At 36.7% G+C, this 113,737-nt stretch overlaps 1 protein-coding gene across 2 annotated transcripts; it reads left to right on the forward strand.

The window, feature by feature from the left end:
- Window positions 1-4,484: 4,484 nt before the first annotated feature.
- On the forward strand, window positions 4,485-93,703 carry pbx1a (pre-B-cell leukemia homeobox 1a). Of its 2 annotated transcripts, XM_073848321.1 has the most exons (9): window positions 4,485-5,047; window positions 6,211-6,284; window positions 77,901-78,145; window positions 78,730-78,920; window positions 80,074-80,209; window positions 80,347-80,506; window positions 84,559-84,668; window positions 87,460-87,549; window positions 91,198-93,703. In XM_073848321.1, exons 1-9 carry the CDS (start codon window positions 4,860-4,862, stop codon window positions 91,288-91,290), a joined length of 1,287 nt encoding a protein of 428 aa, XP_073704422.1. In that variant the 5' UTR covers window positions 4,485-4,859; the 3' UTR covers window positions 91,291-93,703. The 2 variants fall into 2 exon arrangements, with proteins under 2 accessions (XP_073704422.1, XP_073704423.1); XM_073848322.1 differs by lacking the exon at window positions 84,559-84,668.
- Window positions 93,704-113,737: the final 20,034 nt, after the last annotated feature.

Raw genomic sequence — 113,737 nt, forward strand, 5'->3', positions numbered from 1 at the left:
ATAGATTTTTCTTTATGCCAAAAATCATTAGGATAGTAGGGAAAGATCATGTTCCATGAAAATATTTTGTACATTTTCTACAATAACTATATCAAAACCTAATTTTTGATTAGTAATATGCATTGCTAAAAACTTTCAAGGCGATTTTCTTAATATTTTTTTTATTTTTTTGGACCCTCGGATTCCAGATTTTCAAATAGTTGTATCTCGGCCAAATATGTCCTATCCTAACAAACCATACATCAGTGGAAAGCTTATTTATTCAGCAATTTCAAAAAATGTACCCTTACGACTAATTTTGTGGTCCAGGGTCACAAATAATTAAGACGCTTACACTCACATGTACTAAAGGTAGGAAGATGTACAACTCAAGACATTTTTCGAGTCATTAAATTTACATTTTTCTTTAAAATTCTATAAAAGTCTATGTAGTATATTATAGTATAACATAGTATATTTCTAAGAACTTGGCATGTATGTTTTACACTAGATTTTTAAAAAAACATCTCTATTTCTTTATCATGGACACTCTTATTTTTTATTGACCCAACCATACAGCCTTGCACCACACAACCATTTACAACTATTTAAATGTTTCCAAAGCTTTGAAAAAGATGAATGTGCTTGATATAAGTGAGAGTATGCAGATCACACGTTATTAGAGAGGACAATTTAGATGAGCTGGCATAAATATGAATGAAACGAGTGAGCTAGAAAAGTGTTCAGCAGCAGCACAATGTGCTCCTCTCACCGCTGGGAATAAAGAACTGCTGATCGGTAGGGAAAACCGAACTACTCTAAATTCAAACCACAAGAGTTCAAGCGTCTACAAGAGAATGTCAAATATCTGTAAGTGTGTTATTTGCTGCGTGAAGCTTATTGTAAATTCAGACTGGGCATCAGTTTTTTAATGTGCGGCAATTTCTGACACTGCTAGAATGACCGGAAAATGTTCAAATATGGCAAACTCTATCAAAAGGCTAATATTCAAACCTGATGTTGCATTTTTCTTCATTAATAAGAGATGCTCATACTGTTTATGCAGCAGTTTCCTTTTTGCAATGTTTCTGATAAAATTTCTGGACAAGTATTCAAGCTGTTTGTGAGTCAATCCTTGGTACAAAAACAATCTATTCTTTCCTGTTTCGTTTTAGAAGATGTTTGACATTGAGCTCTGTGGCTACGGTACATGATGCTGTAGAGTCTTTTCTGGCTGTAGGCTATATCTGTGAAGAGGTCAGACAATCATTGAGGTCTGGTTCCACAGAGGAAGGTCACTTAGCCTATACATCTGTTCCAGCCCAGCAGTCTTCAGATACTATCACAGCAGCAGGTCCAATTCCTTTTATCATTAACTAGTTCCTCCTCTTCTTCAACTAATGAGAAATCTGATGGATCGATTTAACTTCTACTGTGGTGTAAGAAATGTCTTTTACCAAGAGTAGAGATCACGTTTTGCCATCATTCACAAAGGAACATCAGTTTTCAGCACAATCTCATCATGGCAGTTTGTAACTATATTACATTTTGGCTAATTTGAGGCTAAATTGTACAATCTCATTCATACATTTTAATGTGATCCGCTAATGCCCTACTGACAGTTCAGTTTAGGGGTGAACTTTCTTGCTTTTTTTCTAATAAACATATTTACGCATTAATTTGTACAATGCGATATGATATTGTGTTGGCTGTTACTAATGTTAAATAGGATAAAACTAGTAATTTAAATAATAAATTTATTGTTTTTAATATTTCTGTCGTTGTTGATAAGTGTATTTTCTTAATAAACTATTGGCGGCTAATTCGTATGATTTGTACAATGTCCATTTTTCATACAATCTGCTTACACCCCATTGACGTTATCTTACGTGTTACATATATGAACTTGTACAAATTCATATGAAAACACCACCTTGTAAAAATAATGTTTTCTATATCAGGTTGGTTGTGGTAAACAGGATTTGTATTGTACTGTATTTTGTTTTTTTCGCTTAGAAAACCATTTATCATTGTCCAATTGTAAATATTTTACTTTTAAAGTAGTGGTTAATTCTTATAAATTTGCACAATCTTATTTATAATTTTTTTTAACAATTTGCTTCTTAAAAAGCAACTAATTACGTTACCTAGTTACTTTTTATGGAATGTAATGCATTACATTACTTTTGCATTACTTTCGCATTACTTTTTAAATCTGGGCATGGCTTGCTTGTTTGTTTTTAATATAAAAAGTTATATTTTTAGCAAATGTAAAAGCCCTTTCACACCAAAAAGTGAAATGAATAAGCCCTTAGGCTTATAGAAAAGTAAAGTCTGTACAGTAGAATACAGAAAATAAATACTCTTCAGCACAAAAAAAAAAAAAAAAAAAAACCCAAGCACAAATGTTAGTTTATCTAAAGTCATTTTTGCTTATTAGTATGGTTGAATTGGAACATCAAAAGTCAGCAGCAAAGACATTGGTTAATAAAATGGAATTAAATACATAAAGGATATTTGTGTTTTTTAACATATTTAATTATTGCAGGTTTGCGGGTGAGATGAATTAATTGAGTTCACATTTAGTCTAGATCTACAGTAGCATCATGTTTACACAGCAAACACACTCAACATGGGGAGAGGAGACTTGTAAGTCAATAAATGGGAAAACAAAGTACCTTGCATTACTTATTTGAAAATGTAACTCATGTAAAATGTAAATTAAAAATGCGTTACTTTACTAGTTACTTGAAAAAAGTAATCTGATTACATAACTCGCTTAACTTGTAATGAAAAACTCCCAACACTGAAGGTAACACTTTAGTTTAGGTACCAATTCCCACTATAAACTAGCTGCTTATTTGCATGCATATTACTAGCATATCGGCTGTTTATTAGTACTAATGAAGTACTAATTAATTCTTATTCTGCAAGAGCATATTTTGATCCTTTAATCTTACCCCCTAATCTTAACAACTATTTTACAAACTAATAAGCAGTCTATTGAGTCAATTGAGGGAAAAAATAATAGTGAAAATGGTCCCCAATAGCAGTTTATTTATTCATTTATTTACATTTTGCACTTGTTATCTTTGTTGGTAAGAGTTTTTTGCTTAATAAACTAAAAGTAAAAAAAAAAAGGAGTGTAATACATGATCTCCGAATATAGTCATAACGCACTGAATGATTTCTAGATTATCCTTCACATATATTTTTTGCTCTCTGAAACTGATGATATTGTATCCAATAAAAAGTTGCGATATTACCTATACGACCAGTATATGTCAGCAGTCGCCTCATAAGTAGGACAGGTTAAATTGATGTCGTTTCTCATAAGAAACATAATGGAAGGTGACACACCTCATATGTTGAGCACGGGGATGAGACATCCCATGAATAGTTGGAGTGGTGCTTCTGGAATATTTGCTCCAGTGATGGGTACTCAGGCATCAGAAACGGCCTCTTTAACACTCTCTTTATTGGTCCTTTTCCCAGCACCTGCAGCCAGAGCGTGACATTTCTGCCACATTCAGAGCTCCATGTCAATAGCCAGTGAATTTAATACCGTTAAATAGACCACATGGCTGAGCAAACTGCCTGTCTGATCATTTTTCCAAGACACACTGAGTGGTCATGGTGGAGGAGGAATGAATATATATATATACACCCTGCACATGCTAAAATTATATCTACATATGATGTCATTTAAAAATAAATTCACATCATTTTTAAGGAGGGCATCTTTCCTCATACACTACATGTTTACATGTATTATGAACGTGATTTATATGACAGAGCAATCTGCAGGATACATTAATAGATCCTGTAAATATTACATGTATCAAATATGGCAGTTGTATCTGTGTTATGACATGTTTTATGAGGTTTTGACATAGACATAATCTTTCAGATGAGCAAACTGGAATTAAACAGCTCTTGTCATGTAACAGTGTACACCAGCCATGTACTAATGTTCACATTTGACAGTTTGACTTTAATTTATAATGGACAACTTTGTGTAAAATGCATTACCAACTCTGTTTGGAGCCTTCAGACTCAAAATAAATAAATAAATACCTAAATTTGAGTCACAGATAGAATTAAATGAAAACAGATCATTAATAAGCACATTCATTTACAGAATGAGATGAACATGGAGGTCCCGTCCTGGTTGACAGTGGGAAAGAGCGGACACAGAGGCTTTGCGCCAAGCACCATTATTTATTTTCATGTTCAACCCCTATCCATCACCGTGTTACCACCCTGTCCAGTCCCGGCGCTAACGCCACATCTTAAAGCTTATTACGGCGACCCACCTTCCTCGGGAATATGATTGACGTATCGTGGAAGAAGCGAGGCGGGGCCAACAGCGCGCCCTCGTCCAACGACGGCCGATGGGCGGCGTCCCATCGCTATGTGCCAGTGTTGGTGGGCGGAGCCTCCCGTAATGTGTCAGTGTTGCCAGCAGACCTGTGCGAAACAAAAGCACTTCTCTCCCCACATTTAACGCCTTCAAAGCACGTCTTAAAGCTGTTTCAGTCGTAAAGCTGTCAAAGGAAACAAGGAGTTACGCGGCAGAGTCGCAGATTACACAGGATTACAGCAGCCCTTAGACAAAGTTGGGCTCTGTTGTCTTGGCTTTGGTGGCAAGAGCAGGAGTGGCTTGATCCTAAAGCAGCTCTCCAGATCAGATTTCACCCAAACCAGCTGTGAGAAGGAGCTTTGCCTTTTCTCCCCTCTCTCCCTCTCTCCATGTTGTAAGCGCGCTCCTGACATCCAGAAAGAAAAAGGGGGAGTGACGGAGAGAGTTCCTGAAGGAATTTTCCTTCTCCTAGGCAAGAATTGAAAAAGTCACCAGAGTCTAGAGAACAGCGGCGAGGATGGATGATCAGCCCCGGTTGATGCACTCCTCTCACGGGGTGGGCATGGCCGGACACCCCGGCCTGGCGCAGCATATGCAGGATGGCACGGGAGGAGCGGACGGCGAGGGAAGAAAACAGGACATTGGAGACATATTACAACAAATCATGACCATAACCGACCAAAGTCTGGACGAGGCACAAGCCAGGTATATATGTCAGAATGTATGCATGCTGTCTCAGTATTATTAACTTCACAGTTGCCACTGAAACACGTCGACAGTGTTTAACAAGTCAGCTGCTTCATATATTTACGCGCCAGCCGAAGCGCACCGACTTTCTTTTCGCGTCTTCTTTCAAACTTTTATCCTGCCGTAATTTTTTATTTTGCATTACAAATATGTTACAGCCACTTCCGAGTGCTTCTGTGCACAATCTCAGCTGTCTTCTTCTTCCCAGATGCATCGTTTCGATTTCCAATTGCTCTGGATCTCGCAGGTTACAAATGAGAAAGCGCATTGATTCAGTGCCATATAGACTTACTACATGTTGCGGGTGGATTCAGTCCCAGTTTATTTATTTATTGGACTGCAAGCACATAAGCACTGAGCAAAGAAATTAATGTTACCGAGTATGCATAGTTAATTTTATTTAACGTACATATTTATGAATTTATGAGAAAGTCTATAAATGTACAATGACAAAGTGGCTACAATGTTTCTGTCGGACCGTTGTTAAATCTGTTACTTTCCATATAAATATTAAAAAAAATATATATCGCAATAAAACACATTATAGTAATCAATAAGGCAACTAGCTAAAGACTAATTTATATGACTGAAGTATTGACAAAAATTAATTCACTTGACCCTATTATCCTTAGCACCTGTTAACACAGGTGTTTCTAAAACACTTTGAAATAAATGCAGACATTTTACTTTTTAAATAATTTTTAAACTACTTGAATTTGACTTTAAAGCATTTTTTAAACACTATTGTTTTTTAAACTGATATCTACTTTACATTTGTGGTCTAATTTATTTTCTGGAAAAGAAATAACGCTAGTCAGCGTATATAAGGATTTGATAGGAATTTTACTTTGCAATCTACTTTAAGCTGCTATCTTTGATGCACGTGAAATATTTTGACAGCTTTTTGCTCATTTAACACATGCATCACTTCCAAAAAGTGCTGCACAATTTAGAACCATTTGTCAGCTGTCTTCTATCAAATACCATTTGTAAAATACTCAAAAACACATTTCCATCAGACATAGCAGACATTCCTTCTAAGCCTAATGTCTGTGTTTTGACAGTTTTGACAGGTCATGCATAGTGATGGCTTGATATTTATTTTCCGTTTGTGTTTTTAGGAAACATGCACTGAATTGTCACAGAATGAAGCCGGCTCTATTCAACGTCCTGTGTGAAATAAAAGAAAAAACAGGTGGGTTCTCCTGTCTTACATAGAGAACAGAAAGTGAAAACTTGCAAGTGCTACCCTTTGTTTAAATCCAGTTATCACATTAAGCTGAATATTGAAATATTGATTTTTTTGCTACAGAGCTCTTTAATACAGTGATATATTGCGTGTCTTGTGAGAATGTGCGTTATTAGATATTTAGATAGAGGACAATTTGCAGTTAGAGTCAAGACTGCACCATGTCAAACTTCTGATATTACAATAATAACAAAAATTCATGCTATTCAAATATTGTGTGATTCATAGAACATTCAGATTCCTTAAATAGATAGCTATTATTATTTTGTGGGCTAGGATTATAATTTTTGCAGCTGAGCTGAAGTGTATTGCTTAATACAGCTTTTCACATTGTATTGTATGATTGGTTATGTTATGCTGCATTGAGCTTCACTGATGAGGTTATTTTACTTTTATAGCCTACAGTATATGAGAATATCAATGCCTTTAGTTTGAAAATAAGATTTTGGGATGTTATTTTACTCATTAAATTGCATTTTGACTGTTAGCTTTAAGATACTCTGCCTCCTGGTTTTGATAATGCCCATCTGAGTTTTATAAACTTGACTTATTGCGACATAACATTTTTTTGCTGCGCTGTCTGGCTAAATACAGATTCTAAATTGTTAATGGATACGTTTTTTAAGTTTTTGTGTGCATACAATGTAGCTGGTTGAGGAAGGCACTTTAAGAGCAGTTTAAAAAGTCCACCAGAAGCGCTATTCATTAGTGAAATGAACATGCTGTTTTGATTATGCGATCGTCCCTGAGTGAAGGTTTTTCGAGGCAGATTGCTACAATGAGAAACAACAACAAATGTCAAAAAAAGAGAAAAAAACACAGCCGTATCTTCCTACTAATTAGCCCCAAAGTGTAATTTACAAAGATTTCATTACATGGAAGCTGAATTTGGCTCTCTGCCACACTGTCTAAAAGGCGCTGCAGTGGAGAAGTTTTTCCCCCTCCTTAGTGAAATTCTGACCGACTGAAGAGGGCTTCGGAGGGCCACTGTGTCAGTGATCACAGGGGCCTCATGCCACTAGGTTCGCTTTTTTCCTCCTCTTGTTTAGCAAGGTTCTCAGTGGAGGGAAAGAGTTATGCCTGGCTCTTTTGAACTGCCTGGCGTCACCCGGGGTTCACTCAAAGTTCGTTTCCAAGATGAAGAACAAAGTGACTTGGACCTCTTCCTGGCTTTTTGCTCCTGCTTCTCTTCCCACAGTTCCTGGCAACCAGGAACCTGCAGGGCTTTTGACTGGAGAGATGAACCCAGTTAGATTTACCACTGGGTATAAAAGATCTTTATGAATATTATGAAGATGGAGCTTTCCTGGTTGAATTATAGTTGTGATGTCACTCCCAACATGAGGAGTGTGTGAATTAGTTGTTTGTTTGTTTTGTCTATATTATCTTCTTTATATCTCAGCGCACAATGTGAGACGACCCCCCCCCATACACACACACCTCATGTTGAGCTTTTGTTTGTGTTTGAACGCAACCCTGGTGTTGTTTTTGTCAAGGGGGGTTCATCTCAGCTTCCTCGGTTGTGCCGCGCTTGCTTTTCTCTCTCAGGGCTTCATTAGGAGCATCGGATCATCAAAATCAATCCTGCTTGCATTTGATCAGTGTTTGTATAAAAATTAACATTAGCTGATTTCCTGTTTGTTTCATTTTGAAAAAGTTGGGCTTTCCAGTTGTTGAAGGAAGTGGGAGGAAGGAAATTGTCAAGTGGAACAGGAGGGCGAACTATATAAATATATATGTGAATATGAAATAGAAATATGTTTGTTTTATTTACACCATCAAACATTCAGCCACAAACATTTGCAAAGTAGTTCTGTAGGTTTTTTTAAAGCCCCGGCTTGGGAATTCAGAGAGAAAAAAGGATTTTGATGTTTTTAAAGTGGATTCTATTGATAGTAGCCTGGTTGTGACTTAAGAAAACACTCCGAAAATAGAAAAATTCAATGTTTTCAGGTGTCAGTTTCTTATACTGTCGGGAAAATGGTTTAGCAAACACTGAAAATAAATGAACTCAAGCCCTGATGGTTGATTTGAAAGGTCCTTGTACATTAAACCCCCCCGTGCTCTCTTCTGCAGAATTAGCCATGAGCTGTACCTCGGTTCACTTCTGTCTCTTTTTAATGTGAGGGTGTAATTTCACACTGCACAGACAGACACCACGAATCCACCGCTGCCACGGAGAAAATGGCTCAAACCTCCGCCGTGACATTTACTGCAAATGTGCTGAGTGCAGAGCGCCCAAACGAGAGCAGCCACCATTTTTGTCGGGGCCTTTTTAAATTTTTTTTTTTTTAATAAAGAGTCAGTCTCGTTCATGGTTTTACATTGTTGCAGCCGTAGAGTCCCAGGTGGATTCCAGAAAAGCGAGGTTATTAAATCCGTAGCAGGTCTGTTTTGTTGAAATGGCGTAGCGTGCTGTGGAACAGTGGTGTCTTAGCTTTCATAACAGACTGTGGAGGTCACAGAGCCGACCAAGAGCTTGTCTCAATGAAACAGTGGCTCTGTGTTTTAAAAAATGAACTTTCTGTGCTCACAATAACCTTGATTTACAAGAACTTTGAATGTTTGGATCAACTGCATCGTCACCTCAGGCACCTCAGCCTGCTGCTTTAAGCACAACTCGTAATTCCTATTCAGACACGACACAGTTTCTTCGACAGGAACAATAAATTTTCACTCCGCTAATATATTTCATCTGCAGACGTGTTGAGAGAGCACGAAATGACACGGCTCCTGTAATTCTTCGTAACCTACGGCCGTCTTGCCGAGATTGACACGGCTGCGAGTTGCCCGGCGCGCACCACGTGTTGCGTGGCGGCGTGTTAGTGGCGTCGTCGTGTTGACAGCCGTGCGGGATGACGCCGTGGTGATGAGCCCTCCTCTGGCAAGCAGCTGACAAGCGGGGCAGTACGGTGTGCCAGCAGCAGACAGAGCCGGGCTGAACTCCTGACCTCGCCGTGTATTTTTACACAGGGCCTGACCGAGCTAACACGGCACAGGCCAGCGTGCGAGTATAAACAAGTACTGCGGCTCACGGAACAGGATGTGATGCGAGGTGGGGGCTTTTAAACAAGGCTGCTTTAGCGCCGCAAGTGTTTCAGATTATTTAAAGCATTCGTGTATTTGTGTGTACTGCGTGCTCTTGGAAATGCAAGGCCGCTGTGTGTGTGTTTGAATTCGGTGATTGGCACATATAGATGGTCGTGAATGGAAACGTTGGCATTAACTTGGATGTGTGTTGGTATCGGGTTTCAGCTCCTTTTACCCTTGGGGCTTTCATCAGGCCTGTTTCACATGGACATACATTTGCCCCATCATGAACAGAGCTTTGAAAAATAAACTTAAACTTAGCCTGAACTCGCTGAACCGTAGAGGGTCGATGACAAAAAAAAGTCCACCAAAAAGACACCGAAAAACCTTTTTAAAATCATGTTAGGGTTTTGTGCAATTTCGAAAAGCTTTTAGAAAAGTTTTTCGAAAAAGATTTTTTTTCCTCCTAAAAATGTCGTGTTGTAACTAACAAGTAAAACATAACATATTTTCCTTAAAATTACACTGTAAAAATAAATAAATGAATAAAAAACGGTCAAAACAGTAAAATATCTTAATTGAAATAAAGTGCAAAACAATAATTTTTCAGAATTTTTTATTAAAGGTTTTACAGAAAAAAACTTATGTTACAGATTTTTGCTTGCTTTAATTACGATATTTTACTTTAATTTTACGTTTTTGCCAGTCATTTGACTTTTTTTTACAGTGTAATCAGTGAAAATCTAATCAAAATCTTAATTCATAAGATATTTTTACTTTTTATTTCAACTATTGTGATGAATTTATAAATATCACTAAGTTAAGATTCAGTTGAACCACATGACATTTTAGAGCCTGAGCTAACCTTGCCTTGTCATAAAAATGATCTGATATTTTAAGTAATGTATTGGCCTAGACACAGTCAAGTGAGTCTGCAGGGGTTTATGCGCTAAAATATTAATAATGAATTTAATTGGGAAATTAAAAACATTCTCATAGTATACACTACCAGTCAAAAAATTGGACACACTTCTCCATTCTCTTTGATGGGGAAGTGTGTCCAAACTTTTGACTGGTAGTGTATGTGTATTCAAGTCACTGTATCTGTGAATTCGATTTTTTTATGTATTTATTTGATAGACAGACTAAAATCATTGTCATGTCATTGACGCTAATTCATTGGCAAGTGTTAAATGTGGCAACTTTATGTAAGTTACATTGTATAATGTGTATAATCACAATGTAACAGATATTTTCTTACATATTGTGACAAACATCTGAATTAAATGGATTGGCTGGAGACAGATCTGAATACAAGCTTGTAGTCAATTGTAAGACAAAGCCGGGGTTTAAGCAAACTAACCCTCACTGTAGAGAAATCTGTAGTTCCACCAAAAGATTTAAGACATTTTGATTTGAACTGTTTACAATAAGATAAAAAAGAAAATATATTTTTTTCCAAATCAAAATATTACATTCCTGCAGACTTTAAGCAAGAGTTTACTCAAGGTGGCATTCAACAATTTACGCTTTTTGACATGTGCATGAGGCTAAAAGCAATATGGGGATATTTGACACACTCTCCTGTACTGTACTTACTTGTATCTCATGTCGAATGAGTGATAGAACCTTGTATGTATCTCACAGTTGTCTCAGAGTAGTCATTAATTTACCTTTAACGCTAGATTCAGCTGTGAAATTCTTACAAAATAACTTTCAACTTCAAATAAATGTCTTTCTTTCATGTATTAATATAGCCATTGTGAGACGAGATGAGAAAACAGTACTTGTAATGAGCAAGTAAACAGAGTACATTTTGTGAGGGTTGTATTTTGATGTATTACTTTTGTAATATTCACATATTTATTCACAGTGTTCTTTTACCTTTATTGTAGCGGTAGTAGTGCTTGCAACACCGCGCTTAATAAAGTTTGGGCTTTATTCCTTAACTCATTTGTTCTTTGTGCGCCACGTAATTTTAGAGCTGGCGAGATATCTAACGACCGTCGTAGTGAATTGTGGAGAAATATTGTGTTTGCTACAGCTACATGAGGGGAGTCTCTCCTCCTCCTGTTTTATTTGGAACGTGATTGCTAATCATACTTAGGGCCGTTGGAACGGACATGCCTCAGTAGCAGCATAATGTTTCCTGTGTGTTTCTGTTATTACCCAGCTTCAAGTCTAAACTCACTCGCAATTAGAGCTCCTTATAAATTATGCAAATGATGACTGGCGTAATTGAGACATGTTAATCATGTTTTAAGAGCCTAATTACAGAAATGTATAACGGAGGTGGGAGTCTCTAATTAGCTCTGATAACAGGTTGCCCGTGTGAATAGTGAAGAAGCGCTTTTTGTGTGGGAGGTGTTTTCCTCCTAAGGATGGTCAATAAAGGAACCCAAACCCTCATTTTATGGAATAATTATTGACATGGCTTAAGGTTACGATGAGATGGTTTGAAACTGTTGCATTTCGTACCTGCGTTCTTGGCTGATGACATCGAGTTAATATTATTTCGCATTGCTTTAGGATCAAAACCTTTATTTAAAACCATCCCTCCTCCTTTCCTGTATGAAAGGCATCACAACACATGAAATGAATCATCGGCACTCTAATTTGTGGTAAACTGAGCCTTATTCAAGCCTTATTCTTGGGTTTTGCACTGACAAAGGGCTGCACGATTTGGCGAAGAAAAACATTTATTTGGTGTGATCTTGTGTTGGTAACACTTTACAATGAGGTTCATTAGTTAACCACTTTAGTTAATATGAACTTAGAATCATCAATACTTCTACAACATTTATTACTCTTAGTTAATGTATTTACTAATGCATTATTAATATCAAAAGTTGTGCTTGTTAATGCACTGTGAATGAACATGAACTAACAATGAATGACTGTATTTTCATTAACTAACATTGACAAAGATTTAAAAATACTTTGATAAATGTATCGCTCAATGTTTGTTCATGTAACATTACCTAACACTAACTAATGGAACCTTATTGTAAAGTGTTGCGTTTAGATAGCATTTATTATCATTATAAAAAATATGAAACTAAACAAGAAATAATACTATTTTTAATATTTAATTTGAAAAATAAAAAATAGAGCATTTAAAAATAAAAATAATGTAATAATATTAAGTAATAATATATGTTAGTATATATTATTACTTAATATTAGTATAAGTTCATTAGTAAACATTAGTTAACTACTTTAACATGAACTAAGAATGAACAATACTTCCACTACATTTATTAATCTTAGTTAATGTTAATTTCAGCATTTACTAATGCATTTTTTTCAATCACAAGTTGTGTTTGTTAACATAGTTTATGCTCTGTGAACTAACATGAACTAGAAATGAACAATTGTATTTTTATTACCTATCATTAGGAGTAATAAATAGTGTAATAAATGTATTGTTCATTGTTCATTTATGACATTGGTTAATGGAACCTTATTGTTAAGTCTTACTAAAATTACAATACTAATTATTTACGAATGTCTTATATCTTCATTTTGAAAGGTTTGACCCCTGAAGCTTTTATTTTGGTGGAAAATCGCTAGGGCCTTTGTTGACCGAAGCTGGTTTATAAGAACTTCTCATTACAAGTTTAGAGAGATGGTTGTCATATGTTGCATTCCCAACATTTTAAGCAACCCAAAGTCTGAGCAGATGTACAGATGGAGTTTGTGCGAAACAACATTTACTGCATTTGAGCTGCTCAGAGATACTGAAAACATTACTACTCGCATTAAAAGAACACAGTGCCATGTTTCACTCTGAAACCTGCAGTGTATCACGATTTGAGTTTTATTTTGATTATTCATGCAGCCCTATGCTGTTTCAACATCCGTTCAAACTGTTAGTCATTGTTTGTTTTAGTGTAAGGCACAATAATCATAATGGTCATTTAATATTTCCTTTCAAAAGATTTGAATGCATCTAAAGTGCATAAAAGCATCACAGCGCTGGCCGGTTTGGATATCTCCAGCATCAATGCCAGCCATTCTGCAAACTGAGCTTTGTTCATAGTTGTCTGACAGATATCATATTCAAAGCCATTACAGCGAAAACATCTACTCACTTATTGGATTAAAAATTGCTTTAGAGAGGAAATTTGCTTGCAGATGCGACGGAGCTCTTTTTTTCTCTCTGATATTAGTCTGTGGTGCAGTTTGTAGCCCGATGTAAAAAAGCGAATTACAGTAAAAGGCTCTGCAGATGCTATTATTGTCTCTGTGGAGTCAGACTCAGCCCCTCAGCGGTGCAGTCAATGGCCGTGATCCATATAACAGCATTAGGGCTCTCTCTGCCACAAAATCCTCATCGTTACAAACACATTTCAATTCATTCATTTCCTTACGTGCCTTAAGTGTAAAAGGCGGTGCCGTTTCCAGCCACGGTTGCCATACCAACACCCCAGGAGTTCATTTAGTTTAATTCAAAGGCCGGCGATTGCCGTTCTCCCGCGTCCCGCTGTTTGATTTTGACGATGGCAGCGGCGGCGGTAGCGGCGCAATACATAAAAGACCCCCCCTATATTCCCCCCAGCCATCAGCTCCCCCCCTCCATTCTCCCGCTGCTGTGAGCAGTCAAACACGGACTGGCGAGCGCCCCTTCCTGTCTCGACTTAGTAAAAATGACACAAATTAATATATGCTACTTAAACCAGACCAAGATTAATGGCCGCCTTTCGCCGCAGCTTAGGAACACTGTCAGTCGACACGCGCTCATTGGACGGAATCAACACTGATCAACATTTATTCGCTGTCGTATCCTGTGTTCAGGGAAACGTGGAGGGATTGAGGACCTGCACACACACACACACAGAGTAGCTATGTGACCTGAAACATCCTGTAGACTCTATTCACAGCACAAAAATGACTTTTACACACGTTTTCATTTCATGGATAGTGTGTATTAGAGTAATAAAATGACACTGATATCGTCTACCTTTGTTAGATTTCACCATGCAATTATAGTGTTGCCTCAGCCACGTCTTAGTATTTTACTTGAGGGAATGTCTCAACAGGGAAGTGTATTTTCATATTCATTCCATATACTTTAAGCTAATGATATGATATACAGAGTGCGCTGAGGAAGAGGCATGTTGCCTGAGTAGCATGTAATGAATGTTTCTAATGTAGATTAATGTAATGCTATTGGCGTGGTGTGGCTGTGCTAAAGATCCCCTCCACTCTCTTTAATCAGCAGGGGGGTTAGATGTTACAGCGGGCGAGGAGATAGAGTCGAGGGGGTGCGGGAGGACGTGTGTCGTTATGTGAAGGTAACGCATAGCTATGAGTCGCTCTCTTGCCGTGAAATATTCTAATTTATGCTAATGAAGCTGGCGCTGCCGTGAGAAACAAAAGGGCTGGCTATGAGCCTGCGTAACCCCCTCCGTGAACACATACATGAGTGTACATATTTTCTCCCTGCGAGAGTGAAGGAGAGAAATGATGAATTAAGCCACCGTCCTCGGTGGTGTTCCTATCTGATTGGCAACACTTTAAAGCAGAAAAACATAGTTTTAGGTCTGGTTATAGATTTAAATAGAATTTTGTGGGTGAATGATGAACTGTGACTTACTAACACTTTTTTTCATGAAAAACTTATTCATGTGGATTTTCATGGGACAAAACGTACATAATCTCTTTTGGTTGGCATATACAGTTAAGCATATTTTATTAATGCATTTTATTATATATTTCTCATTTGAGATGTAACAGTTTGAATAAATTAAGATCACCTAAAGTGTATATATACTATTTTAATGAACAAAATTTCATACACAATGGCACAATGATTTTCAATATTGATAATAATAATTAGATGTCTACCGATATTGGATTTTGGATACCAATAGCGATAGCTAGGTTGGACTGCACTAGCCCATACCGATTTTTCGACCAATAGTTTTTAAAATTGATACTGAATGGAAAATAAATAATGCTGTACTGTTTAAATAAAAAAGTAGCCTATTGAACCATATAATAATGATTAAAATTATTAAAATTAATTGTATATTGATCATTACAGTTAGTTCATAGCTCATTATTGTTAACAAAAGCAACTACATTTTTAAAAGGAAATTGACAAACTCTAACAAGGAACAATATACTTATATTCTACAGCTTTTATCAGTCTCAATGTTACAAATGGACTCATATTGTAAAGTGTTACCATTACATCAACAGTCAAACTAAAGATGGCCCTCTTTAAATATCTACAGTCCACAGTATTAAAATTACATGCATATAGAAATATTGTGTACTTTCACAATTTAACTGCTTCTATTCTACAGCATTTGTAATTATCTAATATATATAATAAATATGTTAGTCACACACCGGGCAAAAGTGCAGATATCCGGTATCACACACACCGGATGTGTCACATTCAATTCAAGCGGTGGTCTACAAAAGTTTATTTGATCACCAAATGGGCAAAAGTATCCTGCTGTCCTTTCTCCACTAATGCAGCATCTAGTCAACAAATTAATCACTTAGTAATTATATAAAAACATGCACTACAGTATACTGTGCTGTATAATGAGGACCTTTTGAGAACTATAACTGATAGTTCCGCCAATCAACTATAGGTGCCGATTAATCGGCAAAACCGATACATCGGTCGACCTCTAATAATAATAAATGTTTTTGATCACCAAATTACCTGATTTCTGAAGGATCATGGGCCACTGAACAGTGAAAAGTTATGGGTGCTGAAAAAAGTTTTGCCATAGGAATACATTTCATTTGAATATATAAAAAATAAGTCTGTATATACTTATGTACTTTTATGTATGTTTTTTATATTCTAAAAATGACGTCATACACCCTCAATTTTCAGGTTTTATTTTGTAGAAAACATGGAAACCTCAAAGACACTTAAATACGTTATGCATTTTATTAGAAAGGTGATGAATGCACAGAGTAGCATTATAACAGAACTTTCAACACATTCAAATGTATCTAGTATGATAAAACAGCACTGCTTTTCCTACATACGCATGACCAGAAGAAGTGGAAGCGGTCCACTGTGGCATAATAAAATCTCCACCACTTTCGAGCTGTGTATCGCACTCGACCTTCATTAACAATCGCTCCAGCGTCCTCATTTCACTTCCACGACTTTGTCCCACCATTTTTCATACTACAGTGACCTTAGTAAGTCTTTAATACATTAGCTCATCCATGGACATGATTTCTGCCCGAGTCTGTCGAATTGCATCGGCTCTAGGGATAAAGACAACAGCTCCACACTCTATCACGGCGTCATCAAACTATGCCTTAGTTTCTTTGTTTGTTTTGAATATGCACCCTTTCGTGACGAAAACTTACATATTGTGCCTTTAAGGTAAAGTTCTAGAATTAAAAATGCTACCTAAGCTCATTGGAAGTAAGTGCCTCTATATGCATTTCTGCAAAACTGGAAAAAAAAAATGTACCTGTATGTACTGGACCAATGTAATATAAGCGTGCCAGGGTCACAAATTTTTGTGTTTTAGCGCCACTCTCTGGACATTTCACGTTGAAACTGGCTCGAAACATGCAGTAAGGTACGTAATGTATATAGAGGCACGTATTTTCATGAGCCTGGGTTGTAAAAATGTCAAAGGTCTAGAGCTTAAATAAAAAAAAAATTAAAAAAAAAATAAAATAAAAAAAACTATTCCTCTAACACTAGCAAACAAAATGGCAAAAACAATGACTGGTTTCAAACAGATTTCCCAAACATTCCCCCATCAGTCATAGGGCAGTCAAACAGATAACCCCGCCCCAAACTCACACTATTTGTTGATCCACTTTTGTTGAGTCAGGCTGGTCTAGATGCTTAAACAAAACTAATGTTTTAATAGCAGAAATTGTTCAATGACTGGCTTACATTGGGCCTCATAAAACTTCGGACCTTCCCGAAAACTCTCCTCCATGTGTATTTGTATCAATAGCCAAAAATACATCGCCTGGGACAAAATTATACATCACAAAATTATATTACTGAATAAAACTTCTCCATTGTTGTTCGGTCGTTGTACAGGTAGGATGGTTGGTCAGTGTAGTATTTGTAGTATTTCTCCTTCTTAAATTGGACGGCTGGGTAAAAAGTGACAGTGACGAGCGCTGCGTTGTACCCAAAGTTGTACAGTTAACACAGTAAAAAAAAAAAAAAAAAAAAAAAAAAATGGCCAATGAAAGCTGCCATGAATTCCAGACCTTCAGCCGTCAATCTGAAGGTCTGGCTACGCGAGACTAGCTCCAGTACATTGCATAAATACAAAAAAGACTAATAGGCCATATGCCTAACAATAAATATTCAATTAACATGTGTCCACCAAAGTGTTTATAGCACTTAAGAATGTTTTGGTGTCACAGGGTTTTTTTTCCAGCTGAGACGCTATGGTTGCTATGATCTACGACAGCAACGTATTACTAGTATCTCATTTTGAAGAATATTACCGAATAAAAAAAAATCAAGTAACAAGAAATATTAACTTCTCCATTGTAGTTAAAAATTCAGTGTTATCAGTTCGCCAAAATAAAAAAATGAAAAGACGTTTTACGCACTACCAACTAACATTTTGAAAATACGAACATTTTCATGAATTTGAAAGTTTACGTCAGAACGGCTCCATGAACCATGTACATAAAAAAAAATCGCTCTGCTTGTGTTTTATGAATGATGGCCAATACATTTATGATAGGAGAAAGTGTTTTAACACACTTCAGTTGATGGCACAGCAGATGCGAACGAATGCAGGCCCGGCTGCGGAGGAGCAGAGCATGCAGGGGGAGCATGAAGAGGTGGATTTGGATCACTTCCCAACATGGTGGCCAGTGAGCGCGTAGGTAGCTTTTAGCACAGCGGGGTGAGGAGCAGGAGCTTTAGCAGGGGTCAGCGCTCACCACGGCCGCCTGGCAACACCACACACACACCGAGGAACCGTGACACACTCTGCCCTGAACACTCAGGCAGGCTTAATCGAGGGGAAACAAAGAGCCCCTCATGTGGCAAGGAATTCAAGGTCTTGCAATAGCTCAGTGGGCTTCCCCTCGAAAATGCGCTAGATGAAGAATGAAATGATTCGCAGGCAATACGGTGCGCTTGCGAATTGCAACACAGTCACCTTCTGTAATTATGTGGGTGGTAATTATTTCCTGTACGCTAAACACAAAATATTCAATAGCGTCTGACCTTGAGGACTCAGGTCTCGCATCTTTCGGCTAATTGCGTGTTTGCTATTATAGTTCGTTTCTAAACTGAGAACTGTTTGTACAGTGTAGGCTCGCTGTCCCTGAACACACACACACACACACACACACACACACACACACACACACACACACACACACACACACACACACACACACACACACACATTCCCGATTGCCTCTGTTTGCCAGCTCGCCTTTGGCAGTGTTAGTTATGGACAGTTAACTCCTGGAATCCTATTAATGACTGTCATTTTCCTTTTTTGCCTTTTGCATAATCAGCATTGTGCTCTGCTGTCCTACATAACCGCTTTTAGCAGCTCTTGTCTAGGTCTTCCGTTGCTGAGAGCACAGACGGAAACATGGGTGGCAGGTGTGTGTGTGTGTGTGTGTGTGCATTTGGGAGTAGGGGAGGAAGAAGGCTGTTCTAGTGATATATTGCATTTCAAGCCTCCTGCCAGAAAAAGGAACAGTGAGATGTCAAGGCATGTGCAGCAGAGTTTACCTCGACCTGAAGCCAAACCTCCGCCATTGAATCCTTATCGACTGGAGAAGTCTCATCGGAGGCTTGTGTCGTCAGGCCAGCTGGTGACATTGTATACTCTACCCTCCTGACTGTGTTTTTTAAAGGATGAGGTTCTGAGTGCCATTATGAAAGACTTGATGGCCTTTATTTATATCTGAGTTAAGCAGGAGCTCAGTCTGATGTGATTGTCTTTTCCCAGAATGTACATCCAACTCAAAGTAGGGCTGCTTGATTTGGACAAAGATAATATTATGATAAACATATAACATCTCACACTGATATTATATTATATTATATTTTATATTAAATGTCTTTACAATACAAAATAAACCATTTTGAATACATTGAATACGTGTCTACATTCACATTCACAAACAGACTTTGTGTTTTTATATAATATTATTCCATATTAATTTATATTATATTATATTATATGATATACAATTTCAGTTTTAATGTGTAAGAATATGTTGCGTTTACATTTACATTTTAAGCAGACTTTATATTTTTTATATATTATTATATATGATTATATTATATTATATTAAATTATATTATATCTGATATTAAATATCTTTACAATACAAAGCAAACTATTTTGAATGTGTAAGAATACATTGTGTGCACGTTTAATTTAAACCAACTTTATATTATATTGTATTATATTACATTATATATACATATTTTTTTAGAATAGGAGTATTACAAAAGTAATATATTTCTTTCTATTTTGCAATATATTTATGCCACATATTATGAAATGATAAACAGGTGATACACTTATGGTAAATATCTCACACTGAAACATCATTATTTATTATATTATATTATATTATATTGAGTTTTTATGTTAGAATAGCAATTTAAAAAAGTGTAATTCTGTTAATAAACATTCTCACACTGAAACAATTATATTATATTACATTATAGTCAGTTTTTATGTTAGAATAGCAGTTTTACAAAGTAAATGTAACTCTGTTCTAATTGAATAATTACATTATATATTATTATAATATATTATTAAAAAAAGCTTTTTGCTGTTTAATAATGAGCCATAAAGCGATACACATTGTAAATATCTCACACTGAAACAGCATTATTATATTATATTATATTATATTAATTATATTATACTATATTATACTATATATTATACTGTATTATATTATTCTGTTTTATGTTAGAATAGCAGTTAAAAAAATAATTCTGTTCATAAACATACAATAAACAGGTTAAACATCTCACACTGAAACAGCCTTATTATATTATTTAATTTTTGATGCTATAGTAGCAGTTTTACAAAGTTAATAATTTAATAATTATATTATATTATAAAAGAATATTATATTTTTACAAAATCTTTTTGCTGTTATAATGAGACATTTGTATTTTTTTAATTTATGAAAAGTGCAGTTGAGTCAACAGAAAGACTTTTTTTGTATCGATTTGGTATGCTCTGCTCTGACACTGTGAGCTATGGTGTTCAGGCAGATAACACGTTCGAATTTGGCTTGCAACATTACCTGATCCTGTCCCTCCTCTTTCTTATAATCATTTCTTGTTCTTTCTGTGCTTTCCTCTCTGGCCAAAAATAAAAGCTTTAAACCCAAAGCCGAAGCAGCTGTCTGGCATCTCCTGTTGCTGCTGTCCACTGTTTTTTCTAGGTAATATCCCCTGACAGCATCGTAAGCAGGTGCCTCCTTATATCTGCATACACTTTGCCTTCATTTGATTTCCTATTACCACACCTCATAGTGCGCATCTTTCGGAAATCCTCCCCGATAAGGCGCTATTGATGAATTGATATCGGTGGAGGCGGCAGGGAGATAAAGCTGCACAGGTTAAGAGCTTTGTGGATAGTTTAACCTTGATATAACAGTTGTTTCAGCGAGGTTGATTTTCTCTCATCCATCTTCATCCATCAGGGCCTCACTGAAGTATGCAAATGAGCACAGCGGATAGGCGCGTGCTGCCGTTAAATGGGCCGTTTCAAATGTGCGGTGTACCGCGCTGACAGGGTGATACTCCTTACTGTCCAAATTTAGTGTGTCTTCACAGATACCCCCCCCCACCTCCACACACACACACACACACACACACACACTAGCCCCCTATTACTCTCAGCAGAATGCTAGAAGCATGTTGCCTTATAAAATATTAATAACATCCTTTTTCTTGTGCCTGCCACATTGTTCTTCATATTCAAATGTGTCAGCATAAAGTGTGAGAGGAGACGCACGCATTTTCACGTGTGTCCGGAGTGTATAAAATGTGAGAGGATGTTCTGACAACAATAACAAGAACATTTCCAACAAATACTATTATTCCCATGCCAAATTAAGTCATTTATTTATGTTAGTGGGTTGTAACGAATGTGAGTATTATTAGCTGTTTGTGAAATATGGATGTATAAGTTAATTAGGGAGTCAGGAGATGTTATAATTATAATGCTTAATGTCCCAGAATACCACGGTCACAAGAAAGACACTAATGCAGAAAATAAAGTGTGAGAACAGTACGTTTTTATTGCGTATCTGACATTAATCTGACACCTCTTGCTTCTTTGTTTACTTGCAGTTTGCTAAAGGGAGTAATGAAAAACAAATTAAATCGGTTATCTGTGAAACAATCTGCACAAAGCGAATAGTTTTACTAGAAGTAGACGCTGAGATTTTTTCAAGTTAGGGTTCAGGGTTTGTTATTTCTGGGCTTGTTTTTCTATTTTGCTCATACTGCAGGTTTTTATAGGGCTCTTTTATATTATGCTAATTGAGTGTAGCTTCTCAATCATCTCTTGTGCTTCTTATGATTCTCATGATGATCCTGAGGCCGGTATGTTGACATTTTTACTGTAGTGGCTCTTGATTTGATCCTAAAAAAGCATCTGCCTTGTTCCTTTGTAATTGCCGTGCAGTCAGAAAGTGGGAGTAGATTTCTACTCTTTGTAATTTTGGCTTCCTCTGGGATGTCACCAAAATATCTTTTTATAGGAGCTTATAGTTTATAGCAGCTATTACGATCCATTGTGCGATTTCAATAAGCAAGCGTTCAAAACAATGAATCTTAAGAGCTGTTAGCTTCTCCGCTTCATGAGCTGTCAACCGTCCACTCGCTGTATTGCCCAAGGAGGACTGAAATAAACCAATGGGGCGGATCTTAGTCATGACTGATGGATCTCTGTGCCAATCAGGGTTGGGTGTGGAGGGAATCAATGTAACAAGCCTGGGAAACCTGCCATGTAGACCTAACCACAACTGGCCTCCACTAAAAAAGCCCATTAACATTAATGAAGGATGGTTTTTAAAGCTTCTTCAGCAATCAAGCCCGACAGGATTTATGAAATGAATGGCCTGCCATTAAGAATCATGATTATCATTAGCCAGGTCCACACGATAGATTGGTGAGGGATCATTCAAAGACTATGAATGCCAGCCTTTTTCTACCAATACATTGATAGATGTGTCTCATCAATGGGAATATTCTAAGTGAGGTTGAAGTTAAAATTTGTTTCCTGTGTTCAAGTCCATCTGGAAAGATCATGCCAATGAATTTGGAAGTTTTAATTGTTACGTGATGTATGTTAAAGGGATTTTTCCAAATTAAACAGGCTTGCTGGGCTGTTTTAGCACTAATACAATGAAAGAATAAACATTTGGTGTGTAACTCGCAATTGAGAGTTTATATTACAATTTTGAGGGAAAAAAAAGCAATTCTGACTTTTTGTCACAAATGTGAGTTTATATAATGCAGTTTGGAGAAAAAAGGTCAGAATTGTGAGTTTATATCTTGCAATTCGGACTTTATAACTCACAATTCTGACTTCAATTGTGAGTTTATATCTCAATTTTGACTTTATAACTCGCAGTTGCATGTTTGAATCTTACAATTCTGACTTTATGTATATCATTCTCATGGCACAGTGACTGATGGAAAGTGTCTTGATGGGAATGTCTTCTCATAAACCAGCTACATTTGTAGTATTTTCTGGCACGTTTTATCACTGTTCTTTCAACCCAATCTCATGGCGAAAACGTACCCATGGGAACATGCGAAATAGGTACCAATAAGTACATATCACTGCAGTTTCCAACAGAAATGAACACTAGAGGCGGTAAAACAGCAATCACTTGTAATTGTTTTTTTTACACAGTTATGATTACAGCACCATATGTTATGCTTTCCGGTATTGTGCCGAATTCTGACCCCCGCCAGATTCTGACCCCCCCTAGTATTGGTAGGTTTAGGGTTAGGTGTGGGGGTGGGTTAGGATTAGGCAATCATGTAATGATTTCAATGAAAGGGGGTAATAATTTGGGAGGGTGTTGAAAATGGACACAACACCGAACGCAACAAGCTTGATCGGTAGCTCAGCCGGCACAGAATTGGACTTATAGTGTGTTCACACCAAACACAAATTTTATTATTTGCACGAGTAGATTACATACAAAATCAATGCAAAGGCTTAAATAGAGGCAAATTGGCGACATGCTTGGCGCCAACGCACAATATTCACCTCGATTGCGGCTTCCATGCAAGTTGAAAACATTGAATCATTTGCAAATATAGAAAATAAATAAATAAAGTGTCTCAATTAAATTTGTGCAGTTTTACGTGATTGTTGCAAATTGTCACATGACCAGATCAGTTTATTTTTTGTTTGCACCTTGAGAAGATGATGGCTGCATCAAAGCTCCAAAACAAAAGGCTAGTAAAGTGTGTTAACATAAAGATATGACAAATATTTTTGGCACACATTATCTTTAAGGTGTCTAGTATCAATATGAATTCACATTTATTCAGTGTGGTCACACAATGAGTAAACATGTTGATGGTCACAGTAGACACTGGTGGGATAACAGTGAACTTAGGTATACAATATAAATCCAATTGCAGTTGTCAGTGAAAATTACACTAAAATGTTGCAATGACAAAATATTGCACTAAATAAAAAATTACAATATTGATGTTGTAATACTGGTAGCACTAATATAAAAATTTGATATTATATTTTACAAAAAAAAGTAGCAATTTTAAGATACGTTGATGGTTGTCTTTATCTCAGTCTTCCTATAAATGTTGTATACCGTTTTTATGCATATTAGTAACCCTAGAATGTTATCAAAGAGTTTAAAATAGCTGGGCTGAGATGTATAACAATTTTTATGACTGCAGAAATATGTTAATTCAGTCCACCTCATTTGGATATTTTCATGTCTGGGAAAAATTTGATATTAAACAGGTTAACATTACATTATATGTAATTGTCAAATTTAGAATTTTTGCATGTAAAAACTATGAATGACCATATCATGTATAGAAAAAAGCAGTAAAATCACATTTCAAGGATTTATATTAAATCATTATGTTTCTTATATTTGTCATCAGTAATGTATATTATAGTGTTTTGTCTTGCATGTTTTTTAAATAGTTATTTTATTGTCATGATGGTGTTTTTTCTCTGTGTATGTGACCCTGTATATGTTATACTGATTGAGTATTGACCTGTTTTATAGACAGACCATTTACAGTGAATTTTTAATTCATGATGCAACTTTTTATTTTACCACCTGTATTATTACAGTAGTTAACAGTACATTTTAGGTGAACACAGATTTTGATAGTTCAAGTTGATTGGTGTGTTAATATAATATCACTTTTCCAAAATTATAAGTTATAAAACATAAAGTCACCAATATGCCATCTCTCTATACGTTAGTATTGTTTTACAATGTCTGGCAACCACAGCTGCCAGTTTTGCACTATACAGTAAATATAACATAATATGTTTAAATGGTTGCAGACTACCATGTGCATCAACTTACTATGTTCAATACCAATTTGCTTTAATTAACACTGAACTTAATGTTAAACGTGGGGCTTAAACCAAATTCAGAGTTCCCCGATGGTAATTACTGCTTTACTTATAACATAAGCATTTAATCACTGTATAAATAATAAATGAATGTGGAGTGATAAGTTAAGAGCATAATACCCTTTGATTGAGACAGGAAGGATGCATGATTTCACATGCTGAACAGGACGTTTATGAGCATCATAATATGTCATGGACAGCCCCGACAGCATTCTATAAATCAGTCTTGCTGGTGTCATGATCATTTTTCCTTTGCCTTATGCTAGCGCTTCCTCTGCATGTCTGTCTTAGCAATTAACCTCTTAATCCGCTGGTATCAGATGACTGTTTGTTGAATAGAGGTTAGTGAACTGAAGCGCTTTTTTGTGTTTCTGTGGGTCAACCAACATTCTGCTGCTGTTATTGTTACCAGCAATCTCTATGTTATCGCAATATAAGCACAGTTAGCGCTAGCAAAGCTTCTTAGCTGTCATGAGTTTTGGTTTAAAAGAGAAACCCGCCAACCATCCCTTCTCTCTCTGTCATTTTCTCTTTTTCAGTAAAACCTTTAATTTTCTTTTTTCTACATGTTACTCTTTTTGCCGTGTTTCTCATTCCCCCAATCCTCAGAAGTCATTACAGTGCTGTGGAGTTGTGTAATGGAGCCCGCGGTTATCAACTTAATGAATTCTGCCCAGTCGCCTCCATTTATTGTGCCCCCTCTCAAATGCAAGTTACATTGTGTGTATGTGCGTCAAATTTGGCTGCGCATTTGCGCAATATAAACCATGCAAGGAACCACCCTGTCCATTTCCTTTTTTTTTTTTTTTTTTGGAAATGTCATTAGTGGGTTTTCGGAAAAGTTTTCTTTGTAGGTATAGGTTTTAACATCAGTTGATATTCCATATAGATTTTTATTGGATTTATCTGACACTATGAACTGTATAGCAAGGTGGGTGATATATGAATAATGAATATTCATGTTATATTCACAGTGACTAAAATAAGCAACATTGTGAATATTGCAAGTTTTTCATGTACATTTTATGTGCTAAGTTTCCTAAAGATATAAGATTCATTTTTCTGTTCTTCCTTGTGTGAAAGCTTTAAGATGGAGGTGTTTTGAAAGCTCCTGTGTCTTAAACTAAAGAAACAATGGCATTAGAATTAGAATAAGTTCTAATAATTTACATAAATCAGTTCAAACTGTCAGTTTCAGTGAATAAATTAAAAAATGATTTTTTTTTTTTTTTTTCCCCAGAATTGTCTGTGGCATTTTTCATATATTAAAATATTTTTGTAAATGTATTTGTAAGTCATTGTTAAATTAAATTTGCATGTAAAAAAGATTTTAAAAAATAAGGTAACACTTTACATTTGAATAAATTACGTTTAAAAAATAACGTAATCGGACTACAGTTACTTTTTTATTAATTAAATGATTACAGGTTATTCACACAATACCAGTAAATTATTTCTAATTCCCGTTTTTAATCTTTTAAATGTTCCTTTCTAATATTTACATAAAATCGTCTGGTATTGTGGACATTGACACAAAGACCAGTCAGTAGTCTGGTGGCTACACTATGGAAGCCCGTTTCCACCGCTGAATAAAAAATAAAAAAGGCAATTGCAACTTTTTATCTCGCAATTCTGACTTTTTTTCTCAGAACTGGGAGTTATAAACACACAATTGCAAGCTATAATGTCAGAATTGCTAAATATAAAGTCAGAATTGCGGGATATAAACTCACAATTGTGAGAAATAAAGTCAGAATTGTGAGATATAAAAGGTTATTGCAACTTATCTCACAATTATAACTTTTTTTCTCAGAATTGTGAGATATAAACTCACAATTGCTAGAAATAAAGTCAGAATTGCGAGATATAAACTTGAAATTCTGACTTTTTTTCTCACAATTCTGACTTCGTATCTTGCAATTCTGACTTTTTTTCTCAGAATTGTGAGATATAAACTCGCAATTACAAGTTATAAAGTCCAGTTCTGAGGGGGAAAAAAAAAAGACTTGATATGTTCACAGAATTGTGAGTTTATATCTTGGAATTCTGACTTTATAACTCACAACTGTAAGTTTATATCACACAATTCTGAGAAAAAAAAGTCATAATTGTGAGATAAGTCGAAATTACCTTTTTTTTAAAAATTTTATTCAGTAGCAGAAACGGGCTTCCATGCTACACAGCATTTGACCACTGGACCAGAAATAATTTCAGGTTTCCCCGTAAGATTTTAAGGTAGGAAGTTAATAATTCATAACACATTTGCATGTTCACGGTTCTCTGACATTGGTTAATGGTCACATGACATTCGGGGAAATAAATAAAATATTTTTTGCAAGTGTTTTATTTTGATTAATGTTATTTTAAAAGTAGTTATTTTAAATTGACATTTTTACGATTTAATTAATTACTAGCATTTCATTAAACTTATGAACCGCCTGCAGTTCCTTCACGATATAATGTCATGCAAAATGCTGTATTTCATGTTGTTAAGCACAACAAATGAAACATGTTTTCTTTCTCTTTGTATTTTTATATCAATATGATACGATTATAATTAGATTATCCTATTCAAATCAATGTGATAAGCGAGTTAGGTTAAAAGTAATCTAAAAGTAATCAAAAAGTAGTCTGATTATATTACCTAAACTGTGTAATGTAACAGATTATTTTAGTCATGTAGTTTGGAATCTGTAATGGACTACAATTTGTAAGTAATCAACTCAGATCTGGGGTGCGTTTCCCGTACAACGACGTAACTCGCTGATTAACCTCCATAGTACGATGCATTGGTGTGGAAACGAACTAGCTAGTCACGACTGTTTCCCAAACACGGTCACATCTCCGTCGTTTGAACCACATTAGTTCAACAACTTAGGGCCATTGTTAATGACGTCACCGAGTAATAACGTCTGCTATTTAACTGATTAGAGATCTCGAAAATGCAGCTATATTGAACATGGCACCTAATGACTCATTTACTATTTTTTGTTCCCTGTCATTTCGCTTTATTTGATGTTTGATTCATCGCGTGTTCTCTCTTACGTCATACTCCGGGGTTCCCTCAGGCATTTGTGCACATGCGCACTACTCATAAACAACGCTTATAGAGGACGCACAAAAATACATAGATTAAAATGCATTTATATTTAGATAAAATTGAGGATATAGATTGTACTGCGTGTTAGCTTGCAAATTGTGACCAAGAACATAATTTATTAAGCCCACATGTCTTACTAACAAGAAACGATGCTTCTAACCACAGGTCGAGAGCTGTAGTTCCAACCACGCAAGTTTGCGACGCTGTTTGCGAATGTTCGTTTGAACTATGGTGTTGGGAAACACCCAATCGTTGAACTACGTTGGTAACGACGGAACTTGCGACCATAGTTGGCTAACGATGCTTTTGGGAAACGCATCCCTGTATAGCTTACTTACAAATTGTAGTCCGTTACTAATTCCGAATTACATAACAAAAATTGTAGTTAGTAATGTAATGCATTAGATTACATGATATATTTATCTCACATTTATCTCACATAATGTCAAAAGGCTGAAAAGTTTTCAGATACGATTATTTTAGCTATAATGTCAAGCCAGCTATATTTTGTTAGTGAGGTGGCAGCCATATTGCCAGTTTCCTGCTTCAGTTGGCGTCCAGCACGCTGTCGCTCTCTCTCCATCTCCCTCTCTCTCCTCTTTTTCTCTGCTGTGTAGGTTGGGGTTTTCTTTGGCAGACTTGGACCACAGCTCGTTAGACTAAAAGAATGCACTACTTTAATTAATGATATGTAAATATCTTTCAGTGGGCTGCATTTGCATATTAAGAGAGATTTGCGGAATCTGTGGAGTAATATATTTTAATTAGGGATTAATTAAAAATAATGGGAATTTCATTTTGCCTGGCAGGTTGGTTTGTGCTCTAGTATGCGTCTGGCACATTTGCCTGACTGAATACCGGCCTCCCACCTCCAATCAGCTTCCTTTCTCTCTCTCCTCTGCTCTTTAAGGTCCTTTTCTGCCTTTCTTTTTTTTACACTTATCTGTTTTGTCTTCTCTCAAATCCTTTACTTTCCATTCTCTCCGTTTCTTTGTATATCTATCTCATCCAGATCTGTTGTAAGGTTGCAAAACAAACTCTCACCCCTCTGAATGAGACAAAAGACAATTATAATATGATAATGGTTTAACTGGTTAGCAGTATGACTCACCTTCCATCCCTGCATTCATTTATTCCCCCTTTCTGTACTCTCCCTCTCTCTGTCTGTCTCTCTCTCGCTCCGTATTTTTCTCCTGAAGGATAGGGAATGACTCTCAGACACGGAACACTAGTTGTGTTGGCAATTATGTTAATGGGCTGCCATTAGGCTGTGGTGCTGTATGAGCGATCGGGGAGCCGAGCTGGCATGGTGGGAGAAAATGATCACAGCCTCCGGGCCTCCTTGATACAGCTCCAGCACCTTCATTTGCATAGCGTAACCCCTCCTACTGGCAAACGCATCACCCCGTTTCCACGACGCGGGGAGGAATTTGCACGGGCCAGGTGACGCTCCGCTACATGGCTTCGACGCACACGCGACAGGCGTCGGACATGATGTCTGCTCCCATAGCCAGATGGGAGCGTAACCCAAAGCAGAGGCCTACTGAGGGAGTTTTATAGGAGTGGTGGAGTGGTTCATAACATTTCTGAAACATCATCATAACGTTGGCTTGGCGGCATAATGAGGACATAATGAGGTCTGTTATTACCAGAGGCCTGCTGAAAATCCCTCCACGCTCATTGTTCCCATTCGTGACTGAACCGTGGGCTGGAGATGGTGATAGTGAGGTGCATACGTGGCACAAATGGGCGTACTCATATCTATATGTGTGGGCCATTCTACAGAATTGGTGCAAACTGCTGTCCCACAACTAAAAACACATTTAAAAAATATAGATGTTTACTAAGATCCTTTTATTATCTATTGAAACCTATAATAATATTTACAATATCAATAAGCTTATTATATATAAAATCATAATTTAGTGGGTACTTGCAATTGGGAGGTGGCTGTCCAGAACCCTAACCCCTACATTTTCATCTTATTAAATTGATATTTGTGATTGATATAGTGAATTATCAACTAAGACGTTATGATAGTGTTTGGTTCAATGTATATTCAAACTAATCAATCCTTAAGTTTGAAATCAGTATGATCAACTTTTTGCTTTCTACATAGAAAAATTGAATTCAAAATACAACAAATCTCATAAATCACACTTGAAATAATGTTAAAATTGTAATTGTTATTAAATTACCTTTGAAACTTTTTAATAAAATAGAAAAAAAAAAAATATATATATATATATATAATTACAAGGAATATGTAAGCAAAATCTTAATAGGTCAATATAACCCTTCTTATTAAATTGTATATCACCATGTTTCGGTATAGTGACACATTTGAGAGAGGACAAATATTCCAAAACTTTCTGAAAATACAATATAACTGCACAACTACTAAACATTTGTGCCTGGGATATTATACAATTTGCATATATACAAATTTGTGGAATAAAAAAAAACAAATTTGTTTCAAGACGTTTCCAACTCTAACTTTGAACCAGTTCTGTAGAATGGCCCATATATATGTTACCAATGCGGTCTCTGTGGCTCCCTCTGACCGTCGCCAGCGGGAACCCTCACCTGAGTACTAACACTACATTACCCACAATCCTTACCTGGGACGCATCACTTCTGGTTCCGGGTCGTCCGGGTTCACTTCCTCTCGGTCGGCCATTTAAGGATCACCTCGCTGGCTTGTTCCTTGCGAAGTTTTGTATAGTTATGCTGACAATCCCGAGCGCTATTACCTCTGACTGCCTACCTGTTGCCGACCGGACTGCTTATCCACTTTGTGAACGTTATCTGCCTGCCTTTTGTCGACCCACGCCTGTCTCACGGATTACCCCTTTCGATTGCGGCCTGCCTCGACCCTTTGCATGGACTATCGTTCACTCTAACGGATTATCTGCTCCACACCAGTCTGCTGTTATTCGACCTTGCCTGTTTACTTTGATTGTGTTAATAAAACTGTTGCAAATGGATCCAACGCCTCCGGATCAGTCTATGACTACGTCACAGAAAACTTCGCCACATCCGGATCCAGCGACAGTTTACCAGCTCACCACGGAGCTCTCGGCCCAGGCCTCCGTTTTAACGACGCACCAGCAACAGCTGGATCGACTCACCCAACTCACAGAACAGCTAGTTGGAGCTCTGCAAAGATTGCAGATACCCGCTCAACCCGCCGCTCCTCAGCCGAGCCCACCACCAGCAGGGATTCAATCTCTCACCACCAGCCCACGTCTAGCCTTCCCGGAGAAGTTTGACGGTACGTCTAGCAAATGCAAAGGTTTTCTGTTACAATGCACGCTCTTTGTGAATCAACAACCGCACTTGTATCAGCACGATGAGAGCAGGATTGCATTTGTTTGTTCTCTTCTTACCGGAAGAGCTTTGGATTGGGCTACTGCTGTTTGGGATTTGGATCGACCCACTTTTCCTACCTTTGCCACATTTCTTCAACGGTTCAAGGAAGTTTTCCAACCCAGCTCAGAGAGTGGTGAGGCGGGGGAGCAGATCGTCATGCTGCGCCAAGGTCGACGTACAGCCGCTGATTATGCTCTCAACTTTCGCACACTCGCGGCTCAGAGCGGATGGAACGATGGGCCTCTCAAACTGCATTATCGCAAAGGTTTGCACCCCGATCTGCAGGTGGAACTAGCTTGTAGAGATGAAGGACTCACCCTGAATCAATACATCGATTTATCCATCCGGGTGGATAACGTCATGCGAGCACGTAAGGCCACACGTACATTCACTTCTGTGCCCTCAACCTTGCCGGCAGCCGAGGCCGCCCCAGAACCCATGCAGCTGGGGGTTACTAAAATCTCCCTGGAGGAGAGGGAGAGGAGGCTTCGTGGTCATCTCTGTCTGTATTGTGGTCTGGCAGGACACATCAGATCCAACTGTCCCACTCGACCACCTCGACCGCCTACATCGGTGAGTAAAGTCAAAGCTCCACTCAGCCGATGTGAAATTTCCGTGAGATTAACCTCTGGAGATGTTTCAATTCAAACCACAGCCCTTATAGATTCCGGTGCTGCTGGAAATTTCATTGACAGTGACTTTGCTATTTCTAATGGTTTACCCATTCTCTCCTGTACTCCCTCTGTGGCAGTGGCCGCCCTCGACGGGAGACCACTAGGATCCGGACGGATCGACCACACCACCAACGACCTTACCCTACACATTCACCCTGCTCATCAGGAGACCATCCGATTCTTCATCATCTCCTCACCTCAATCACCAATCATCCTAGGCTATCCATGGCTCAACTTGCACGAACCCATCATAGCTTGGACTCGGGGAACCATCACCAACTGGTCATCTCACTGTCAGCGGCACTGTCTACAACCCACCATCCGTGCACCTGAGTCAACACTTCCTCAGGACCACAAATGCACCTTACCCAACGAATATCATCATCTCAGGGAAGCATTCAGTACTACCCGAGCCTCACAACTACCTCCTCATCGCCCAGGAGACTGCGCCATTGATCTCACTCCTGGATCTACTCCACCCAGGGGCCGTATCTTTCCACTCTCCCAACCTGAGACTGCTACCATGAACACTTACATTCAGGAGGAATTAGCTAAGGGGTTCATCACTCACTCCACCTCACCTGCTTCGGCGGGATTCTTCTTCGTCAAAAAGAAGGATGGAGGCCTTCATCCCTGCATTGACTACCGGGCACTCAATGACATTACGATCAAGTACCGCTACCCACTTCCACTCGTTCCCTCCGCCTTGGAACAACTGCGGGCTGCCAAGATCTACACAAAGTTGGACCTTCGATCAGCTTACAATCTGGTCAGGATTCGGAAGGGGGACGAGTGGAAGACCGCCTTCTCTACCACCTCAGGTCACTATGAATACCGGGTTATGCCCTTCGGCCTGGCCAACAGTCCCTCGTTCTTTCAGGCTTTCATCAATGAGGTGTTCCGGGACATGCTGAACCGCTGGGTAATAGTCTACATTGACGACATTTTGATTTATTCAAACTCCTACACCGAACACATCCAACATGTCAAAGCTGTACTCCAGCGTCTCATCCAACACCAACTCTATGTGAAGGAGGAGAAATGTGAATTTCATCAGGAAAGGATCGCCTTCCTCGGCTATATCATCAGCCCTGAGGGAATCGCCATGGATGAGAGGAAGGTGAATGCTGTACGTCACTGGCCACTTCCTGCCACTCTCAAGGAACTTCAGAGGTTCTTGGGGTTCTCCAACTTCTACCGCCGTTTCATCCGACAGTTCAGCACGGTGGCAGCTCCCCTCACTGCTATGGTCAAGAAGGGCAGTTCTCGTCTCACCTGGTTACCACCTGCCATCCAAGCCTTTAACGACCTCAAACAGAGGTTCACCACCGCACCCATCCTTCACCATCCAGATCCTGAAAAGGCCTTCATCGTTGAGGTGGATGCCTCAAATAGCGGTGTGGGGGCTATCCTATCACAGAGGCAGGGTCAAAACCCAAAGACATTTCCTTGCGCTTTCTTCTCTCACAAACTGACCCCCGCAGAGAGAAATTATGATGTGGGTAACAGAGAATTGTTAGCCATCAAACTAGCACTCGAGGAGTGGCGACACTGGCTTGAGGGCTCCCAACTCCCTTTCACAGTAATAACAGATCACAGGAATTTGGAGTACCTTCGCTCTGCCAAAGTCCTGAATCACCGCCAGGCCAGATGGGCTCTCTTCTTCACACGGTTCCAGTTTCAGGTAACCTATCGCCCAGGCTCTATGAACACTAAGGCTGATGCCCTCTCACGCATTTACGAACCTGACTATTCCCCACCATCCTCAGAGAACATCTTACCCACAGCCATTATGTTGGCTCCTGTTAACTGGGATATTATGACCGAGATCTCGGAGGGACACACACAGGACCCCACACCAGCCAACTGCCCTGCCAACCTCACCTACGTTCCCCTCAATCTACGTCCACGAGTATTGGCCGAGGTCCACTCTACTCCGAGTTCTGGTCATCCAGGTATTGAGGCTACCCTTCAATTACTCAAAAACCGTTTCTGGTGGCCTTCCTCTCGCCTTGACACCATCAATTTCATTCAGAACTGCTCAGTCTGCAACACTGCCAAGGTCCCTCGCCAATTGCCTGCCGGTCTCTTACAACCTCTGCCCATACCTCAACGTCCTTGGTCCCATATCGCTGTGGACTTCGTCACAGACCTCCCATCTTCCAACGGCAAAACCACCATACTAACTGTCATCGATCGATTCTCCAAGGGCTGCCGTTTCATACCTCTCCCCAAACTTCCCACAGCCATGGAAACAGCAGAGGCACTCTGTGACTCAGTCTTTCGTTTCTACGGACTACCGGAGGATATCGTCTCTGACCGAGGGCCCCAATTCACCTCTCGTCTGTGGTCCAACTTCTTCCGCCTCTTAGGAGTCAATGTCAGTCTCACATCGGGATACCACCCGCAATCCAACGGACAAGCCGAGAGACTGAACCAGGAGTTGGCCCGTTTCCTACGTTCCTACTGCCAGAATCATCAAGAGGACTGGAGCCGCTACCTTCTATGGGCTGAGTATGCCCAGAATTCCCTACGAAAACCTTCCACCAACCTCACTCCATTCCAATGCATCCTAGGATTTCAACCACCTTTGTTCCCCTGGTCTGGCGAACCCACGGAACTACCTGCGGTCAACTCCTGGTTCCAACACAGCGAGGAGACATGGGATCAGGCTCACGTCCATCTACAGCAGGCAGTCCATCGCACTCAGATCCAGGCCGACCGTCATCGCCGACCCAATCCCACCTATGAACCCGGACAATGGGTCTGGCTGTCGACCCGGGACCTACGTCTACGCCTACCTTGCAAGAAACTCAGTCCCAGGTACGTGGGTCCTTTCAAAATCATAAAACAAATCACTCCTGTATCATTCAGATTAGAACTCCCAGCCGAATACCGTATCTCACCCACATTTCATGTATCTCTGTTGAAGCCCGCTGGGGACCCGGGAGGAGAGGAGAACCTAGACGAGACCGCTCCCCAGGAACCCACCCCCCTGATCATCGATGGCGAGGAGGTATACCGAGTCAATACTATCCTGGACTCCCGACGCCGGAGAGGTCACCTCCAATATCTGGTCGATTGGGAGGACTTCGGTCCTGAAGAAAGATCTTGGGTGCCTGCCGAAGACATCTTGGATCCCTCTCTTACCACTGACTTTCACTCCTCCCACCCTAATCGACCAGCCCCCCGTGGAAGAGGTAGACCTCGGCGTCGGTTACCTCCTCGCGCCAGGAGTCGCTCGCAGGGGGGGGGCTCTGTTACCAATGCGGTCTCTGTGGCTCCCTCTGACCGTCGCCAGCGGGAACCCTCACCTGAGTACTAACACTACATTACCCACAATCCTTACCTGGGACGCATCACTTCTGGTTCCGGGTCGTCCGGGTTCACTTCCTCTCGGTCGGCCATTTAAGGATCACCTCGCTGGCTTGTTCCTTGCGAAGTTTTGTATAGTTATGCTGACAATCCCGAGCGCTATTACCTCTGACTGCCTACCTGTTGCCGACCGGACTGCTTATCCACTTTGTGAACGTTATCTGCCTGCCTTTTGTCGACCCACGCCTGTCTCACGGATTACCCCTTTCGATTGCGGCCTGCCTCGACCCTTTGCATGGACTATCGTTCACTCTAACGGATTATCTGCTCCACACCAGTCTGCTGTTATTCGACCTTGCCTGTTTACTTTGATTGTGTTAATAAAACTGTTGCAAATGGATCCAACGCCTCCGGATCAGTCTATGACTACGTCACAATATATATATATATATATATATATATATATATATATATATATATATATACATTATTGATTATTTATTAATCAAGTTATTCTCAACTGCATCAATATTCACTGTGAAATGAAGATAATTCAAAGACATTAGATTGATGTGGCAGATGAAAGCATTGAATAGACATGACAAAAAGTGGCTTGAGCAATCAATATATGGTTTGTTTAATTTCCATATCATTGAACATAAGCCTGTCACTGATCTGCTGTCCACAGAAATCCATTCAGTCTATATGAAGGAGACTGCGTCACATTGTCCAATCAAATGACAGTACTTACTGAAGTTCACTGTTGGATATGTGGTTGTTACTTGGTTGGAAAACATTTCACACTACCACAACAAACACCAAAAGGGTGAACACACTAACCCAACAGAACTCAACAACTGCTAAAATTCTGTGTTTATAGGTATTTGTTATAGGTATTTGTGGCAGTGTGAACTAACCCAAGTGTGCTTACTAGTTAAATATAGGGTTATGTTCATGTTCAGATGAATGACTTTGGCCACTACAAACTTCAAACATTTGGATACAAGGAACATTTCTACCATTTACTCATCCTTCAGGTCTGTATAACTTTTTTAAAGTCAGTGCAGTCCAACACAATATTGGACCCCATTGACTTCCATTGTATATATATATATATATATATATATATATATATATATATATATATATATAAAAAACCAGACTATTTTTCCATTATTCCACAAGTTTGGATTTTTTTTTTTTTTAAGGACAGTCCCAATTTCTACTAATAAGTAGCATATTCGTTTTTGCTGTAATATCAGAAGTGCCATCGAAAACCATGTGATTTCTCTAGTACTGGTATCGTGACAACCCTCGGTCTGTCTGCCTTTCTCCACGGTGGAGACCATCAGTGCTGACTGCTTGTTTGGTCTTTCTCTGTCTGATCTCACTGCTGCAGATAAGAGCACCCCACCCCCACACCGGTTCACTTCATCAGCAGCATGTGTGTGTGTGTGTGTGTGTGTGTGTGTGTTTGTGTGTGTCACACTGTCGCAGGCTGCCTGACTCTTTCTCCATCTCCTCAATACTCAACATTAAGCAGTATTGTCTGTTCCTGCTGTGAGAAAGTCACTATGCCAAATCACACACCTTCTTTTATTTTCACCACTACTTTTTTTTTTATTGACTAGTCAGTGGGTTGGCTGAATCACAAGTTGGCCATATAGAAGCCCTGTACGATTACATGTCTATGTTCTGTGAGACAATTCATATACAGCAGTGAAATCCCTCACAGTAACATCTTGCCTAGACTGGATCACAGTTTAGTTATTTGTAGGCATATTTTACCATTTTATAGAGTGGGTCAGTAATTTTTTTATTTTTTTTGATAGAAGTTAATACTTTTATTCAGCAGAGATGCATTAAATTGACCGGAAATGACAGTCAAGACATTGATAATGTTAGCAAAAGAGTTTCAAATAAATGATGTTCTTCTGAACTTTATAAAGAACATTGAAAAGTAAGGTATTACAGTTTTCACAAAAATATTAAGCGTGTTTCTTGAGCACCAAATCAGCATATTAGAATGATTTCTAAAGGATCATGTGACACTCAAGACTGGAGTAGTGATGCTGAAAATTTAGCTTTTTAACTGCACAAAATATTTCGCAGTATTACTGTTTTTACTGTATTTTTAAATAAATGAATCCTGGGTATGTATAAGATAATTATTTTTTGTGTTCAATTCAAGTGCACTCTTAAAAATAAAGGTTCCAAAAGGGTGTTTTTGCAGTGATGCCATGGAAGAACCATTTTTGGTTTCCCAAAGAACCTTCCAGTAACCAGTTCTTAAAATAACCATTTTGAAGAACTTTTTAAAAATCGAAAGAACCTTTTTCAACTATTAAGAACCTTTTCTGCATTTGAAAGGTGGCATGGATGTTAAAGTTTCTAAATGGAACCATCAATGCAAATAAAGAACCTCTATTTTTAGGAGTGTAGTATATTTTCTGTAACAATGTTTTATATCTTATATTTATTTTTATACATTGCAATGTTACTTAAAGCATTGCATACATTTTAGTTTTATTATTCTACTAGTACAAACTTATCCATTTAATCAACAATGTGGAAATAATAATCAGCTTAACTTCAATAAGAAGTTTAGCATTGGGCTCAGTTTACAGTTTAAGTTGAAACTTTTCTTGACTTTGTCAAGTTCCTGTACAGATTCACATCTTGTTGCTAGGCAGACATAAATTGAAAGTTTAATTGAAATGAAGTTACTTCCAGTCACTTTCTAGCTACAGTAAGTGAAAATCACAGTCATTATGGCAAGAAAGCCCCCAAAAAACAAAAAGACATTGCGTCTCCAGATTCGTTGCCTTTAAGCAGAATTTAAAAAAAAACACTAGTTGATCTCAGTAATTGGCAAGCCGGTTGTTTACTAGTCAACCATTCTGACCATCCCACTTTCAAATTTTCTCTTTCGTAGCATTTCTTTCAGTGAACAGTCATCCAGTGGAGTCTTATCTCTTTGACTGTATGTGAGCAGCCCTTCTCTCGCTCTCACTCTTCTTTGTGTATGTATAAGGTAGAGTCAGAGTGCTGATATTATTGATCCCGGCCTTCAGAATTCATTACACCACTGCGCCACATCTTTATTTATGCCCCTGCTCGGCACTCTCCTCTCCTCTTTCTCTCCTTTCACATTATTCTTTTATTATTTCTTTACCGCCGCCTTATCTGCTGTATTTGGGCCTGGATGAGACCTGCCATCTTTAGGCACTGGCGGCAGATTTGATTGGAGAGATATCGCAGGCCTGTGGGGGGGATATTAAACACCCCACCCCCACCAGACCGCAAGACTTCTCCGTCCGACCCCCCTAATTATTCCAGAGATCAGAGACTGCGGCTGCGGAATGGCCCGGCACGGCCTGGTTAGGTTGTGATACCGGGGACGTGACCGTTATGCTGATGGAGGCAGCGGATCAATAATTTAGGCCTTGGCCTTAATGGTAGCGTTAAAAGCTCATACGTCTGGAAGCCCGCAGGCTAGGCTGCTTAAAGGTGCAGCGCAGAACGAATGGACTTTGACGTAAAACCCTTCATAAGGACGAACGCGAGACGCTTTCCTTTCAAATGTGTTTTTGAAAGGCTTGCTCTCTCGGAAGTGCGCCGCGCTATTGGTATATTCAAATCCAGGCGCACATTATCGTATATGTCAGCATTGTGCTGCTCAACGCGCTCCTACCGAGGAGTCTTTAACACGTTTATGCAAGCTTTGTTTTGCCGCTAATCCTTTTTAAGACCTGATCCACCTCTTGGTCTTATTGATTCGCACAAAGCCGTCCTCGTATCCACACATCCTGGGAAGAACAAAGAGGCCCAGAGAACGAATGCGCTTAATCGGTCTTGCTTGCTCTCTTGTTTCTTGCTCTCTCTCTGTCCGTCTTGTCTGTCTTTCTGCCCTGTCTTTCTCTCCTTCTCAGCCTTAAGGCGATACACACCACACACTCAGGATTTGGACATCCATTGATTTGATTCAGGGACATTAACGTCAAGGCCCTGTGCATCTTGCCAAATCCAAGAGCCAAGCCAAGCTTTCTATTCCCCAATGGCTGGATTCAAGCACCTCATCTACTCATCCAGCCCTCCCTCCTTTCCTCAGCCGTTCGTTCTCATCCTCTTTCTCTCTTTCTCTCTCTCTCCTTTCTCTCGCTCGATCTCCCCCCTTCCCTTCAGGGGTGGATATATTAGATATAACCAATTCAATTTTATGCAGCCAGGACAGACTCCCCGAGGACATAAATACACACATTTTTTAATACACTCCACACCAGGAAAGGCCCATCCGCCACAGCCGCGGGCTGCACTGGGTCCCCTCGCACTCAATTATTAATGTAACGACTCTGCGACTTAATTAAATAATAAAGACAGTGTGGCCCTGCAAAGGAATGGAACAAGGATGGCTCATGTATAATGGAGCGCCGGCACCCGCAGATACGGCCCTGTGCAAGAATAAAGAGAAGGGGGTAAACAAATAAAAGCTTGCGGGATGACCTAAAGTCTGGTACTGGCGGGTTGTTAGCCTCCAAAGAGCTGAATGATTTATTAAATAAATACATGCTGAAGGTATAAATGGATATTAGCTTCGGTTTAAACTAACTTGGGTCTGGCCAATATGCCGAGTGCTGGCGGGGCCGTATTAGATCGGGCGAGAGCTATGAATGTGTTATGGTGGTGAAATAGTTTTAGGCATTAATATGTGGTGGGAGTGCTGAAATACAATTACTGAATGGCTCCAAACAGATTTGTGCTTAAGAATAGGGATGTGCACAACTAGTCAGTGGTTTGGCTCAACTAGTTGTTGACTAATCTGTTTTAAGGATGCACTGTATAATTAGACTGGGTTCAAGTTCACCTGACCCCAGTCGGGCATGTTTCTTAAAGGAGTTGTTCACTGTCAGAACAAAAAAGTACAGATAATGTACTCACCCCCTTCATCAGTTCATCAGTCAATTTATATACTTTCTAATTGCAAATACTCGTCTTAGTCTAGCTCTGCATGAACTGTGTGTATTCTTGTTTATGACAGTTAGGGTATGTTGAAAAACTCCCATTTATTTTTTTCCTCCAACTTTAAAATCGCCCTGAATCGCTGTAGGAGTACCAACCCAGTGTTTACAAAGTGAACATGAAAAGAAGGTCAAACGCCCTTTACAAAAAAAGGTAAAACAGCAATGTAGGATGATTTTGAAGCTGGAGGAGAAAATGAGGTGGCAGTTTTTCGACATGCCCTAACTGTCATAAACAGGAATACACACAGTTCAGGCAGAGCTAGACCAAGACGAGCATTTGTGGTTAAAAAGTAGAAAAAAAAAACTGATCGTTTCGCTAGATAAGACCCTTTTTCCTCTGCTGGGATCATTTAGAGCCCTTTGAAGTTGCATTTAAACTTCGGAAGTTTAAACTCAGGGCCACCATACATATCAATTATATGAAGAGAAATCCTGAAATGTTTTTCTTCAAAAAACATAATTTCTCCATGACTAAAGAAAGACAGACATGAATATGTTGGATGAAAAGGAGGTGTGCATCTGTAATTTTTTTGTTCTGGAAGTGAACTACTTCTTTAAAAGGGATTTACATAAATAAATAAAATATTTAAAAAAAATATGTAGAACATCAAAAACTGTTTTAGAAAGAAATTAATACTTTTATTCAGCAAGAACACATTCAGTTGATGTGAAAGAGTGAAAGTGAAGACATTTGTTAATGTTACAAAAGATTTCTGTTTCAAATAAATGCTGTTCTGAACTTTAGTCATCAAAAAAATCCTGAAGAAAAAAAAATGTTAAGGAAATGTTTATTGAGCACCAAATTAGCATATTATAATGCATATGACTCTGAAGACTGGAGTAATGGCTGCTGAGCATTCAGTTTTGCCCTCACAGGAATAAATAGCATTTTAAAATATATTAAAATAGTTATAAATAAAAAAGCTAGATGAAGTAGTTGTCCTCACTAGTTGACTAGACATGCATGTGTAAAGACGATTTTCAGCTAACTATTGGATTTCTTACTGAGAATATGAATCACATCCTCAATGGAGTGTAGCCCCTCATAATTGTGAGTTGACCGGTCTTTGATTTGACAGCTGGAGTGCAGGTTATGACCTCGGGTCAGGAGTCAGCAAATAACCCCCTGGACTGAAGTGGAGAACCAGCACTCCAGGCAAATTCATCTCTTTACGGTGAAATCACACATTTCAGCCCATTATGGATGAGTGCCACCTCAAAAGCACTGCACAGGAAGCGCTCGAGAGCTGACATGATCGAATGTGACGTTATCTTTTACTTCTGTTTCATTAAATTCGGCTGAGATTGCTATCCTTGAAGATTAGCTCTCAAATGAGAAATCCCTTTGGCCTTGGGGCTGGAAAAAAGAGTTCAAACTCACCGTCTGAGCCCTGAAGCTCCGTTACTGTTGCTCGTGCCTGGTTTATCGTGTAATTAATTATTCAAATTCGTTCTTAAACTGAAGTCACATTTGGAGAGGCTTATTCAAAAGCAGACGCCTTTTTAGCTAATGGCAGGCAAGCCCTACCATTAGCTTGAAAAATAGGGCCATTGTTGCTGTTGACTTGGTGGTGTGCTGGGGATGAATAATGGTGACAAACTGAAGTGTTTCAAATGGGCGAATTTAAATGAATGGCTCCTAAGAGCAGGAGCAGTTGACAATATGTCTATGTTAATACTCCTGTGGAGCAAAACAAATCTTTGGGTTTGGATGTGAAACACAGGAAGCTCGTGTACAGCCGGAATGATTGAATCTAGCTGAGGTAAATCTTCCTAGGTTGTCGATGTTAAAATGTGACACGAAAAACAAAAACACGCAACGGCGTGTCGCCCGGTTTGAATACGCAAATCTACCGATTATTTAAAAGGCTAACGGTTAAACAGTCTTTTCTTTTTCCAAAGAAAAATCCAATTGTTGATGTTTTGAAAGGATATTAAAGTCCTCAGGATTTTTTTAATGAATGGAAACCTTTGTGTAAACGCAACAATGGCTAAAGCAACAGTCCATTTTCACCTCCTCAGCGAGCGTTTATTGATTTATTCAACCTTTCAACATGTATTTAGCCAGTTACTCGCTTTGCACTTTTCGAATCCTTCCTGCGTCGCTCGCTCAAGAACCTGCTTGACTTTAGGTGCCAAATCTTGCCGAAACAAACCGAGTGACAAATTAATTACCCCATTTCATTTTGCCAGCATGCTGTAATCATTCATACAGGAAATGGAAAAGTCTATGAGGGCTAAAATTGCCCTCCCTTTCTTTTCTTTCTTCCCTCTCTGAAATGGACTGTGGCTGGCCGAGGGGGTTATTTATTTTCCTCAGTCTGCGCTCAGCTATCCTGGAGTTGGCAGAGTGATTTTGTAGAATTGAAACATTATAGACTGTTACTGTCAGAGTGTTAAATGTGATATATAGACCTGGGGGGTGTTGGAAGAGGTGTGTGTGTGTGCGTGCGTGGGGTGGTTGTTGGGTTGTGTAACGGTCTGGAGCGGGGTGCTCATGGGAGAGCGAGGCCATCCAGCATATGAGCTGGCACGGCAATGTGGCGAGAGGTAATGGCTTAAAGCAGCCTGCTGGAACAGAACGTTTGAGCGCGCGCGTGGAGAAGAGCCGACGTTAACCCCTCAATGCCGTTCCATTTTCACGTGTGGCTGAAGATGCGCAGGCACCAGGAGTGTTTGTGTGCCAGCCAGCCAGAGCAGAAGCACATCGGCAGGCGGGCGGGCGGGCGGGCGGGCGTCCTGACAGCAGCCAGTGATCTAATGAGGGCCTAGGATTCTCCGAGATGTCTGCCCAGACTAGCACTCCGACTCACCCGCAAACGCAAACGCTTGATACACTGACATTTACGCAAACAGAGGGACGCATGTGGTCATGCTTCATCACCTGCTTAAGAAATGATGTTTAAAAAAAGTGCATTGACATTTACTAGATTATACTCAAGGCTGGGAGTCTACATGTTGGAAGGGGTGAGCAGATGGCAGATTTTAGTCCCTCATTTGCAGTAGTAGTTGTAGTCAAAAGTTTGGACATAACTACTAATTCTTTATTATTACACATTTTTTTACATGTTATATGAATAGTAGAAGTCATCAAGACTACAAACAGGAGTGCACATATATGGTGCGCAGGTGTGCATAAGCGACCAAAATAAAAAATGCACTGGGTAAAGAATTTCAGACTGCTAATTTGTGCACCAACATGGTTGTCAGCTGTTAATGGGCCATCTCTGTTTTAGATTGACTAACTGTAATACATTCATTTAAAATGAATGGATATATTTAGGCTAAAGGCCCGGGTATACTTCCAGTTTCACATCCGGAAGGAGGACACGTCTCGCACACAGTCACGTCCACACAGCTTTCAAAGCATAGTCATCCGCGGATTGCAGAGTTCGCCACATGCACAGAAAGAGATGCATGGTATACCAGGAAAAATGGAAACATACTGGTATGTTTAATTTTTAAATGATTTGTTATCATTTTGAGCAATTTGGTATTTCATACGCTGCTGTTCCGAAGTTCACCTGTAGACAGCAGTGCTTCCCAAATTGCTGCAAAATGGGTAAACATGACAACAAAACAACGCAATGGATCATCAAACCAATGAAGCGACACCAACAGATGATAAAGGTGAAAGAGCTGACCATACTGCACCTGTGTGCAAGCATTGCAATGAATACATGTTTTTAGTTAACATTACTTACTAAATAGTTTTTAATTCGCTTATCTTTTAAGGCTGGTCATTTGTCACCTATGGTATCGATTTAGTATCGATACCAAGGTATTACATTCTGGTAATGTACCAAAGCCAGACTTATGGTAACGAGCCATCCCTATGTGCAGTATATTATTTGGACTCTGCTTCGCATCTCCGCTGCCTTTTTCTTGTACATCCGCTGTTGTACGCGCACCGTCCACACACGGCTGTTCGCGAGCCCTCCTGATGATGAAAATTACATAATGCGGATGGTGCATGGCTATGGACAGCCGAAATATACTTTGGTATTACGTGCTGCCAGTTTCAGAGCAAATACATAAAACTGTGACATTTCATTCACTGGCGCACTTTACTTGGCAGTGCTAAAACTGGCAGTGCTGAAACCAGCAGTGTGTATACTGATTTTAGGTTTAAAAATTTTGAAAATTCATATAAAAAGAAAGAAAGAAAGAAAATGTTAGCATTATATTTATATATATATATATATATTTTTTTTTTATATATATATATATATATATATATATATATATATATATATATATATTTATTTTAAGTGTACTAAACTATACTTATATTTTTTTATTTAATACTGTATTTTTTATTTAATAACTGTTTTATTTTTAAATGTAATGGTATTATCAAACTTTATTTATTAATTTGTTTATTGTTTTGTATATTTACACACTGTAAAAAGTAATAAGTTGACTTAACTTAAAAAAATTGAGGAAACCCATTGCTTTATTATTGAAACCCATTTTTTTATTATTATTTTCTTATCACTCTTACAGTGTAAAAAAATTATATATTAAATTTTTATATAGTTATATTTAATGGGTCACACTATATGTAGTGTGAGCATTAAACCAAATCTCCACTTGCTCACATGAGATCCAGACTGAAAAACTTATGTCCACTCAGCTATGAAATAACTCAAATGGGAATTATACACAAACATATATCTACTTCCTTGCTTCAAAACCTTTAAAAAAGTTATTTATTTAAAAAGTGTAAAAATCTATGTAAAATGTATGCTTTTAAAACAGTTGAAGCAGTTCCTTTGTATGATGGATACTTTTTTTTTTTTTTTTTCCAGAAGAAAAATTCATACACTATACAAACATTTGAATTTTCAGAATTGTTACTCCAGTCTTCAGTGCCACATGATCCTTCAGAAATCATTCTAATATGCTGAGGTAACATTTTTTATCATCAATAATGAAAACAGTTGTGCAGTTGTGTATTTTTGTCTTTCAGTATTCTTTGATGAATACATATAAATCTTTTATAACATTATAAATGTCTTTACTGTCACATTTGATCAAGTTAATACACCCTTACTGAATTAATGAAGGGGAAAAAAGGTCAAACAGTAGTGGACCTGTATGTGGGCACATTTTATATTTCTCTGCAAAATTAATTAAAAAGTTACCTAAACCTGAGGTTTGACGGTCATAAGAAGCATGAATCGATGTGTCCAAACTTTAGACTGTTAGTGCTCATCTAAATGGAATTGCTTTATGATAGTGTTGTATAATATCCTGACATGATTATATCGTCATTTCATACTTTTTATTTCCTACTCTGTAAGTACGCTTGACAGAACTAAAATAAAAAATGGATCTACATCCATTTCACATTCAATTTTGAGTGAATTCTGTTTTGTGAGTCCTCCTGCAATACGGACTGAAGATTGACGTGGCAAAAAAGAGCCTGTTGGATGATGTGCTAATATTAATAAAATGTACCAATTATTCCCCCGTTGACAACCTGCAAAACCATTTTTTTTATGGGCGATTGAAACATATAAAACTTTATTGCATTCAAGGAAAAGGACTCTGCCATTTTTGCATAGCTTTCCGAGCCCCAAGCTTTTATGTGATGTTGGTTATTGCCCCTCTGTGACATTTTAAACTTTATTGAACAAGACTTTTAAATCTGTGGGCAGTATATAAAAATTTAGAAATTTATTGCTTTCTCCCGCGGATGAGTTTCCCAGGCACGGGGCGTATCGGGGGCGTCAGCAGCACTGCACTTCTGTCAGGCGAGAGTCTCGCTAAACCTGACGGTCAGGTAATTCATTCATAAATTTGCGTTCTAAACACTGGGATTTCACGGAGGATCAGACATAATGCTGTTTATTTTCATCGATTCTCCGTGCTCTTGATGTCATGTAGCATTTTACTACCGTGATAATGTTTCCATGGCTACCAAGGCCATTACCACTCAATCTGGCTGTCCTCCGTAATAGCTTGGAAAGCTATTATAAACCATAGGCCAAACTCACTCGAAACAATCCATACCATTTCAGACTTAATAAGACTTAATATCACCTCGGTTTCTGAATTTGCAAGAACATAGTTTCCTCTTTTCAATTAGCGCTGTATTATTATTTAAAAAGGTGTTATATCTCACATGAAGTGTCCCGTCACGTGCACGCGTTTGTGTAGTCCTCTTTTATGTTTCCGAACTGAATTAACTGCCGCCCAATGAATATTAATCACGTCGCTGCTTAAAATGAAGTAAGAAGAGTCTCAGATAACATAGCTATTGAATATTGGAGCTGCGCACACAGATGAAAGCCTTGGGACCAGATTGAACGCTGAACAAAGATCAATTAAGCTGAATAAATGTGATAGAAGTTAAACAAGGAAAATGAATAATGACCTTCAGAGACGACACAAAACCCCTCATCTTTAAACATGGTGTATGTACATCTCAGACACAAGGAGGCAGGGACGCTGGGAAATATATACTCCCTAGTCTCCTGAAAGATGTTCAAACGCTGTTTTCATTGCAATTAAAATGAGGTGTCCATCAGGGCCTATCTGTCTTTGTGTGGCCCCATATGTTTGGGTGCTGATACAGTGCGGATTACTCTGTTTGGGCGGCCGATAACAGGCTGTTTATAACCTTGGCACAGAGCAGAGGCTAATCTGGCTAGAGCACATTTCCCCTCAACCCCTCTGATAAAGGCTAGCTGGCTCTGACACAGGAGATGGAGAGAGAAAGAAGCACACACCTGCAGGAAAAAGAAAGCTATATCTGTTTTGACGTATTCCCTGATTTATTCTTTTGTTCGTTTTTTGCTCATTCAAATACTAATTCAAAATGTGGACCTTTAGAATGCACTGAAACGGAATATAAAGTGACTTTTTTTATATTTCGAATAGCATCTCTTGTTTCATTTTGCCTGTCATTATTCTGCACCTGTTTGTCAGCATCTGCCATAGATATCGACTGAAACTCAGCATGAGTTTTGTTTTTAAGAGATATTAAATGACATTTTAAAATGGTGCAACAAAACAGAACATAAAAAGACATATTACAAACTGCTACCTTTGCCATGTATAGTGGGTTCCAAAAGTCCATATTGAAAATCTGATTCAACGTATATTTTATTTTTTTAGGCTGTTGAATATATTATTTAATATTCACTATTAATAATAATAATAATAATAATAACCTTCATAATAATATTTTGTATAATAAAAGGAGAGTTATTTTACCTTTCCAGGTATATAGCTGTATAAAATCACTGTAAACCATGGCTTATGGCTTTATTATAACATGTTAATCACATTAATGAATTAAAAGTAAGTCCAAATAATCAGTGAATTATTGACATTGTAATAGTGTTATTAAAATACTAAAATACTAGGAGTGGGAATCTTTTGTAACCTCACAATTTGATTCATATAAATTCCTGAGGTGATGATTTAATTAAAAATTTATTTTGAATCACATTTCGATTCGATTTATGCATAGCGTTGATTCTAGTTTACTGTTTTGTGTTACTTTTCCTATTTGGCTGCAGTAGACAGTTTAAACGGTCTTGAAGAAAAAGACTGAATTAAATGTAAACCTTGGAATTTATTGTTTTTTCTTCCCATTTTAGTCAACCCAGTGTTATAAAACAAATGTCATTTACTGTAAGCTGACTGCAATCATTATGCACATTACTGGCAGTCGTCTGTTAATAATGCAAGGCAGCCCTGAGAAATCAAACACTTCTTGATACAAAAATAAAAATAAATGAACAGTAGGACAAATACAAAAGAAAGTTTTTTTTTTTCAGATACATTATTCTAGGTTTAACCTGTCTTAAGAAATACTACAGAAACTGAATAATCAAATATATAAAACAAAATACTGTATAGTCTTCACTGTATTAATTACATATAAATTGATTCATAATAAAAATACACAAGTGATTCTGTTGATAAGATTCAGTCAGATGTGCATTTTGACATAATTGTGTGTGTATTTGACCGTTTAAGTGCAATACACTGTGAAAGAGAACTTATGCATCATAAAACCCCTTTTACACTGCACGTTGATTCCAGAAAATTGCCAAAGTGCCTTCTGTGTGAATGCAAACACATCCCGGGATTTATTTCAGGAATGATCCCGGGTTGGGGACCTAGTAACATTGCCGGGATCAGTCCCAGGATGATCACTGTGTGAATGACAGCCAGAATCAGTTGCGTAAAAGCATTATTGTGTGACTCTTTCACCGGGTATTTTAAAGGCAGATAAACCTTCACACCGAAAAAATATGTGCAAACTGGAATAAAGCAGCGATCAGGGAGCTCCTCACTATCCACGCTGAAGCTGAGATCGTTCGTCAGTTTAGTGGAACAGTATGCGTCGCATTACACGTCAAATGTCACGTGTCTTTAGGGATCTTAAGGTTATGTGTGAATGCAAGCACAGATTCTAAAATAAATCACTGCCAGTGTAAGTGAACCAAAATCAAAACATTCCGGACAAATGACGGAACACATTATCTGTGTATTTTCCAGAATTGCTGTGTGAAAGAAGCTTGAGAGGCGACATTCGTCTGTCACCTCAAACACTGCATTGAGTCCTTTTTCTTGGCTTACTCTGATTTATAACACTCTAACATGTAACTTTAAGTAGTACTGCAAAGTTAAAGATATGTAACACTTTAAAAAATAGATTTTTAAAATTTGTGAATTTATGCAAATTGATAGAAAAAGATAGAATCGCAATTCATAAAATACTAAATAAACTACAGATGGATCACAGATGAAAATGATCCACCTTTGGTAAATCTGGCACATTTTGATAATATAATGTGTACTTGAAATTAGTGGCATTAGTTACCTCAGAGTTTTGGACACCACTGTGTATTATTTTTCATTTGCTGTTAGACCTTGGTTTTCATTCATTTGTAGTTACAGTATGTGGTCACATAAGCAGGTCCAAAATGCTTAAAATAGCTCTCTCCTGTGCTTATTTTTACTACACATCCACTGTTTAGAGAAGGTCAGGGCTCAACCTTGGTAGAAGCCCATGTGAGTTTAACATAGCTCAAATTAAGAAGCGCAGGTTCACGGAGCTGAGTGTGTGAGAGAGATGGAGCTCATAAAGCCCCTGAGCTAAAGCACAGTCATGCTTTGTAACCACCGCCCCCACACAGCAATGTCCCGGAGAGCCCCAGAGTCAACACTGAGACTCTGAGCGAAGGCCTGTCTGCCCATCTCTCTCTTTCTCTCTCTCTTCTTCACCAGCAGGGAGAAATTACAGCCAGTCCCAGCCACTGAGGCAAGTATCTGAGTCTCTGGAGGCAACTCCCAACTAGGTCAGACTCATAATGTAATCCCACCATCTCTACCCTTAACCAGCTGTACGTGAGGATGGAGAAGATGAAGCAAAACCTCCCACTCCCCCAGCATATTTCAGCTTCTCGCCTGCAGCGCTCTTACAAAAATCCTATTTCTATATTTCCAAGTGTCGGAATCGGCATTCATTATCATGCTAATGTCGGCGCTGGCCCAGATCATACCAAGTGCCACTGTGGCACGCTTAAATCATTTTGTCAAGTTCGCTGTTTGCCGTGTGCCAGAGATGGCTCAGGTTTCGCATACATTAAAGGTGCATTCAGTATTTTTTTTACATCATTAAAAAAGTTTTATCACTAAAACATAATTAAAATGTTTAAAACAGTACATTTCCATGAGACATTTGCATTGTAATACAAACATCGGTTGCACTTTATTTCACAGTGTGTGTATTTACATGTACTTAGAGTGTACTTACAGTGTACCTAGCTAAGAAAGTTTAGGTTATATAAGGTAACTACATGGGGTGGGGTTAGGGGTAAGTTCAAGGTTAGTACCTAGTTATTACCTAGTTATTGTAATTACTATAATAAGTACATAGTATGTACATGAGGAACAGGACTGTAAAATAAAGTGCTACCCAAACATATCCTTAAAACTATTTAGTAGTTATGGGGAGATATACAGTACTTTTATATACAGTAGAAGTACAATTGCTGAGAATAGTATGCAGGTTTTTGTAAAGATTACAAGTTGAAAGAAGTAAAGTAAAATGCCTTAGGCATTGAAAGTAAGGCTAAATTGTTTATTTTTTAATTTGTTCTTAGTTGTGTGAGATTTAAAAAAAATACAATAAAAAAATCACAAAAATAATAAATAATAATATAAAATTAATTAATAAACAACTATATAAAAATAATACAATTTAAAAAAATCGAACGATAATAAAAAACTCTCCAGTCATTAGTAGCCTAGTAAAAGCTGATTTATTTTACACAGAATTGTGGCTGCCATTTTTATGTAACCTGACTGACTGAATACTTTATTTCAAGAACCTGCTTTGTACTGCACACTTCTGCTCTTAAGTAAATTAATCATAGCTAAGTGCTATAGGTTGATAGTGGAAAAAAAAAAAATCTAATCATAATAGGAAATCTCGAGTCAGATCAGTAGCCTAGTAAAAGCTGATTTATTTTACATCGCCTCATGCGGGCCACCATTTTTTGATCACATGACCACCTGGAGACTAGTAGCTTTATCTCTGTAAGCTGTTTATTACTGTACACTTTTGCTCATGGAATAAATTAATCATAGATTACTGCCATAGGATTAATAGTGATAACAATTGCTTTTGCATGATGCTACATCCACACCACTAGGTGTCAGTATAAAGCATTTCAGTGCAACATAAACAAAAGATGAGTATGTACCTAGCTTTCATAACAAGCTAATAGGCAGGTGCGATCTCTTCAGAGCTACACTTCCAAAGGATAGATCGTCACGTATAGCGCTTTCAAAACCAGGCCTTCGCCAGATACAGGCCTGTTCTTCATGCAAACAGCCTGATGAAAGTTGATGAGTAAACAACATGTGTTTCCATTTACTGTACCTGCCTGCAGCCAGAGGGGGGAAAGCCCAAAGTCGACTGTGAAAACACTCCCTGCAGGTGTGAAAATAAAAGCCAGGGCTAAAAATACAGTCAGCAGCTGGGAGTTATTTGGAATGGGCTGTGTGCGGAGGAGAGCGCGGCAGTCCAGCTGGGGAGGCAGGTGTGGATGGGCTGACCGACAGAAAGCTGCCTATTTAGTCACACTGCAATCCCTCAAAGCAGATGCCGCGCAAACACGCCTAGCGTTTGCTCAATTTCCTTTTGTGTTGACTCATGCATAGCTTATTTGCGGTGGGCATTTCGGTGAGGGATGGGTTGGGGAAAAAGCTTCCGAGCCAGCCGGGTGAGGAAGGAGAATGACAAATGGAGAGAGCGAAGGAAAGAGAGAGAGAGAAAGAGAGAGAGAATGAGGATGCTTTATACAATCTTAGCGCAATCGACCGGCCCCTGAGCCGAGCCTCCGATTCCCCTTGACAGTTATGCACTTCACTGGTTTTCGCGTCGAGGAGTTTTCAGACGAAACAGGATTCTCTCTCCTTTTTGTTTTGTGTTTGTATAACATGTGAAGCGCCCTGTATTGTAGCTCTGTCATCACCTATCCATTTAGCTGTAGCTTCAGACCGCAGTGCCTTTTTCGGGTCAAGCGTGGCCAGTGCCTTCCGAGACTTGCCTCTCATTTTTCATACATATCGCCTCAAGGACAGAAGGAGATGTAAAAATGACCCCCCGCTACTTTCTCTAATGAGTTCATATACAAATGACCTCCCTCTCTCTACTTTTGTCTCTTGATTGACAACGGGGGTTCCCTTTGACCCACATGTGCATCTGTTATGCGACCCACATAAGGCAGTAAGATTGAGTGATTGAAGCGTTGTGAACCTCGGGGCGAGTCGGTTTTTGTCCGGCCCGGCTTTTCCGCGAAGCCCGGTCCGCTTTGAGCTCATTTGCATGTTCAGCCACAGTCGTTTCTTAACTCGCAGAGTCTGCAGGAGTCCCCGTCTCACTGGGGAGTCAAGTGAGTAACGCTGTTAGCACTAATTAGCAAGATTAGCTGCGCCGCTAATCTCCAACCCAAAACAATCAGAACAGAAAATCCCATGTTGTGACAATTATCTTTGAATATGTGAAAAATTGGATCACATGTTTTTTTTCCCAGATTTCATTCTGTTTTCTCCTCAGTGATATGACATTTGGGAAATCTATGAATGCTTCTCTGCTTCTAAGAAAAGATTGGTTTTACTAAAGTAGTTTTGGGTGTGGCAACTGACATAATTTGAGATTGTTTTGAAATCAATTATTCTGTGCATTGCCTGTCAAGTTCTGTCATGAAACTCTGAATAGCACAGGATAAGGGGTCATTAATGCAAACTGATGATATTCACAGCGTTAAACCATTTGGCACAAGCTGATTGGTTCATGTTACATATTCAAATGGCTGGTTAGCATTCACTAAAGCATTTCAGAGCGCGCTTTCCTCTGAAACCCTTTACCTTCCCCAGCTCCACCTGTTTCTATAAATCTGCTTTGGGTTAAAATGTACACTACATGTGCAGCAGCAGTATGTCTTAAATAATCACAGCACTATATTTGCATATTAATTGACAGTAACAAGTTTCTCTACTTGTTTTGCAGCAGCAGCAATTCAGCAGCGTAGCAGATCCAAATACATTAACATTGTCATATCCATTACCATGCTAAAATCTTCTGAGAGTTGTCATGATAGAACTAGTTTTAAGGAAGACTTGTTTTCTTGGGTTCACTTGACCCATATTTCTTAATGTAAAGGTTCAAGCAAAAAAAAAAAAAAAAAAAAAAATCTGTAATTTACTCTCATGCATTCTAAACCTATTTTCTTTTTCTTTTTTATCTGTAAATCACAAAAGAAGATATTTTGGAAAAAAATGTTGTTTTATTGTCAATACTATAAAAGCAACATGTTCTCATGATGAAAACCTAACTCTGGAAACTTTTTCACAAGATGCGAAGTATGTACCGCCATGCACTTCTCATATTTGATGTGCGTATGGTACGTTTTATGTGATGTTGGTTTTGTACGTTGCACAGCAGTTCTTATTTGAAATGCCTGCTGAGTGGCGCTATAACTCTAAAGCTCTGTGACGTTTTAAAATATTGTACCATCTGCATTACACCTAAACCTACTCGATAATATGAAAAAAAGCAAATGTGACATAAAAACGCAATTGCAAGCATGCCATTTTTGCTTGTTTTTCGATATCTCATCGTTTAGCTCTTTCATCGTAAGTTATGTTTTTCATGAGATTTGTACCCAAGGATTTCGTACAAGCTTGTTACGTCCGGAAAGCAAAACATTTGGAGCTGTAATCATAACTGTGTATGAAAACAATTACAAGTGATGTTTTACTGCCTGTAGTGTTCATTTCTGTTAGAAACTGCAGTGAAATGTACTTATTGGTACGTATATCACGTCTTGCGAAAAAGTACCAAGTGGTATGTTTTCGTCATGAAACCAGGTAGTATAAAAGTTAATGGGGTCCAATATTGTTTAGGCACCAACATTTTTCAAAGTATCTTATTTTGTGTTCTGCAGACAAAAGAAAGTCTTACAGGTTTGAAATGTCATGTGGATGCTTTTTGTAAATGCTATTCTTTTTCTTTTTCTAGAAAAATCTAGAACCTAATGAGCCTTACTAATTTTTGGTGGTTGTAATCCTTGGCTGATATAACAACCTGATCTCATGGCAATTTGTGCATATTTTACGAGGTGGCTAATTTGTCCAAATTTGTATGACCTTTGCTAAATCGTACGTGTTTTACGAGTTCCCTAATTCGCATGAATTTGTACGAATGACCTACCCCTAACCAGACTTCTAAACCTACACATCACTGGGGTCTAGACAATTCATACAAAATTGTATGAATTCGTACAAATTAACCACCTCATAAAATACATACAAATTGGTTGTGAGATAGTGTTAGCTATAAAGTTTAAGAATGGTGGTTTTCATTTAAAAGTCAGCATGCAGCGAAAATTGCAATTGTCTTTTCTTTTTCTGTAGTGAAATGTACAGTAGGACAGGGTTTTATTTTGTCCTCAGCAATTTAGAAATAGACAATTGGATTGTTGCAAAAGGGAGGGGAAATTTAATGTATTTAAAAGATTTCAAGGGCACAAATAATAGTGTGCATGGACGACATTTGACTCTTGAGTCGGGGGGGCAAGAAAAAAAAAATGAACAAAAAAAAATTTGGATGTAAGCATTAAAACAATGCCCTACCGTATTGCAGCACAATAGGCTGAAACTCGCCACAAAGCACCGGCAAAAATAAATAATGAATGTGTCGGGGAAAGAGTAAGGACATATCTCAATTGTTTATTAATGTCAATGTCGCAAAGATTCTGACTCGCAATCTCCTTTTTGGACGCGCCTTGAGAGAGAAATTCATCTTTACTGATTACATAATGAACAAGTTTTTGTTTTCGATTTGTTTTATTTCGTTAAATAATAATTTAAAGCTTTCTATAGATATGTTTATCATGTCTGTGAGGCGTGCATTTCGCTTTATTTTTGATAAGCACTCCTGTTCAAGAATGAGACGACAGAAAGCACATCATTTTTTGTTTTCTTTATTTTATAAAAACACTTTAACGTTTTTTGATGTATTACTCTTTCCTTTGTGAGCAAAAATGATGGATAATTTTAAATTGCTTCTACTGAAAAAAAAAATGCAAGTGATTGTGCTGGTGCCTCGATGACCTGCAAAGCGGCTTTAGCTTCCACTTTCTGCACAAACTATGTGCCTAATAGCGCACATTTATCTTTAACGTTTAAACATTGTTTTATACTTGAACTGTTTTATATATATATATAGATTTTATTTTAGGCAAGTCTTGATGATTTGAGAAGGCAAACTGATCAAACAGACAATGATCAGTCTTCCGCTGGGCGTTGTTTGTTAAAAACAAAAAACAAAAAAACTTATATTTAACAAACAGAAATGCTTCACACGTTTTTCTAAATTAACTGAATAAAAAACGAAACTAAATATAATAACTTTGCCGTTACATACAAAGTTGAACTAAAGGGGAAAATATTTTTGTCCCGTCAATTGCTTTGAAATCACTGTGTCAGTCACCGCTCTTTCGAGAATGAACCCAGCATAAATATGCAGATGTAATTCCCAAAACATAGCAGCATGTATGTGTCCTAAAAAAACGAAAGTTTCATACAAATTCTGAATGGATTATAGCCTGGAAAGTGCAAAGCGCGCTCCCTTTATTATCACTAAAAGCGTCACTAATCTTAGTTCATAGAGATCTCACAAAGTTCCGTTATAATCAATAAAGCTTTCTAAACTACACAATGAATCTTTTATTTGCATCGCGTCTACACTTAGTCATGAAATGATTCACGACCGCGCAAAACGGCACTTAATAAAAACCAATCCGGCGCTTTCAGCGGTGAGTGAATTCTGACAAACTGTTTCTAATTGTTCGAAATCAACACTGCTCAACGCTGCAAAAACACGTTGGATAATTTGCCAGATCTTCAATTGCTTTGCTTTCGTTTGAGGGTATATAGCACCGTCTAGTACCCCAGTAGAACCGGGCCTAAGCTTGGTTAACCACTCCAGTTGCAAAGGGGCTGTCGGGGATTTCATGACTAACCATAGGGGGGGCAACTGCCCCCCCTTGCCCCCCCCTAATGTCGCCCATGATAGTGTGCATAGATAAATAATAAATAATCACTGCAATTTTCCATTAAAAAGTCAGAATAGTCAATTTTGATTTCATCAAAACTTACATTTTTTCCAATGTGACTTGCTGCTTATCTTAATATTGACAAGTTTTCTTAAGCAAGGCGTTAGTTACGTTGGAATAGTAAAACATTATGACTGGCAGTAACTGAAACAAACAGTCCCCCATCACCCATCACTGAGCACAGACCTCTATTCTCCAGGGCCTGCTGCTTACCACACACAAAACACTGGTCTCTAGCGGCCTGGTGTCTTGTGGATGGGAGTTGTTATGAAGTTTGATGTCTCATGTAGTTTTACTCTTGCTTACTGAACAAGGCAGCCTCAGCAAAGCCAACACACCACAGCTTGCAAATGGAAAATTCCAGCGAGAGACAGACACATCACAATAACAAAATGTGTGAGGGAATATAAAGAGTGTGGCCAAATATTCTTTCGTTCGCAAGATATCTTGACATTTTCTTCCACAGATTCCAGATGAGACCTGTTACTACTTTTTAAGTAGTTGGATTCAAAAACACTAACACGCCTGTTTCCACACGACATTTATAGTGTACGGGGAAACTATGTTAACCAAGAAAAATAGCTTATAGGCTATAGTCCAATTAGAGATGGTGCTTGTGTCAGTGTTGGCAGGCCCTCTCATTTTTCTTGTTTACATAAGACGTGTCAAGTCCGGTACACAGTGTGAGATCTCCTCTCCAACTCGCACTTGCAGTGAGATCACGTTAGCAACGTGTTATTGAAGTAACAGCTTTACGTGTACAACCGTGCCTTGAACCTGTCCTCCGTCACAGCTCTGTACCTTGGGGTCATTTAAGATCCACTTTCTTTCCAGAATCAGGTCCAAGCGCATGTGCTAATAGACTTTTCTCGCCTTCTACCAGTGCTCTAATTTGCACCTCAACTGCGGGCCAATCCTGCAGAGACATGCAGACCGTTCGCTTCAAATAGGATTGGCTCGCAAAATACAACAATTCAAGCTTCTCTTGATAATTAAAAGATGAACTCATCCAAAAAGTCTTTACTTTATTTAATCACCCACATGTCATTTAAAAGCTGTTTTTTTAAAGATTTAAAAAAAAAAATCCTGTTGTATGTTTCACAATATTGCCATTTTTACTGTATTTTACTGTCGTTTAGATGAATACATATTTCATATAATTTAAACCTCAGTAAGTCTCAAATGAGACAGACCAAACTTTTGAACAGTAATGTGCTTGATTCATTAAAAATGGTAAAAATGGTTCCCAGCCCTAGTCTCAAATCTATCATATGGCTTCAAAAGACTGAATATAGCTCACAAGTCATAAGGACTCCTTTATGCCTCTTTTATGTGCTTTACTGACACATCAGAAACACTGAGTTCTGGGGAGTTGTGATTGAATGTGGAACATTGGTATGATTTGAATGTTGAATGTTGGTGCATGGCATGGCCTGGTGCATGGCATGTTTGTGAATATGTTCTGCAGATAAGTGCTTATCTGCCGGATGTTGTGCCAGAGTTGGAGCTGTTTGATAGGGATGCGTTGCAAAGCTGTGGAGGGTTTTGGCGGTTTAGTGGGCGGCTGGGAAGGCACATGGATGCATAGGCTGCCTGCGGGTGTGGCAAATAGCCTAATCCCACTTTAATCTGCTCACACTCTGTGTAAATAACTGATTAGAGAGTGACACACACATGCCGAGCATCCACAGCCCACAGCACTTTCATTTCTCTGTTTGAGTGTTTAGCACATCACTTAAGCACTATTGGGACGAGATTAGCTTTCTCAACCATGTTTGAGTTCATTATTAACATAGGATGTCTATGATTCCATGTACTGATTTGACGGGATTGAGATCTTTGTAGTTTTTGTTAAAGGAGTAGTTCACTTTCAGAACAAAAATGTACAGATAATTTACTCACCTTTTTTGTCATCCAAGATGTTTGTGTCTTTCTTTCTTCAGTCTTAAAGAAATTATGTTTCTTGAGGAAAATGTTTCAGGAATGTTCTCCTTATAGTGGACTTCTTATAGTGAACTTCCAAAATGCAGTTTAAATGCAGCTTCAAAGGGCTCTAAACAATCCCAGCCAAGGAAGAATGGTTTTATCTATGGAAGCGAGCGTTATTTTCTACAAAAAAAAAATGTGCAGTTTATTTACTTTTTAACCTTAATTGCTCATCTTGTCTAGCTCTCCGATGCACATGCACTGTAAAAAGTTTTCACCAGATTCAACTTAAAAACCTAAGTTCAGCAGCTGCCTTAAAATTTTTAAGTTAAATCATCATAAAACTACAAGTCATTTCAACTTATTACACTAAAAATGAGTTGATTTACCTTGTGAGTTGAAATGACTTAAGTTGATCTAACTTAAAATGTAAAATTTTAAGGCAGCTGCTAAACTTAAGTTTTTAAGACTGAAAACACTGTTCAAACTATGTGTAATGTTAGGGTATATCAAAAAACTTTAATTCCTTTTTTCTCCTCCAACTGCATCGTCCTACATAGCTGCAGAAGTACCAACCCAGTGTTTACAAAGCCATTTGAAGCTGCATTTAAACTGCATTTTGGAAGTTCAAGATCGCGGGCACCATAGAAGTCAACTATATGGAGAACATTCCTAAAATGTTTTCCTCAAGAAACATAACTTCTTTATGACTGAAGAAAGAAGGACATGAGCATCTTGGATGACAATGGGGTGAGTAAATTATCTGTAAGTTTTTGTTCTGGAAGAAAACTTCTCCTTTAAGATGAGAGTATTTGTTTTTTTTTGGCTGTGGGTGTTACGAAAGGTCATGTGTTTTGGACACATCCATTACCAAACCCACTGAATTAAATTAGACTTATACGGGACAATGACAAATTAGAGTGTTTAAACATTTAGTGTAAACACATGTGCCAAAACCTTAGACACATAGTCATTGTATTCATACTGGTTTTAATGGTTTGGAAAACTTCATTCCTCTATTTTCAAGAAAAGTTCAAATTTAATGACTTCTGTCTTGTGGTGCAACCATCAAGTAAACAACAGTATTATTTTAGTATGATTTATATAATATTATAGTGTTTATTTCAATTGAGGTTTTATTTGATATTTTCACTTTTCCCTTTAATTTTAGCAGTTTTGTTGAGTCATTTTTGTTAGTTTGTATTTAATGCTTTCAGTTTTAATTTAAGCACTTTTAACTGCCACTTATTTTATTGCAGATAGCTAATATAGCTTTTGATTTTTCATTAAAGTTTAAGTAAATCTAACATTTTGTTTTATTTTATTTGAGCTTTTTTAATAATTAAACATTTTGTAATAGTTTTAGTTAACACTGGTAAAAATAGTAATGACATGTTCTTACATTACATACAGATAATTATCTTTCAAGTATTTCGTACAAATATCATGAATTATTATTTCATGAACATTGAGTATTTTGGGTCGCACCACATGACTTTTTAGAACTGTACACTTTCCTAAAGTCAAATTATCCGATATTTTAATAGATTTATTGACCTTGACACAGTCATGAGAATCTGCAGGGGTCCTCTCTCTATGAAATCATTTCTTGTTTTATTGTTTATTGTTATTTTCGTTCTGCATACTTCTGCATCAAGAAAATTAGCTTTAGCTTCGGTATCCGACAAAGGTCAAAATAAATGAGAAGAATTGTTCTGAAATAATGATGCACCACAATCGCAAACCAGATGAGACTGGATTTTCCAGAGGATGCCCGAGTTGAAAATCAGTTGGTAAATTGCTCCGTAATTTTGGTTGTGAAAAGAAAACAACTGCTATGTTGATTTGCACTGGATTAAAACCACAAAGTACATCTGTGAAGCACAAATTTATCCGAGCTCCTCGGGGAAAACTAGTCCCATCTGAATAGGGCTATATTTGATAAAACACTCTCGTGTTTGCATTGATCCAAAGAGGGACTGAAATGACTCGCACGAAGATGGATTTATCTGATGACGACGGCTGCTATCTCTGAGAACCTGGTGTCATATGTGAGATGCAGACATCCATGTTCCAGAGGAGCCAGACACCACAGGCAATTGTCTGTGTGTCTGCGAGTGGCCATATGTTGCACGTCCTTGTGTCGTAGCTTAAGGGAGATGCTCCCCTAGAGATGAGAGGTTATTGTAGTTTGAAATGAATCCCTCATTCCTCCCCCTTTCCCATCATGCTCCATCCCCCTCAGCTTCACTCACTCAGTCATTCTCATGGGATCGAGAGCAAAAAACACAAGAGTCTTGATCAAACAGGTAGCCGCCACCAAATGCTGTCAGATGGCTTTGGTTTCGCCCCCGGTCCTCTAAAAAAAAAGTTTAAAAAAAAAGGAGAAAACAGACCGTTTCAGTTGCCGAGCCCCTTTCATCTGCCTCCAGATGTGGTTTAATTTACTGCGACTTGGCTAATTATGGTAATTAAGGATTAATTACTGTTAATTACTTTCGCATAAACTCATCACCAGTCAAAGAGCGAAGCCTTATGAAATGTGCCACGCGTGCAAACACACCACAGGGACCTCGGTGAGCATGCGGGGGTCCCTTTACATGCTGTCGCTCGTATAGAGACCCTCTTTAGGGCCACAACAGAGCGAGGTTACTGCTCTCACACGATCACCTCTGCTCCCAACCTCACCTGCACAGATGAACATCAAAGTATGACCACACTCAGTCCTGCTACTTTGTTATTTTTTAATAGTTATTTGATGACGCTCACTCATTAGACACATCACTGAAGCTGCTGTTTTGGGAATATTCATTTAGATTTACCCAAACATGATCTGTCAATGTTTAGTCAGGTCTTTCTTGCTTCCATGAAAATCTAAAGGAGACATTTCGAAGAATGTTCATGCTTTTCTTTTCCATACAATGAAAGTGAATGATGACTACAGCTATCGTGCAAGATTTTAAAAGCGAGTTAGACTTTCAGGATTAAGTTTCTATCTGTTCTTCTTAGGACTGAACAACATATCATAATAAAATCAATATCGCAATATATCTTAGTGTGATTATCAAATCTCAAAGGGTGCAATTTAATTAAAAAATATATATGCACTGCGGGTTTCCATGAGAAGTACAGCTCTGTGTTCATTTGCATATATTTATTTGCCGGAAAACCACCACCACAATAAAATCTTAATGTTTGCAAATGAAATTAAGAGATAATTTGCAATGTAAAAAAATATATTTGATCAAAAATACAGAAAAAATTAATATTGCAAAATGTTATTACATTATAAAATAATGTTTTTTACTTTAATATACTTTAAAATATTATTTATTCCTGTGATGCAAAGCTGAATTTTCATCAGCTGTTACTCCAGTCTAAAATGTCACATAATCATTCAGAAATCATTTTAATATGCTGATTTATTATTAGAATTATCAATGTTGGAAACGGTTGTGCTGTCAATTTTTTAGATTTTTTTTTTCCAGGATTCTTTACTGAATAATAAGTTTAAAAGAACAGCATTTAATCAAAATAAAAAAAAAAATCTAACAATGTAAATATATGCCATCACTTTTTATTAATTTAACACATCTTTGGTGATTAATTTCTTAAAAAAAATAAATAAATAAAAAATAAATAAACATTTATTGACCCAAATCTATTGAACAGCAGTGTATATTGTTAGAAAACCTTTCTATTTTAAATAAATGCTGTTCTTTTTAATCTTTTATTGATCAAATAAATATTAAGCAGCACAACTGTTTTTAACATTAATAATAAATCAGCATATTAGAATGATTTTTGATGGATCATTTGAAGACTGAAGACTGGAGTAATGATTCTGAAAATTCAACTTTAATTACAGATATAAATTAAATTTTAATGTATATTAGTATAGAAAAACATTGTTTTATATCATAATTATATTTCACAATATAATTGTTTCTGTATTTTTGATCAAATGAACACAGCCATGATGAGCATAAAAACATAAAATAATCTTTACAAATTATATATTCGTATAGTATTCTATATTTTCTGCGTTATATACATTATAAACCAGAAGAACAAAATATTACAATATCAGTACTTTCTAGTATCATCCATTCCTACTTCCACTTAAAAAGCTATCAGATAAGTTCCGAAAACTAGTAATAATAATACATTTGGTTACTAAATGGTTACTTTAACTTTTTCCCCTGGTCTTTAAGCCATAAAAGCAGGGTTTGCACAATTTTATTTTATTTTTTTCCTGTCTAAGTACATTATTTTTTAGGCTGGTGATTATTTCCAAATAAAGCCGTTAAAGTCATCTGTGATTTTTTTTTTTTTTTTTTCTGTCACAATATGCATTATATATTTGTATAGTATTATATATTTTCTGCGTTATATATAGTATAACACAGAAGTACAAAATATTGCAATATCAGTACTTTCTAATATCATCCAGTCCTAGTTCCTCTTATAAAGCTATCAGATAAGTTCTGAAAACTAGTTTTATAATGCTTTTTAGTTTTTTCTTTTGGAAAGTATTAAAAGTATTATTTATTTTAGAGCTTCACAGCTCCTCTTCCCTGTCCACTTTCATTATAAGGTAAAAAAAAAACAAAAAAAAAACAGCATTACCATTCTTCAAAACATCTGCTTTTGTGTTTTGAAGGGGGAAAAAAGTCTGGTCTGGTTTAGAACAACATACAGTAAGACAGTATATGACGTTCATTTCTGGGTGAACAATCCCTACAAAGCTATCTTCTCTGCTTTGTGTGTGTCAGCCTTCAAGTAGAACTCTGCAGGTATTTATTCGAGGAGAAAGATGACTTGATTTCCTTGGCGGTTGATTGTTACAGAGAAATTCCTCTCTAACATGCAATCCTCATAAAGGAAGCAATATACAGAGAGCTGGCGGATTCCCTAAGGAGCAGAGATTAAGTCATACGCACCTCTCCCTTTAGTAAACAGGCACCACACGCATGCAAGGGATGACAGAGAGGAAACCATTCCGCTCCGGCTCGATTAGATTAGCAAAATTCACTGGGAGTGGAGGAGGGGGGAGAGAGACAAGCGTGCATAATTAATTCTGACTTTGATCACTGTCGCTGTCTTTCAAAGGGATCATTTCCCATCTCCAGCTCTTTAAGAGACAGACATTATAGAGCAACTCTGGAAACTCGATACGTATCCATTGGAAGCCAATGCAAAGTGCCAAAGTGAAGTTTTATTGACAAACAGCCAAAAGCTGTGTGAACTTTTAGTGTTTTTTCGAAGTTCAGATTTATGTGTCAAACACCATGAACTAAATGAGCCATTCTCATGTATTCTTGTCCTTGTGATTTGTCCTGGCGACATACCCAAATGAAAGATATCTAATTTAGCCCAAAGGCTATAAAAACTCGGCTAGCCTAATGCGGCAAGCTGAAGTCTGATTAAATCTAGTGAGGTACGTTTCCAAGGCACCTTGAAAGACAGGACTTTGATAGCCTGAGGACACTTTGCGTCGGCTGTTTTGATTAACAAATTCTTTTAATGAAGGTCTTTAAGTAGAAGTGCGCAGCTCTAAATTGTCTTGTGGTGTGCACCAGACTGCCTGGTGGAGGCTTGCTAATGCTAATCACGGTTATTAGTTGTAGCTTGGGGGCCTGTGGTGTCCCAGCTCTCCGCTCTTCTTCTAACCCATCTCGCTGACCACCGTTCGTGGGGAGGGGGAAGGGGGGCAAGAGAGGGAACAACGGGAGCCACCAAAGCTGCGTAATATAACGCCTGTCATCTCCACTCCCACCAGCTGTCATCACGGCAATGTACTCCAGTTCATTTTTTTAATTGACACCGTACTTTACCATTCCATTTCAGTTCCTTTCCCCTCCTCCTCTGCATCTTCAGCATTCATTCTGTCACCCTCTGATTCCTTGAGCCTTTCTTTCATTATTTTTAAGAGAATACGGGCCAGTTTTTGAGTTTAAATTTTCAGACTCTGAACTGACTTAAATGAATAAAAATCCTGTCATAATTACTCACCTTGTTGTTCCGAATTATGCATATGCTGTTGTTTTTCAGTTGAACAGTTTTTTTTATTATTATTATTCATATTTAAATGAATTATTCCTTTAAGGCGAGACACTGCAGGTAAATAGTGTAAAAAAAACAACAATTAATAGTTATCACCTTACTTGCCCAGTTAATTGATTACATTGATAATTGCAAACATTTTTTGTATTCCAAGTTTTTTTTTTTTTTTTATGTTAGGTTTAAATATGGAAATGAGGCATTGTTATATAAAATATTGACTAATGTGCATACATTTCTAGTACAAAAATCTAAACACTGGATGAAGTCAGTTTCAAAATTCTTTTTTTGACATATTAGAGTCAAATGTTTTTACACAAGGAATTTGGGGTATCTTATATTTGTCACTCCATAATTCAGAAAATACTTATATTGTCACTTTTTTTGGGGGGGAGGGGGGGGGGTGTAGGAGAAAAAACTCATTTTGAGAAAACAGCCTTTAAAAATATGAATTGTAATTGAAATCTATTGACACAAATAGATCAAATGCTATAAAAAGAAACACTTAACAGTGTCTTTTGGATGTTTTCTTTCCACTAGTCTGAAAAAACACAAAATCTTAAACTTGACAGGTGCATTAAAAAAAACAGTCTTTGCCTGCAGTGTCTGCCTTTAAAATAAGAACATTTGCTTTAATGTTTGTATATATATATATATATATATATATATATATATATACTTACTCCAAGCTTTATAGCTATTTCATATATATATATATATGGCATCGTCGGCGGGGGGCGGGGGGAGGGTGGTGGTGAGGGATGGTTGTTGTTAAATAATTAATTCATAATGAGTTAATTAATTGTAGCCTATCGTTTCCACCAGTGCTTAATTTGAGCCGGATCCTGCCGGATCCTGTTTCGGAAAATGTCAGATTTTGGATTTTTGCGTTCTGGTATTTGTTTTTAAAGATCCAGCATTAACAAGTGCATTAGATCGTGACAGTGCACACGTGCATAAGAGACAGAGCAAGCGCGGGTTTATGTAGATGTATTTGAAGGATGTGCTTTTTAAAGTTCAAAATCTCTCTCATTTGATTGCTTACTGCCTAAACCACTCTCTGCAAACGCATTTAATGAGCAGCGGAATGTTTAGAGAGAAAGTGTAATATCAGAAATAATACCAAATCAAGCAAAATATTATTATGTATTAACATTATAAACACTATAAACATAGCTATAAGTTAGTTACCCTGACTCCAAAATGAATCGTTTAAATGTAACTGTATTCAGAACAGGAATGAAACAAAATATATAAAGTTAAGAAACCAAAACAAAGCGAAACTAAAAATAGCAGGCGTTGGGCTCACGCACCTCTGTAATTCTACGCAAAGTGTTTTCCAACTGTTTCCATATTCCCAATGTATTTGAATGATAAACTGTTATTTATAATGTATACTAGGCTTTGTATTGTACGTTCGTATTTCGATGGAAAAAAATATATAATCTCTTGTTTTTTGTTCCAAGCTCTGTTCGTTATGGTAAAACCATGAAAGTGTAGTTTATTTAATCTAATTTAATCTAAATTATTTTGATTTTTTTATGCTGTCTTTGTATGCCTCATTTATTAATGTAAACGAACTAGTTCGTGTGTAATTCATTAGGAGTTCACTGTAATTTGTATTGTGATCGCTGACATTATTATTTAATGTTATTATTTCCTCATAATAATAATAATAATAATAATAAGTAAAGATGCGGAAACTGAAAGCATGCATTTCATTTGGCTATATGTGATTAAGTGTGTGTTTTTTCGCCAGCGGGTTGCTGCTGCTGCGGCAGGGGAGGGGCGAGGCGGGGCGGGGCGGGGCGGGGCGGAGGATCGCGATGCCGGCTCAGCATCGTGATGTCTATCGGCCATCGGCGATGGATGATGGCATCGTCTATCGACCCATATAGATATATGTGTGTGTGTGTGTGTGTGTGTGTGTGTGTGTGTGTGTGTGTGTGTGTGTGTGTGTGTGTGTGTGTGTGTGTGTGTGAAATAGCTATAAAGTTTGGAGTCAGTAAAAAATGTTTATTCAGAAAGGAGGCATTACATTTGACATTTAAGACATTTGTAATGTTTGTAAAGATACACACACACACACACACACACACACACACACACACACACACACACACACACATGGGTTTACATGTTTTATGGGGACATTCCATAGGCGTAATGGTTTTTATACTGTACGAACCGTACTTTCTATCGCCCTACACCTACCCTACACCTAAACCTAGCCCTCACAGGAGATTGTGCATACTTTTACTTCATCAAAAAAACTCATTGTGCATGATTTATAAGCCTGTTTCCTCATGGGGACCTGAGAAATGTCCCCACAAGGTCAAAATCTACTGGTATTCCTATCCTTGTGGGGACATTTGGTCCCCACAACGTGATGAATACCAGGTACACACACACACACACACACACACACATGTTGGGTTTACATGTTTTATGGGGACATTCCATAGGCGTAATGGTTTTTATACTGTACAAACCGTATTTTCTATCGCCCTACACCTACCCTACACCTAAACCTAGCCCTCACAGGAGATTGTGCATACTTTTACTTCATCAAAAAAACTCATTGTGCATGATTTATAAGCCTGTTTCCTCATGGGGACCTGAGAAATGTCCCCACAAAGTCAAAATCTACTGGTATTCCTATCCTTGTGGGGACATTTGGTCCCCACAACGTGATGAATACCAGGTACACACACACACACACACACACACACACACCAGTTTTTTTTAATTTTATTGTATTTTATTTTTTACATTTTTCAAATGTAAATAATGTTCCAGTCACATTTTCCTGGTTAAATAAACATTACTTACACCAAAAAAATTAAACTTTATTTTTTTTACATTAACAGATCGGTAATCTGTTATATATATGAATCTAATTGTCTAGTTGTGTTTTTAAGCATTTTACATTTATTCCAAAATAATAACTCATGGCATCAACAACTGACCCTACTTCTGGTATGAAACAAGGTCTCAAACTTGTCAGTTTTTAAGAAGTTAAAACAGTAAATAAAGTTTTGTGGCTCTTTAATGTTGTAACAGATCAGTTTTTTTATTGCCTCAGTACAAACAGCACATAACGGCACAAAAACAATCGTCTTTTCATATTTACTTAAAGCACAAAATAAGCATGAATGAACGTTAGAACATATTTTATTTAAAAAAAGCGAGAAGATGTCCGTACACACCGTTTTTGAAGTTTAAGTTCGCCAAAGCTAATATACTCTCCTGTCTGATTTATGATTGGTCAGATCGCTTGTCAATTTGCGAAGGGTCAGTTTAAACAAGTAATAATTTATCAAAGCTCAGTAAATATTGGTCACAGACATGGTGATTTATTTAAAATTTTACCAAGCTGATTACTCACTAAAAACTCCCACAGATCATGTTTTTTGTGCCATTTTACATTTTATTTTGATCTAACAAAGTGGATATATTGGTCGCATGAGCCAATCACAGCCGAACATAACCAGTCATATCCAGTCATTGCCTCCTCTCAAGTAACTTTCCCCCATTAATTCTCAATTACCACCCACCAAACTGCCACACTTTAGGGAGTCTTTTAAAACTCAGTGGGCTCAGGGGAGGTGAGAGAAATGTCGACTCTCGCTGTAACCTATACAGACACAGCCTCCCTTGCGTCCTCGGAATAAATGCCCCTGACACACACACATTCTATTAATCAAAGAATCCCAAAAAAGTAGCATATATAATAATAATAAATAAATAAATAAATAAATAATGACCTGGCTTGATACTCGACTTGACACTTGACTAGCTTAAGACTACTCTAAACCACAACATGAGTGAATGATTCATACAGGATGAGCAAAACCTGTTTTATTTGTGTAGTGGGATGAGATTTTCAGCATGTGGCTGTAACACAAACTGCGATAGATCAGCAAAACATATTCAGAGTCCCTACAGCACAGACAAAGAGTGAAGAACACAGAGCTATGCTGAATGACTGTAGATGTTATTATTATGCTGCCTGTAAAGTAGATAGTCTCTGTCTCTCTCACTGTATTCAGGCTGTGTAATGAATGACGGCAATGTTACATTAGCATGTCGCTAGGGGTGGAACGGTTCACAGAAGTCACGGTTCGGTTCGTACCTCGGTTCAGACGTCACGGTTCGGTATGATTTCGGTACAGTGGAGGGAAAAGCAAAACAAAAATGCAGAAGGCAATTAGATGTATTTCCACTCACATACCCAACAACCGCTGAACAACGGCAACACACAGTCCTCCTCTTTTCCACCACTCTCTCGCCTGTACTACTGTAACTGACTGGAAAAGCGAAGTTTTCCCAAACTTGCGATCTAAGGGGCCGTTCACATGTCGCGCCTAAAAACTTTCTTTCTTCCTGATCAACAAAGCGCTTGGGCGCTTGGGCGCTTGCGCTCCGGAAGCGTCTGCCGTTTCTAAGCAACCATCAGCTGCGCTCTAGCTCCAAGCCTATGCGTCTCCATGCATTGTTTCTTCTATTAGCGTCAAAATAATGGGGGCTTGACAAATCATAAAGTTCAGGAAATCCCTGGACCACAATGATGGACCGTCGAGCTGACAAAAAATTGCTGAGTGCCAGAGAATGTAGACGGGCTCTGATAGACGCATACATAGGCGGAGCTTGGCTGCATCGACGCCAATCAGAGCTTCAGAGCTACAGCGGGGCTAAATATTAGCTGTCCCTAAAGAACCCGCGTATCTAACAGTAGTTCCGCATTACATTAATTATTTTGCAGGCAAGTTTTTTTTTTTTTTTCATACCGTGTATTCTCCGTTTAAAATCATGCACCGAACCGTGACCCCCGTACCGATTCGGTTCGAAACGAATACATGTACCGTTCCACCCCTACATGTCGCTGTCCCTCTTTTGGTCTCATGGACGAGTTGGTGACAGGCCCACCATGACACAGACAAGAGAACAAAATTCAGAAATAGAAGGGAAAAAAATGAAAAGATGGCTCCAGAGATTTACAAAGCTTTGATGCTCGTTGCTGTGCAGCCTAATACACTATTAAAATTATACATCACCTTTATTATTTTTTGCTAAAATACCAAAGCAACAGTAAATTGTGAACCTTAACCACAAAACTAGTCATAAGTAGTACTGGTATATTTGTAGCAATAGCCAAAAATACATTGTATGGGTCTTTCATTCAAAAAATCATTAGAATAAAGTAAACATCATGTTCCATTAAGATATCTTGTAAGTTTCCTACCGTAAATATATCAAAACGTAATTTTTGATAAGTGATATGCATTGCTAAGAACTTCATTTGGACAACATTAAAGGCGATTTACTCAATATTTAGGTTTTTGTTTGCACTCTCAGATTACAGATTTCAAATACTTCTATCTCGGCCAAATATTGTCCTATCCTAGCTACACATCAATGGAAAGCTTATTTATTCAGCTTTCATATGATGTATAAATGTCAATTTCAAAAAAATTGACCTTTATGACTGGTTTTGTGGTCCAGGGTCACAATGTGATACATACAGTACGACTGTAACATTTTAATGCTCAAGATTTGTCTTATTTCTTAGTGTTAGCCACTGCCAAAGTAAATAAAATATTAAATAACTTTTATAAATATAAAATATAAAATTAAGTTATTCTAGTTTTACGGTAAAAAAAAAAAAAAATGGAACCATGGATGCAGAATTTATTTGTGAGCTTTTTTATATTAGTCAACAACAGCTTTGTTGAATTATTAAATTAGTTAGACCTTTATGTCAGATAAAATAAATACATGTAATTTATTTATGAATTTATTTGAAAATATAACATTACAATTATTATTGGCTATCGCTTTTAGACAATAATATCTATATCAGTGAATCCCTGTTAGTAATTAGGCATTTAGGCAAAAGTTATAGATAAAGTGGTATTTTTTTGTAAGAAAACATCATAAAACTTGCCTAAAATTGAATGTAAATTGTCTTTCAAATGCATGAAGAATCAACCCTGATCTTTTTTTAGAAGGTTTACCTCAATCGTTTTTACTTTATTTTCTCTCCAGGCGTGTGTGAAGCACCAGTAAAGTGTGTGATGTAGTGAGGAGCATTAGATGCTTGTTGGCTGACGGCATGAGCCTGCTTGAAGATCTCAAGTCTCAGGTTACCGTATTGACTGCATCTGGAGAGGCTCCAGGGCCCAGCGCTGGCTGCCAGTGCCAGTCCAGGAAGGCAAACTTTCATCATCCTTGTCAGGGCCATCACAAGCGCCTTGTTTGACCATACATCTTCCTAATTGTGACAGAATACTTCAACATCATTAATTAAACATGCTTTCATTTAAGACGCTCACAGGGAGTTGAGGCCAGGGAGGGGGCTGGGCAGTATCACTGTTTGAAAATACAACAGCGCCGGGGCTGCTTGTTTGCATTTTCTGTTTTTCCTTTCTTTTTTTGTTTTGACTGGCTGGCTTTGTGGTCGTGTCTCTCTGTCTAGCTTTTATGGGATCGTGGCTGTGCAGTGTAAACGCCAAATGACAAAATGAAGTGGTTTCTAAGAGGTTTTCACAGTAAGACCGCAGCATCGGAAGGTTCCTCTGGCATCCGTATATTACAGTGTATGTTGTGTGTGTGTGTGTACATTCGTTCCGGTGCTATTAACACAATGTAATGTCATTGATAGGGCCTCCTCCATTCACAGATTAATTATAGATGAGTACAGAGAGAGGTGGGATTTGTCTCCTGTCACCGTTCAATTAAAACATGCCAGAGAGGGACGGTTACTTCATCTATGGCTTTATATAGTCACGCTAGCCACATCACAGTAATTCTTGTTTAGAAGAATATTCATCTCACTGACTTAGCATTAGGTCTTCTAGTATAAGGAGGTAAATGAGTTGGCGCAGTAAAATAATGAATTTACACCGTTCAAAAGTTTGGGTTCAGTAAGATTTTTCTTTTGAAAGGCATTAATACGCAACAAGAGATTTCAAACATGCAGATTGCTTTTTTATGCATTTTACTTGAAGCTGACTACCTTGTTGCTTTTTAGTGAATACAAATACTACAAAAACAACTACAAACTCAAAAAAAGTGGATTTTTTAAGGTAATATATAAAAATGCTATCATTGCAAAATACAGAATGTGAATTGTAATTAAATGGTCATTTAAACATTTGTCAGTAAGAAATGGTTACATTGATGAAAAGTGATGGCAAAAACATGTATAATGTTACTTCTCTAAAAAAATGCTGTCCTTTTGAACTTTTCTAAGCATCAAAGAATCCTAAAAAATACAATTTCCACAAAAAATATTAAGCAGCTTAAGGTTTTTAACACTGATCATGTTAAGAATTGTTTCTTGAGCACCAAATCAGCACATTAAAATGTTTTCTGATGGACCATATGACACTGAAGACTGAAGTAATGAATGCTGAAAATCACAGGAATAAATAACAGAAAATAGAATACATAGAAAAGCCATTTTAAATGGTAGTATTACTGTTTTTACCAACTCCAGACTTTTGAGCAGTAGTGTACTATATGTCCTTATTTTTATTATTTATTTATTTATTATAATCATTGTGTAACCATCAGTGACATTTATTCTCTTACTTAATTTAAAATTAGGATAATAAATAAAAAATAGAACTACCAGGTTATTTCTGGTCACTTTAATCAAAATTTACAATATAGAAACACACCTTATTGCTTATTTAATACATTTTTTGTTTTTAAATGGTAGCTTGGTTTTTAGCAATGCTGATTTCATAAATGCAATCAAGGCTCTGCAGTATATTCATATATGTGACCCTGGACCACAAACCAGTCTTAAGTAGCTCAGGTATATTTGTACCAATGGCCAAAAATATATTGTATGGGTCAAAATTATCTATTTTTCTTTTATGCCAAAATCATTAGGATATTAAGGATCATATTCCATAAAGGTATTTTGTAAATTTCCTACTGTAAAATTTTCCAAACATAATTTTTTATTAGTAATATGCATTTCTAAGAACTTAATTTAGACAAATTTAAAGGCGATTTCTCAGTATTTCAATTTATTTTTTATTTTTTTTTGCACCCTCAAATTCCACTTTTTCAAATATTGTCCTATCCTAACAAATGGAAAACTATTTATATAGCTTTCATATGATGTATAAATCTCAATTTTAAAAAATTGACCCTTATTTATCCAGGGTCACATATAGTCATAAAACAGTATACAGTATGGTATATTATTGATATAGATATAGTATATAGCATTTAAATAAGGGGAATAATTCTAGACTTTCTAACTTTGTTCTGTCATTGTTATGATTTAACAGCCACACAGTGAACTTTGGACATGGAGATAAAGTCAATCAATTTTAATTGTCATCTGTTCAGTGACATTTATTCTCTTACTTAATTGGAAATTAAGATGAAACTTCAGTTACAACGTTTATAACCAGGGGTGTGCAATATCTTGCATATTCGTTTTTTTGACTTTGCAGGCTGTTTGAACAAATATTTAACAACAGCAACAACGAAGGGAATTTAGAGACAGACCACAAAAAAATTAAAACTGCCCTCATAAAATATGGTTATTTCTTATGTTATGTTATGTCACTTTAGGCTAACAGTGGCTTTTAATATTTACAATAAAGAAACATACCTTATTGCTTATTCAATGCATTTTTTAAATAGTAGCTCGATTTTTAGCAATGCTGAACATTGCAGAAAAATGTTCACACGTTCTACTCCAAGGAGGTTTTGCAAAGAACTAAAGAGCCACGAGTCTGCTGTGTGCCATATGTCTGTCTTTTTGATAGAAAATCAGGCCAAATCCTCCTGTATCAACAGTAATCCATTCCACTCTTTGACTCCCAACTTAATTCCCTGAAGTTGATACCAGCCTTGGTTTAGACACTGAAAAGATAAACCCCCCTGACTAAACCTAGCTCGGAGCCCCTGACTGCGTTAGCGCCTCGTTTCGCCTAAACTAAAGACTTTTTTATTGCTCCAAAGGAGGATTACAAGACTCTGCAACCTTGTGATCGAGCATACATTTTAAAAAGATTACAATTTAACAAACATGAGGAAGATGTGAGTTTTCCGAGGATTATCACGGGGAATTCCAGACCCGCTTGGTCTTGTTGTAGAAGTGAGGAGAGTGAAATTAGGTCTTGCTATCAGGTGCGTGGGTTCTAGATTGGCAAATCAGCTGTGAAAAGGGAAACGCTCAGCAAAGCGACTGCTGCGAGGGTGAAATTAAGACTTGTCTAAAGGAGAAGTCACATCTGAAAAGCCTCCAAAAGTGAAATGGTCCATTAGAGACTTCTAAAAAAAACTGCTGCAGTTCATGATGCTAAGTAGCACATCAAAAGGGAAGAAGCGAGAGAGAAAACTAGAAAGAGAAAGATATCCTTGACATTAAGTTTCATATGAACACATTCATTGAATGTTTATGCTTATGTAAAATTTGCCATCAGAAAATAAACATTTGATTATTGATCTAAGATTATTTAATTTAGTCAGAATATGAAAGTGCTTTTCTTAATATTTATATTTTAGTTGGACACAGACATTTACATTTGACATATTTATGGGTCAAAGATGTTAAGATCTCCACGTCAAAAGAAATGTAAGTTTTTGGAGAATAAAATGTCAAAATTAAGTTGAAATAGTGTTACATTGTCATTCAGTGTAACACGATATTTAAAGATTCAAACAGCATGCTTAGTCTGACTTGTACGTATTAAAATATATAAAAGAATAAGGGAGCATATACAATTTTATTGTGTTTTAAATGAGTAAAAATATTCTTACTAACTAATGGGCAAAACCTAGGATAGTGGCGCATTTTAAAAATATAGAATTACAACTAATTAGTATTTAGGGTGAAATTAATTTGTCTTTGAATATGTCATAAATTGATTTTTGTTGTAAATATGCCCGACAAGATTGTTACACTGAATGATATTTAAGTGGGTGTCTTCTGTAAATTAGGGGAAAATGTATGGTATTTATTTTCTGCTCAGAAAAACAAAACTTTTTATTTTTATTTTTTTTGTAAAAACAACAACAATTTAAAGCAGTATTACACTTGTTATTTTTATGCTTAAACCCTTTTTACATCTTTGACCCTTGTGTTTGTTTGTTCATTTATTATATTTTATTATCATTATTTATTTATTTTTTACTTTTATTGATCAAAAATTGAAAATGAGAGGAATAATTCAGTTTATATAAGTTGTTACTATTGCGCTGTTTTTTTTTTTTTGTTCTTTTTGTAATTGTTCATCTAAATGAAATAAACTATAAAACAACAGGTACAAGATTATATAGAATATTTGATTTAGTATTTGACATTAATGACACTCAAAAAAAAAATGTTAACAATTTGCAGGTCATTTTTTTGCCAATAGTGGGGCTGCAACAACTATATTATCAAATGTTTAGCTGTTTTTTTCACTCCAATAATATGATGGATGACACGTGCTAAACTAATATGTTACTATTTCAGGAAAACATTACTATATCAGTGAAAAAACATTGTTTTTAAGGGGGTCGTCTTACCCCATCTTCCCCTTCAGACAGAGATAGAAAGAAGAAACCAAGGAAGGAAAGAAAGAGAGAATGATCTGCTCCTCATAAAACTGTTAATGTTTTTCTGCGGGTGGTTGAGTTCAGCTCAGTTCACATCAGCCGCGCATTGGGCACAGACCACTCACACAAACACACACACACACACACACACACACACACACACACACACACACACACACATATAAACAGGGCCGGCAGCATTACAGCCTAATCGATTGCCATGCCATTACTGAATCAAAATAAATAAAGTGCATTGCGTCGGTTTGGGGTAATTAAGCAACAGCAAAGTGAATTGTATGATTATCCGCATTCATTGTATTTATTTAATATATTTCATGCATTTAATTGTGCACTGGAGGATATGGTTGGAATGAATAAATCATTATTTGCCTCATTAGAGTTCCTCTCCAGATGAACGTTGCGCACTTCTGGGCCTGGGTTTCTTTAGTCGATGCCGTACACCAGTCACGTTCCACTGTTGCTGTCTCTTTCTATTATAAAGGCATAAAAGACTCGCTCTTTCTCTCTGGTGTTGTGCTATTGATATACACTTGTGTTTTTTATTCGCTGTGAAATAGTTGGGTGGGCAGACAGTTGAGACGAGCCTGAAATTGGACCGTCAGGGTTTTTTTCGGAAAAAAAAAAAAACAGAGCAAGATCGCTTGAAAACGGCTTGAAGTCATCGTCAAAGAGTAGAAGCGAGCAGTTTAGGATGACGGCGGTATGAAAATAATCACTTTGCGACAAAGGACGCGCTAAATGTTCGCTGTATTGCTAGGAGTCTCTAGAGAAATCTGACCTTGCCTGTGTCGCTCAACCCATGTACTGAACTCTTGACCTCTGGAGGCCTCTGACAGGCCTTGACATTTGCAGTGGGACTGAGCTGATTGGAAGAGGCTGGGTTGATTGGGTTCGGGGTTGTGGAAACAGATTGCAGCATGCTGGTTGCCTCACCCTCGGCTGTCATCTTCAAAATGATGTCACAGGAACGTTTGCATTGCCTCTGTACCACAGTAGATATTGGTTGTTTTTGCAGGTTTACATATGTATTAAGCTATATGTGTTACATGTATGTAAGTGGCTCATAACTGGTTTTGGTCTCTCCTGATTGGGTGGCAGAACACAGAAGAAAAAAAAAAGAGTGTTTAATGCAAATATAACTAATCATATAATTCAATTGGATTAGTGGAATAAAAAGACTTAATAGCTATTATCTTTTGTTTAGAATGTTATAGGCTGTATTTACACAGATTCCTCTGTCTCTTGTTTTGTCCCAATGAGATTGCATTTATTTGATCAAAAATACAGTAAAATCAGTAATATTGTGAAATATTATTACAATGAACTGTTTTCAAAAGAGCATTTATTTAGAATATAAATCTTTAGTAACATTAAAAATGTCTTTACTGTCACTTTTGATTAATTTAATGTAATGTGTGTATTTTTATTTTTATTTTATATTATAATATGCAAAGTTGATATATATTTGGTCACCACTTGACATCCACTGTAATTGTTACCAAAAACAGATATTTGGTTTATACAGTGAGTAGTGGTTTTATTTGCTTTTACTTTTTTTTTTTTTTTTTTTTCTGTTATCGCTGTGGATCTTTTACAGAAATGTATAGCTGTTCTTTTGTCAAATACGTGGTAAATCCGAATATGTGTGTTCTTTGTTACTGGTAGAATGGCTGCTGCAGGTGCTGTCTGCCGTCATTCTGTTTTCAGAACAGAACAGATGGAGAGACATCTAGTGGCACACAAAGAAACAACAGATTGTAATGTTCTAATAGCACTCCACAAACAGCCGAAACTCCTTTAAGAGTCCTTATATAATCTTCTTTTCCTTCGTACCGTAGTAATAACCAAAGCCACACAGGATCTTAAACGTCCTTCATACTTTGCGTATTTGTTTCCTGCTAATTTGATAATAAATTCCGCTACTGATACGAGACTGGTACTCTTAGATCCTTTTAACACATTGTACTAAAACAATTCTAGCATGTTTTACATTTAAATCAGGTGAACAGAGTCTTTAGAATAATTTGAACAGTATATGTGTGTCAGAGATGCATTGGAGCTAAACTAGACTGAGCTTCTCTGTAACACAGATAATATAAACAGTGATACATGTACAGTCCTAAAATCAACGAGGGAAGTTTCATGGTATATTAACTTAATCTTTATATTAACTTACATTGGAAAAAAGGAAAGCTTTCCTGATGAATATGAATCAGTAGGCAGACAGTAATGATTTAGTTTAATGTTTTAAATAATAATTTGATTCTTTTACTCTTCAGTGGGTAAATATCACAAGATCAAGAACCAAAAGTGAGTAGATATAATACTTTATTCTAAATTATTGTGCAAATCAATGAAATGATGGTTTTATTATCTCGTACCCTGCCAAGATCAGTATATAGTTCCACGTTTTTATCACAAAGAAGAGAGCAATTAAAATGAAGGATATATATTACTCCTCAAGCTCTGTAATGTCTCATAAGGAGACAATGTGATGTTATTATGTTGATTTTATTACAGACATTAACTTGACTGTTATGGAGGTCACTCAGATGATAAATTATATATGTGTTTTTTCTCATTTTTAAGACATTGCAATTCTTAGCTTTAGAAATATTATTCTGAGTATATAGTTCATCAGAAATGACTACTTAACATATACTACATGGCCATAGACAGCATAACATGTGACCCTGGACTACAAAACAGTCATAAAGGGTCATTTTAAAACTGATAGATCATCTACAAGCAGAATAAATAAGCTTTCTATTGATATATGGTTTGTTAGGATATTTGGCCAAGATGCAACTATTTGAAAATCTGGAATCTGAGGGTGCAAAAAATCTAAATATTGAAAAAATTACATTTAAAGTTATCCAAATTAAGTTCTTTGCATATTTCTAATCAGAAATTAAGTTTTGATATATCTATGGTAGGACATTTACAAAATATCTTCATGGATTACATGATTTTTGCTTTATATTTTTGGCATTCAAGAAAAATCTGTAATTTTGACCCATACAATGTATTGTTGGCTATTGCTACAAATATACCCGTGCTACTTACGACGTTTTGTGGTCCAGGGTCACATATGTCTGAAAATGTTCAGGATTTTAGTGGTTTTGATGACTGATTTTAGCAGTTGAACCTAAAAAAATTACTCAAGTGTTGTTCTCTTTTTTTGCTTCTTTACAGTACTCAGTATTCGTGGAGCTCAGGAGGAGGAGCCACCAGATGCTCAGCTCATGCGATTGGACAACATGCTGCTAGCTGAAGGCGTGTCTGGACCTGAGAAAGGAGGCGGGTCGGCTGCAGCTGCAGCCGCAGCTGCCGCGGCAGGAGGCGGCGGGTCCGATAACTCGGCCGAACACTCAGACTACCGGGCCAAGCTGTCCCAGATCCGTCAGATCTACCATACAGAATTGGAGAAGTATGAGCAGGTGAGAGAACAGAGTCTGGACTTCATAAAAAAATAAATAAAAAAAAACTCTCAAAGTGCCTTGCAAAAGTATTCATACCCCTTAATTTTTTTCATGTTTTGTTATGCCATTATGCTGCCTTATGTTAAATTACTTTTTTTCCACACCAATTTACACCATAATGGCAAGACAAAAAACAGGTTTTTAACAAATTTAGAAAATTGATTGAAAAATAAAAAAACTTAAATGATTCCGTTGCATAAGTATTCATACCCTTATCTGAGACAGTTGAGTTTTCAAATCACTTGTAGATGTTACTACACTTCGAGTGAAGTTAACCTGTGGCAAATTAAATTGAATGGGTATGATTTGGAAAGGTACACACATCTTAATATCATAACAAAACTGAAGAAAATAAATGGATATGAATACTTTCGCAAGCCACTGTGAGATCTGACCTCTGTAAACTCAAATGTTTTGAAACAAAATGTTGTAGGCCTTAGCACACCAGAAAAGTCCTCAGGGTAGGATATTTGAGCAGCTCCTGTAGTTATGTTTACATGCACAGAGACTGATTCGTGTGCCACCCCTCTGTGCATGTTCAGGCGTGTAATGAGTTCACCACCCATGTGATGAACCTGCTGAGGGAGCAGTCTCGCACTCGGCCCATCTCCCCCAAAGAGATCGAACGCATGGTGGGCATCATTCATCGCAAGTTCAGCTCCATCCAGATGCAGCTTAAACAGAGCACCTGCGAGGCAGTCATGATCCTGCGCTCCCGTTTCCTAGATGCCAGGTCTGTATAACTGTGTGTTTATCTAATGCTACATTTAATATATGTGTATATAATTTCACATTGGTAAAATATCAGACCACCAAATGCACCAAAAATGGAACCAATGTTTTTTTTTTTTTTTTTTATAAAATGTCCAAATATACAGTTGAGGTCAAACGTTTACATCCCCATTTTGACCTCAACTGACCTTAAAACTTTTAAACAAAATGGAGATGTGTACATTTTTCTTATTTTGTCCAAATATAATATTTTTTCATTTAGTGTTGCCCTTTTACCCTGATCTTCAAATTCAAAGTTTTTTTTTTCTTTTTTTCTTTTTTTTTCACTGGAGCATCAGTGAGGATTTGAACCTTCTGTAATAGTTGCATATGAGTCCCTCAGTTGTCCTCAGTGTGAAAAGATGGATCTCAAAATCATACAGTCATTGTTGAAAAGGGTTCAAATACACAAAAATGCTGGGAAAACAAATAATTTGTGGGACCTGAAAGATTTTTCTGAAGAACAGCAGGCAGTTTAACTGCAGTTTAACTGTTTAGGACAAATAAGGGTCTCATAAACAACTTTCACAAAACAAAACAAAAAACACAGCTATGGATCATTCAGGTAACGTAACAACAAAATTATCCCTCTTTTATTTTATTTGGTCTGTAAGATTTTGTTTTTAAAAGAAATCTTTTTTTATGCTAACAAAAACTTAATTTATTTGATCAAAAATAATAATACAGTAAACATAATACTGTGAAATATTATTAACATTTAAAGTACCTTTTATCTTAATATATTAAAAAATGCAATTTATTCCTATGATGGCGAAGCTTCAGCCGTTTCTCTTCAGTGTCACATGATCCTTCAGAAATCATTCTGATATACTGATTTGGAGCTCAAGACACATTTTGATTAAAACATGTGAAAAACACTTTGTTTGATATTTAATGGAATTCAATAATATTAATACATTATAAGTGTGAATAAAATGTCCAAACACTATTTGGAGCCACTGTATTTACACAGCAGGTTCAAATGTGAAGGACCTTCTAAGCACTGTAGCTTCTGAATCAAGCTTACTTTGCTTTGTCCCTATTCTCACTCTCTCTTTCTTATTATGTCTGTCTTTTCTTTCTTTCTTTCTTTCTGTTCTGTCATTTTCCATTAGACGAAAAAGAAGAAACTTCAATAAGCAGGCCACAGAGATCCTGAATGAATACTTCTACTCCCACCTCAGCAACCCGTACCCTAGCGAGGAGGCCAAGGAGGAGCTGGCAAAGAAATGCTCCATTACAGTCTCACAGGTGAGACACACCAACCTATGCCCCGTACAGTGACGCAGATTACATACGAAACTAGAAATGAGGAGCTTTCAAATAACGTTGAAGTTGAAATTAATTTATGTTCTTTCTGATGCATTCATTAATTCTTGTCTTCTCAGGTATCCAACTGGTTTGGAAACAAGAGGATCAGATACAAGAAAAATATCGGAAAATTTCAAGAAGAAGCCAACATGTACGCCGCCAAAACCGCCGCAAACGCAACCAGCGTCTCCACCCACGGCAGCCAAGCCAACTCGCCTTCCACACCAAATTCAGCCGGTGAGTCTTGCAATAAATCAACACACAAACAACAGATGTGTTTGTTTTTCATTGGGCTTCAGTAAGTTTTAGAATATAGCCTTGCTAGGCACAGAAACAACAACTTTACTGTCATCATCTGGCAAATAAGCACTTCACCATGGTAATGTTTTGAATATTCGACAATCGCCTGCCTTTAATGACGTCCCTTTACTGTAGCATTTCCATAATACCTCTTTTTATGACAACCAAATCCGCCTCTTCTTTATCTACATCAACAGCTTTGCTTGCAGCATAGCTCATATAAGACGTTTGCCTTTTACTTACCTTTTACTCACAATACGCTTTCCTGAAATTTTGCTGGCTTGACTTAACAGTTATTTGGCTAAAATAATATTTTGCTTTATCTGGTGTGAACGCACCTAAGCTAGTAGCCAGCTCGGTCGCTGTTGTCTGGTTGACCTCCTGGATGTCATTATGACGCGATGGTCAAGCCTTTTGTCATATAGCCTTGAAGTGATTAGAGGTCCATGTACATTTGATTAGTGCTCTGCGGCTTTTAAAGCGGAAATTAAGTTAAGCCCTGCTCTCTCTTAAACATCTAGAGTTCTCCTCCATTAAAAGACAAATAGCATTCTTTGATTCCTTCTGTGACTCAATTAGCACATCCTGAATGACTTGGCTGTGGCAGTGTAACTGTACTGTCCATCTGAGATGTCACTGTTGAATTAATGAAAGTCTGTTTTGGTCCTTCTTCAACGACTGTTGTTCTTAAAACACTTAAATAGCCATTGTAGTTGTTTAGTGCTAAGCTAAAGGTGCAGTCACATTAGGTTAAAGTTTGCAGGTCAAATAGGTTCATTGTCAGTAGTGAAGCAATGTATGAAGCATGTATTCCTATCAAAATGAATGATTTTACTTACAAAAATCTGCTGAACAACAGTAAATGTTACTGCATAAGACTTAATATGTATGTGTGTGGCATTCTACTACATTATAACTCTCCCTACTAAAACAAAACAGCTTTAACTTGCCTAAGGCAGTTAGCTAGCCATCCTGCTTTGCCAAGATGGTCAGGCAGGTCTGTTTTGATGGTTTTAGAGGGATTTGGGCTCTGGCCAACCAGCTAAAGACCAGCATGTCCAGGCTGAAAAAACAGCTTTGAAGAGTAAACAACCTTAGGCAGGTCAGCAAGGCTGTTCCTAAACCTATTGAACTGCCTTGTTGTCTACTTACTATATAGACAACATTCTAACTGAAAACAAACCTGAAAAGGGACTGATTTGTTTTTCTCTCCAGCATTAAAAAAAGTGTAGTGCTTTTCATGTGAAGCACTTTGGAGACCAGAATGGACAATTGAGTTAGGTCTGGATGATAAATCAATACCAATATTTATTTGATAAAATAAAATAAATCTACAATATTGATGTTGATAATAAACTTTTGAGTAATTTTCAATATTTAGCCTACATCTAGATGTTCAGTTTTATGTCAAAACTTAATCTGCCAAAATAACAGTTTGGTTTAACTTGAAGAAATTATGACAGCAATATAGACCAGTTGGAGTAGACGTCACAGTTACGTCACTTGCAGCTGCATTGTGGTGGCAGAAAAACACTGGTAACAAAAAAATCCACGAAATAAGAGATAAAATCCATTGCTGTGCTTTTGAATGTCAGAATCTGTATGCAAATCATTTTTATAGAATACTGTCATCAAAAACGCAATTTAAAGCTAAAGGCAGACGTTTAAACGGACAGACAAATGGATGAAACCTGCTATGATTACTCTACTTAAAGCATAAATTTGATTTAAACAATAGGTCTACATAGTATTCACATATGCAGTTCATATGGAACATATTATATTAGCCCTATAGCTACAGCATGAAATACTATTTAAACCTATAACCTTTTACATTTACCTATTTTATCTCAGAATTCAGACTTTCTTGCAAATGCCAGTTTATATCTCGCATTTCGGATTTTAAAATTTGATTTAACTCAACAATAGCGAGTTTGTTCATTCTGAGGGGGAAAAAGGCCGGAAGTGTGGAATATAAACTCAAAAGAGAGAATGATGAGTTGATTTTTCTTATCAGAATTGTGAGAGTCAGAATTTTGAAATATAAACTCAAATTTACCTTATTTATTATTTTATTTCCTGGTTTTCATGGACTGGCACATGAAAACGGTCATTTTCTGCCACCAGATAGGCTCCGCCCACAAAAAAGATCATTATTGTTTGCAAACACAGAATTGGTCTATATTGCTATTCAACAGAATGTTATTCTCAAAGTACTACTACTACTACTACTATGAATAATAATAATAATTATTATTATTATTATTAGAGATGCACTGAAATTTCAATTGCCGAAAATTATCGCCGAAAATAGCATTTTTGTTTTTCTGCTGAAAGAGAAAAAACGGCTGAAAATATGAACTGTGAACAGTGGAAGCCTGTTTCTGTCACTGAATGAAAAGAAAAAAAGTATTTATAATATAAAGTAATTGCAACTTTTTAATCTTACAATTCAGACTTTTTTCTCGCAATTTCGAGTTTACTCGCAACTGTGATTTTTTTCTTAGAATTGTGAAATATAAACTCGCTATTGCGAGTTATAAAGTCCAGCTCTGAGGAGAAAAAATACTGATATGTTTACAGATTTGTGAGTTTATATCTCACAATTCTGAGAAAAAATTCACAGTTGCGAGATGTAAACTCGAAATTGCGAGAAAAAAAGTCTGAATTTTGAGTTTATATTACACTATTCTGACTTCATTTCTCAGAATTGCAAGTTTATATCTCGTAATTCTGACTTTCTATCATGCAATTGAGACTTTATTTCTCAAAATTTGTGGGTTTATACCTCACAATTCTGACTTTTTAACTCACAATTGTGAGTTTATATCTCATTCTATAAAAAAAGTTAAAATTGCGAGTTTGTTTTGTGCTATTCTGAGTTGTGAGGTAACAAGTCGCAATAGCCTTTTTTTTTTTTTTTTTTATTCAGTGGCGGAAACAGACTTCCATAATTAAGTGCGGGCTTTATAGGATTTTTCATAAAATTTACATTCACTTTTATCCAAAGCGACATACAAATGAGGATAATGGAAGCAATCTAAATCAACAAAAGAGCAATGCTATGTAAGTGCTATGACAAGTCTCAGATTAGCTTAAGGCAGTATACGTAGCAAGGCTTTTTTTTTTAAATATATAATAAATAAAAAGAAAATGGATAGAATTGAAAAAGAATAGAGCTAGTTTTTTTTTTTGTTAACTGTGTAATAAATAAAAAGAAAAAAATTGAAAAGATGGAAGAATTAAAAAGAATAGAGAAGTTTTTTTTCATGATTTGAATAAATCGTAAAAAAACAGTTATATCAGATTATGTTGCATAGAACTGAATAAAAACAATATATTGATATTTAATGTTAATTATACTAATTGATATTTAATTTTCTATCCAATTTTTTATGTTATTTTCAGTAAAAGTGTGGTTACTTTATTGGCTTGTGTGTGTGTGTGTGTGTGTGTGTGTGTGTGTGTGTGTGTGTGTGTGTGTGTGTGTGTGTGTGTGTGTGTGTGTGTGTGTGTGTGTGTGTGTGTGTGTGTGTGTGTGTGTGTGTGTGTGTGTGTGTGTGTGTGTGTGTGTGTTTTATTTTTATTTAGTATCAATAAAAAGATTGAGATTGAAGATTGAAAAGTCTTATAAAATGACTTCATATTATTTAATAAAATAATGAAAAAATGCTACAAAGTACTTTCCGTTTCCAATAGATTTGATTCCAATAGATTCTACATGATGCTAAGCTAACAGCATGGACTGATTGTACTATTCTTATATTTATATTGAACAACATTTCTCTTGACTCGTTCTAACTTTGGATTTAGGATTTAGAATTTGGAACCAAGCTTGTGTAGTCATAACCACACATAACCCTCACTTACAGTAACAGCTCTGCATTACTAGCCCTCCTTACTTCAGTCTTACTGTTGCATGACTGTTTCTTGTCTTTATCTATCCCTGTCTTTCTCTGTCTCTCTCTCTCGGCCTCTCTTCCTCTCAGGTTCTGCTGGCTCTTTTAACATGAACTCCGGGGACTTGTTCATGAGTGTGCAGTCTCTGAATGGGGACTCATACCAGGGGGCCCAAGTGGGGGCCAACGTTCAGTCACAGGTAGGGAGTACCACTAAGAGAGAGAGGGGCAGATGACTGGAACTAATTTCATTCGCTTAAACCTAATCACACATTGTGCTGTCATAATGGCGGTCCTGATTACCCCGTTTGCAAAATCACGTCTCGGTAACTGCACAGTGGGCCTGGATCCATTAGTACTCCCAAGTCTTTTGTTATATTTATTGAATTACTAAGAAAGGATTCTTAGAATGTGCTGCTGCCTTTTTTAATGGGGTACTTTTGTTAACTGAGCTTAGATTTTTGCCAAACCCCTTTTGCAAGCAAGCACATGCTATTTTGTAAAAAAAAAAGTAATATTTTGTTCTTGTGTTTGACCATATTTTCATAGGAACTTTCTCCGTTAGTATTGAATGGCATGTCTATGTCATAACTGATCAAATAGTCATCATCTTGTTATATATCCTTGTCACAACAAAGTTCATCTCTCAGCGCCAGCCTGCTCATCATAGTGTCCAGAACGTGTACATTTCTGTTCAGCCGCGGCTGACATGACGGGCCTCCTGACCTTGAGGACGGACTGGGGTTACAGTTAGCCTCCAGCAGTTGTACACTGCTTCGTGGCCATTGTCAACTTCCAAATGAATAGACCATCAAAGACAGTCTTGGAAACAATACAGCTCTTGTCAGCGGGTTTGCGTATCTGTCATGCTGTCACATCCGCCACCGTGGCTGCCTGACCTTGCCCGGCACACAAGCATCCAAACACTGCGTGCTTCGGTTTGTCCCCTTTTGACGTTCACAATGTTTTCCTCCCATAACGAAGCAACTTCTCCAAAAGCTCGGGGTGCTTCATGAATATTCAGTGCTGGAGTCCCAGAGGAAATCTTCTGAAATTAGTTCATGTGTTGCAAGAATTACATGAGAGAGATTTTACATGAGTTTTTTTTTTTTTTTTTTTTTTTTTTTTTTTGGTGTGTTTTGATAGTGCCAAGTAAAATTAATAAAATATGTAAAATATATTATAAAATACATATAATTTAATATAAATTATTTGGTATATATATATATATATATATATATATATATATATATATATATATATACCAAATAATTTATATATAATTAATAATATATAATTAATAATTTATATATAATATATATATATTTATATATAATATATAATTAATAATTTATATATAATTAATAATAATTATATATAATAAATAATATATAATACCAAATAATTTATATATAATAAATAATTTATACAAATAATTAATAATATATATATATATATATATATATATATATATATATATATATACACCAACTAATTTATATTACATTATATGTATTATATGTATTATATTACATGTATACATATAAGTATAGTAATACATGTATACATATATATAGTAATATATGCTATATATATATATATATATATATAGTAAAAAATATTATAAACATTTAATGATGCTTTATGTATTTGCTTTATTTGTATGTGTTTGATTTATTTTCCCCATTTTTCTAAATTCACCCATTTATTTATTTATTTTTTCATAGCAATTCAAATACAGATGGTGTCCTTTGTTTGATATCTGTTTACAGTTATACAAATAAATCAATTACAGTCTGAATAAAATATTGATGAATTGGATAAAACCTCAAAAGATAAAAAAAAAAATTCATTCACAAATTTTTTAAATTTAAATAATTCTGAATTAAAATCTGAATAGACATTTTATCTAATATTTATTTTATTCACATATTTTTAAATGCGCATTTCTGAATTAAAATCTATGAAGACTTTTTTATAAAAAATATATTCATAGATTTTGAATGAAAATATTTAAAGTAGTAAGTATATTAATATTAATTAAATGGTTATACTATAATGTATTACTAAAAAATATTATAGCAATTATAATTATGCTTTATTATAAATAATTGTATTATAATTTGTAGATTTGTGGTTAGATTTTTGTTTATCACATTTAATTCTCTACATTTACCTCTTTAATTGCATTGTAAACAGATGTATTTTTTCATATCAATTCAGAAACAAATTGTGTCCTTTATATCTGCTTACAATAACACAAATACATTTTTAGGTAATTAGAATGAAACATTTATGAATCTTAAAAGAAATCTGAAACAAATATTTCATTCACAAATTCATTATTCTGAATTCAAATCTAAATAGACATCTAATCAGAAAATGTATTTTATTTGCATATATTTTTAAATATAAATTTCTAAATTTTATTTAAAAAAATTTAGATTTTGAATGCAAATATGTCTGAATTATTATTTTTTAAGTAATATTTACATATATTTTCTAAATATTTCCTATGATAAAATAAAAAAATTCAACTGTCCCAGATAAGGGTATGAATACTTATGCAATGTACTTATTTCAGTTTTTTTTTTTTTGTAAACATTTATAAAGTTGTGACAATTCTATTTTTACTTTGTCATATGTAATTTATTATACAATATATTGTAATACGTATAATTATGCTTTATTATAATTAATTGTATTGTAATTTGCATATTTGTGGTTTGATATTTTTTTTATCACATGAAATTCTCTAAATTCACTGCTATAATTACATTGTAAACATATTTTTTCATATCAATTAAGAAACAAATTGTGTCCTTTGTTTGATATCTGCAGCACAAACATTTCATTCAACATTTGATGACCTTTTTGGTTGCCAATATCCTTTTGATATCTGTGTGACCTTTTCTCAGCATAAACATCTTCGTTTTGTATCGGTATTGTCTGACCCTGTCTTTTGTTTGTGTTGTGTTCTTCTGTCTGCAGGTGGATACTCTTCGCCATGTTATCAGTCAGACAGGCGGATACAGTGAAAGCCTCGCTGCCAGTCAGATATACAGTCCACAGGGCATCAATGTAAGTCCAAACTAAGTCTTTTGCTCTGATATTTAAACAGTTTTGTATTTTAATATATTTTAACATAGAAAAATTAATTTTTAGCAGCCATTACTCCAGTCGTCAGTGTCACAACCATATATACAGTATATGGTTATACTCACCTCTGTCTGTTCTGTTGCCATATTGATTAGTGGTGCCAGCGGCAATATGCACACTAGCAACAGTCACCAAGGCGACCGTAAATGTGACCGCTGATCAGTGTCAGTGTTACCATGGCTCCTTCAGCCACATAAATAAACACCAACAACATCAAAGAAGTCCAGACGCAGGTGTATTCTGGCCATCAAATTCATTCAGAGCCTGCGATGGTGTCCTCCGCCACCATTAAAAGAATTGTGTTAACCAGAGGAGACGAGCAGCTCCGACCATCCGTTTTGTACTATGGGAGGAGTGTTTAAGAGAGAGGGAGAGGGAGAACGGGAACACAAACGGCAGAGGCCAGCATGTAAAATCCACAGCGACAAGCCGTGTCGCCAACAGAGGAAATTGATCAGACAGTCTCAAGGGAGGGCTGAGTACAGATTTGGGACAGCAATCCAAGTGCATTGGTCATATCACACATCTGCCACCTTAACAGCCCTGACAGGGAGCCAGCAAAGTGTGAGGAGGGGGAAAAAAAGGAAAACAAGACAAACACACTAACACGGTCTCTCTAAATAGCCACTCTGAAGCAGAGCCGAATGTGTCCTATGGAAGTGACCCAGCGCTTCTGTGCCACCTATGGATGATGGAGAGCATGTTTTTTTTTTGTTTTTTTTTTGTCAGGATGGCTTACAATTATACAAATAAATCTTTGAGGTCATTCACATGTAAATTATTCTGAATTCAAATCTAAATAGACATTTAATCTAAAAATGTGTTTTATTTGCATATATTTTTAAATGTAAATTTCTAATTTTTATTTTTTTAATGAATACTTATGCAATGTACTTATTTTTTTGTAAACATTTATTAATTCTATTTTTACTTTGTCATTCCACAAATTACAATAAAATTACTTATAATAAAGCATAATTATAAGTATTACAAATACATTTTATAATAAATTACAATAAATACATCACATGGAATTCTCTAAATTCACTGCTATAATTACATTGTAAACAGATTTATTTTTTTCATATCGATTCAGAAACAAATTGTGTGTGTGTGTGTGTGTGTGTGTGTGTGTGTGTGTGTGTGTGTGTACCTGGTATTCATCACGTTGTGGGGACCAAATGTCCCCACAAGGATAGTAATACCAGTAGATTTTGACCTTGTGGGGACATTTCTCAGGTCCCCATGAGGAAACAGGCTTATAAATCATGCACAATAAGTTTTTTTGATGAAGTAAAAGTATGCACAATCTCCTGTGAGGGCTAGGTTTAGGTATAGGGTAGGTGTAGGGCCATAGAAAGTACGGTTTGTACAGTATAAAAACCATTACGCCTATGGATTGTCCCCATAAAACATGTAAACCCAACATGTGTGTGTGTGTGTGTGTGTGTGTGTATATATATATATGCATTAGTGAATAATATCTGTAAATAATAAAAAAAATTATAATAATGTATGTGTATATATACATGGGTCAAAGATGTTAAGATGTCCACATCAAAAGAAATTTACAAGTGATTTTATGTCTATAGAAAGCACATTAAATGTAAGTAAAGTAACTACTATTTAGGTTTCAAATAAGTTTTTGGAGAATAAAATGTCAAAATGTGGTTGAAATAATATTACATTGTCATACAGTGTAGCACATAATTTGTGTAAAAATTCGAAAAACATTCTTATTCTGACTTGTACATATTAAAATATATAAAAGAGTAAGGGAGCATATTACATTTTATTGTGTTTTAAACGAGTAAAAAAATCTTACTGACAAATGGGCAAAACCTAGGATAGTGGCAATTTTTTTAAATGTAGAATTACAACTAATTAGTATTTGGAGTTAAAGTAATTTGTCTTTTAATATGTCATAAATTGATTTTTGTTAAATGCTTGACAAGATTGTTACACTGAATGACATTTTAGTGGGTGTCTTCTGAGAATTAGGAAAAATGGATGATATTTATTTTTTGCTCAGATAAACAAAAACAGAAATGCAATTAAATTAAACAGAAAACTTATTTATTTATTTAGCTTTAAAGCAGTATTACACTTATTGTTTTAATGCTGAAACCCTTTTTCGTCTTTGACCCATATACACACATATTATCTTAAAAAAAATGTCATGATGTATTTTATTCACATAAATTTTTAAATGTACATTTCTGAATTAAAATCTATGAAATATTTACAGATGTGATTTATTATATTATTATATATCCAGAATTTTTCTTTTATTTACCGATTTTACCTGTAAATATTCCTGAATGAAATAAAATGTTAAAAGACATTTTAGCTGAAAATGTGTTATTCACATAGATTTACATGTAAATATTTCCAAAACAAATTGATTCTGATAAAAGTGTTTTATTAGATTTTTACATTCACATAAATCCTAAATGTAAATATAAAATTAATTCTGATAAAATGTATTCTTCTAAAAATATTTTACTAGATTTTTTACATTCACAAAAACCCTAAATGTAAATATTTAAATCTTTAAAAATGAAATAAAAATATATTTTCTGTTTTATTCACGTCTTTTTAATGCAAGTGGTATCTTAAAATGTTGACACTTAAAAAATATATATATTTAATTATTCTTCAGTGAAATATTTTTGAAGTCATTTCTAATAAATAAATCTCCTAAATCTCATCTTGAGTTTGATTTCAACTGATTTCATGTTCGTCTCAATATTTAAATTGACAGTATTATATACCTGAACACCTGTAAGTATAGATAAGAAGAAAGCAACAGCCTGAACATTTGCATCATAACGCTGTGATAATGTAGCCAGCGAAAGTGTCTCAATCTTCCAACAAATTCACTGTCTTAAATAACATGATGTTTTTCCTTCTCCACCCAGATAAGTTATTCGCCTTTTTTTCGGTTGTGGATAATGACGGCCTGAGACATAAAGCATTTATGTGGGGGAGCTTTCCTCTCGCCCATGCGCTGTAATTACGCCTTTGAAATAGACATGGGGTGTCACCAAAGCTGAAGATTTGAAAAGTTTTTTTCTCTCCTCGCTCTGCTCTTTCTTTTTTGATTACAGACTGCTTCTATCTAAAATAACAGGCTGGGAAAATAAGAGGCTGCCAAAGCCCATTTCTAGTCCTTTTTCTGATGGCATGGAAATTGCTATTAATGCCCCAAATGCTCTTTAGGCAACCTGTCTCCCGGACATGAAATGGCCTCCATTTTAGGTGCCCATTATACTTTCATTCCTTTAGCCAATGTGATAATTTGCAATAATTGATTCCTCCATCATCTGTCTTTTGAAAATCATGTTCTGGGAATGACTCGCTATGACTCGTAATATGCAGCATAATGTCGTTCCTTTTTACTGCCTCACTTTGTGACTCACTTCTTGCAAAAGTGAGGGAATTCGTCATAGCCGCTCTCGTTTAGATTTCACGGCGGGGTTTGTAGCCGCTCGCCTGCGTCTTCGCATTCGGATGAATGTTGAAATGCGCACTTTATAATTTTGTCTTACGTTTTTTTTCTTACAAAAGGCGAACGGCGGCTGGCAAGACGCCCCGACACCCTCCTCAGTGACCTCACCCACGGAAGGACCCGGGAGCGTCCATTCTGACACCTCTAACTGATCGGCACCATCCATCCTCACAGCGCGTGGGATCTTCAGACTGCTCGCGCTAAAGATCCAGCAAACCACCCTCCTCAGATTTGGATTAACGTCCTACATGGTCAAACACAATCATGCCATTCTACCGTGGAACATTTGGGATACTTTACAAGATTTTAGAAAACAATTATGAATAATAAAAAAAAAGATGTGTTTGTACAGTTTTCACAGTGTATTTTAGGTGGCACAGGGCGACTAGCAAACCTGTGACTGTTTCAGTCTTATGAGGCAATTGCTAATGATGGAACAACCAGTTGTTGTGTTTCAATTTAAATGCTTCATTCTACCTCTCAGCAAAAGAAAAAAAAAAGAAAATACATAAACGAACAGTCCTTGTTTTCTAAAAAAAAAAATGTTACCACTTGATATAGTGCTTGAGAGGAAGCTCTCCTTATCGGTACGGTCAATTATTATTGCCTCTTTTGTTTGTTCATAGTGATATATTGACTATTTTGTTCATTGATTTTCCTTTTTCATTTTTCAAAAGACCCTCCGATATTAATTCAGCTAAGTATTTCCTTTGACAATTTGTGCCTGATAAAACAGGCTTTTCTTATACATCTTTGTATAAACCATGAAATAGGATGTGTGGAGGTCACTCATACCATTTTAAAGCTGATTATCATATTTTCCCCATAAAAGCCATCAAAAGCTGTCCATTAGATAAAGGAACATGCTTGCGTTTATCGCAGAGAGCAGTCCAAACAACTCTGTTGTCGTAGATTTCATTTGGAGTCATTTCCTCACTCTGTTTGTTTTTGAGGACACTGTCTGCGAGTCGATGAAAATATAACTGATTCCGGAAATGGCGGAAGCATCAAGTCATTACGGTCTATAATGACATTTCCTCCCCGCTTTCACTTCAGATTGCTTTCGAATGCTCCCTTATTCCCTCTCTCCCTTAAGTGAAGGAATTTGACATAAAGAGCAATATATTTGTTTGGTTTTTACAGACAGATGCCCTTTACTACCCCTAATCGTTGAAAACAAGCACTAATGCTCTTTATTGTTTTGAATTAGTTGCATTAGTTTTAGTAGATTCTTTTTTTTTTAATTTGTATTTCCTTGTTATGTTCACTGAGGGTTTCATCAAAGGTCCATGCGAACCTGACATCTTGTTTTCCCTGTAATTTCAAGTATGAGAGCCAACTGTGAGTGTACAGTTTTAGAAACAAGCAATGTGCTTTTAACATTACAGCCAAGTGTTGCTGGTAACCAAAATTCTTTGTGTAAACGCTGTAAAGAATATGAAATATCACACTCATAACTGTTCAAACATAATGAGCTTTTTCTCAGTTTTCTGTAGCGTTTGTAAGGACATTTCTGTTGGCCAATTTGTATCGCTGATGCCACTGTTTCCATTGTGAAATCATGACGGATACAGCTCTTCTGCCTAATTGAAAAAAATTATCTTGAAAAATCCAATAGTTAACTAATTTTTGTTGAAAATATATCCCTGTCTGTCAGGGCTCCGGATAATGAAGTTTGTTTTGCAGTACATTGAATCAGAATCCATTTAAATGGGGAAGTCATTAAGTTAATAAGATTTGGACATTTCGACGGTCACTCTTAGCTGTGTTTATGCAGGTAAAGCGCCATACACGAGCGTAATCTTTTTGGACCCTTTGCCCTGATTCCAGAAATCCTGACTTGAGATCAAGCCAGTCGATCATCTTTGCTCTGATATATATGTATTGCTAATATGACCTCAGTGTCTAATATCACATTACCCCCTGTTAATTTGTGCTCTCTAACACGTGTTCTACCAAAAAAAAAAACATCATTTTGAACAATTGCCAAAAAGGAAGACACTCCACCTCTTTGATGGATTTTGGGGGGAAATGTTTGGGAATGTTCATCGCTATTCACTATCAAAACCAAAAATGTAAAAACTGAAAGTAGCTTATGTATGTATAAGAAACAGAAATATGTGACAGATATTTCATTGCCTTTGCCTTCAATAATGGCTTTGAAGATTCTTATTCTTTCTTCCTTAATGTTTCTTGTTTTTTGCTTTTGATTTAGCTCTCCTTATCAAGACATTCTGAAACACCAGTTCATATTTTTTTTGTAATAGTTTGAAGATAATCATGCAAATCCATATGAAAATACGAACATCATCTGTTATTTGAATGACATGTTTATGACACACTCTAGTTTGCTGATGGTTGCCATTGTGAAAATGTATATATATTTTGTGAAATAGACTTGACCGCACCTGCTATAAATGCATTATTAGACTTCACGATTATGTACCATATGAAGCATTGAAGTCCAGACTATTGTGTTTGGGTTTCCCCCACAATTCCCACAAACTTTGTCTCAAAATTGACATGATTATCATCAATAAATGTTGTATTGCTCACTGAACAGTATTGATACACATCAGTATGTATTTTGTGAGATTCTCTGTTTTGTTATTTTTTTATAAAGGTTTTACAGGGTTTAATGCTTTTCTTGTTCTTCAGTTCATGTTTAGGGACCATTTTAGTAATACAGTAAAGGAAATATGGATACATAGTGTATCACACCTATAAAGGGCACATTTGGGATTAGTCAACTCAGTCCATGACTTAGATTTTGCACACTTCTGGTCTAATATCACATTATTTCTTAGCCTGAGATTTCAACATCAGCCCTTAAATTATCCCATTTTACTTTGTTGCATGTGTTTTGCTTACAATAAAATACTGCAGTGTTTTGAGTAAATCCTGATGTATTTTTTCCACGATTTTACTTTGTCTGCAAATGTAATACCATTTGGGGTTGGTAAGATTTTGAACATTTGTGACCCTGGACCACAAAACCAGTCTTAAGTCGCTGGGGTATATTTGTAGCAATAGCCAAAAATACATTGCATGGGTCAAAATTTTTGATTTTTCTTTTATGCCAAAAATCATTAAGAAATTAAGTAAAGTTCATGTTCCATGAAGATTTTTTGTAAAATTCCTACTGTAAACATATCAAAATGTAATTTTTGGTTTGTAATATGCATTGTTAAGAACCTAATTTGGACAACTTTAAAGGTGATTTTCTCAGTCTTTTTGATTTTGTTTGCATCCTCAGATTTCTGATTTCAAATAGATGTATCTCAGCCAAATAGTGTCCTATCCTAACAAACCATACATCAATAGAAAGCTTATTTATTGAGCTTTCATATGATGTATAAATCTCAGTTTTGTCAAATTTAACCTTATGACTGGTTTTGTGGTCCAGGGTCACATTTTTGAAAGTCTCATATTCTTACCAAGGCTGCATTTATTTGCTCAAAAATACAGTAATACTGTAAAATATGAATACAATTTAGAATTGTTGTGTATATGTTTTTAATTGGGTACATGAGATGGAGATGGAGTCAAAATGAGTGAGTTGCAAATGCAGTCAAATAAAAATCTTGATCATTTGTAAATTATTATTTAACAATTACTCATCTGCTTATGTGTCTCTGAAGCAAATGTTTTGGTAAGCATAAATCTGAATTGTTGTGCAGAAGAATAAATGCTAGTTTTAGTATTCAAAATAGTCACATTTAAAACATTGTTTTAGATTTTAGAAGAAAAAAAGCATCACAGTTATAGTTATAAAACATAAAACCAGTGTAATACTGTATACATTGTTGCCATTAATCTGATTTATTAAGGTACAGTTTTGTATATGTGTCCCTGGACCACAAAACCAATCATAAGGGTGTGTCTGAAAGTTGAAGTTTCCCATTGATCTATGGCTTGTTAGGATAGGACAATATTTGGCTGAGATACAACTATTTGAAAATCTGGAATCTGAGGGTGCAAAAAAAATCTAAATATTGAGAAAATTGCTTTTAAAGTTGTCCATATTAAGTTCTTAGCAATGCATATTACTAATCAAAAATGAAGTTATTGATATATTTACGTGAGGAAATTAACAAAATATCTTCATGGAACATGATCTTTACTTAATATCTAATGATTTTTGGCATAAAAAAAAAAAAAAAAATTTTGACCCATATAATGTATTTTTTGCTATTGCCACAAATATACCCATGCTACTAAATGGCATTTTTTCGCATTATCTGAAAGCTGAATAAATAAAGTATGGGTTGTTAGGACAATATTTGGCTGTGATACACCTTTTTTTTTTTTTGAAAATCTGAAATCTGAGGGTGCAATAAAAAAAAATCTAAATATTGAGAAAATCGCCTTTAAAGTTGTTCAAATGAAATTCTTAGCAATGCATAGTACTAACCAAAAATTAAGCTTTTATATATTTACAGTATGAAATTTGCAAAATATTAATGGAATATGGTCATTACTTAATATCCTAAGGATTTTTGGCATATATAAATAGATAATTTTCCCCGTAGAATGTATTATTGGCTATTGCTACAAATATGCCTCTGCTACTTATGACTAGTTTTGTGGTCCAGGGTCACATATATACTCTCAAATTGCAAATTTTATCTTCATTCTTAAAACATTTCAGTCTGTTTAACTTAACATTACACTACCATTTAGTTTTTTTTTGTTTGTTTTTTTTTGTTTTTTTTTGCTTGGTTTTTTTTTTTGTTTTGTTTTGTTTTGTTTTTAATATGAAAGAAATTAATTCTTTCATTCAGCATGGACATAGTAAATTGGCCAAAAGTAACAGTAAAGATATTTATAAGGTTACAAACGATTTCTCTTTTAAACAAGTACTGTTAATTGTTATTCATGGAAGAATACTGAAAAGAGCATAATATTTGTGGTTTCCACAAAAATAAATAATAAATAAACAGTACAAAGCAATACTAAGGTTTTCAACAGTTTCTAATAATAAAATGCTTCATGAGCACCAAATTATCATCTTAAAAAAGGTTTCTGAATGATCATGTGTCACTGAAGTCTGGAATACTGCTGAAAATTCAGCTTTACCATCATAGGAATGAATTACATACTAAATATTTTACAATAGAAAAATATACATTTTCTTTTTATGATCCAGGGCTGAATATCACAGTGATATTAGTCACACAGACCTTCCTGAATGTCATAGTGTTCCTGCTCTGAGTTCTGTCATTCCCTCATGCCGAGAGTGAAAGTGGGCCAAGGTCAGACCTAGACTTCACAGGTCTGTCAGGGTCTCATGCCTCTGGACTCAGAACAGCTTTAAGCTACTCAGCCTCAGGAGTGCTGGCAGTTAGTTTTATATATACATATTCTGGCAGCCATTTCTCACTGCCTTCAATGAGGGGGGCTGAGGGGTGTGAGGGGGACGAGGGTTTTAACATGTCTCCCACCTCCACAGGCCCATACTGACCCAGTCTCCCACCTTCAAACCCGCAAACAACCCCACACGTCTTTCACCCTAAACATCCTGAATCCCACTCATCCACATCTTCCACTTGTCAACACGTGAGAGAGAGAGAGATGTGAACGCTAACAGAAATGAAATGTGAAATTGTCCTCTGTAATGTCAGGTCTTATTTCGCTTCCACGGGGGAGAATATTGTTGCTGAAAAACAGCCGTAGAATCTTTAGATCTCCAGACAGAGGATTTTACACTGATGTTGATTAGAAATACTGATTATTTTGACATTATAATTAATATAACACTATTAAATATGCAACAATACAACCATGAATCATATAAAATATATTGGTATGAAATTTCAGTAATATATAACTCTGGACCACAAAAACAGTGTTAAATAGTACATGTATACAGTATTTGTACCAATAGCCAAAAATACATTGTATGGGTTAAAATAATTGATTTTTCTTTTATGTCAAAAATCATTAGGATATTAAAGATTATGTTCCATGAAGATATTTTGCAAATACATATAATCAAAATATAATTTCTTATTAGCAACATGCATTGCTAAGACCTTCATTGGGACAACTTTAAAGGTGATTTTCTCAATATTTAGATTTTTTGTAAAAGTTATTTAATTTAGTTCTAAAAGGATTAGCACACATTGTAACATACACACACACTATTATTTCTTATTTCAAATACAATCTTTTTTATGTTTTGAAAAGTCATAGCAAGTGCCTGTGACTGAAATAAATCCTGTTGACCCATGTGACCGTTGATATTGTGAGCTATTTTGTTTTCCTGCATCAATATACCAGGACAACAGATTCGGTGGCATTGACAGTGAATCCAGCTCTGTGTATTGGGAAATTAAAAAGGGCAATAGGAACATCTGCGGCCAGTTCCGTTTAATTCTCTTTATCTGTTTGGCACTGTAGGAGCCTCCCTGGTCGCCTCTGTGTCATTTGGCATTCCATCTCACGACTGATCTTCTCAGGTTTGAAAGGACAGGACAAATCCCAGAGATAGGCCGTCTGGTCCAGACGCACAGCCTCTGCATATCAGCCACTCACAGGAGGGATGAGAAATCCCCTTCCTGACACTCGCAAAGGCTTTCTTTGTGAAACCTGCTGAATTATCTCAGCTCTGCACACATAAGCTTTGGTGCCAGTCAAATATCGAGCAGCTTCCAGCCAACTTTAAATTATATTGAGTCCATGTCTTTCCTCCTTACAAAACGGGAGATTCCTGCTTATTTTCACTTTTGAATTGTATTTGAGATCACAAAAAGTTGTATTAAAATTCCTAGAAAGATTTACCTCTAAGCTTAATTGTATGTTAAAATTTAAGTTCATTTTTAATATTTAAAGGGGTCATTGGATGCAAAACTCACTTTTACATGTTGTTTGCACATTAATGTGTGTTGGCAGTTTGTGTACACAGCCACCCTACAATGATAAAAATCCACCCAGTGGTATTTTTTTAATCTTTAAAAGTAAAATCCAATTTTTTAAATCAGGTCATTCTCAGCTTCTTGTCGGTGTTACGGCACATTGACAGAGGCCGCTCCCACGATAGTTGATTGACATGAGCGCCTTACCTTAGACCCGCCCTCACCGAGCTTAAACAGTCCGACTCCGATCGCCATTGTGTCAATTTAGGTGCAGGGGAGGACAAGATTCAGCGATTGAGGTGTTCTGTTGTTGGATATAATAATGAACATAGCAGTCCTCATTTACTCCTGACATCTGAGCCGCTGAAGACGCAGAGGATAACATTACTTTCGCTTTTAAAAAGGAAAGCGCTGATCCCGATCTACATATGCGTCTAGTTCGAGCGAATCGTTCCTGATGCATCTTCACCCACAGCAGAAGTGAGTATAAGGGTTTTTTTTATGCATATTTGCAAACGGCCTTTCTTAATAATGTGCTTGTTGGCAAGTTTTGCCGCTAAATGCGTCTAAAGTAAACATTAAGGCTCATAATCCCACATCAGAGATGGGCGTGGCGAACAGAGCTCATTTGCATTTAAAGGGACCATGCAATAAAATGAGTTGATTTTTTGCAAAGCTGATTTTGACATGGTAAAAGGGTGTTTTATTACACTACTATTGATCTTTTTTAACCAAAGTATATAATAGACTTATCATTAAGACCCTAAAGAATCATATGAACTTGTGGAAAATGGGAATCCGATGACCCCTTTAAAGGGGTCATATGATGCGGTTTCTTGCTTTGCTTCGTAATTTAGAGTGTTACAAGCTGTTTGTGCATAGATAAGATTTGTAAAATTGCAAAGCTTAAAGTCTAAAATCCAAAGAGATATTTTTTTATAAAAGTTAAGACTTAGCCACGCCTTCCTAAAATGGCTTGTTCAAACACCCCCCCACTTGTTCGCGTCACAGCGTGGGTAGATATGCATAACACTGCCCATATGTATATGGCAAGAAGAAGGCGTAACTTTTACCAGCTGTAGTATTGTTGCAGCCACCGCCATGTTGTGGAGATGCAGTGTGTTTCATTGCGAAAGTGAAAGTTTGTTTAGCCTTCCAAATGAGGACACAACTAGAAATCAGTGGTTAAGTTATATTTACAACACTTTTCTGGAACAGTACAATGCAAATATTAGAGTGGGTGCTGTGCATTTCACGAAGACTGTTTCCTGAACCTGGAAGAGCAGCTAATGCCAGCTGTACACAAAGGGTTAAGGCTATAAAGTGGGGCAATTCCAACGTTGCAAGGACAGTCTGCGCTTCTGATTAAATAATGTGCTACTGACTATTAAAAATTAAAATTAAACTATTAAAATGTAAGTTTTGAGCAGTGTAGAGTAATGTTAGTGCTTGTTGTTTCTCATTCTGCAAATGCAGACATGGTGTTATGTTTATGCGGCATGACACAACGCCAAATGCCTCGTTTATAATGGGTTTTATTGTTTCTGTCTCGTCACGCTGGGAAATGGCATCACAACATGATAAGGAGCGTAACATTCATGCTTGAGGTATTCTGCCAATCATAACGCACCAGATAGCTGGCCAATCAGCGAACACCTCGCTTTTCATCAGCAATGAGATTTGTAAAAATCGAGGGGTTTTAGAAAGGTGGGGCAGAGAGGAGCAACAATAATGTACAGTATGTGGAAAATAATATGTTTTTTGAACCTCAAACCATATAAACACATTGCATTACACCAAATACACAATTTTAACTGAGAAAGCTAAAGGTTGATGCATTTTTAATTTTCACATTTCCCCTACAGGAACAGCTTAAGCAATGCTGTGAATTTAGAGCAGGGACTGTTTGTTTAACCAATGACAGATGGGGAAGTGTTTGAGAAACAATAATTGTTCCTGCAATTTCAATTGTTGACACTAATGGCACAATAGAGTGCTGCAGTGTTTATGTATTTTTGTAAGCCATGTTGAAAGCCAAAATATGATTGTCAGAAGTAAAAAGCTAAAAGTAGGCTTAAAATATTTATAATAAACGGTCATATGACTTCAAAGTCACCAAGGATTAGTTCACTTTCAAAATAAAAATTTCCTGATAATTTATTCACCTCCATGTCTCCATGCCATGTTTATGTCTTTCTTTCTTGAGTCAAAAAGAAATTAAGGGTTTTAAGGAAAAGATTCCAGGATTTTAATGGTGGCCAACTGGTTGAAAGTCCAAAGTGCAGTTTTAATGCAGCCTCAAAGGGCTCTACATGATCCCAGCCAAGGAATGAGGCTCTTATCTAGTGAAACGATTAGTCATTATCTAACCAAAATATATAAAAAATAAAATATATACTTTTTAACCACAAATACTCATCTTGCACAAGCTGAACTTCATGCACTGTGTAATCTCATTGGAAAAGCCATGCGCGGTTAGTTCTGTTAGTTCTGCATCTGTATACTTCGGTTCAAAAAGGTAGGGTAGGGCAAAAAACTTCATCTCATTTTCTCCAAGTTCAAAATTGTCTGACATTATTGTTTTTTCTTATTTTGTAAAAGGCATTTTACTTTCCTTGCAAGTTCGCTTTGTAAACTACTTCCACCTACGTCACGTGTGACCTTTTTTTAACGTGACTATGTAATGCGTGAAGTCAATCTAGTGCTAGTCTCAGCCTCAGGCGTCACGCCCACGGAACGTTGGCTAAACGTCTGATGCATATGGTACACTTAACTGGAAACACTTCAGGAATGTCGAAGTCGTGATCTGATTAGTTTAATTTGATCGGATATCCGGAACACGCGAGTGTCGCGTTTATTTTCGGTCCGCCGGGAAACAAAGCGCAGACTGATTTACTCGCGTTTTGCTAAAAGGTGCTTATGCAGACGTCGTTGTTGTTATACACATTTGCGACGTTCGCGAACAAATTACTGACTAACTGCTTGTTCTCCCTCTTCTTCGTTCACTTTCAATGCTGGTTATTTCAATGACTGACTTGTTGCATGCCAGTCTGTTGTTGTGGGGGCATTTCTACACCCCGAAACGTGACGCTGAACGAAACGAACTGTGATTGGTTGTTTGACATGTCGGTCAAACAGCCTTATGGGCGGGACTTGGCCAATTAAAGCTGCCATGAATTCCAGACCTTCAGCCGTCAGTCTGAAGGTCTGGCTACGCGAGACTAATCTAGTGCAAGACGAGAATTTGTGGTTAAAAAGTACATCTTTTTTTTTTTTTTTTTGAAAATGATGGATCATTTTGCTAGATAAGACCTTTATTCTGTATACCTTTATACTGTAGCAGTTTGCAGCGCACTTCAGAAGCCCTCCACCTTCCCCAGCTCTACCTGTATAGATCTGCTAAGGGTGATTAATGTATGCTATATGGGGGTTATTTTTTACATGCTTACAGCAGTATGTTGTGGATATTTTTGGCAGAAGCAAGTCTTGGTACTTGCTCTGCCGCAGCAGCGTAGTAGATCTATTCTGCCAAAGACCAAATACATTAACATTGTTATGTACATTACCATAACAATCCCACTGAGAGTTGTCAAGACAGAACTAATTTTGTACTTAATGCACTTTAATTGTGAGGAATTTGTGCTGAAGTCTGACTAAAGATATACTTAAGTATATTTGATTGTGCTAAAGTGAAAACAATATTATTTAAAGATGATATAAATAGTGACATTAAAACATATTTTAGGCCTAATATTAAGAAATGTGCATTGTGCTCAATTAGTGCTCCAAATGAAGAGTAATTTACAATTTAACAAAAACTGTTATATTAGTAGCTGTTATAAGAGATGTCAGTAAATATGTTAATTAGTGGTGGGCCGTTATCGGCGTTAACGTGCTGCGTTAACGTGAGACTCTTATCGGGCGATAAAAAAAATATCGCCGTTAATCTATTCTCAAAGTTGGGTTGGGAGCTGGGTCTAAACTACGCAAGATATGATGACTTTCACTTTGATATTTTAGCGCGGATGACGTATACCTATACGAATTGCACTGTAGGGGGCGAGAACGAGTCTTCAACTTCTGTGAAATTACCACATCAAATGAGACGTGCAAACATGAAGTTATGAAGCCGCTTCAGGGCAGGTGCGTGCGTTGTTAGACCCTTTTTACTGGGGCACGTGTCCCAATGAAAATCTGCTGTGCCCCAGTAAAATCTCAAATTTGAGTTATAATTTACTTTGATAATCCCGAAATAAAGACATTAAACTATATGCAACAACTGAATTGACGCTTCTAAAAGCAACGCAGTTTAATCTAAACACGGAGAAATCCATGCCCGTGCGCGTCTGTGTATTTACCGGCAACGCGAACGCGCACGTCGTGCAGCCTTTTGCGCAGAAGTACTTGGTTACACAAGTTTGTATAGGTAATTATGTTGTAAATGCAATTGTCAAGCAGTTTGTGATGCATTTTGGAAACAGGAGATGAGCGCCTGATCTAATGCGCCACCTGGCCCGTTCTCGGAGACTTACTTTTAGTCATTATTTGGGTAGCACACATATTCTGAATGCCTTCAGCAGAATTCAAATTAGCCATTTTAATCTAGATTAATCTAGATTAATTCCAAGATTTAATCTAGATTAATCTAGATTAAAAAAATTAATCTATGCCCACCCCTAATGTTAATACACTTGAACTATACTTAGTATAAAATACATGCATTTTAAATCTATTACTTTTCTACTAGGGGATGCATTTTATGCTGTAGAATAAAACGTGAAAATATCTTGAGCTTTTGGGAAACACAGACGTTATTTCAGGTATTTAACCAGAAAAGCCCATTCAAAAAACACAATGACTTAAAACACAATCCTTGAAACACAAGGATGATGGAACCAGAAGTGCTAAATTGCTAACTAGTTTCCAGGTTTTGGCCTACAAAAATGTTTATTGAATATATATCGACTATTCATTTGATGTCCTTGACATGGCCTCCTAAAAGGGACAGGAGGAGGGGGAGTCAAAAGCTTGAGATGGAATTCAGTTAAAGTGTTTCTTACTTGTTAGACTACAGTCACTCAAATGTCAATTTCCCATGAATTTTCCCATGAAATTTGCTTTCCACATGCTTGAGGTCACACTGCACAAGCAGTAGCTCAGTGTGGGGTGGTGGTTGCCTGGATGACCGGCGTTAAATTAGCCATCTCAGCGCACTGCTGTCGCATGAGCGGGGTCATGCAGCGTGGCAGCAGCCATGACTCCCGCTGATCTCATTACAGTGGCAGGGCTGAGACCTCGCTGGCCAGGCCCGGTAATGATCACACCCTGTCAGGCCTGATCAACATCTCACCCTCACTTTCCTATCAGTGGGGTCACAAGCGCACAGTGCACACATACACAATAACATGCTCACGTACATTCCACTCTTACCAGTCACAAAAACCACATTATACTTCTTAATGTGCTAGACATGTTTTACTGTGAAACCTACGTTTATTCAGTGTATATGAGCATTATATTTATTTTACATTAATTAAATCGTTTGTTATATTACATTTATTATAATATTAGTTAAATCCAATATATACAGTCAAACCAAATATTATTCAAACACCAGATAAAATTTCGATATTTTTTTACAAGTGGGTGCAGGACACTATAGTTAATTTATGTAAATTGAGATAGCAAAAAAAAAAAAAAAAGTAAACTCTGACATATTATACCCAAAAGTTCTTTATAGAGTGGACTACCAGTAAAATTAATAAAACATTTGGGACCAAAAATTGTTGCATGTTACATACCTTTCTATCAGATTAATTTGTTCTGACACAGTTTAACTTGAGTTCTTGTCAAATTTTATTACTATTTTCTAAACTATAGCAAATGAACTGTGATAATGATTAAATGATTAAATGAATTAATATATTTTTGGAGCACCAAATCAGCATATTATAATGATTTCTGAAGGCTTGAGTTATCTCTGTGGAAAATTTACCATTACAATCACATAAATAATGTGCATTTTGTAAAAAAAATTAGTAAAAATATATATTGACAGTATTACTGTTTTACTGCGTTTTCTAATAAATGCAGCCTAATACTATATTACACAAAATTCTAAATAAATTGTGATGCTGTTTGTATTATAATAATTACAGTTAAACTGATTTTGTGAGATGTTTTGATAAATGCAATTGGCAAACCAAAAAGAAAAACCTAAAGATGTTCCAGGAACCTGCTGCTAATGGAACATTCATCTGGGTGAACGTTGTGCAGAATGTTTAGCCGGAGGCAACATTGTATATGAGTTAATCACAGACCACAAAGACTAATCATCCATAGAAATTTGGTCAGATTATTTGTTGGGAGGTTTGCATATTGCTGGATTACCACTCCTGCAGATGGACCCCAGCTGGGTGATGGGATGGGGTGTGGCAGGCAGGAGGAACACAGTCTCATACAGTCATTTCCTGTCGGAATCATCCGAGGTGGACAAGGGTTGACACCTGACCCTCATATCCTCTGCTGCCCTTTTCATACAGACACAAAGAATGATTATGAGGAGCATATCTTTCACAGCAGCAGAATCTGACCTAAATATGTGTGCTCACACTTTAATGATGACACTATTGATGTAAAGATTGATATAGAGTATCATCTTTTAGTTTTATGGGAGTAATGCCATGCAGAAATGTAAATTCTCAAACTGATTATGTTGTTCCAGACCCATTGGATTTTTCTTCTGTATTTAGCAGATTGTCCAAGCTGTATGCATGTATGTATGAATAAATAAATAAATCAGTCGTCAATTTGAAATACATATGTGACCCTGGACCCCAAAATCAGTCATCAGGGTCAACTTTTTTTTTTTTTTTTTAAATTGATATTTATATATATATCATCAAGATGTATGGTTTGTTAGGATATGCCAATATATGGCCGAGATATAACTATTTGAAATTCTGGAATCTGAGGGTGAAAAAACTTTTGAAATATTGAGAAAATCACCTTTAAAGTTGTCCAAATGTCCAAAAGTTTTTAGCAATGCATATTACTTATCAAAAATTAGGTTTTGATTATATTTACAAAATATCTTAATGGAACGTGATCGTTACTTAATATCCTAATGATTTTTGGCTTTAAAAAATGATAATTTTGACCCATACAATGCATTTTTGGCTATTGCTACAAACATACATGTGTCTTTCTTTCTTCAGTCGTAAGGAAATTATGTTTTTTGAGTAAAACATTTTAGGATTTTTCTCTTTATAATGGACTACTATGGTGCCCCTGAGTTCGAACTTCCAAAATGCAGCTTCAAAGGGCTCTAAACGATCACAGCCGAGGAAAGAACGGTCTTATCTAGCAAAACAATCGGTTATTTTCTAAACAAAAATTACAATTTATATACTTTTTAACATCAAATGCTTGTCTTGTCTAGCTCGGCAAGCCAAGCGTTTGAGATTAAAAAGCATATAAGTTGTAAATGTTTTTAGAAAATCTCCATCGTTTAATTAGATTAGACCCTTTGTTATAAATGGTGCACGTGCTGGACGGAACGAGACGAGACGAGATAAACAATCAACACTTATTTAATATAATCTTTGAATAAGCACTTAGGAACAATCAGGAGAATCCACACACGTATTACATTAAACATTAACGTCAAAGACCGACATCTAACTGAACACAAAGACTCTTAAAGACAAACTAATCAAGATACACAGGTGACATAGATGACTGATAATAAAACACAGGTGTTACAGATGACGGTGATGAGGGCTAAACCAAATGACAACAGAATGGCAGGGGAAGACAATGGGTGAAACCAAAGACAAAACAGACATAACTCTGACACCCTTCTTCTTCGGCTGTGATCGTTTAGAGCCCTTTGAAGCCGCATTTAAACTGCATTTTGTAAGTTCAAACTTGGAAGCACCATAGAAGTCCATTATATGGAGAGAAATCCTGAAATGTTTTCGTCAAAAAACACCATTTCTTTACGACTGAAAAAAGAAAGACATCAACATCTTGGATGACAAACCTTTAAGACTGGTTTTGTGGTCCAGGGTCACATATTATATTTAAAAATTTTATCAGGGTTATTATTGTTAACTAAAACTAATATTAAAACAATAAAAAGCATTTCCATTACTTGTCATAAAATAAAAACCATTCACTTTCTTTCGATGAAAAATAGCAGCTTGGACATTTGCTATAAATATCTACTTTTGTGTTACACGCAAGAAAGAAAGTCACACAGGTTTGGAACAACAGGAGTGCGAGTAAATGCCACAATATTTGATTTTTGGTTAACTAACTCTTTAACTAGAATGTGGCTTACTGTTTTCATTGTTCAGTTTTAGAATATAATTAAGCATTAATGAGGCATTTCTGTCCTGTCCAAACCATGTAATATTTTGCGGTAACCATGCTAACGCACTTAAAATAACGCTGGACATACTGAGTGGTTCTGATGATGATAAAGGGTAAATGAGATCTTAATTGTATTATGGCATTATATGTTGACAGTTATATAGATTCATAATCTCAGGGAAGGACCACAAGACCTTGAGCGCAATTCTGCATCCATCTAGACAAATCTATAGCATTTCTCCTGTGATTCTGTCGGATGGCGACGCGTGTGTGCGAATGTGGTTAATGTTTTATATGTAGGTCAGTCAGCAGTGCATATCGCTGGCTCTGGTCATTGTTCTACATCCATATAAGACAGGCAGTGGAGTGGACAGGCCACATTTTTTTGAAGGCCCTATCCCCCCGCATGTGGATCCTGTTTCCTGCTGCTAATGACTTTGACATTATTGGGCCGGACAGTGGCGTGTCTGGCCACATTACTCTCAGCACTATTGCATATTCATAATCGACTAAATATAGTCAGCCAAAGCGAAGACTAGCGGGCAAAAAAGCTAGGGATGGACACTGCGGTTGGCCACTGAACAATGGCGAAATGGCACCGGACCCTTGACTGGCCGCGGGCTGATGGGTAACGGGCCAACTCTCAACATGCAGGGAAATCAAAAGGATTCAACTTGAGGAGCTCTTTTCTTAGAGTCCCTCAGGGCTCAATGAGTGAACTGAAAAGACACAAAAATGGCCCCACAGATTTTACATGTTTATATTCAGTAACATTAGATGTGCTTTCATTTGAAACAAAATATTGTACAAACTTTTGTACCGTTCTGTTGTAGATTTTTATATGCATGTCTGCAAGCTATAATTTTTTCTTCATTTTGACAGCAGTTTGGCATCAAGCAATAGAGTCTATAACCTGATTAATTCTACTGCTATATTTGTTGTTGTTAAATATAAATAGACATAATTACTTGTTCTTCTATTTCTTTTTAATCTTTATGATTGCTCCAAAAATAGATAATAGTTAGCAACTAAATAAGAGGTGCACTCTGTCTGTTAAATTGTGTGGTTGGCTTATTTTGTTAAGATTTCCTTTTATGTTTTTGATATACGAAGTACCTGATCAATGTATGAAATTGATAGGTAGATCAAGATAGTCTCCTCGTCATGTGACAGTGAAAAAAACATAAATTTGCCTTTAAAAGTGATGTGGAATTTTAAAATCTTATATAAACAGACCAAATCTTATCAAGGCACCATGGTGTGAAAATTGCTGTAGCAGATTATATTAGCTTGTACAAGTTTCACGACTCATTTCCCCCATCTGCAATCAACACATGATGTTTAAATGAGGTATAGTAGGGCACAGTGTTAAACACCAAGTTAAAGGAAAGTGATAAAATAAACAGTGTATTTTGTATTAATACAGAAGGAGAACCCCATAGATACTCACAACATACAGGCAAATGAGGATGAAAAAGTGTCAAGTAGGTCAGTACAAAACATTATACAGTTGCAATTAAAATGATTCAGCTCTCTTGACCTGCAAGACATTTTGTTGCAGAGAACAAAATATTATGAAAACAATTTAACAAAGTCATCAGTAAACTACTGAAGGATGTTTATTAATACACATTTGTGTGATTCTGAGAACGTAAATTTGATGAATAATAATAATAAAAAAAATTGGCTCATTTATGTTCAAAATTATTCAACCACCAAAAGTCAAATTTGGTGCAGAATCTATTATTCCTTATAACCTCCAATAAACGCTGCCTGTAAGCAGTGTTGGAGAAAGTTACTTATAAAAGTAATACATTACAATATTGAGTTACTCCGTAAAAAAGTAACTAATTATGTTACTTAGTTACTTTTTATGGAAAGTAATGCGTTACGTTACTTTTGTGTTAAATCCGGGCAGGACTTGCTTGTTTGTTTTTAATATAAAAAGTTCTATTTTTGGCAAATGTAAAAGCCTTTTTACACCAAAAGCCTCAGACTTAGAGAAAAGTAAATTCACGTCTGTACAGTAGACTGCAGAAGAAAAAATGAAAAACTCTTCAGCGATAAAAAAAGGAAAACAAATGTTGAATTATCTTGAGTAATTTTTGCTTATTAGTATTGATGAATTGGATCATCAAAGGTGGGCAGCAAAGACATTGGTTAATAAAATGGGATTAAAAACATAAAGGATATTTGTATTAGTTAACATTTAATTATTGCAGGTTTGCGTGGAATTTCACTGTTTTTATTCATTTTGAGGAATACTGTATCTGTTTTTTTTAGTGTGTGAGATGAATTAATACATGTTCACAATTGTTCTATAACTGAAGTAACATTTTACTCACAATTTCTCTCAACATGGGGACAGGAGAGCTTTTAATCAATAAAAAAAACTTTGATTACTTTGATTAAATTCAACCAAATATTTTCAATAAGAATTAAATCTGAAGACTGAACAGACCACTCAAGAACATTCAGCGAACGAACCCTGAACTAAGCTTAAGTACATTTGGATGTTTACTTTGGGATGATTGTCCCGGAAGTGACTTGGAACTATAACTCAAACTGTAACTCAACTTATATAACATGTTTATGATTATTCTAGTACCATCTGAAGGTTTATGCATTTTGTGATTCTGCCACAAGAGGGAGACATTGACCCATGTTATTTGGTTGTTTCAGAACTGCTTTGGAAAATTGGCACAGATTGAATCTGATTTTATTGTACATGAGACAAACAGCACAGTATTACTCTGCCAGATCTTGCTTTTAAGGCACTTATAAAATGTTCTTGATCCTAAGAGAGACAAGAACTGATGTAATTTGCATTACAAACAAAAGGGTGCTTGTCAAATGACCTTGGATTACAAAAGTTTATGTTCTCTTACAACCCCTAAATGATAAAAACTCCACATGACATTAATCATTGTATAATGCTGTGATATAAAGCACAGAGATTTAATATTGAAGACTTTTTGTCCTGCTGGTGGAATGATATGTTGGGGAGATATTCAGGTTAAGAGATGAGAGGATACCACTTGTGTGACATTCTGATGGATTCTTAGTCATCCCCTTTCAACTACGCTGTCACACAAGCAAAATTACAGCCCTCCTTCCATTACAAGCCATTTCCTTCTAAGAGGCAGCCTGGGGTGACCCAAAATCAGCGTGTGGCGATTGGCGCTTTTCTGTTCCAGCTTTTGAGAGCATTCTATCACACTCATGAAAATAACACTCTTGAACACAATAACATAACTACCAACAATGGGGTCATCGGTCAACAAATGGTAAAATGCAATGTCTGATATTGCTCATCTTAGCGTGCTTCACAAAAAGTGAAATATTCTTTAAAAAGTGTCTGTGTTTGTGAAGACCTTTAATCATGTCAGTAATTAGACTATCCTTTCTGAATGTTGTGATTAAAGTCAAGCCATGTTATTACCACAATAATAAAAAAAATGGTGATAGATAGATTCAATATTTTGCCCAACCCTAGTGGCTACTTATTACAAAGAGTCAGATGCTAATGAACAGATGACAAGCTCATTGCCAGCAGCGGCTTACGAATGGCTCTTCCAGGTCCAACCAATCTTGTTTCCTGAAGCCAGCGGGCTGGACGTTTCCAAAAGAATACGACATGAGTCAAAACTCACTGGTGTTCTCTCTTATCCTCTGCCAACACCTCCTTCAACCATCAAAGATGATTTTCCAAGGACAAGACTTCAGTGTAAGATTTGCCATGTCCCTCTCCATCTATCTGTTCCCCTCTCTTTTCTGTTCCTTGGTACCCTCCCTGTCTTGGTGTTCCTGCTGCATTCCCCCCTTCTGTGTCTTTTTTATTTCCTCTCTGTGCTTCAAGTAAGGTGGTCCGATGTATTGAGATGAAAGGCTGGCAGGAGGGATGGGGGGTGGTGGGTATAAAAACTCAGCAGTGAAAGGTGATATGTGGTGATAAAACGAGTCAGTGGTGCCTTTGCGTTGAATTAGGATGTCTCTATTATGTGCTTCCACCCAAGAGATGCTTAATGAGGTACCCAGCAGGATTATGGGTGGGAGCAGAAATAGGCCTGATTGATTTCCCTACGTTGCATAATGCAAGGCTGTGTTAAAGCAGGACTGCACAGTATCAAACACAACCACCAGATGGTAGTCTTGGGCTTCAGGACTTTTTGAAGTTGAAGACTGTCCTGTTTGCCATTTGTATTTGTGGATAAATAAACAGTGTTAAGAAGATTACTTTGGAAATGTAATAGGTTACAGATTACCCTATTTAAAATGTAATAAGCAGTGTAACTATTTCAATTCCTTATTAATGTAACGGATTACATTTGATTACTTTTTGATTCTAAATCTTTCATTATTTTTCAAACAGGGTTAACCTGACAGTAGTACTCACCACTGATTACTGTCAGACTTTCAAAATCATTCATCAACTTGAATTAAGATTATAAAAAATAATTTTTAAAACACAGCCACCACAAAATAAGACTTTAGCACCTCTTTTTACTTTGAGATGTTCTGAGATTAAATACATATTAAAAATCATAAGATATGAGCAATATCACACGAGTAGACGTGAGATATGGCTGTATATTGGCACCTCTACGAGTGTGCTATTGCATTTACACAACAGTTCGACGACACAATTGTTTAAATATATAAGAAACAACAACTGAGTGTCTTTAAAAACCTCTTTTGTGCAGAACTACTTCCTTCCGCCATGGATTCAAATCTCAGTTTGACACTTTAACAGCTGAGCCCAAGCCTCCATTACTTATTCGAAAACATCACTTTAGAACTTGTAATAAGGAATGTTAAGTTGCTTTATTAAAAGATTATTGTATTACCGTATAAAAAAACCCCCACTGTATTATGTGGAGTAGAGCATTATATGGACTGGGTGAGTGTGATTACCTGCATCTGATACAGCATTCGTTCTTCAGCTTAATCTCATATTCACAGTAAAACATTAGTTTTGCAATGTCAGCTGAGGAAAGCGTTATCTTTGTCATAATGGTAATATTCTTTCATCTGTTAAGGGTGATTTCTGATGACAGCGCTTCTTAGTGCATTTGTTAGCTGTGTCAAGCTGTTGTTGAAAGTAAAAATAACATTTAACAGTGTTTATTTTTCAATATAAAAGTCTTTACTGCTGACTCTTAAAAACAGTCTCTTGTCGCAATCTATTGGTGGAACAATGTAACTAAAATCACCATCTATTATTAAATACTACTATTTATATAAAATATTTTTTTATTGAATAACAATATCTAATACAACAACAGCCACCATAAAAGTTGCTGGGCAATTCAGTCAAAAGTACACAGGCAGCGCTCTGATATACAATGTTGAATTTACATAAACATGATGAGATTCTGCCAAATCCGTTTACTCTGGGACAAATAATAGATTAATGAGAACAAAGACTACCCGTTATATTTACCCAAAGCAAATTATATCTCATGTTTAAAGGAACACTCCACTTTTTTTGGAAATAGGCTCATTCTCCAACTCCCCCCGAGTTAATAAGTTGATTTTTACTGTTTTGAAATTCATTCAGCCGTTCTCCTGTTCTGGCGATATCACTTTTAGCATAGCTTAGCATAAATCATTGAATCCTATTAGACCAATAGCATCACGTTCAAAAATGACCAACGAGTTTCGATATTTGTCCTATTTAAAACTTGACTCTTCTGTAGTTATATCGCGTACTAAGACCAGCGGAAATGTAAAGATACGGTTTTCTAGGCCGATAAGATTAGGAACTACACTCCCATTCCGGCGTAATAGTCAAGGAAGTTTGCTGCCGTAACATGGCCGAAGCAGGCGCAGTAATACCACACAGCACATGTGCAAATGTTTACTTCCGTCAACATATCCAACGTGCATGCACAGCACAGACAGCGTTCCTCGCCATGGAGACATTTGTGAGAGACGATTTAGAAGATATTTACTTTGGTGCAGATCCTAAACCGTATCAATTTGAACCAGAATTCACTGAAGCTAAGGTTTTGGTACGCGAAAGACAAGAAAGTGTGTCTGAACTGCCTGGGACAGAAGGGATGAGGAGAGCAGATTCGCGCTGGTGGGGCTTGCCAACCCATGCCAACTAAAAGTGAGTGCCTGTGTTGTCGCGAGTGGGACCAGGTATTGCCATCGATGGCAAGGGTGGATCTACCTGATGAGGAAGTGTCAGGTCGCAACATCCGAGGACTTGGATGCAATGCTGCATCCTGCAGTAGTAGATTTTTTTTCCGGTTTGACAAAATAAACTAGAAAAAACGTCACACGCCGAGTGGACCTAATGGCCAGCTGTCGCAAGAGTAAGTTATTCCTGCTACATTATATAATATAGAGATTTTAAATGCATACTGTCAGTTTGCATTTTCAGGCTTACATTCATGATGTACACTTTTACTCAAAACTGACTTTAAAACACCACCGACTGTTCGCAATAACTTTCTTTTGCAATCACACATGGAATTTGGTCATAGCAAATACTAAGCCAACTGTTCGCCCAAACCTAGTCGTCAGGGGTTGCATTTCACAGGTAACGTTAGCAATTAATCATGTTTCACTTACAGCCGTGGGCGATGCTCCTTGTTGTCCTGTCTGTAACGTTAGTTTGAAGATTGTTGGGATGGCCGTGTCCTTTAGACGCCGTGCTGTAGTACCGGTAAAACTATCCAAATAGTCATCTGGTTCAAAATCCTCGGAGCAAACACGCCATTTCTTGATCGTTTCTAACGGTGTTTTGAGATCCATGTTCAGAGCAGCCAGCCATTGATTCATTAGTCGAAATTGCTTTTTTTTTTCGTGGGAATTCTATGAAAGATGGTAGTAGATTACGTCTTCGACTTACTATCACAGCCCCTTACAATGCACATAACCATAGCTAATCGCACACAGGTAAATCCAGCCACTAACAATTTACCAGCTGCAACTCTGACAGCTGCAACAACCGGAATTACACAAACTTAGCACCGGTCACATTGGAAGTTACCTAGCTGGGATCTAATTTCAGGCGCTGTGTGATATTAATGCGCCTGCTTCGGCCATGTTACGGCAGCAAACTTCCTTGACTATTACGCCGGAATGGGAGTGTAGTTCCTAATCTTATCAGCCTAGAAAACCGCTGCTTTACATTTCCGCTGGTCTTAGTACACAATATAACTACAGAAGAGTCAAGTTTTAAATAGGACAAATATCGAAACTCGTTGGTCATTTTTGAACGCGATGCTACTGGTCTAATAGGATTCAATGATTTATGCTAAGCTATGCTAAAAGTGATATCGCCAGAACAAGAGAACGGCTGAATGGATTTCAAAACGGTAAAAATCAACTTATTAACTCGGGGGGAGCTGGA

This window comes from Garra rufa, chromosome 10 (assembly GCF_049309525.1).
Source record: "Garra rufa chromosome 10, GarRuf1.0, whole genome shotgun sequence".
In the NCBI taxonomy this organism is placed as follows: Eukaryota; Metazoa; Chordata; class Actinopteri; order Cypriniformes; family Cyprinidae; genus Garra; species Garra rufa.

Bases quoted from the DNA above. Each gene is read 5' to 3' on its own strand.
- pbx1a (XM_073848321.1), top strand. From the start codon at position 4,860: ATGGATGATCAGCCCCGGTTGATGCACTCCTCTCACGGGGTGGGCATG. The intron at 80,507-84,558 runs GTGAGTCTTGCA...TCTTCCTCTCAG, and splicing joins TTCCACACCAAATTCAGCCG to GTTCTGCTGGCTCTTTTAAC. The intron at 84,669-87,459 runs GTAGGGAGTACC...TTCTGTCTGCAG, and splicing joins GGGCCAACGTTCAGTCACAG to GTGGATACTCTTCGCCATGT.